General features: G+C 47.8%; 1 protein-coding gene across 2 annotated transcripts; it reads left to right on the forward strand.

Moving 5' to 3' along the window:
- Positions 1 to 32,510: 32,510 nt before the first annotated feature.
- On the forward strand, positions 32,511 to 81,585 carry LOC142579988 (uncharacterized). 2 transcript variants are annotated; one of them, XM_075690696.1, is made up of 9 exons: positions 32,511 to 32,782; positions 41,055 to 41,256; positions 45,094 to 45,197; positions 54,866 to 55,068; positions 56,325 to 56,493; positions 57,913 to 58,182; positions 59,500 to 59,644; positions 79,538 to 79,807; positions 81,303 to 81,574. In XM_075690696.1, exons 1-9 carry the CDS (start codon positions 32,660 to 32,662, stop codon positions 81,428 to 81,430), a joined length of 1,614 nt encoding a protein of 537 aa, XP_075546811.1. In that variant the 5' UTR covers positions 32,511 to 32,659; the 3' UTR covers positions 81,431 to 81,574. The 2 variants fall into 2 exon arrangements, with proteins under 2 accessions (XP_075546811.1, XP_075546812.1); XM_075690697.1 differs by lacking the exon at positions 79,538 to 79,807 and having other exon boundaries at positions 81,303 to 81,585.
- The last annotated feature ends 62,594 nt before the right edge of the window (positions 81,586 to 144,179 follow it).

Consider the following 144,179-nt stretch of genomic DNA (forward strand, 5'->3'; position numbering starts at 1 on the left):
AAGCGCAATCACACTATTTGCGTCTTCCCTACCTGGTCGTGCGCCCACTATTCTAGTGCACTGGTCCATTGCGACCAGGAAATATTCTGTTTTTCTTACTCCTGTAGCCTTTTTCTTAAGCTCTGCCAAATCCACCTCGATGACTTCAAAAGGTATGTCTCAATGTCGAGGTAGGACCATACGGTCTGTTCTCTGAAGGTACTTTACTTTATGGACTTGACATTGATGGCAAAACTGGACGTACCACTGGACGTCGTCTTTCAAGTGTTTCCACCGGAAACGCTGAAGAATCTTGCGATAAGTTCGCAGAACCCGTCATGGCCGCCAGAGTCCGGGCAGCAATGATAGAATTCCAAGATTTGAGGCACCATTGTTTCCGGGACTATGAACTTTCCATCATGCAACTCCAGTTCTTTAGTTCCCTCCCACAGCAGAGTTGCGCTGACAGTCTCCTGATCTGGCGTTACCGCGAGTCTGGAGAGTGCGTCTGCATGCTTCAGGTGTTCTCCAGGACTGTGAGGGACCACGAACACAAACTGCTGTAGTTCACTCACCCACCGCGCAATTTTTCCTTTAGGCTCTGCGAGGTTAAGGAGGTACGTTAAGGCTTGCTGATCGGTAAAGTGCATGAAGCTCCTGCCATCCAGGTAAGGTCTAAAATAGCATACGGACATTAGGACTTCCAAAGCTTCTTTCTCCGTCGTCGTGTAATTCAGTTTCGCTTTCGAGAATGTAAGCGAATAATATCCCACGACCTTTTGTTGCCGGCTCCGTGGAGCTTCTGAATCCCTCTAGTAAAGCACTGCGCCTGTGCCGTAATTAGATGCGCCGGTGTTCAGCTCGAAGGGCAACTTGGAGTCTGGAAACGTCAGAATTGGGTCAGACGAAATGATGCTCACAAGGCTTTGGTAAACGGAATCTGAATCTGTTGTCCACCGAAATGTGAAATCCACTGTGAGGCACTTTGTTCTCCTGGCACAATCTCTAATGAAAGCCCGAAAATGTCCCACAAAACCGAGAAATACTCGCAGAGTGTAGGTCAAACGGTTTCTGCACTTTTGAGATTAGTTTGACTGATTCCTGATTTGTTGTCTTGGTTGTTGTCTCTACCTAGAAACACAACTTTTCTTTGGAAAAGCTCACTTTTTTGTCATTATTCTTGAGCTCCGCATCACTCAGTGCTTTAAGTACACTAGCAAGATGCTCTGAGTGCTCCTCCTCAATGCGACAGTCGATGCGACAATCGTCGATATTCACGTTACAAAACTTTCCAAGAAACGGTCACAAGACGTCATTCATCATTTTCTGGAACCAAGCGGGTGAGTTCTTCCATCCAAACTGGAGTCGATTATACTCATAGATGTCAAAAGGCGTTATGAAGGCAGAATATTTCTTGTATTCTTCAGAATGTGAAACTTGCCAAAATACTTTACATAAATAAATACGCGAAAACACTCTGCAGCCAACCATCTCGTCTATGATAGAGTCTATTCGTGGCATAGGAAAAGGCAAAAAGCTCTGTCTGCTTATTAATTTGCCTGTAATCTGTGCAGAGCCAGAGGCTTCCATCTTCCTTCGGTGCAATAGCGATGGGTGACGTGAAGGTAGACGTGGGTGGACGAATTATCTGTGCATCCAACATCTTTTTTAGCTCGTTCTTCAGCCACATCCTCTTCTCCCGTGACATATTATATCGCCTTTTTTCATCACTGTAGTATCGCCTAACTTAAATGGTACCTCAAACTTTGCAGTTCCCTTGGGATATATATCCCTTCAAGCATAGCAATTCCGGGTAAAGCCTCTTAACATCTTCATCTGAGGATGGCTGCCGCAGGCTCCTCGAAGGAGGTGAAGAAACGTTGAGATTGTGCCGCTTTTAATCCGTAGTTACTTCTCCAGCCCAGTAGATGTTAATGCGAAGTGCCCTGATGGCTGGGCGTGATAGGAGTAATTCATGGGTACTCCGTAGAGTACTAGCGCCTGCGTAGCAACACTGTTACCGAGGCAGGATATGTTTTAACATGCCCATTTATCATGAATATCTCGCCTTCCGTCGTATCCATGTATTTCCACTGCCTGTCCCAGTCGTACTTTCTCAGTCTCAACAATACGGGCATTTATAATTGTGATGCTTGCTCCACTGTCAACTAACGTGCTCATTATCTTTCCATCAACAAAAACAGATGTATAAAAGAGGTTTGCATGCGACAAATAGACAGCTTCTCTTGGTGTCTTCAGGCGGAAGCCGAAGCCCTATTTATTTATTTTTTCTGATAGCATCTGACTGTTCGTGTTGGCTTGAGCCTACTTGGTGAGCCATAAAGGACACAGGAGAAGCGGTAGACTTCCAGCTTGCAAGCGGGCGCTATTCATCAGCTCGTGTGGCAGAAGGGCACCTTGCACCAGGCATCATGGGCTGGGGTCCCTATTCTTGTAGGGAGCGGTTTCGCATTCCCTGCAGAAGTTCTTCAATCGTTTTGGTCCCTCTCAGTTTTCGTAATTTCTAATAATACACAGTAAGGCTAGGCTATGGTGTCAGCCATCTTCTTTATTCTCTCCCCTCGTCCCTCCGTCGTCTTCGTTAAGACACCCATTAACTTCTTCTTCACAACGTCCATGTACATGTAACACTTAATGGAGGCATTTAAGGTAGTAGCGAAAAATATAAAGAATCATCCTTGTCTGCACGAATGCTTTCAATTTCTAAATGCAGTGGTAACTATCACTATTGGTGCAAGGCCCCCCACATCTATGCGGCAAGTGCCATAGCTCGAAATATAATTTTTCCTTTAGTGTTTCACAAGGCGTCTGATATGTCTACGTTAGGTGTGATCCGTTTCTTTTTATTTATCCCAGTGTGGAGAGAGCATCAATAAATTGTTGTTTTTTTATTTTTGCGTGTCTTGTTTTTTTATTTGTTTCTGAATTGATCAAGCAGCCGTCTCATGATGTCAAAGTGACTTATGTACTGACAATCGTCAGCTTTTGTTTTGCAGAAAAACAACATATTTCCTGGCCCATCGTTTGCCATCCCATCACTCGCATAATTTTGCAGAGTATTTTGCCTATATTGGTTTATAGATTAGCCTAACCTCTACTATAGAATCTTGCATTCTTAAGTACCATTCTTTGCTTAAAATCATTCGACACTTCTCATAATTTCTTCGACACTTCTTCATAATTTCTGTACCTTGGGCTTCTGATACTATGCATTTACCATATTTGCTTGTTGTTTCTGAATAGAAATGTCTTCTTTAATTTAGACCTTAAATTGTACCTTTGGGACACACAGAAGGGCTCGCAATTACATATCTGCATAAGAGGGGAACATGTTTCATTAAACATTTTCAAAATCCAATAGAAGATTGATGAATGCAGCTTGCAGCGTTATTTGACTGAATGAGTCATAAAAGTAACTCATCTCACTTGGTAAATTAAAGCACATATTAGTGTGATGTACAACCTATCTTACACTAACATGGTGAGTTATCTTGCTTATACAGCAAATTAATCGGTGCGCGAGAAAGAAGTTATTTTTGTATACGCCTTGTACACACTGATTTAAGGAAAATGAGCTTGAGCTGTCCACACGATCTACTTATTTCACCAGCGAGTATACTCAATAAAAATGTGTCCCAGCTGCTTAGTGGTATTTGAAATTATGTCAGTATTGCATATAGTGCCCGTTGTCTAAAATAATTGAACTTTGAAAATCCTCGTAGGGATCTGATGTGCATATCTGCAGTTCATGGATACATGTAAAAGACTCAGCATCAAGTGCAAATGAATGGTCCAACAGGCCTGGAGTCGGTCATGCAAATAGATTCGCTGCACACATTTCTGACAAGAAAAGATATACCACATGAAATAGCATGCAAGGAAGTGTTCAAAATATTACACAGTTAATAAAACGCCTACGCTATTAATATGTGGGTTCATGCACTCGACTTCGTCCGTATTGGGCACTCGCCACTTGATTGCTTCGTGGCACAGAAATACTCAGCATCAGGCTGTTTTTCTGTTGTGGCCTTTGTAGAAGCATGATTCTTTAAAGTGCAACAATTACACAGATTCTATGACTTGCTTGTGGATTCGCCAGCACAATTCCGGTGCGCTGGTCCGCCTGTCCAGCAATTTCCTACTGAAGGAAAACCTGCAAATAAAAACACCGCTCTGCATGTAAAAAATGCTTTACCGTGACGCTTCGGAAACGACTGTGATGCATCACAGGAGCTATCTGCTCGCGTGGTGCTCTGAACAAGAAGATAGATTCGTTTACTTACAAGAGAAGGTATATGCCACAGTACTTCGGCGCTTCGGTGGCACAAAAGGCACGAATGTGCCATAGCGTCCGATCTTGACGCGCGATCGCATGTCAAAGCTAAACTGTACGAAACTACTATGCATCCAAAAAACAGATTCGAAACCGAAATTCGTGCTTTATTGCATGAATGCGTACATCGCGATTTACATAAGTCACGCACTTAGCAAGCGCTTTCCATAAACTTAATATTAACGCATCATTTTCATAAAGCCATCAGGTATGCGTTTTTAAATGAAAGCATAAGGTTACCCGCACTTGTTGTCAGCTCTTTCAATAGGTCACATTGACCAGCAGCAACAGGGCGGCGCCCTAGCGGTTCTCAGTTTTCGGGTAGCTTTTCCTCTAGAGTTGGTTATACTAACTCTATGATGGCGTTGGCCCAGGCCCCTGCTAAGGTGGCTAGAATGGGGAGGTGTGAAGACCGGCCCCTGGAGGCTGGCCCCAAAAGGCGTTCCTGCCGCGTAACGGCGCTGCGCACCGGGGCGCCGTAGTTTCTCGCAGCGTCTGCATACCTCCGGGCGGTCAAATGATTTGTCGCGCTTTAGTTTTTCCGCTTCAATGCTTTCGATCCTTACAAGTATTTTTTTTTTCAGCCTTGTAGAGACCGAGGGAATTTGATGGAGTGTTTCACAGCTCTCATTGTACGTCGAAACTGCAAGCACCGACGGCGCAGCCCATACAGCGAGGAAGGCTCTTGCATCCGCCCTTTGCCGATGTTGGCGCGCTTATGCCATACCGAAAGTACAGTTCATAGGAATCACCGTGGAAGGCCAATGCGTTGGAAGATCTTTCTATGTGTCGCGCGCACATTCACATATTTGCGATTCTAATAGCGCTTTAAAGGGAGGAAGTTAAGGTAAGATATCAGCATTGTGGTAAAAAAGATTCTAAAAAGTACAAAACGTTCATGACAATATGAGCTTATTGCAGATTGCACAGTCATTTAAGACCATGATATTTTTTTTTACTAAGCATGCGGCCTAACTCTCTTGACTGCGTTGTGAGGAGCGCACTGGTTAGTCCTTTGAGCGAAATGCGAACACGTGATGCAATAAAACTTAGCCAGCGATCCTGTTAGAGCAGTGGAATGCTCCGTGAAGCCTATCAGTGGCACAGTGGCTGCTAGACCACTTTTGCATGCAGTCGTGTAGTGCTAAATGCACGAATGAGTCTGTGCTCGAGGGTCTATAAGGTTGTACAGACAGACTGATGGGTGCAGAAGACCTCCCTCCACTCCCTACCCCGCCACCCCGTGTCCCATTGTTTGCAAGCTTCTGCTGGTGCGACATTTTTTCTTATCACAAGGCAGGCGTCCCTACATGCCTTGCAATCAGTTAAAATGATGCGCTACCTGGCTACATAGCAAGCAACGTAATAAACCAGGTGTGCGTCACTGTGTTTCTCTACATAGTGCGCATTGTCCCAGGCAACTTCTGTCGCTTCTTTTGCTTCGGCATGTAGTGCAGTGTCGTCTAAGGCTGTTTCTTCGTTTTCTGGGAGCAGCTGCTACTCCGACAGCAGCGATACCAAAAGTACAGGGGACACATTTCCTCCCGTGGTGCTCTTTGCCAACCGGTAAAACCTCATGCAGTACTGTAAAAGCTTAACAGAGCTGCACTAGACCACGAGAGCTACCTTGCGCAGCTCCGCGACCTACAGACTGACAGACTCACGGTGCCCCCGATGGAAGCGCCGAATTTTCCCCCAGTGGCAGGAACGCGCAGGCGGGCCTCGCTAGGCAATGGTGACGGCGCTTCGGTCATCACACCACAGAACACCTATACAAACTTAGAGAAGGGAAACTGTACCTTCCACAGTGCTACGGAAATAAGCGTAGCGGTGGCGTCGTGAACTAAAGTATGCGACCACAGGTGGCGCTGTACAACAGGAAACGGAAATGGGGTTTTGCACAGTATGGCCGCTTTACCAGGTGTTCTGTGGCTTTACTGGGTTTCTGGCTGCTGCACCTCCATCGCGCTCCCGCCAGTTTAGTTGGCGTGTGGCAAACGTAGCGCCTACATATATATGTAGGCGCTACGTTTGCCACACAGCAACCAAACTGGCGGGAGCACGATCGAGGCGCAGCAGAATACATGTGGCGCTGAGTCATATCGAGTTAAGGCACACTCTGAACTGACTTTTAAGGGCATCCCAAGCGGTTTTTCGTTTATTACGCCGCCGTTACCCCGAGTTGTGCCGCCGCGCCCCAGCTGTTGCCTTTCGTGTAAGGCTACTGACAGAATGCGGTTTCCAGGTGGCACGATGGCCTCGAATGGAATAAACGCACACGACACCAAAGATTGAGTAAGCCTGAAAATATTTTATTTGCATTTTACAAGTACAACAAAAAGCCCACGTCTACGCATCCTCACAAACGCGGTTACATAGTCAAGAACATAGTCAAGAAATGGCTCATTAATAAGGGTAGCACAAACGCACAAGAAAGAAGACTTAAGCTACAAAACGTACGGTCGGCTGCTAAGTATAACAATTTCCCTGTCACCGCATGTCACTTTTATACAGCATCCTTACAGCACTACCAGGCCGTGTAGTTTGGCGGAAAGAACGCAACAGCTTACGGCCGTCAGCTGCCTCTTCCTTACGGGTGTCATAATTATCCTAACCTCCGCATCAACGTCGTGCAAATCCGCATACAGGTATCTGTATGTGAACCATATGTGCCAGCTTAATACATGTGTAGTGAAATTATTATAACCACTGCGTCTTATGAAACGTATTGGTTTTGCAAATGCGCATTACAGCTGACGGAACGACATACTGCAAGTGAAGCACAAGAGAACAAGGACTAAAGGAGGATGCAAAAGAAATGAAGAATTAGTAAGCGTACAGCAAACAAGCGATGACGGAGAACACACAATGATGCATCGGGTGTTCTGTGACATCGGTTTGCGTACTTACGGTGTTATGGAGATCAACGGCATAAAAACGTACCTTTAAGCGTACTCCCTCACCCTCCGCCGCATTCATTATGATAATCAACGCCTGAACAAAATGAGGCACTATTTTTTGCCAAGGGTAGACGTCTTTACAGCAAGTCTATGTAATGACTCGCAGACGAAACCAGCATGCTTTCGAAAATGTTTTACCGCCGTAGTATTCGAACACCAACGGCCAGGAAACACATCGATACCAATAGGCTGTCGGCTGTCGGTGGTTATTCAAGTACAAAAACCTTGACGCTATGACTAAAAAGCAGCTTCAGCAATCAAATTTAAAAAAAAATCAACTGCCTATTTGCCTGAGGTAAAAAAACATCCTTAGACACCTCGATTATTTATGTCAATGGTTTGTGTAAAGTAAAAAATTCAGCATGTTCAGCGCCCCTAGCAGAAAAAGAACAAATTAAAGTATTCGACCAAATTACAGTAGCTCCACTTGCGCGCATACGCTGAAACACGCCTCGATTGATTTTTCGCCCTCTGTGGCCATTTGTTGAACTTGAGAGTGTGCGGGGCCTGATCACACCTCCCCATTCTAGCCACCGAACCCCGGCCTCGCCGTGTGGTGGTGCCGTCGACTGCTTCCCGGTTCTGCCGTGCGGTGGCGGTGGAGTCCTGGGCTGCTTCCCGGCTCCTCCGGCAGGGGGAGCTAGCTATGCGGTCGTGGTCTTGCCGGTCTTGACAACATAGACTGCAACATTTTGCGAAATATTCTGGAAGGGGAAGGCTTAGGTCACGATTGGCTGCAGGTTTTGAGAAAGATTTACCTAGAAAATACCGGCTGAGTTGAATGCGAAGAGATGAGGAGCGAGGACAAAGTTCATATCAATGAGCTCGGAGGAAGCAAACTCAGTAGAGGCCCTGACGTCACTCTTTGTGAAGCTAAAGTGAAGGCGTAAGTTGGCGTTGCTCATGGCGTTTCTCCACCTATCGGGCCAGCTCTCCTCTCTTGTTTACAATTCTCGCGAAACCACGCCGCACTGCGCGCAACCGGGCTGCTCGGACCCGCGCGCTCCGCAGCAATACAAAACAATCGTTAGCACGTTAGCATGATTCCGCCAAAGAGGGCAAAAATTTCCGCGGATATTCCTTCGTCCGTTGCCATTGCCGTGGCGCGGTACATTGCGTACAGCGTTGCATGCGCGTTCATTTTACGAACTTTAGTCCCTCTTGTCCCATCTGGCCACAGCAACATCCGGTAAAGCACGGTCCAGATAACGCAGCGAAACAAAACACGGAGACCAACGCAAATCTACCCGCACGGCGCCTTTGCCACGGTACGAAACCTACGGAGCAATACGTGTGAGTGCACAGAACAATACCAAAGCCGCCATTGTGGCCCAAAAGGCGTGGCCGCTACAGCAAAGAAATAAAAGAACAGCAAAAAAAGGAGAACCTATTACGTCATTTCCTTCACACTTTTCTCCTAGCGCGCGGAGGGGTTAGGGCCTCTCCTCAGTATCCTACCTCCATGTCAACGAGACACTGAGGCAGGGGTGCCCATTGTCCCCTCTGCATTTTATGATGTACATGGTGAGGATGGAGAGGTGGCTACAAGGAAGTAATATCGGATTTAATCCCTCATAAAAACAGGCTGGTACAGTAGTAGAGCAGCAGCTTCCAGCTTTATTTTGTGCGGACGACATTGTGTTGATACCTAACAAGGAATGTAATTTGCAACTTCTTGATAATATCTGTGGACAGGAAGGCAACAATTTAGATTTGAAATTTAGTGTTAGAAAATCAGGTGTTGCGATATTCAATGAAAACAGTGAACAGACAGCGGCGATAAAAGGCCAAGAAATACGTCGTGTAACAGAATATAAATACCTTGGTATATGGATAAACGAAGGCAATAGATGTATGGAAACACAGGGAAAAACAACAACAGTGACGGGGAAGATAAATGCAGCCATAATGAAATACAGAGCGCTATGGGTGCGTACAATACGTACGAGGTGCTCCGAAGTATGTGAAAATGTGCAATGGTTCGAGGATTTACTTTTGGAAATACGGTTGTTTGCTTTAAATCAGGGGTACAATCTGGACTCGATGGGAAGGAAAGGTCCGTGGGACGCGCCTCGCATTGGACGCTCACGGGAAGACTACAAATGAAGCTGTGGAGGGTGATATGGGCTGGACTATTTTTGAAGTGAGGGAAGCTCGCAGTAAAATTGATTATGAAGAACGACTGAAGAATATGGAAGAAAAGTAAATGGGCTGGGTGAGTGATGAGGTATCTGTACAGGAAAAATATTGATTCACAGTGGAGGAAAAGAACTAGGAAACTTACCAGCAAGTATGCGGCCTGCAGGGTGGGCAACACAGCGACAAAGAACGTCAAGCGGAAAGTCAGAGAGGCTGAAATAGTCACGGGTGGCGGCAATGGAAAAAAAAATTTGCCATGAGTACTACTTAAGAGGCAAAAACAAAATCAGGAAAGAAACAATTTATGATAACTCAAAGGGAAGCTCATAACTTATCGAAGCGAGATCTGGACGCCTTAGAACACGCACCCATAAAGCGAGATATAAAAAGGAAGAAGCATGTGCTTGCTGCGGTAAGGCTAGGGAAACGATGGAGCATGTTTTATTAGAATGTGACGACGTCTGCCCAGTGGTTTATTTAGGCACCACTGGCCTCCTTGAAGCCCTTGGGTTCAGGGAGAGCAGGGGAAGAGTAAACATGTCCTCAATACAGAGTAGTAAGAGGCCATTGGAAGATTGGCAGAAGAAAAGTAGGGAAACGACAAAAAACGGAAACGTACAAAAACAAAGATTGCAATAGGGGGTGAGAAACTTTGGATGTGGGAGTTCATAGTGTTTTTGTTTCTTTCTTCTTTTTCCTTTTTTAACCTGAGTAGTACATTAGGCAGTATAATAACAAGACCTTGCTGGCGCAACCCACGGGCCCCTTCCAAAGGGGACGCTCATAACGTCCATCCACATCCATCCATGGTGACGTCCCGGTGCGGTGACTCATCTGGTAGCTAAAGATGGTGGCGTTTTTTCTTGGCCGCCATTTTGGTCTTGCCGCCCTTTTCGGCGGCCATCTTGGAATTGCGGTAATTTGCAGTACACTTGCGGGAGTTTGTGGCGTGTGCCCCACCGCACAATGAACACTTGGGCAGGTATTCGTGAGGGGCCCGCAGCCCCTCCCTGAGTGGAATATGTGGCCCGCACAGGCCGCAAGTGTTCTGTCTCAGGTTTGGGCATGCGAGCATCCTATGGCCCACGGCACCGGTCTTGTCTCAGGCCGAGATTGTAAAGTAGTAGGGTTGGGCGGGCACCACCATGTTGTCATAGTGAATAAAACGCGGTTTGGTATTGCCTGCGGAGGTAACACGCGCAGTGGTGCCCGCTCTCCAACGCATCTTTTGCTGAAGTGTCTCCATCGTATCCGAGTTGCACACCACGATGACACCGTGGCAAACGTTTTCGCCGTCTTGCCGTAGGTATCCAAGGAGCGAGTTGACAGCGAAATTCCCGATCACTCGGTCGGCTGTCGCGAGGTCCGTGGTGTAGATCACATTCAGATTTTGTTTTCTGGACGGCAGAATCGATGCGGTCCCTGCCCGCTCGGACCCGAGGTGAGCCGTGAACACTGTCCCGTAGCGATTCTCGGAAAGGCTTCGTGCAAGGAAATCTGCTCACGTGGCTTTACAACGATCACGCAGTCGTCCGGGATGGGTCTAAGTACCGGGCGAGGCCTCCAATTTGTGAAGACCTTGCCCTTGCTTCCCCGAGCGCGCGAGGCGGGAGGCTGCGTTTTACCGGCCGGGATGCCGAAGGCGGGGCGGCGGCGGGCGCCACCATCTTGGCGCTCTCTTGCAAGCGGCGAGCGGCCGCGTTGAGGAGAGCTTGGCTTCGAATATTCGAACGAATCGCAGAATTGGGCTCCTCGGTCATCGGAACGGTCGTCTAGGACATCGCGTCCGGGTCGTAGCTACACTGGGTTAGCGTAGTGATGGCCATGTTTCCTCGGGTAGCAGTCTCCGCGCCGCCGGGCTTCGGCGTCGCCGTCAGGCTCAGTCTCCAGATGCCGTGGTAGACATTGGGGTATCGTTGGCTGCAATTCTCGCTTCATGTTAAACAAAAACTTGTAATTTCCTTAAGGTGAACACCATCTTTTAGATTGTTCATTGAGTACATATATCGCTTCGCCAAAGCTGAAGCCTCAATTTCCGTAAAAAACACAATAATTATGTGATCATGTCCATTACGGGCTTCCTCATCGAAATTTCATTACCGACTGTACCATAATGTCCTGGAAGCCACTGAAATGGTACCACATGTCCAGCGTTAGATACCAAGTCCTGCAGGTACCCTAAGTCCAGGGCCAAAATCTAATTGCCTAATTTAATGCCTTTCGTTCAAAGGCTTTGCAGTGCTGCTTTCGGGGCTGTGAAGATTACCCATTGATGTTGAAGCTGCCATAGTACGCATCTAAGCGCCTGCGCCATCGCGTACAGCGCAGACAATGTTGCTAACGTTACTCGCTCTAAACACCGAGATTTTGTCTGGTTAATCGAGAGAATGAAAATGTCACAGGAAGAGCTATGTTGTGTAGAGGAGCCGTAAGTAAATATGTGCTTCGCAGTGGAGTACTTCACGCTCATGTAGGCCAGTGTTGTCTTTAAAATAGCTGCTTGAAGCATGTCCTTGGACCCTATTCCTGGGATGTACATTCAAATCTGTGGAGCAAACAGCATCCACGGAGGCAACTACTGACATGCTCTATGGCGCCTGTTTGGGGATAGTAAGTCGAATTTTACCAACAGCTTCCCCGAATCCGGAATGGTTTTGCGTTTGGACCACGCGCCTTACATGTATGCGGGGCGTCTCCTGAATTCGTAGCCGGTAAGACTTAAACAATGAGCCTCAGCTACTGCCTGTGTACAAGACGACCCCTTCGAAATACCGAGACAAACACGCAGGCTATTGTTATGTTGAGCTTCGAAGCTTTTCTACTTACTTGGGGACAGTTGCTGCAACATAGGAAGGCTATAGCGAACCATCAGCATAAGTATATGGAGCATCGCCATCGACCGCTACCCCTCCGCGGTCCAGCAAGAAAACTAATAATTTGGCATGCACCGCAGGTTGGCCGCCATAACATTTTCAGTTCTAGTGTCCCAGAGAGGTTACGACTGGTGAAGACACCGAGAAAGCGCTGTGTCCGTACGTAGGGGCGCGCTCGACTAGCTACCAAGACAAAGTGGATGTGCTTGCGAGTAAAGGCCGTAGCAACACTCTTCTCTGGTGATATATGTAGTCTCCGCTATGTAAGGTACGCTTACTTGTGTAAAAGCGCTTGCTGTAGTCGCTGCTCTATTACTCAACTAGATCATGAAGCACTCCATATAGTGATTTCATCAGCGTACAGCGTCGTACGTAGCCCAGTTGGTAGGCTCTTCTTCAAGTGAACCAGAGTGATGCTGAATAATAAATGGCTAAGGACTGCCCCTTGTGGAGCTTCTCTTCCAACAGCATAGCAAGATGTCAGACCTTGAGCTGCCATTCAAATCTGCCGTCCTTCGAGATAATTAAATGGCCATGTAAAATTATAAAGCCGTGCTCCAAAGTCTGCAGCTACAAGGGCCTTAAAAATGAGTGATGTAAAACAGAATGAAGGCCGCTTTGAAGCCAAGGAAGACGACTATTACAATATTCCCACCACTTAAATTACTTAAATGATATTGCGCGACAAAAAGAACGACATGGACGTGAGAGAAGACGACACAGCAAGCGCAAACTTTCAACTCATGTTGCTGTTGCTTGTTGTGTCGTCTTCACTCACGTCCGTGTTGTTGTTGTTTTTTTTGACGCGCGATATCATTTAAGTAATGGATTACCAACTTGCCCGGAATGCTGCTCTCATTATGCCCACCACTTTAAGGGCAGCTCACCAGGCCACATAGCAAATTTCTGTTATATGCTGGAAGTTGTTATGTGCCGTCTAGGAAGGCTTCTGCCACAAGAATTTTCCAAAGTGGTTCATTAATAGCCGAAATAGAAATATTCAGCAAAGGTAGCACAACCACCGGGTGCCAACGGAAAGGTCCCGGTGACTAAGAGCGACGAACAGGCCGGTTCAGTACAGCACGCCAAGAGACCCTGCCCTAGCAGAATGAAAAGCGGACGTCCTCGAGGACCTGCTCAATAAGCTCTCGGGAAAAAATGGCGAAAATGTTCGAGATGCTGGCGGCGCGCATTAGTGACAGCAAGGCAGAGAGAACAGCTCAGGCTCTAAAGTGCGACAGCCAGCTCGCAGAGCTGGAGTAGAAGATCCCGTAAAGATTGCAGGCATCAAAAAGGAAAGAGTCGTTATCTGGCGGTGGAAATGCCACCGCTTCTAAAAAAAGCAACGATGACACAACGCATTAAAGCCACTGCAAAAAGAAAAAAATGCCGACGGAGTATTGCACCAGGAAACATTCAACCGTGGCAAAATTGCCGGGTAGGCCACCCACAAACAACGCACCAAAGCAACGGGGAGGGACATAGGCGTGACCACACTAGTCAAGAAAGTACTGGTCGCGATCCCGCGTATTATGCAAAAAATCACTGTCATTAGCCACATCCTCGTAGAAGTCATGGCACGCAGGAAGAAGAAGAGCAGCACTTTCGCCCTGAACGTCTACAGTAGCCAGTCCAATTTAATTAGTGAAACGATCACTATCGCGAGTGACAACAGGCTAGTTATCAGAGGTGACTTCAACGCTCCACACATGCAATGGGGATATGTGCACTTGTCAAAGAAGGGAAAAGACCCGGCCGACCTCATAGAAAAGGCCGGCCAAACCCTTCTCAACTAGCCGGCCTCGCAAACCAGAGTGGGTGCGGGCCTTCATAGGAAACCCCCACCAGATGTAACGCTGTCGAGGTCCCAACGAGGCCCTCGACGGAAACCTCCAAACAAGACATCAAGGCGGTCCTCCGGACCATCAAGACCAAGTCGGCTCCGGAACCCGACAAAGTGATCAACAAGATGCTCCGGAACTTCGATGACCAGGCAATAAGCCGCTTGACAGACTACATCAACGATTGCTGGTGGAAGGGGGGGACACCCGACCAGTGGGAGAGGTCTGACGTTATCCTCATCTCCAAGCCGGGTAAATCCCTAGAAATCCAGAATATGCGACCAATCTCTCGCTCTCACTTTTTGTGTCGGTGAAGTGATGGAGCACGCCTGCCTGAGCAGAGTTAAAGCGACACTAAAGGCAAATGCTGGGAGCTGAGGAGTTCTATTGAGATTTTTACAGTACTAGAGGCACCCACGACGATAATGGAAGAGAGAATAGTCTAGAGGAATATGAAATCCCACAAGAAACGTCGGAAGAAGTAAAGAAAGCCTTGGGAGATATGCAAATGGGGAAGCCAGCTGGGGAGGATCAAATAACAGCATATTTGTTGAAGAATGGTGGGCAGATTGTTCTAGAAAAAATGGCCACCCTGTATACGCAATATCTCATGACCTCGAGCGAACCGGAATCTTGAAAGAACGCTAACACAATCCTAATCCATAAAAGAGGGGACGCCAAAGACTTGAAAAATTATAGAGCGATCAGCTTACTGTCTGTTGCATAAAACGTATGTACTAAGGTAATAACAAATAGAATCCCAAGGAAAACCTTAGACTTCGGTCGATCAAAGGACCAGCCAGGATTCCGTAAAGGATACTCAACATAACACCATATTCGAACTATTAATCCGGTGATAGATATATGTGCGGAATATAACCATCCCTGATAGCTAGCTTTCATTGATTACGAGAAAGCTTCTGATTAGGTCGAAACCTCAGCATTTATGGAGGCATTACGGAATCAGGGTGTAGAAGAGCCGTATGCAAAAATACTGCATACGGCTCCATACTATAGCGGCTCCACAGCCACCGTAGTCCTCCATAAAGAAAGCAACAAAATCCCAATAAAGGAAGGCGTCAGGCAGGGAGATACGATCTCTCCTATGCTATGCACAGCGTGTCGACAGGAGGAATTCAGAGACCTGGATTGGGAAAATTGGGGATAAGAGTTAATGCAGAATACTTTAGAAACTTGCGATTCGCTGATGATATTGCCTTGCTCAGTAACTCAGAGGACCAATTGCAATGTATGGTCACTGACCTGGAGCAGCAAAACAATAGTGTGGGTCTAAAAATTAATCTGCAGAAAACTAAAGTAATGTTTAAAAGTCTCGGAAGAGCACAGCAGTTTACGATAGGTAGCGTAGCACTGGAAGTGGTAAGGAAATACACCGACCTACTTAGCGCAGGTAGTGACCGCGGATCGGGATCATGAGACTGAAATAATCAGAAGAATAAGAATGGACTCGGGTGCCTTTGGCAGGCATTCTCAGATCATGAACAGTAGGTTGCCATTATTCCTCAAGAGAAAAGTGTATAACAGCTGTGTCTTACCTGTACTCACGTAGGGAGCAGACCTAGAGGCCTACGAAAAAGTCTCTGCTTAATTTGAGGAAGACGCAACGAGCTATGGAAAGAAGAATGATAGATGTAACGTTAAGTGATAAGAAAAGAGCAGATTGGGTGAGGTAACCAACGCGAGTTAATGACATATTAGTTGAAATCAACAAAAGGAACTAGGCATGGGCAGGACATGTAATGAGGAGGGAAGATAACCGATGGTCATTAAGGGTTACGGACTGGATTCCAAGGGAAGGGAAGCGTAGCAGGGGGCGGCAGAAAGTTAGGTGGGCGAATGAGATTAAGAAGTTTGCAGGGACAACATGGCCACCATTACTACATGACCGGGGTAGTTGGAGAAGTATGGGAGAGGCCTTTGCCCTGCAGTGGGCGTAACCACGCTGATGATGATGATGATGATGATGATGAAAGGCAAATATTACGTCAAGCTGAAGGGATAGGTTAGTGCTTGATAATCTCTAAGCCGTCAATATTATCGGGAACAGGGCCTTAATAATCGAGAAATCGAGGTAAATGTCGGACATGATTCGAGGCTCCCCCGGGACAGTCAAGCACTTGCCCGATGACGAAAGCACCCCTCAGTTAAATCCTGTCAGTAGTACCCAACCAATCGTTGCAGAAAACATTATTGTATTGTATTAGAAGCCGAAATGAAATGGTACTTACCCAATTCTATTTCATTTTTAGAAAAATGACCTAATTGAAATTGCCTTTGACAATGACGCGGGCGGTCGAAAGGTTACGTTTTCGCTTGTCTCTGCGCTGCCCACGCTTTCGCGTTTCAGTAGCTTCGCCATCGCGTAGTGCTGCGCTGGTTTTTCTGGCTCGCGAAACTCGCACAAAGTGCAAGTAGCAGAGAATTCAGCGTACATGGGATGCTGTGGGACACCAGAAATGTGTACTCCACTTGGCCAAAAAGCAGCTCGAGCGGGGAATCCACCGCTCTGTATTGGCTCGGTGCCACCGTCTGTCGGGAGCCGTTTCACTCACCGACGGCAGCAAAGGGCGATGATGGCGTGCGCAACATGAACACTCCCCCACTTCGGAGGCGGGACATTTGAATTTCTAAAAAGGCACTCAGATCATTCAGATGCAATTTTCTGGTAGACTAAGTTTTTTCTTGACATGAAACAAGCATTGCGAGGTTTCTGAAATGGTAATTAAACAATCGACTTTGACTTATTATTTGTCTTTAGTGTCCTTTTAACGGCTACCAGGAGTCCAACGACACATACCGTAACAACACGATTGGCTTCTGAAATGGCTTTTACCCAAGGCGCCGTGATACAACTCAACGAGCAACTTATATACTACACAAGGCGAGGCTTCAGGGCGATACTTGGACTCGATCTAAAGAAGGCTTTCGACAGGGTTGAGCATGCGGCAATCTTCGACAGAATCGCGCTACTCGGCCTGGGCGAACGAACGTATAATTATATCAAAAATTTCCTTACGGAAGGACACATCAAATCACACTGGACGAGGAGGAGAGCATCCAAGTGGACATGGGCAGCGCGGGCACACCGCAAGGGACCGTTGTGTCACTCATCCTCTTCAACCTCGTTCAATTTAAGACTATCGGAAAAACTGGAGCGAATAGAAGGTATTAATCACACAGTTTATGCACACGGCATTACGATTTGGACCACCATGGGCACAAGTGAGGGCGAGACGGAGAACAAATTTCAAGGGTTGGTGGAGGCAATCGAGAATCACCTTCAGGACAACGGACCAGGAAGCTCGCCGGAGAAATCGAAACTGCTACTCTATTGCCTCATGAGGCTGGGCAAGCTGTCCACAGAAGTATCAGACCAACAAAGACGGGGATGAGAACAATCAGGAGAAAAGGCACGGAAATATCCATGGTCAAAAAATTCAGATTCACTAGGTCTCTGGATCGAAGCCCGAGGAACAAACGCGGAAACCATACCGTGCCTTTAAAAGAAAGACAGGCGACCGTTAGGCTAATACAGAGAGTCTACAACAACAGAAAGGGCATTAAAGAAACGTTCTACGCCCCATCCAGGCGTTCGCAATCAGCCACGTTGCGTACGTGGCGGCATTCGTCCCCTGCAACAAGGCTGAGAAAGACAATATTAACGCGCTCTTTATAAAAGCGAACAGAACGGCACTGAGTCCAGAGCAACATACAAGAAAAGAAACGCTACTACAACTCGGGGTAGACGACATGCTGGACGAATTCCTTGAAGTACAGAGGATAGTCCAACTCGAAATACTCTCCGGAACCAAGGCAGGCATAGAAATCATGGAAAAAATCCGCATGAACGACCCCGGAATTAAGGGCCCCAAGATGCAGATTCACCCGGACGTCCAAGCCGCAATAAACACTGAAAACATCCCGAAGAATGCGCACCCCATGCACAATGTCGAGAGAAGAAAATGCCACAAGGAAACGATCCTCAAAAATCACGTAGCGAGGGACGCGGCGCTGTTCGTAGACGGTTCCCGGTACCCTCGAAACCGAGACGACAATGGCGGGTGTCGGCGCTGCCGAGGTGCCTCCCTCTTCGCAATTTTTAACACGGAGACGTGGGCTAGTAGACACTGAAGGAAAGACCATGACTGCGAGCTCCGTAAGGACCAGATCGTCGGAGGCAGAAGAAGAAAGGGCAATCACATTGGCTGTAATGAACGGTCGGGAACAAGACAGTACAATAATCAGCAATTCCAAGACGGCCATTAGGAACTTCAGAAAGGGTTGAATCTCCACCGAGGCGGCCAAAATCCTGAAACGCAGAGTAGATGACTTCAAGAACGGCAGCATCACACCCAAATACTTCATATGGATCCCAGCACATATAGGGGAAGTAAGCACAGAAGGCCCGAGCACCCCTCCCAACCTCAACGAGAAGGCCCACCAAACCGCGCGAGAACTAACCCGCCGCGACTCAGACAGTGACGGCCCACTACCCCGCAACCCCCAGCGGTTGGGCGGACGACTGCGGCGGTGGCGATGGAAAACACCAAGGAGACGACGACAACGAAGTAGCGATACCAAACAACAGGGAAAGACTGGTCATGTGCCATGACATGCTGACACACTATATGAAACAAAGAGAAGCACACCCACAATCACACAAACAACTCGGCGGGTCTCAAGAAACAGATTGGAGAAGCTTGCAAAGCAGAACCTTCCGAAACCCTGCACACTTAATCAGAGTCAATTCCAGAGAATACCCAGAAGCGAGCTGCAAGCTCTGCAAGGACGAACACGCAGGCATGTACACACCTTAAGGAAATGTACAGAGATCAGAGCAATATACAAAGATTGCAACATAGAACAGGACCTTCCCCAGGAGTGATGGCTAAGCGCTCAGACTAGCTCGGATCTACACGACCAACTATGAATAATCCAACGGGCCCGGGCAGCGGTGGAAAGCTATACATCACCGCACATAACGCCTGGGTGACCTGAGCCCGGGCTGGAAACCTCGAAGGTCCTTCATTCGATAAAGTTTTTTATCGTCCATCCGTACTGAGGCAGAAACAAGCGGTTCATGGAGCATGGTCACGCCCTGTAACACGGTAGAAAAATAGCATACTTTCGTTGTCTCTGCACGTGACTACACGACGCAGGAACAAGGAGGCAGAACGGAATTACATCTATCCCTCTTGCTGCGTCAATCTGCACCAACATCAATAACCTCAGACCTATCTCGCTGACGTCTTGCGTCGGCAAGGTAGCCGAGCACGCGGTCCTAAACAGGCTCTCGAAACATCTCGAAGAAAAAGATATCTACCCCGCAGCAATGATCGGCTTTAGAACCGGGCTATCCACCCAAGACGCCATGAAGCTCCTCAAGCATAAGATCATTGACGCAGACACGAGAGACGCGAGAGTAATCCTATTACTAGACTTCGAAAAGGCATTCGATAATTTCTCACATGACTACATACTCGACACGATCTCCAACCTCCACCTCGGCACGAGACTCTACACTAATAAAAAAATCGTTCCTGAGCGACACAACGGCCACCCTCCGTCTAGGGGAAATCAAGTCCCAGAAATACAAACTTGGCGGCAAGGGCACCCCGCAAGGTTCTGTCATCTCTCCGACGCTTTTTAACCTGGCGCTTGCCGGCCTAGGGAAGAAACTGGATCAAATCGAGAACGTCAAATACACGATATACGCAGATGACGTAACGCTCTGGGTCCCCGGAGGTAGCCTGGGATCAATTGAAAGCGCTCTGCAGCAAGCGATCGACGCAATCGAGGAATACCTCGCTCCCACCGGCCTGCGATGTTCGCCTGCGAAGTCGGAGCTCCTCGTTTACAAACCATCGAGAAGCGGTCCCAAGCCAAAGAACGAAATCAGAGACACACACTCCATTACTCTCAGAACAAAAGACGGAGGAACCATTCCGCACGTCAGCAAAATCAGAGTCCTTGGGATGCTCATTGAGAGCAACGGCTCAAACGCCGCGACAGTGGAGAAGATCGTGACAAAGTCGAATAATGCCTTGAATCTCATACGACGCGTAGCAAAGAGACAACACGGCCTTAAGGAAGAAAATCTCCTCAAGCTAACACACGCCTTTGCGCTATGCCACTTCACCTACGAGGCGGCCATGCACAGATGGAAGTAAGCGGAGAAGGACAAACTCAATGTACAACTGAGGAAGCTAGTCAAACTAGCGCTGGGAATTCCTAATAACACCGAGACAGAGCTCCTACTGCAACTGGGGGTACACAATACACTTGAAGAAATCGCCGAAGCTCAAGAACGGGCTCAATGGACAAGACTCTCTGGAACTAAACCGGCTACAGAAATCTTAGCCAAACTAGGTCATGACACCACAGTAATGGAGAATCTATATCAAACCTTTCCGACGGACACACGCAACTCCCACACAGTTCGCCCACTGCCGCAGAACATAAACCCCGCGCACCATCAACCCAGAAAGCTGGCACGCGGATCCTTCATCCTGCGCGAAATACGTGTAAGAAGATCCTAGCCTGTTTCGTAGACGCGGCACTGTACCCGACAAGGAAGGCCTTCGTTGCCACCACGATCAATGAGCAAGGTCAAGTCACAAATGCTCTCACAGTCAAGACCCACAAGTCCGAGATAGCAGAACAGGTCGCCATCGCACTCGCGCTCACAGACCCGACTTCCACGCACGTCTACAGCGATTCACGTTCGGCCGTGAAAGCCTTTCGGAAAGGAGCAGTTGCAAGCCAAGCACTACAAATAATCAATAGATCCGCACCGCTGCAGCATCACACCATCTGCTGGTTCCCAACACACCTCGGAGAGATCGAGGACGCCCCTCGCAATCTCAATGAGATGGCTCACAGGAGCGCGCGAGACCTAACCCTCCACGACGCCACCTATTCTGGTCGTGACCATCCCAGCGAGAATCGGGACCCTCCCTCCACATACAACGAGATCACAAAACACTTCTATCTAGACCGCAGAATATACAGCACACCTCACAATAAGCTCACCAGGCCTCAAGCCCTTACGTTAAGAATGCTTCAAACAAACACGTACCCCACGCAGAACAGACTACATCACTACATGCCTGACCTATACAAAACATCATATTGCGAAAATTGCCATAGCACTCTAGACGTACACCATTTGCTCTGGCCGTGTGGTCGGACCCACGCAAAGAAGGATCAAGAATACGCCAGGCTACAAGAAGCATTACGCAGCACGGACAAGGCGGAGCTGCTCTGGGCTGTCCAGCGAGCCCACGATGCGGCCAGGAAGTTACAACTCCCGGTCCCAACGTGAGAGTAGCCCGCTCTATGGGACTTTGCGCCCCGTACCTCGCAGGACCTTTCATTAAAGTTATTCCATTCATCCATCCATCCATCTTGCTGCGGAGCGAATAGAAGAACACGCGTAAATTTGGTTCGTGTGTTTTATTATTTCTCAACTTTATTTCGTCAATTGAAGCACCAGATTACCCAAATAACAGATGTTGCCTCGAAAATTCGCGAAGTCACCTGTGGCTACGAGTGACGTCCCAGCAATGTGATTTACGTAGCCGCACATGTGCGATATACGTCGACTGCCCGGCTGGGAGCGCAGCGCGCACGAGGAGAAAGGCAAATGGCAGTCGATTTGAAATTGCAGCTATTTCCAGCGTGCGTAGCTGCGTGCGTGCGTAGCAATGTATTACTTAGCCGACACAATCGTTAGAGCGCATTCTATGCACGCCGTTTGTCAGCTCAAAACTGCCAGACCTGGTGAGGGGCCCGTTAGATGCTCTTCATGGAGAAAATCACGGATATTATTTTGTCCAGTGCCGATCTATTCTGTCTAAATCCATTCATTGTTCTGGGATCGATGCCTAGCCCTTCAAGAAACCCTGTTATTCGCCTATGGAATTTTTTTTATTAGTTCCCCAGCACAGGTGATGAGAGTGATAGATCTGGAAAATGCGTAACTGGTCGGCTGTTTCGCATGCTTAATGACAGGTGCGATTTTAGCGAGTTTCCATTCGGCAGGCCCTGTACCACTTGTCCACGATGTATTGCACACTTCCAGTGGTAGGAGACGGCAGTGACGGTAAAGGTGCACGATAACTCTGTTGATGACTTTATGAGTGCCGGGAGAATACTTTTCATTGGTATGAGCTACAGCCGCTGAATGTTCTTGCATGGCGAAGGGGACGTTTATGGCTTGATAAACGTTCGCAGTGGCTGTCTATGAGCCGAAGACACGTTGTGTGCACCACGATGCCCAGATCCAGAAATAAGCCTATAGTAATATTGTGCAGTCTATTTCACGGTTAGTCCTTCGTGTAATGAGAGCACCATGAAAGGGTATAACTGCTGGGTTGGCAGCCGCATGGTTTGATGGCACGCGAGATACTAGCCGCAGGTTCACGTACATCTCTCCACCGCTGTGGACAATTTTGTGCGATAGCGTCTTAGACAGCGCTCTACTCGTTGAGAAGCAGGCAGATCTTCAAGATCATTAGTGGGCAGTGCTTTTCGCTCCACACGTCTTCAGATAGCGCGAAGGTGGTCATACTCTTCATCATTAGCAGCAATATCAGGATGTCTTATTCATGCAATGGGCAAATGTCGGCGCAAGTTCGCTGTCTCCAATTGTAGCTGTGATACTTCAGCTCGAGCATTCTCTAAAACGTGCCAGTATTTCTACTTTAAGTGAAGGCATTTGTAATAGAAAATCCGTTCCCAGAGTTAGATAGTGGTCACCGCCCCTTGTCTTGAAGTCAATGCATCGGCTAAGTCTTTGAATAATAGACCTTGACACAAATAATATATCAATGCAGCTGGTGTCTCGCGGTCTGTTCAGGTAAATAATGATAGCATCATTTAATTTCCTCGATATAGCCTGTATCCTAGCCAACAAGTGCGCATACCACCCACAATTATGTTATGCGTGTTATCATCGTCACAGATAATGTGAGGACCAGGAGTTCTTGGGATTAAATTTGCCACTCTTAGCGCATCGAAAGCTGCTCCTGGCTCCAAGTAGGCAGCTATTAAAGTAAACGTCTGATAGCCATTGATTCTTTTTCCACAGATTTACTCATTCGTGTTACGTGGGGAGACAATTGTCTCGGTTATAGGAACGTCGTTGCGGAAGCCAACTGGTAGCCGGCTGATAACATTCATCCGCTGAGGATAGAGGAAATGATAACAGCTTATCCGAAGGTCTGGTCTACACGGGACTCGGATATTATCACAAAAGGAAGTTTGTAAGTACCTGAAAGGTGTCGAAAATCAGACAGATTCAAACGCCGATATCACACACTCCAGTTAAGATATTACAGTATTTCAGATGACTGTGTGTGGTTACCGCTGGCTTTGAGGTTTCCGAAGAAGTAATTTCTGGTTTAACGAAGAATTACGGTGTGACGCCTAAGACTAAGAAGCTGTCACTAGGGGCTCGAGAGCCATACCAGCCTCAACCTCATTCAGATTACTAACTGCAGGATTAGCGCGAAGAGTATTGATTGCTCCAAATGACATAAGTGCTATCAAATTCACGATATTACGTTCACTTGTTTTCGGGACGAAGCATGTATATGAACTTCCGTGGTGTTCTGGAATGCTGTGGTAGGTGGACTAGATCTACGGTCTTGTGAGGTCTTGTGCAGTGGCTTGGTTGGTTCCCGTAATAGCAGAGCAGCTGAAGCATAGGCCTTTTTTCGGCGTTTGTCCACCTTGTATTATGTTACGTTCGACAAGTCTCTTTCTTATTGCGTCACTCCGCGGTGGGACGCGTTCCCGTCGACAGAATTCAGGCTCGTAAATACCACCTCTGAATTATAGGGGACTCTCACCACGATAGGGCTTTCTCTTCTACTGTTTGACTGCATGTGCAAGTGCAGCTTGCTTTTTCTTCGAGCATCTTCCGTACTGTGCCCAATGAGGTCCACCGCAGTTACTGCATCGTGGTTGGGCGCGCGAAGCGCAATCTATGTGTGAATGGGGTCCGCACGAACCTTGCAGCGGACAATACCTTTGCAGTATTTTATAGTATGACTAAGCCTTTGGCAGTTGTACCATTGCGTCGCAGATCCCATGTGTTCATTAATTGCGTTCATAGCATAGCTGCTGAATGCAAGTAACATACGTTTTGACATGGGTTCTCCTTGGCGAATCCTAGGCAAGTTCTAGAATCACTGATCTTCGACCTGCTTTTGTAATGATTTCTTCCTCGTCAGAGACGTATCAAACTTGCCTACGAGCTCCCAAGACGCCATGTTCCGAGAGGTATTCCTCTAGATCTTTGTCAGAGTGCTCCACAGGGACTCCTTGATATATGTTCATAAGTGGCCGAGTACGATGACGGGACGCGAGCTTGCGCGGCCGTCCCACCTAACATAGTGACAGTGAGCAGGTGATAAGCCGCGGTGAGTGACCACACTCTCCCCATGAGGAAGCCATCCTTAATGAAGTGATGACTTAGGACTTTTTTTCGTGTGGTCGACACGATCAATGATGCTGGAATGCCAGGGCTTTCTTTCCACAGCGTGCACACAGCTTGCGTTGGCTTGAATATGACCGCAATTCCAGCTGGTGGTTGTTTCTTCTACGCGACAGCCTGGCCCATGTCTTCGGCAACATCGTCTGTCGGTGGGCTTGTATCCACCTTGTCGTGTCGTGGTCTCTTTGTCAGATTTTCTGCTCAACATTGTCGAGACGTGGAAGACGCTGCCTCCTCCTTTGCCGTGGCTTGATGAGGGCAGCATGAAGTGCAGCAGACGGGCATGGCCTGCCTCGAAGCTGATCACGTTTAGGACACCTGCTTGGGTGTTTGAAGGGGATCACTCGCGTGTTGGCGCTCCTGAGGTCGTTGGCAGTCCATGGTTAATATTGTTAAGTGGAGAAGACAGGTTTAACTATATTTACAGGGTATACACAAAGCATTCATTGACATACAAGATGGAAGCCAGTCCACGCGACATTAGTGAAAGTCGTCGTCTTCTGTACTGTCCTCAGCTTTGTATCTCGCACTGCTTGGTAAGATAACTCCCGGCGACGAAGGCACCGTCCTGGTGGTCGCTAGATTGTCCGGGTGATATTGTTTAAGGCGGGTTACGTGGACGACATCGGTGGAAGGTCCAGACACGGTGGAATCGAGAGACGTGATTTCATATACGACGAGGTTCACTTGGCGCAAGAAACGGCGAGGGCCAGAGTAAGGCGAAATAAACATTTCGCAAAGGCTTGCCCGTCGTGACGGTGTCCAAAGAAGAACCATATCACCACGCTTAAAGTGGGCATCGCAGTGGAGGGCATCATAGAAGCGACGATACCTTTACTGCGAAGTGCTGAGCCGCAGGCAGGCAAATACGGCATGCCTCTACAGCTCTGTAGATGTAGTCACGGGCGTATTCTGACGACATGTCAAGAACGGCGGGAAGGAATGTGTCAAATGTCAGCGTGGGGTTTCTTATAAACAATAAAACGGAGAAAAACCTGCAGAGTCATGTTGGGAAGAATTATAATGAATTGTTAGGAAAGGCAGGGCGATGTGCTGGAGGCGAGCGGGAAGGACGAAGGCGTGCCGAAGGGTAATAGTTTGGTCGTACGGGCAGAGATACTCTAGCGGCGTCTCCTTCAATGTGTGTAGGCGGGCGGGGCCACCCTGCCGGCGCTTGTTATTTCGAAAGCTCAGTCAAGGCTGCGAGTTCCAAGAACTGCGATAATGGCGAGAAATATGCCCAAGGTGTCCACAGCTAAAGGAGATAAGCCTGTCATCAGAAGTGCGCCATTCTCCCGGATTTCGATAACGGGGACGAGCGTACAAAATTCTTGCTAGATCGGGTACGCCGGCCGAGTCTGTTGACTGGGCAAAGTGACTGGAGTCCGACGTCGGCCAATTCTTGCCGTACAATGGTCTGCATGAGGGATATGATTGCATGGGACTCGTCTAGAGCGTGAACCTGGGGCGGAACTGGAAAGGCAGCTTCAATCTCCCGGTGGACGATGCGCGCAATACTGTCTGCTGCAGCGGGCATGGGTGGGTGGCGGTGGTCTTCGGAGGTAGATGTTTTATCCGTGTTGGGAAGGCGAGAAAAGTGGTGGGCAATTCCACGAATTTTGGCTTCTTCGAATCGGTGGAATTCAGCAATGATATTCTGCACTGTCAAAGGTTTCTCAATGACAACGAGAACCAACGGGTCGTCTGCGATTTTTTTTAGGATATAGGCGTCTTTTTCCGCTTCCGGCATCTTCTCGTCAACCTTGCGACAATGCGCAAACACGTCCTGAATATATGTCACATAAGACTCAGTGCAAGTCTCAATTCGGCACGCAAAGTGTTCTGCGCGACAAGCTGGTGGCCAACACGCTTGCGAAACAAATCAGAGAGGTTTTGTTTGCACAAGTCCCAGCTGGTAAGGAGTCCTGTTCGTGGGTCTCAAATCAAATACGTGCCGTTTGCACTAGGTATAAGATCAGGTCAGCGAGCATTACGGTCTGGTCCCATTGATTGCTCGCGCTCCTCCGTTCGTATAGTTGAAGCCAATCATAATATGTTGGTATTACCCGTGCCGGAAAAGGTTCCTCGGTCGCGCGGTTGTGCCACGATGACGGTGGGCTCGGATGGCGACGTGGACGAAGGGTTCTCACCTTGAGGTGCCATTGCCGATGCAGCCAAGGAGTACTCACTGCGCAAATCCGTCGTGCGTCTTGGGGAGCCCACAACCTCCACGAAAACGTTGCGGGAAGAAGAAAGGTATATATGCGTTTACAGGGTGGTTACAAAGCATTCACTGGCACACAAGATTTTGTAGCGGCTATTAGACCATTAGGCTATTATCGCAGTCTAATAGTCACCACACAAACTAACCTGGTGTAAAAAGCGTCGCGGCGTTTTTTTCCAGAGCATTCCCTTTCTGTGCTAACCGCTTATAAAGAAGGGATCTTTGCTGTTCCACCCAATGACATCTTTGGCTCAAAAACCCACGAGGCTATTAATTCTGTGTTCAACTGCAGAGATGGCTTGTCGCTTTTAGAAGTAAGAACGGAAACGAAAAAGCTTTGTAACGTGCCGAGTCTAAAGTGGTTTGCCTGTTCAGGTGACAAAGACAAGGAGCCTAGCTTGGATTTTTTTTTTTTTTTTACTGACAAAACCAACAATGTTGACTGGCCGCTACAAGTCCTTATCTCTGAGAAGAGGGATGTGGCGGAAAGTGTTTGCCTTGTTTCTACAGGAGAAACTTAACCTGCTAACAACTGACGATTCTTTTCTGGTGAAAGACTCTAATGGCATCATAATGTACATTTCGAGTAATGACAAGCGCCTCAACGGCTGCTATGCTGACATCACAGACCTGTACTACTTTTTACCGCATGACACGCTGCTTCAGTGGAACGAGCACTGTATTGACCACTACAGCTCAGTTTCGTTCCAGAATGTTTCTGTTGTTTCGATGAGAGGCTTTCTTGAGCTACTTGGGTTCTACTTAAGATCAACGTTTGCCTCATGGAATGAACACATTCATATTTTTAAAGATGCGGTGTTTGTATTGGTTCATACAGGGCACCAATCATAGGCGACAATATTCTTGCTTACCACAACTGACTTCTTGTTAGCCGCCTTGATGACGCCGCAGTTGTAAAAGTTTTCCTGTTTGTGAAAGACTTTTTGTTAATTTTTGCTTTTAAAGTCAAGGTTTTGAGCTCGCTGTTTCAGATGCTCTTTGCCAATCCAACCAGTGTTTATCGCCACTTGCCCTGGCGCATGAACAACCAGTGGAAGCCTTGTTAAGGTTTTTAGATTTGCGATTTATCATTTCTAGAGATCACCTGTGCTGGATGTATGAGCTCAGAGGGAACAAGCCACTTTTCTCTGTCGGCCCACCCCAAGCTGGTTAAACGGGTCACTGTAAATATTTGCTTCACAAATGCCCTAAAGAGGTCTTGCTGCCACTCTTTAAGGCGTAGTCTCTTTGCGCAGGCCTCCTGCCTGACGTGTGCTGGGTACCCCGAGCTTCTGTTAGTTTCAGTAACAGAAAATCTATTAAAGAAAATCAAGCAGGCAGACAAAGCACCAGCAAACTGCACTCCCAGAGACAACAAGCGAGTCACGGCGCTCCCTTACTTGCACGAGATATCACGTAGCTAATGGGTAATAAAGTAAATCTCAAAGTTGCTTTTCCGCGCCCTACAAATTATCAATTATCTGCAGGCATTTGAATGCTCATGCCACATGATGACGCATTTGCACCACCAAAAGTAGGAGGCGTTTTGGAGCATACGCACTAGGTGTCGTTTACATGATTCCCTTCACTTGCGAAAATAAATACGTCGCCCAAGCGGTTGGATGCCTAAATGAGACATTGAAAGAGCATTTTTATGACGTTCACATAGCCGTCCAAGGTCGTCTTGCCATTCACTGCAGAGACTGTCCTTGTGTCCTTGAATTTGAAAAACACGCTGTAGTCTCCAAACATAGCGAACAGCTTAGCTGTTAAATCATTGAGACTAACAAGATACAGAGGCTGGGTGAACTTTGCATCAGCATGCCGTCCACCACTCTCACCAAAAACGAAGTCAAGTATGTTGATCTTAGGACCTGAATTGAGTTTATCATACCATGTCTTGATGTTATGCGATAGCGTTTCGTGAGACGTGCAAAATTATGCAGTGTACTTTTTTTACTTTTTGCTCACGTCTAAAGTATATAGTTCAGGCGATTTTACAAATAAAGCTTAGTTGAAGTCAGTACCTGTGTTGTGTCCTATCTGCTGTCCTCGTCTTTTGCGCTGAGCAGACATGTCGATGTCGCTATGGTGCTTCGCACCGCGAAGCGATTTTCTTACCTTGTGCACCTGTGATTCTCTGGTCCCCTTCCAGCTGTGTGGGACTCTCCGAAAAGCTTCTTTGCCGGTATAAGGAACCATACCGTTTGCCGCTCCAGGTGACACCCGTGACCCTCAAGATTGCCTCGGTCAGTTCGAACTCATCGTCTCTACTTTCGCCTTGTGAGGTCGTACTCGTATCACGGCTCAAGGTCTACCTCTGTTGTTCCGACGACTCCCTTTAGTGCTCCGGGACGGGCCACAGGGGTAATGCTACGGAACAGTTATTTCGTTGAAAACAGCAGGCCTGTCACCATTGAGGAGATGACGATTATGATGGTATAACCTGGCATGGGCTGTTCGTATAGGGGGTCGTAGGTTAGGCGTGTACAGAAAATAACTTCTAGAAGGTCCCCTTCGCCAAATTTCATGGGTCATTACGTTTCCTGTGATACTGTCTCTTGTGGCGTCGGCACTAGAACACTGCAATAGGTACGTAGGTGATGTAATATTTAATTTTGTAAGGGGAACAAAGAGTCTGCCATGTTAGTTTTATCGTTTTACTTTCGTCGATAGCAAAATGGAAATATTAACTTCAAATTTTAAAATAATATAGCCTCAAAATTTATAATAGCGAATAGTACTCATCTATTATCATTTTTAAATGACAAAATTGTATTTAAGTACTCTTCCCCTTTCACCAACTTCCGCCCGGCTCACTGCCGATCCCCCGTAGTAGGTTGAGCCATATCCGTACGCACCAAACCTAACAAAACCAAACGTTCTGGGCAGGGCTACATTTATACGCGCTTGTAAGTATACCCGTATATAGTCATTCTTGTTCAAATTTACACGTAAATATGTAGAGCAGAAACTGTTACTACATCGCCGATAACCGCAGCAGACTTTCTGTTCTTTTAATCTTTAACTCCACTTTTCCCTTCCCCCATCGCATGGTAGCCAACCGGGCTTAGTCCTGGTTAACTCACCTTCCTTTTATTTGTCCTTTCTTTTTCTTCTCCCTGCTCGCCAACCCTGATCAGAGTGGACGGAAGTCTTCATTTTATACAGGCAAATACACTACCTCAGGTGTTAAATATTACACATGCTCTTTCAGCGGTGATAATCTTTAGTTTTTGTTACGTGGCAGGATTTGTGGAACACACACCTGTTTTACACAAGGCACAACCTGTGAAGTGACGCTACGTTACCCGCTGCTTTTGTCAGTGGCTATGAGGCTGCTTTCCTGAGCTCGCCGCTTGAGCCCTGGCAGCAGCGGTGGTGTTTCTACGGGGGTGAAATGGAGAAACGATATTGCAAAGAAGCCGTCATATGCGTAACACGAATTCTCCTTAACGCGTAAAGAACACGTTGAAGAAGATCACGTGGTGTAACTTCACACTGAGGCCCCTGCTACGGCGAGCACCTCGTATTGTGATACTGGGCTCGTATCGCAATAAAGTTCTTGCGCTACAATCTTTATGCTGCACGTATTATTAGCAAAAGCCACCGACCAATGACAAAGAGCACTTAGGAACTAAAGGCCTTGTAGAATTCCGTCTCTTGTTTCGGCAAGTTAAACCGTGAACTTTAAATATAATGTGTCTGTTCTCAAACCGCAATGTCCGAAAATGTCGACGTAGTGGGTTCGCAATAACACCACAGTAAATTTATGAATCTTGTGCTGGTCGTTCCTGAACGCTCTAGGTCCCTCTAGCGAACTTTCGGTCACTCTCTATTGGCGTAGCTAGGTCGTCTGGCACCCGGGGCCCATAGGTATTCTGTCAACCCTCCCGCCCCCCTCCCGGATGTGGTCCGGAAAGCGACGATATCTAAAATTTACGGGGAGGAGGGGGGGTGATTTTTCAGCACCAACACAGCCACCTTGGATACCACGCATATACCATCTCACCTCCCTTCGCTTTCGTTCGCAGAGATCGCGAATGTACCAGGTATACAGGCTGTTTCATTTTCTGCAAAAAATAACACTGGGTGCGGCACCGATAACTTGTGAGAAAGCGCATTTGCACATCTGCTGTCCGACTGTAAGGCTTGGCTGTGATATGGCTCACAAGTTACCAAAATATTTTAATAGGTCTTTAATTAGCGATTTTGGAGGCAATATTGCATTTGCAAAATTAAAGCCCGACAGTCATATATTTCCCAAAAACAAATTCACAGAATTCGTCTTAGGTACTACGGCGTGCAGTATTTTGGCTCTGGGCAGCACTGAACCCAAACGAAAATTAAATAGCGTGTCAGTGACGATAATCTACCCATCTTATTAGCAAATGCTATCTGCTTCCCTGTTGGGCGGGCGAGAGTGCTATGAAATTGCGAGTTGTCATCATTCTGATCCATAAAGCCCTTCTTTATTTGCTGCTCTTAGTAAACGTCTTTATCCGAGCTCCGGTATCTCCACAAGGTTGGGTACGGAATAGAGCACGCTTCGCGTCGATTCCTGGCGTAACCATGCAAAAAAAGAAAAGGCCGTGATGAATCCCGGGCTAGCGAATGCTTGCGCTACTGGTGGTATGCACTCGCAACGGAGAGGATAGAGAGATCGACGTCACTGGTCCACTATTTTCCATTTCTTTCGGTACTGCCATAATGAGCCGCAAGCAGTGCCAAAGTACTACAGGCTCTTGCACCCAAGACGATTTTGTTTAGAGAAAAAGAAATTGTTGAACTAACAATATCAATTAGGGTCCTGAATTTCGAATTGCGATGTTTACTCTGTATCTGCTATTTAAGCAGTTATGCAAGATATCATATTTTACCATAGCGCGGACTGGACGGAAGAGGGACCCAAGAGTCACATCGCCAGACTGTACGTTTATCGACGCATCAGTACGGGCGCACCGCACGCGAAACGTTCCGCTAAGGCGAGTAGTTTAGCGACCACTTGCCGAATTAAATTTTTTAGCCCGCGCATCGTGCAATTATTACGTAGGGTGTTAATAAAGCTACGGCCGACCATTCTGCGGCACTATACATCTGGTATACCGGGTACATGAACTCGGGCTGCTCGTTACCGGAGCATTCTTTACCATTTACGCCTAGTCGAACCGCTAGAATGAGGGGACTCTTCAGACATATATGACACCGCCCCCCGTCCCAAATGGCACCTGGCACCCGAGGCCCACGGACGTTTACTGTAGTCACGTGGTGTCACCTCTGCCAGTTCCTCCTCCGAGAGCGAGCCACGCGTTGAGAATGCGAGTTTGTCCTTTCCCTCTAAATTCGAGGAACAGCGGAGAAGCGCGACTCTGCTTCGGAGGACGGAGGCTACCATTCGCAGACACGGCTGATCTTCCTTAACTCGCGCAGACATTGTCAGATAACGGCTTAGCAAACAAGAGGTGGATGCAGTCTCAAATCGCATTGTAAACATCGAAGCACCGTACGAATCGCGTCGAAATGATTGCTGATACCTGAACGCTAGCTTATCTACTTTATCGCTGCTCCAATTATTCGGCATACTTGATCGACAAGAGCTCTTCCACTTCTGGCGTCGACACACGCACCACGCGTTTTTCTGTTCTCTCTCTTATCTAAAACACACTCTCCAATTTCACTTCCGTTCAACGCGGCAGTCTGAAAGCAGTCGTTGAAAATCGGCAGTCTAAAAGTGAACGTCGCCGCGGGGACACCGTAGAGCAAGGCAATGAAGGCTCGCGTGGAAAACGGTGTGGTGTACTCGCCTTTTCCGAGCGTAGAGTTACCCCGGTGCTCGGTGTACACGGTCGTCAAAGACGCGCTTACGGAGTGCCCGCAGCGAGTGGCTGTGGTAAGTTTTTAAGCAGTCGCAAAGCACGCAGTTTATATTGACCAGCTCTTTAACTCCACAATGGCCAACACATAATTTTCTATACGCTGGCGTCAATGCCTAAAAACTCTTATTTATGGCCTGAACACATTGTAGAGCCTACACTAACGTTTTTGATAAGGTGGACGATGTTTTTAGTTTTTGATAGTTCAGCAATCTATTCAATTATTATGCAAGTGCCATTCTGATTATGTTTGCTGAAATATCCTTACGATGATTGCTATGTGCCAATATACTGTCCGGGGCCAAAAGTAATTGTGAAAGTGCTGTTTTTAATTGCTCTGGTATAAAATTGTGCTTGGGCTTTGTGAGGCTAACCAAGCCTTTTCAAACCGCAATAGAGTTATTTGACATTGCGCGCGATGAAAGAGTAAGACAGCAAAATCGATCCTTAAGCGAGGCATTTCAGGGAAGCATCTCGCTTTGCTAGGTTCGTAGTGTTTACCGACGTGCAGTCCTTTTCATAACATATTTTCCAGGTGCCTACGCTATCCCAGGTAACACGCAATGAGTTGTTTTTTTTTTCTTTTTGTAAAGTTACACCAAATTGTGTAAGCACTCGCATGTAGGACCTGTCTCGTTTTGTTTTCTTGTCTGTTGTTTGAAAAAAAAATTATATGCGATTAAGATATATTTAAATAAAAAAAACATGCACGTTGGCACTGTAGGCTGCCGTGGCAACGTTTATTAGAGGCAGTTCAGAAGCCCCAAAGAATAACGCGTCCTGGCCGATGACTGGACTGCGTTCCTAAAGCTTGAGGCTATCTCAATCTTATCTGCCCTCCTAAGGACTCTATAGCTTGCGATTAATAATAGAGGAGGGAGTATAAATTGTACTACCAATGCCTCAACACGTACGTGAGCTTCAGTTGATAACGCTGAGCTATCTTCATCGTACGCCTTTATCTCGCTTTGGAAGAAGCCCCCAGAAATTTTGAATATGGGCCAGTCACGTCTTTCAAACATGTTTGCAACGGAGTAATTCCGCCGACGTAACAGCCCGCGTCTATCAGATATAGCGTTCCTTCCGCTGTTTGTGTTGCTATGACTTCGCAAGTCGACAGCAGTAGGGTGCAAAACAAGATGAGTTGGCTGATCTGTATGGTAAAGGTCGCGCAAGAACACAGCAGCCCAAGACAGAGAAATGCACAAGACAGGCACAGCGCCTGTCCTCTGTATTTCTCTGTCTTGCGTTGCTGCCTTTTTGAGCTGCTTTTACCAGAAGTCGACGCACGGTTTGTGATGACGCGTCTTTCAGAGATTACCTATCGCTATCACAAAGCACTCCGTGCTCACTCTAGACGCGGAGCTCACCATCAGCAGAAATATATCAGTCGCGCCAAGATAAACGCCAGCGAAATGTATGTACTCATAGTCGTTGGCAGCGTGACCGTTCAGTTCGCTCGCAGTGGGTCCAAGGTCATGCTTTTTCTTCTAGTTTCGTATACTTGTGACACAAGCGGAAGAAACATATCCACGTGAAGATAACTAACAGAAAACAAGTAAAACCCCTCGTTTCAACTGCGCTCAACGTCGTTGTGGCATATTGGCCATATTTTTAATCAATAAACTACATAGGCGGTTAATCACTGGAAATTAGTTAAGGAGAACAAAAAGAAAACGCCGATGTTACCAAGCATCGATGGTATTGTGTTGATAAGCACGAGGTCACGGTATCAAATACCAGCAACGGCCAGGGTTGCCAGATCGCTCCAACCACATGTAGCCAAATTGGCCTCCGCAGTAGCCTAAATGTAGCCAAAAGCGAAACTATTGGGTAGCACAAAAGTAGCCTAGAACTTTTACCTTTTTCTGAAGTCGTTTTTTAAACATACTGAATTAATTTTCAGCAAGAATACCTACATAGTAGTTTTTCCATGCTTCACCACGCATCGTCAACGTGGCCATGCGGCATGGAAAACAGATGCTGCACAAGCGCAAGAAGTGCAGAAACGCTGGCATGCAGGCAAATTCATGATAAGGCAAATGCGGTCTTCAGTGCAAATGCACTGCTTTATTTTTCCCAGAGCACCAAAAATCACTAAAATAACAACACACAAATAGCACCGCGCACTAAACACGCTAAGCAATGGCATACATTCAGGCGTTCAGTATTATTACTTACAGCTCATGATATTTTCACTTAACACCACACAATGCACTAAACGAAAAACTACAAAAAAATTGCAAGACAATGTCTAACGCAATAAATTGCGGTTGGTTCAAAATCTAGAACGATATTTATACATAGAAAGTATACTGTGCTTAAGCTTCACGAGTTTATGGCGAAGTGGAACTGCTTGGTCCATACAAAATTTCAGAGCTGAAACAGGACAAAAATTTTTGGCCCGGTTTAAAATCCTTGCAGCAGCCTCCGTTCCTAGCCAGGCCAAACTTCACGTGGAGGAACGCTACCAACGTCTCGTTCGACATTCTATTTCGAAGCTCGGTTTTAATGAACGAGACCTGGCTGAACACACGTTCAACGGCGGCATTTGATACGGTAGTGATAGCAAAGACAGGAGGAGGGTTAAGAGTTGTGTAGGGAAAGAATGGCTGTGGTGGCTGCGGGACAACGGAAGAGGACATGTTTTACATTCGCGTTGGAGCAGGGGCAATTTTGGCAGGAATGGTCCGAACGAATTGCCACGTAGGCGCCACGCGGTAGGCAGTAAATTCGGCCAATTTCGGTTGGGTTCAGCTCGGTGTTCTCCCTCCGTTCTGCCGCCGAGGTCCCCTGCAGCGCACCATCAAAGGGTTATAGAACCATCTCATGCTTAAAACGTAGGAGACCGAAAGCTCACATGTCGAGACAGCAACAGTCTATGTTCGCTGGCGCGCGCGCGCAGGTAGCGTTAGTTCTCGGATAGAGGCGTGTTTCCTGAGGCCAGCTTTCTTAATTAAAGTTATCAAAAGGACGCGATCCTTGACTTTTTGACATGCGTATAGTTCTCACATGTTCTCACATAGAACTTGCAAATTTTTTATTTTGTAGCAGACGCACTCAATTTAACCTCCGGTCGTCGCCATTTTGATTTCAACGTACTTTTCTTTTCTGCTTAAGAATTCTTGCTTTTTTCTTAAAGAGGAAAACGATGTAGCCCAAAAATAGCCACATAGCCAAAAGGAAAATTTTGACGCCAACTCAGAAAAAAAGTAGCCTATTTGGCTATTATTAGCCCAATCTGGCAACCCTAGCCACGGCGTGCGCATTTCGACAGGAACGAAATGCAGTAACGCCCGTCTACCATTAATTGCTAATTAATTGGTTCATATTTAATTGATGGTTAATTGGTTCATGGATAAGGATATCTAATGAATGGTTACTTCGTTAATGAACCCCTCGTGGCAGGAATTAATTCTTTCCCCACCACTACGGTGTGCCTTTTCATCGGATCGCTGCTTTGGCCCATAAAACTGCGAAAGTAATGCACAAAACCTTCGCGTTGGAAGAAGAATTCATAATCTTTAGTCAGCCACTGCAGTATGCGCACGAATATGTTTATCTTGGTCAATTACTCACAAGTGACCCTAATCACGAGAAGGGCGTTTACAATAAAATATGAATTGGTTGAAGTGCATAAGGCAGGCTAATGCCTGCCTAATGCACTTCAACCTGACAATCCAACCTCGCAAATCCTGACTGGGAGCTTACCACTACCGTTGAAAACAAATGTGCAAAATCGTTGCTTTCAACAGGCGCTAAAATATGGGGCAGAGACTTGTAGCTTTACAGAGAAGATCGAGAACATGTAACGAGGGATGGAACAAAAAATGTTACTCGTAACGTAAAGAGAAAGTTAGAGAGCCGGGTGGTTCAGAAAGTAGACGGAGATAGCCGATATTCTAGTTGACATCCGGCGTAAAAGATGGCAGACCATGTAATGCGCAGGGCAGACAATTGGTGGATCGTTAGAATTACAAACTGGGCGCCAAGGGTAGGGAAGCGCAGTCGAGCACGGCAGAAAATGAGACGAGGGGATAAAATTAGGAAATTTGCATGCACAACCCAGAATCAGCTAGCGCAAGATAGGCGCAATATCGATCGGTGTGAGAAGCCTTCGTCCTGCAGCGCACATAATGATAGGCTGATGAGGATTATTATGGCTTCCCGCTCTAAACCTTTGCGACATATCGGTATACTATCTATCCCAACCTACCACCATTTTATGACCAACTAAATAAAATTGTACTTTATACCAGGCTTCTTGCGTAGGCAAAGCGTGGCTAGGTAGGTTCTTCAATTAAAAAAGAATGTACAATAATGGAATCTAACCTTCGTGTCTCAGTTCTCGACAGTCGAGTGCTCTACCCATAAGGCTGCTGTTTACTTATTTTTATTTTTTTCCTCGCTTTCCCACAGGAGACATCCTTGCCCGACGCAAGAATTACAAAATTATGTCAGGCAGTTAAGTGACCTGAGTGTGATATGCTTTTCTCGTGCTGGTTTTTCTATGTACCACACGGTTCAAGAAACGTTGCAATAAGTTCACAGAAGCATGAACAAATCGGCCAATATCAACATTTGCGTGAATACTATCTATGCGCTTCCTACAAGTGCTACGCATGGCAGTCGGAATTGCGGGATCAGTTGACAAAATACCCACGCAGACTCAACACCAACCAGCTCTTTGAAACAACTGGAGTACGCGTCACATCGCAATCCCACATCTCAGAGAGCGCGTGTGCGCGGCCGCGCTTCCATTTGCGCGCATACGGAAGAAACAAACGCGCTAACAATCACTTCACCGCTGTCTTCGCGCGTGTAACGTTGCACAGCAATAGATCTTTATTGCAATCGAGGCCTATCTTTCCCTGCACCCGCCTTCTTCATACACCCACTTTCCCTACTTTTCCCGTAGTACCTAGCGCCACGTAGATGCTGAGCGACATTGTGCCATTCTCCAGGTACACTCAGGTCGCAAGAGTGCAGGTATAACGTTTTTTTTGTAAGATTAAACAGAGTAAGTAAGGCCTTCGTATTACTGTCGTCATAGTCTTGCTGCTTTGGTTGCCAACACGGTCCCGCCACATACACATGTGTGCAGCCGGTGACATTACGCAAACATACTGGTCTATCTCGTGAGGTTTCGAAGACACTGATATGTCTGAATAGCCAGCTACCTACATAATGCTACGCATAACCTTGATTACGTGGAGCCTCGATAATCTTTATAAATATTTCTTTTCGCACTTTCTTTGTATGCGGCTTGGCCTTGTTTAAAGGAATGTGTCATTCATAAACGCCTCCGCACACCAAAGCCAACGTGCATAAAAAGTATTCACATCTGCGAGTCGCAGCATTTCAGTATAGCAGCCGCTGACTTGTATGAAGCGGTCACGGTGAAAGACCAATCATGTGGATATGTTTTACTTCATCATATCCTTTGTGCGGGCACTGAGCAGCCGCGTAATTATTTCGGACACGGTCGTAATTGCACCAGACTGTAATGCAACCAGTTACGCCTAAAAACCGTTACGGTAGGATGAAAGAAACAACAACTGCTGCCGCCGCACATCCTAGCTGTCTCGTTTAACGCGCACACCTGTGACGTCCCGTAGCAGAATTGTAACCATCCTCATTTGCACCTTTGGGTCTTCTGCTTCTCATAAGTGCTCACCGAGCCCGATGCTCCTTAAGCTGGATTCGCACGAGAGAACGCTTTACCGATTAACCCAGCGCATGAGCATAGCTTAAGCTCAGTGCCGCTAATTACGCCGCAGAGAAAAACGCCCTAGACAAGATGCTTGTTTGACGATGTGTTGCATCTCGGCCGTCTACTGAGTGAATCGGCGTTCCGTTTCAGCTATTGAATCCAGCTTTATATTCTGCAGTCCAACAGCACTTCGCGTATTCAGTAGTTAAGGCGTATCCAGTAAATTATGGCGGATGACCAATCCGCGTGGAAGCAAAACTTGCAAGTCCAGCACACTGTTTAAAGTTTACATAGAGGAACCTGCAGTGTATAGCGGCAGAAGCTTTTGAGCGATAAAATTACAATGAAAGACGGGGTTATAGCATCCACGTCTAACCGATTATTGGACATTTCACAGACATTCTGCCGAAGGAAAGCAATTTTTGGTATTCTGTGCATATTCGCACTACCCCCCTCTGGTGCCGCGCATTTTGCCTTCCCATCCACGAAAGTTCATCACGGCGTTACAACCATGAATACGTTTACTGTGAAATAGCGATAATATCGACACGGGTACTTATTGGATTATTTCCTCGGGGACTGCATTTCACCCACATCGCACATTTTAAGGTTATCGCTCAGCGCAAGGCGCACCTGCATGACTGAAACTTTCTGGAATGTTATCGACGGCTTTATCCGTTGTTTGTTGTCAGCGAAGCTTCTGCAATATGGTTGTACGCGCGACACGAATTGTGTATATTTTCTGGAGGACACGCGGGGTCGCGGCCACCAGCGATTACTCTGAAAACTTCGATGGCTGTATGTTTAACAGCCGACGCGCTTTACTGGCAGATCAGATTTAGACGATCGCCGACTGTGTTCTCCACTATCTTTGTGCTTCAAATCTCACTTGCCTTTGAGAGCACTAGATTGAAGAATAAAAAAGTCAGCTTCGTCATTCACAGCTTTGTTACTGTATTGTTGACGGTCTCCACAACGTGAGATTACCCTTAAGGTAGCAGGTGAACATATTTAAAGGCGAGATATTTCAACCATTCAGGAGGCGAGCTAAAATAAACCACAATGTGCGGTTACTATTTATGGTACCAGGAAAAAGGTTTCTGTTATCGTCCGTGCTGCCTTCAAATATCTTTAAAGCGAGGGCTGACAGAGAGAAAGCTTCCCGTTATGTAGACATTCTGGGGAGCGCTCAGTGCTCTGGAAATGGCGACCCTAATCGCTATCAACTGATTGAAATTATTGGAGCCTGCGCCGCTAAGGCTCAATACATTTCATAAAAAAAATAAAAACCTGGTATGTAAACAACGGCGAACGTTTTCAATAATGGTGCAGTGGATCAAAATCAACCTTAGAAACTATGTGCACCAAAACACTAAGGGCTAATTCTGAAACATTTCTTCCTTTAGTGAGGAAGCATTCATTGCGGTTTACCACCTTACGTCAATTCTGACAGCTTCCTCGCTGAGGTGCCCTTAATGGAGAGTTCCTTTGTGCTCCCTTGAGCAAATCTGTAAGACATCTAGAAGCTACTGTATTAAGCGTAATATAGGTGGGCCCGAAGGGTGGGTGGGTCGATAGGTGGGTCGACCCTTGACCTTTACTTGGCCAGATGACGACACACAATTTGCCAAAGACGGCGCTACAGGACCAAGGGCGTTTTCAGCTCTTGTTTTGCGGGGAAAAAATTTCAGCCTATATTCAGGCTTATGCGGTACCTTCATGCTTTGTTTCCTCTCTGCTGTCACCGATCAAGGATTTATGGGCCGCAAATTCCCACTTAATACTTGTCCGCGCACGCGCAATTGCTTTCCGGCGATAGGCGGTGTCCAAATACACGCCCAACTGGTCGCGTCCATTGGATAAACATCTGCACATCTGGAGGGCTATGCTTTTCTATGTTGAGTACGGCGGAAGCGACTGCAGGAGCCCCAAACACATCATAAACTTTGTGTTTTGGTTCCAGCGCAACATGCCTCGAGCGGCCAGTCGCACGGCGATTTTGCGTGTAATCGCGAGCTTCTTTCCCGCTCGGAAAAGCACTGTTATGTAGCACATATTCACTAACACAGAGCTGTATTGTGAGCTTTTCATGTTTCGTTACAATTTCCTCAGGGACACTTTTCACCTAATTACAATATTCGAGAAGTTGGTAAATAATTGAGACTAATAATGTAATTAGACAGAATGCAAAAATAATCTGAGTATCTCCAAGCAACGGCAAACAACATTTCCTTCCTTCGGTCCAGCTGCGTGGCCTTTGCACATTTTAATGTTTAGCTCATACTGTGAGAAACAACCTGTATGAACATCGCTTTCTGCTGGTTCACCACTTTTCGATTGAACAGTAAAATCTTTTGGAAGACTTACGAAGCAGATAAAGAAACGAAATTAGGTGCCATCACAGAATGACATAGAACAGCAAAAAGTGAAAAGAAATAATAATATCAGGTGGCGGGGGGGGGGGGGGGAGAGGAACAGGCGTGGCTTATAAGAAGTTATAATGTTCTTCTGCAGCACTTCTGGTCCTCCTGCGGAAACATCTGAACTGAATGATTTTTTTTTTTTTGCATCCGCAGGTTGACGAGGATGGTAGGCTTACAAGAGGCCAGCTCTTCGTCCGGATGAAGCGCTACGCTGCCGGCTTCCAGAAGCACGGCGTAACGGCCGGAGATAAAATTTGTATCCACTTGCGGAACAGCGTGGAAGGCTTTGCCGCCATGTATGGCTGCGTCTTCGCGGGCGCCACACTCGTCCTTGCCAAGCCATCTCTTACTGAAAGTACGGGTCTGGAAAAAAAACTATAGAAAAGGCGCTTGGTTTAACGTTACAGAGTGGTTTCCGTACGAGCATGCAACGCGCACGCATTGCATGCGCAGGTAGTTTGAAGGACACAAGCGAGAAACGCAAAAACCTGTCGTACGCTTTGCGTTCGGGTGTCTTTGCAAAAGTCGTGTTTCACTGCGAATTCACTTTACAACTACGATTTGGATTATCACCTGCGGAAATATTTTTTTTTTCAGAATGAAAAAAAAGTACTATTCGCCGGCAGTGAAGACAGGTAACCAAAGGAACAAACATGCAGATCCTACGTAGTGCCTGCATCTAGATGACCTGACGCTTGTGCGACTAAGTGATATAGCAGGATGAACGGATGACTCTAGCACAGGCTCGGCCCCTGTAGCTGTTAGCTGTCTGCGTCAAGAGCGATGAGGCGATGAGTGAGGCTTGTCAAGGGAAGTACGTTTGTGAGAAGCGGTTTAACTCATGATTCGCAACGTACCTAAATGCATTTAGGGCTTCATACTCCATCTCTCAGGGTGGCACATGCATTGAGCGATATTTTTCAAGAATAAACACGCATCTGCTGGCACAGACTCAGCTGCGGAAGCACGGTGCGGCAGTTGTCTGTTTAGGCACATTTCAAATGACACATGCAGATTTATCGATGTTGCCGACTACATCAGACCAACAAGCAGCAATTTGACTCCTCGGTCAATGACCCTAATTACCCTTTCGGTAACGCAGCAGCCCGCACATATACAGCGGCCAAAGCTGTTTATATGTAATCCGTAAATACATACGGCAAAGGCACGAGGACGATCGATTGTCAAACTCCAGGCAAGAGGGAATAATTCTTCGTTTGAAGTATTTTCGTTTCTACTGCAACTTAGAGAGAGAGTAAAGGCAAGGAGGTTAACCAGGTGCTAGTTTTCGTTTCGCTACACTGCACTGGGGTTGGAGAAATTGTAATTTGAAAGAGAGAGATAAAAAACAGCAGGGACAGGTAACCAGAAAGGCGTTCAAATTACAGGCGTTCACACAGGCTTATTTTGTAATTACAATGGTAATCGTCAGGCTTCAGGGTAGGCTAGTTTATGCATTATATTTGAAAAATAAATTTACGCAAGGTGAATAGGCACAAGACGTATAATCATTTCTTGCTTCCTATGTACATCGTTTCTGTTCCTCTCTATCTACCAGACATGCGCTTCCCATACTCCACGCGCACCGCGGAATAGACATCAACCGAAGAACGTAGAAGTTATACTCCGGCCTGCGGCCCACATCTTCAGTTTTATTGTGCTTTGATCGACACATCTAGAAGGAATATAGCACAGTGCAGGAAAGAACCATGTTGGGATAGGTACTGTTATATGCACAAAGTGATGACCGCAGCGCTATGCATTCAAACTAGGCATACACAGAAAACGAAGTCTTTTGTCCCATAAAGCCAGCTAAGGGGTTCTGACGCGACCATTTGTAATCTTATACCTTCCTAAGCTTCCATGATTCCCCATGTTGCCTTGCCATGACTTCCACTCACAACGTCTTTTTCTTTCGCTTCTTTTTTTTTTCAAATTGTGGCAAGCCGACACAAGCTTTACACTGGAGAGGTGTGTGGCCTGGTGTGGCTCTTGCCATCTTCGATTTCTGCTCTCTCCTCTTATCGTTGAGGTGTAGGCGCTACGTGCAATTTTTCACACCTTACTTGAATGCCATAAACATCATCAACACACTGTACAATGTTATGGCAATGGTTCGCCTTTTTTTTTCTTCCTTTAAGTAGTGCGCAACAACATGGCTGACGTGCTACCACTAACTACTCAAACAATTTGTCCCGGCGAAAATAACATTCAGTCTGGCCTTCAAAGGGACGCCATGCAGTATGTCTGGTAACAGTAAAGAAACGAACAAAAAGGCTATGCCAATGTGTTAACTTAGTCTCGTTCCTTCAGTTCTGACAATAGACGACGCACCTCTCTTAATTAATGACGGACACACAAATAGAGTTCGGAGGTATTACGCGTTGCGGGTTCTGGTTTTGGAAGGTAGAACATTTCGAAAGAGCCTCGGGAAGTTTTTCAAGAACTGTACCAATATTTCTACAATATATCTGTTAACGAATTTTGAGATAGACAGAGAGTTTCTCCACCAAAGGCTGTGGCAGCAGAAGCATAACGTATACCATGGCACTTAGCTCTTCTTGTTAAATGTTCCGACTGCGTGCGACAACACAAAACAGTACAACTATTGCGAACAGAGGTCTCGGTAGGACAACACGTTAAATCATGGAAGCAAATGCGAGTATAAGAATACAACTCACGTGCACTGGTGCCCACCCTCCCCTCCTGACCCTTTGGTGGCACCACCGGTAAGAAACATTTCCCTGCGTATGTTTAGTTTGTAGGCTTCTCCAGGCATGGAAGTGACAAGCTTGTTTTTCATAATGAGTACAAACGACGCGCGAAGAAATCGGAACAGTTCACGTCTTTCTTTTTTATCAAGCCGGTCTTTCCTTCGTGCTTTAACTCTGCTGTGATTATGTTCTTATTTAAAGCTTATTCAGAACTACTTCTTTCCGTGAACCGAAGATTGGCCACAGACAGGTATAGGGCTTAATTGTATCTAATGCAGTAGTCTGGAGTAACACGTGCTTTCGTGTTTGAAAGTATTTGCAAGAAACTGGCATTCAGACAAAGAGGAGGCCATCTACAAAACCAAGCCAGAAATCGAAGTCAATGGCGTCATTCACGGTTTAATTCCCGGCTTATCTAATTGTAGCTAGAGAAACCCCACACACTACGGCAAATAGTTGAGCTTTCCTTCTCATCACATACACACACACACTCAACCACACGCAATTGCTCTGTCATGATATCACAGGTCAGCTGAACAAAGCGGATTTGCTTTACCGCAGCTGACCTCAAGAGACAGATATGAACTATTGAAGACTACTTTATGAAAAACGAATATCCTAAAGTGCTGGTTTCGCAAGATGGCGTTCAAAGTTAACAACAAACAACTACAACCTGTAAGTGGATAGAGCGCCTCGTGGACGCACATTTCAAGGAACGCTGCTGTCCCGTAGGTTGAATATACCAGCGAGCAACTCGCTTGCGTGTTCAGTGAACGTGATGTAGAAAATGCGCGCGTCCCGACAAGTAAGCTTCGAACCATCATTGCTGCGCTTGAAGTAACCTCTACCTAGAGCACTATTCCTCGGTGTTGTGGGTAAGATACCGTGTTAAGAGTACAATTGCCTGTCCATCGCCGATTAAGTGAATCTGCGAAGAGGATTGAAAACACGTCAGAATAAAATCAAGAAAGACCACACACGCAATGAAGCAGCGCTTCTGAGCACGTGAGTGAGATTAAGCGCAAATGGTAAATTGGGAAGGGACATATATACTGGTTAGAGAACGGCATTAACCTTGAAAACTCTATCTGGAATCATTCGTTGTTGTCACTACCCATGTTCTCTTCAATAAAGGCATTGTAAATTTGAATGGCACATAAGTCAAATTGACTGAACGGGCACTAAATCGAGTATGATAAGTTCACCGTTAAAGCACTACCATTCCGAATGTTGGTTTCATGTGGAATTCAAGACTTGGGCTATTTTTTATTTGGTTGCTAAACCATTCTTTGAATCAATGTCGGGCTTCAAATTGCTACAAAGCAAAATGTATTTACATTGAAAAATGCGCCACAGACTGTAAACTGTTAGCGCCGAGCGCTTTTGAATATTAAAGTTTGGGACAACCAAGCTTTCGCAAACCCTAGCTTTCTGTTCTCAAGCTTCGCGAGCTAAAACGTGTTTTTTTCTTTCTACAGAAGAGCTGCAGTATCTCATCAGCGACAGCGACTGCACGCACGTCCTTACAGACAGCAAGTTTGCAGCAAAAATTAAAAGTGCAACCTCATCTTTGTGCATAAAGGTACAGTCAATATTGTCTGTCTCATGGATGTAATCAGAGTGCGCGATGTTGATGCTATAGATAATGTGCTGAATTTTGTTTAACGTAAAAGGTTTGTGAAAAGGTGAAAATATACTCCACGCAATGAAATACTTTTCGACATATGCAACTACTGCGAGGGCAATCTACGCAGTGAGGGTTTTTTTTTTTTCTGCTATCTAGAGTGTTTGGTAATGTGCTGGCCGATACCGAAATTTGTTTTTCGGAGTCATATTTACGCGCATATCAGCAGCTTTCCTTGCCTATAGCACAAAGTCACCTGTTTTTAACCAGTCGCGAACCCAGGGAGGCTTTATCGTAACACCGAAGTTATTTTAGAGAATCTACGCGTTTGTATTCACTCTGTACTCTGCAGGAAATGGTCCAGACACAATACACATTATTTCAACATGACGCACTTTCCACGCTGCTACTTTTCTTTTTTAGAGCGATAGGACTAAGTTCAAGTGCGAGGAGAATGAGCAATTCGTCCGCCGTATCTTCTGCGGGTACGAATGCATGCGTGGCAGGGCGAGCCGATAAGAACGGCGGTGTGATGCGCACCGTCTTCCTGCACGTTCAATGTTAGAAGAAGTCACGTTTTATAGCGCCGCCATTAGCCTCTAGTTGGTTCGTATTTTTGGATGTGTGCTCACCCGAAAAATATACCTCGAGTGGCAGCTGAAAAAGGGGTTTGTGTCTGAATCTCCGCGCTCCAGAATTATGTTTTCTCGTACATTCGAATTGCTTCGAATGTGCCCTTCATTCGATGTTATTATCTCCACAGGTAGTGTTTAAGTCATACTTTAGGAATTTTCTGGTGAATTTTACTTTCAGAAATTGAATTGGATCAATAACGCACTCACTTTGTGCAGAGGGCTTACTAGAATGAGGATGTACGCGTATGCTGCATATCCGTACTGAATCCCGTCGTATTAGTCTTTTCCCTACTTTCCACCAATATTCTGCACGTCTCTAGCTTATCTCGAAGGCTGGCCGGTTTATACTTCCATCCACTTTAAATTCAAGCACTTCTGGAAATTGTACATTACGTAGTGTCTCGCTGGGTGAATTCCTTCACATTCCATTAAGATGTGCTGAGTGGCCTCCGGATTTTTGCTTTATGCTTCCATCCACTCTAAATCCAAGCACTTCTGGAAATTGTACGTTACGTACTGGTCTCGCTGGGTGAATTCCTTCACATTCAATTACCATGTGCTGAGTGGCCTCCGGATTTTGGCTGGGGCATAATCTAATTGCGAATTTTTGCTCCGATATGTTTTTAATTTTAGGCAACCAGCTCGAGTGTCAAATAGCAAGACACTTCCTTTCGTGTTATCGTACATATTTTGCCTTCTAATTTCTTTGTTATCATTCCTGCAAATATCCCTGATCTTTATCGCCATTCGCTATCTCTGTTTCTCTCACCTTATTTCTGCTTGTCCTCCTGATTGTCTATCCACACATTCAATTACGAGCTATGGAAAGAAGGATGATAGGTGTAACGTTAAGGGATAAGAAAAGAGCAGATTGGGTGAGGGAACAAACGCGAGTTAATGACATCTTAGTTGAAATCAAGAAAAATAAATGGGCTTGGGCAGGACATGTAATGAGGAGGGAAGATAACCGATGGTCATTAAGGGTTACGGACTGGATCCCAAGGGAAGGGAAGCGTAGCAGGGGGCGGCAGAAGGTTAGGTGGGCGGATGAGATTAAGAAGTTTGCAGGCATGGCATGGCCACAATTAGTACATGACCGGGGTTGTTGGAGAAGTACGGGAGAGGCCTTTGCCCTGCAGTGGGAGTAACCAGACTGATGATGATGATGATGATGATGATGATGATGATGATGATGATGATGATGATGATGATGACATTCAATTAACTTGTACTTGCTTGGCAACTTTCTTGACCTCTTCCTCCGTTCTGTGTCTACGCAATTTATGTAAAGATACTTATGCACTTTAGCCACCCATTTATGTTGATCAATGATCGTAGATGCTTCTTCAAAACTATTTTTGCTTTGCGCTTCTCTGACTTCAAGCAAGGCCCAACCTATGTCCCCGTGCACTACCTCATAAGTGGTTTTACCGTGAGCTCCCAAAACCAACCGGTCCCCCGATCTTTGGTGGGCTGGTTGGCATCCGTGAGAAATCCTGCTTCAGTCATTTTCGGCTGGCGCACAAGTCCAGCAAAGAGTTTTTGCTTTACCTCACGCACGAAGAAACGAATTTTCTTCCCTTAAGGCCATGGCCTCCTGTATTTTCTGTGCCAGCCGGATCAAGGAGCAGACAAAGGGGACGCGCCGTCAATACAGTTGCGCGGGGCCGCCACTCCTCGCGGTGGGGGCGCCACTCACGTCGGGGTGCTACGCAGGCACTTTCAGCGGCGAAGTGGTGGTCGCGCGCCGCTCGTGAGGCAGGTTGCGCATTTTTTTTGTGCATTTCCTCTGCAATTTATCAGCGACCGCGAATAATTCATGTTTCAAACTGGCTGCTTCTTGTCAGGAACGTGTGCTCATCTTGTCAGGAACGTGAACATCATTTTTGGTACCTAAGCACTGCGTGCACGTCAGACAGAAAAACCAAACTTCTTTTATGTCTAAGCAAAACAAGAAATAAAATTATTCCCAGCATGGAAATGAAACAGAGTGAAGCATCAGCAGTTCACAACTTGACATATTTTCTCGACACTGGCTTCTGGAAGAAAGTTTTGTAGATGTCACTCTTGTCGGTGGCAGCGAAGGCATAGTTCACTTTTAGCGGCTTTATAAATCATGAGCACACCAACTTAGCTACATCATGGTGGTGCTGGGTTTTGGGGCAGTCAAGAAGGCCAGACTTAGAAACAGCTGGTACAGCTGCATCTAAGAACGTTTGCAGAAGTTTGTGAAGCGTTGGGCATTTTTGAAGGGCTGTTTGGACAAATATCCGCAGGGTCTCTAGGACGTGAAGCAGGTTGTCTGAAGGGTATAACAATCCACCTTTGTCCTGGTGACCCTTCATGTATGAAGCGTATTCCGGAAACAAGGAGGGCACTACACCTTTCTTGAGACGGCGCCGCTTGCCCTCCGCGAAGTCGGTTTCCTTGAAGTGCCGGCTACATAATCCTGAATAATTCGAAGTAGTGTTCGGAACCCAGTTGTCCCTCCGTATTACTCTCAACCACTGTTCCCGTAGCGCCATGTCTGCCGGAATCCCGTGGAAAGAGATGCCTTGAATCTTGCTTTTCGTATCTCAGCGGCAAAGCGGCACAAAGCAGTATGCCATTAAATCCTGCGAGGCAATGGTGAGCGGTTTAACAATGCGCTTCGATATTACAGTCGTATGCTTAAAATTTGCAGTGCTACCACACAAATTCGTCGAGCGCGCTCAGCGCAATAACAAAACTAAGATCTGTCAGTCTGAGAAAACGTGCCCGCAAATATTCGAATTGTACACACAGTACGCCACAGACAGATATAGGACTTTATGCAGGCTACAAATAACATTATTGCTATCACAAAATTCTTGGCTCACCGGTGGAACGGAACAGGTGGATCAGCATGCGCTGAGCGTCGCCGGTTTTCGGTCCCTAAAGCACGAAGTCAGCGCCTAAGCAGTGCTGTCACAACAACGCACACTAGCAAAATTAAGTTTTTTGCACGTGCGAGCCAAAGAGACTAAATTACCACCGTACAATGATCAAAATACGCGCAAGCGACTGACCGACAGCCCGGTGCGGCCGCGGAAGACGAATGCAGGCGACCCCGACGTGACTAGCGCCACCACTCGGAATTCAGTAGCGTAACAAACCGAGGTGCGCCGACGGCCGCAGAGGGTGCATTCGGCAGGCACAGAAAAAATAGAGGAGGCTGTGCTAAGGCATATATAGGCCCACGTGGCGGAAGAATCGGATCACCTTTTCCGTTAACACATTGGTGTACTCGCTAGGCAGCTGCACTTGTGCTTGCAGTAGGCGTTCGGCCCTCTCTCTTCTGATGATGCTTGTGAATGTCGTTAGGAACTGTTAGAACAGGTGACATGTCAATAATGAGAACTCTGTACTTTCAAACCACGTCCTGGGTGCTTCTTGCAACGAAAAATAGAAGTATTGCAGTCTCTCCTCAGCGTTCCACTTGTTTCAGGTTGACACGCTTTCGAATATCTCAAGCCTGGTCTCCACGTCTTCCGATGAAATTCCATAGTAAGTAGGAGGCGTCCCGGATCGTTGAAGCACGATCGGTGTAGGCGGCACTGCGGCTGCCATCGCGCTTGACTTCGCCTTGGCTAACTTTTTATTCTGGGGGCAAGTTTTGTAACCTGAGACTTGTTCGACGGTCTAGGATGGCATTGGTGTTGGCTTCAGGGTTCGGGCTTAGATGACGGCTTTGCGGGGGCGTTCAATACAGGGACGCACAAGCACATCCACCAGATGTCGTTGAAGTTACACTGAAGAAAACAGTAGCAAAAATTCTGCACCATAAATGTAATTCTTCAATGGGTGGACCTGTGCCCGGAAAGAAGCAGCAAGTCAAGCACAATGATACTGGCGACTACAGTCAGCGATCGTCGAAAATCTGATCAGTGGGTCAAGCGCGTCGGCTCTAGTACATGGCAGGTTCAAGGTTTCAGCGTACTCGCTGGTGCCTACGCCCCTTCAAAGAAGTCTGTTGGGAGCTCGGTTTGGCGAAGGCAAGGAATGCACATTTTAACAGCTTGAAAATAGAGTCGACTGGGTTTATTCAAGAATAACAGCAGGCATGCCGAGCCGATCTGGTGGCACTCCAGTCACGCTGCCGTCTTGGTTCCAAGAAAGAGCAGGGGGCAATGACCGCCACGGTAAACTGGATTTCCGATGCGAGTGGCAATGACCCCCACGGCGAGGTACGCCGAAGTGACGGACGGTCGCCACAAAGGCGATCCCGTTACAATACCGGAGGCTTACGTGCGCATTGTGCGAGGAATGAAGAGTGAATGTTCTAGATAGGTTGCTTTCACGCGGTCGCCCGACCCTCAACGCGAAATCACATAAAAGGGGCCGGCATAGGAAGGAGACAATGGTGACTTGATACAGTCGCGCTGCAGAAAGACGCGTGTGGCCATGTCCATTGTCGGGAAACTAAACACAGGCTGCCCGCGGGCGATGCGTGGGGGTGAAGCTCGAAGCTGGTCGAGCCAGGAATGCATCCCCTGAGCGGCGTGGACGATGGCGGAGTGTCTTGCTGGGTGCCGTAAAGCTGGCCTGGAACGCAGATTGCTGACCCATAGAGCAATTTGGCTCTAGTGACTCCAAGGTCAGCCTTGATTGTTGTTCGCAGCCCCAGCAGTACTAAGGGTCGCATTTCCACCCATTGCTGTCTGTTGAATGGGGCGTCAATGTCGCATCCAATTGTCGATGGAGAAGCTCGGCCATACTGTTGTTCTGTGGGTGATAAGCCGTGGTGTTAGGAAGGCTTGTGCTGAGCAGTCCCGCGAGGGCAGAAAAAAAGCTAGCTTTGGAATAGTCAGCCTCGGTCAGTAGTTATGCGCAAAGGACAGCCGTACCTCAATACCTGCGAAGTAAGAAACGCGTCCGCCACTGTTCTGACCATGCTGTCTTGTAGAGATGTCGTCTCAGGCCACCTTGTGTACAGGTCGACACACGTGCAGTGGCACCTAAAACCTTGACACGGTGTAAGAGTCTAAATGCATCAAGTCTGAATGCACATGATTGAAACGGCTCTCTGGTGGTCGAAACATCTCCACTGTCAAACTCGTGCACTGGGCCACTTTCACGGCTTGACAGGCTTGGTAGCTTCTTGCTCAGCTTACACATCTTTGTTGATCCCTGGCCAGACGAAGCTGTCTGTGATAAGTCTGCCTGTCATTCTGATTCCAGGATCGCTAAGACAGTGTAGTGAATAAAATATTGGCCTCCGAAACTGATCGGGCATGAAGGGGCGAGCAGCTGCCTGCGAAGTGTCCTACATGATCAATGTTGTTGATTAGGGAAGCGGCACCTCTGCTAGGTGGAGCGACGAGCCTTTTTACCATAATTGGCGAAGCTCGGGCTAGTTTTGCTCGGCAAAGGCCAGAGCTTAGAAATCCTCGGAGACTGTAGGCACAGTGCCAATCCGGGACAGTGCGTCAGCTGCCTAATTTTGGATCCTAGGGACATCGTTGATAATTGAATGGAACTTATCAGCCCCAGAAACTCGTGCAACTCTTCGGAAGGAGGTCGGAGAGGGGAAGTCCTCGATTGCTCACATCCGTGATTCCAGTGGCTTGATGCGTAGGGGGTAAATGCGATGACCGAGAAAACCTAGGGCGTCAACACCGGAAATGCATTTCTGGGGATTTAGGACCTAACTGTGTTCTGCCAATCGCTCACACAGAAGGCGAAGGTGGTCTTCGTCTGTGTGACTCGCAAAGAGAATGTCGTCGAAGTAGACAAAAATGAACGGGAGTCCACGCATAACCTCGTCCACGAACCATTGAAAAGATTACGCCGCATTCTTCAAACTGTTAGGCATACGGATAAACTCAAATAGGCCAAATAGAGTAGTGATTACTGTCTTCTTAGTGTCGCTGGGTTCGACGGGAATTTGGTGGTACGCGCTCATCAAATCGATCTTGCATATTTTCGTTCCTTCGACACGAGCGCCGAAAACATGTATGTGGTCCGCAATAGTGACATAGTGATAGCATGTCACTATTATTGTGTCATTATATGTCACAATAGTGATATTGATCCGCAATAGTGACAGCATTCGAACCTCGGTAAATCACCACAAGGCCGCCACTCGCCACTGTCCTACTTTGGAAGCAGATGGAGAACCGAAGACCAATTACTGGAGGAAGTACGAATAACGCTGAGCTGAAGCATGAGTTCGAACTCATGGCGGGCGACTTCCAACCTCCGTCCAGCGAGCCTCCGTGGCCGCGCAGCGAAAGGTGGGCCGGTGGTGGTGGCATGATGCGTGATCTCGAGTTTTACGGGCACTACATCGTTTCGGGACTTCGTGAGTTGCGGGTACTCTTCAAGCATCTTGTCGTACGTTGGGACCAGCCAAAACATACGGATGCCAGATTAGTTGAGGCTGGACTGCAGGCCAAGTACAACGAGGGATGTGGCGTTATCCTTTAAGCGTTCATTGCGAACACTCACATCTAGGTTTAAATGGCTGAGGAAGTCCGCTCCCAGTATGGCAAAGCTGTCGTCGGCGATCAGAAACACTCATCTGTGCAAGCGTCGCAGTCCGATCTCTAGCGTTATTGACCGGAGCCCATACAACGTGATGGCAGTGTTGTTCACAGCGTGGAGCGTGGGTATGGACTTGCCGCGATGGCACTGTGCGGCCGTGGCGGGATGCGGTCGACTACGTAGAATAGGCGGCTTGCGCGAGGGCCGATGTCGCATGCTACTGTTAGCGACTGGCCAGTGCGTTTCCCGTCGACGAACAGAGCTTGGTGTAGTGACTTGCTTGTTATAAATAGCGACGGTGGTACCAGCACAACTGCAATGGCGAGTCTCAGGTGGCGCTGAGACTGTGAATGCGAATGATTGAGCCGAAGTTGGTTGCCAATGTTTCCAGCTTTTGTCAGCTCCTCCAGTGCACTGGTAAATAAATGGACTGTTTCCTCCGGGTGCGAGTTGGTCTCCTGGCTCTGAGACTATCGCAGCGGTTAGATGTAACTGTGCCACAGACGAGCAGCCGCTTATGCAGTCACCGAGTGCAGCTAGCCTATCGAGACTGCGCTCATGGGAACCGACCAGCCGGCTATAGGACTTCTTTGATGACGACTTTGAACTTGTGTGGAGCTGCAAGGTGAAACGGAGAAACATAAGGGCGTCCATGTCTTCGACCATGCCAATGGTAGGGCCACCGCGGAATACCGCCGTCGGTACGATTGTATTTCTACCAGAACTCGCTACCGACAACCTGAACTTACTTAAGCGCCGTGTGCGAGGACACAAGCGTTTGCTGCGCTCTGCGCTAAGCCACACCCTGCAGACTCGTCTGCCCCGACGGCTCTCAAATGCACCCATTGCATTTGGTCCCAAGCCCCTTCCTCAAAAGACTGCACGAAAATCATGAAGGAAAAGGCGGTGTTCAAGCAGATGGCGCCAGACCATTCCTCTCCTCCGAAAGCTGTTACCACCGATAAAAATCGACGCTCCTGACACTGTCAGACTTCAAAGAACACAGACGCCTATGTGAAGAGTATGCCACATCCGACAACACCTCATCTTCTTCCCCCAAGGCCTGGAAAATACAATCTAAATCTGTCAACGAGATCATGGCGGTGAATAATACAGCGTGGTCGGCACAACTAAAGCCACAGCCGAAGCCACAGCCACAACCAAAGCCACAAGAGAAGCCTCAGCCGATGCCACGGCCGGGCCCACTTCAAGTTATACAGCGCACGGATGTAGAGGGCACAGCGTGGGCTCTTGACAAATTGCCCGAAGTCCGGCAAGTAGTTGTGATGCTCCGGTCATTGATAAATACTTTTCGACTGCTCTTGAATAAGCTGAAGTTATGTGCGAGCACTGGGTACTCTCAATTCAGTGTTTTCAAGTCTTGATCAAGCACCATGGCTCACTTGCTGCATTTTATCCACAATGATATCCAAAAGGTAGTGGTTTACGCTAACAATATACCACCACGTACTGCAGCGTACTGCTGACGGCCATGGGCCCTTAGTTATCACTGGTGACTTCAATGCACATCTCCAGCTACGCTGAAGCGCCAATATTAGCTTCAGATCGCAGAATTATGGCAGGCCAGTGTAACGGCGGGGCAAATGTTCGGACTTGAGTTTCAAGGACCTTTTCTGCCAGCGTCTGGACCGCAGAACATACGCGGGGCCCTACCGTAGCCTGAGCGGAGCGGATTCCCGGGATTTGAGACTAATTCAGATAAACACCTACCCGCACCTCGGGCTGTGGCACGCCATCTGGCCTACGGCCTATCCCGGCCACTGCCCGTGGTGCGGGGGGAGCCAACTCTCACCCATGTAATGTGGGAACGCACGAGCAGGCCCCCGAAATTCAATTCCCCTGTTGAAATCCAAAATCACAAATATAGAGCAGCGGAAAACCATCCTCGCCGGCGCGGACCTGCAGAACCCAGAGTGGTCTCCTCGACCTGGCCTGGTGAGTAGCTCTGGCCAGTACAGTCTCGGAATAGCAACCTACCCACCTGCTCCCAACATCTCGTTCTTTTCACTGAATAAAATGCTATTTTCTCTCTCTCCCTCTCTTTGCACGCAGTCCAGCCTGCGCCCACACTGCTTCCTCTCTCCCTTTTGCCTCTTTCTATTCCTTTTTCCCTTTGCCCAGTGTGGGGTAGCAAACGAGACGCTAGTCTGGTTGACCTACCTGCCTTCCTTTTTCTTCCTCTCTCTCTCTCTCTCTCTGTCTCTCTCTCTCTCTCTCTCTATCTTTCTCTCTGTACAATCACTCTCTCTTTTGATCTGATTCGTGCTGCAGAGCATGTATAAGTAAGTGTTAATGAATTGTGATGCTTGTAAGTGTAAAGCGAAAAATAGCGTGAACTCCTTAGGTAATACTTTGAACTTCTTTGCAGCTACTGTTTGCTTTTTAGTTCACCTTCGTCACAGGACCTCGTTGTTCGAACCAGCAAAAACAATCAGCATCATGGTTTTTCAATCTGTTGGATCGCAGGGTTTGTTCGCTATGGGCGAGGTGGATGGTTTCGTGTGCGCGGAATCCTTTCGAGACTTGGACGAGGCCGGCTTCCGGGAGTGCCCCATCGAGGACCCAAGAGACACGGTCCTCGCAGTCGTCTACACTTCTGGCACCACGGGGCTTCCGAAAGGCGTCGAGCTCACGCAATACAGCTTCGTGGTCAACTATTGCGTAGTCAAGTACGTTGGGACTACACGCGTAGATGAATTTTCGCTCAAAAGTGCCCCGTCAGCGGTCTTTCCAAGTGCAAAAACAATATTCTCAGATAAGTATGGAAACTTTTCCAATGAAATATGAGAAAATGTACAAATAAATGATGAGTGGTTTTGATTTGGATGTTCGGACGACGTTGCGGGCCACCGCCCAATTCTTGAGTCGGGGGTTACGTAAGTTTGACGTAAGGAGAGTGGAATAAAACAGATTGGAATTGTTTCACGTTATAGGGCCTCAGGGGCCCTATAACTATCATCCATCTAAACTATCGTAGCGTTTCAAAGAATAAAGCACCACTCACAAAATGTTCACAATGTATTTACAGTGAACAGTGAAGATCGTCTGAGACGAAAAATCAACGAAATGTCGCAGGAAGATTTTTTTCCGGCCTTGATGAGTTAACTCTATATGAAATAAATGTGCGATGTGGACGAAGACGACGACGAACGAGCGAACAGTGGCACGGGCACTCCGATTTCCTGTACCTCACAACACGACTTTGAAACATAGGGCTCTAAGACTTTCGCCTCAAAACAGCTATGTACAGCACACATATAGAGTGCATGCTAAAGAACTTTAGGTGGCCAAAATTAAACTGGAGAACTCCGCTACGGCGTGCCTAATAATCGTATCGTAGTTTTGGCACGTGAAATCTCGCAAGATATTCTAACTTTCCTAAAGAACCAATTCATTACATTATATTATCTTTGATATAGAAAAAAAATACCACTTGGGAAAATCTTGGGCAAGTGTGCGCTTGGTGGTATTAAAACTCTAGTGTCATGATTTCAGTTATGCCATGGAGCCACCAATTCAGGTAACCAAAATGCGCAAGAACTCAGAGTGTTATTAGTTTTATTCTTTCAGACATTCAAGATTGCAAATACGTATAGGAGGGTTCGTTTACTCTGATGCCTCACATCTACGAGGAAGCTGTCCTAACGCGTTCTATCCTATTCCCGAAATAAGCTCCAGGGCGTCATGCAACAGGTGCTCCGGAACACGTTGGAGTTGCGCTCTGTGAACTATTACGGGGGCTGCACAGTGATAATACTTTTAGTCGAGGCGTCAAATACACTAGGCAAAATCATTTTTGCGCCAACTTTTTGAGTGAGTCAGTTTCTTGCGCAAGTTTGCAGACAGCGCTTCCTAAACAGAGTTGTGCGTGTATTGTAATGGTATACTTTGTGCAATACACCAAATCTCCTTTCTCTGCTCGCAGAGCGGGCATGCTTTACGACACTGCGGACGTGGTGCTTGCCTCGGCACCCATCACACACGTGTCAGGACTCCTTTGGACTCTGATGTCCGTGCTGAATGGAGCGACGTGCATTTTGACACCGCCCCTACTGAGACTCCAAGACTTGGCCCCTGTCGTCAAGAAACATGGAGTACGATTGGCTATATGATCTCTTTTGTCATGGGCTCTGGTAAATACATTACCAATGTTGGGACCAGTTCTACGTCGTCGTTTCGGCCAGGTTTCCCATGAGAAAATAATTGGCAAAGAGGATAAATGCAGCCATATGAAACGTTCAGAGACTTATACGCAAAGTGATGTCGTGCAGGCATTTAGAGGTTCTCAAAGCTACCCTGAAGGGCTGCCTAAGCATTACTTCGTACTCAGTTAGTAGGCGATAATTGTGCACATTTTATTCTCTTTTGTCATTTGTCCTTATCTCGCTGAAGCACGTCAGCAATAAATCTACATGAAGAAAGAGTTGCGCAATCCATATTTGTAACACAGGTTGCTGCGTCTCCCAAACTTTTTTAGCGTTTCTTATGCCTTAATTCACGAAAGGACTGTTACTTCCCACACCAGCACCGAGCCGTTTTGTCGGCCTTCTTCAGAAAAAGCCTCATGATCACGACGATCCCCTTAAATTCTTCTAATTTAGTCAACCCCTTCCCGCCACCACCACCAACTCTTGCCTTTCTCTGCCTCGTGATGCTGTTCGTTATCGTTCATGGAAGCTGTTACCCTACTCAGAGTTTCATACTCGCAAACCGTCGATGAGCGGCAGAGTGCCGTGCGCCTTTTCCTTTCTCGTATTGTCGCCACTGCAATTGCGTTTCCCTCGTTGCAGGTATACGTTCGGTTAGTGGAGAGCAACGCAAAACTGCCTATTACACACCTCGACACAAATAAGTACTTCTTTCCTGTATATGCACTGAACCGAACTGCAATGTTGGAAGCACAATTGCGGTCGTGACCGCGCAAACAAAAGGTAGGCGCCGGTAATTAATGGTTTCTGCGTAAGAATATATGATTGCGGCAACAGCCTTCGCGAAATATAAGAGGCTACCATAAATAAAAGGAAATTCTTTACAGACTTGTCACGTATTCCGGTACCGTTAAAAAGCGGTTTACTTCTCAAACCCACAGTTACCCAACTTAACTATGGTGGGTAGAACCCAGCTTAGCTAGGTAATTGCAAGCATGTAAACAAAACATTGACTCCTACTCGACGACCTATCCGTTGAGGTCTTTTCTTACAGAACATGAATAAATGATGTACGAACGACTGTACACAGCTGTTAAGCCGTTGGTGGTAAAGCGAAGACCGGAGGAAGCATTCTGGGAGTCACGGAACAATGCGACGCCATTGGGGTGAAATCTGACCGAGAACGCACGATTCAGATTGCCATTGTAGATTAAGGCAGGCTTTGCACTCTGCACTTTTAAAGGAACTATCGTTTGTCAACAACACATGCCCCGAAACAGCTCTAGTACGCAGAGGCGAAGCCATCCCTTCTGCTTGCCCTCGCGCCAACGACAGGACCGCCAGCTCCTCTCTTCGTGCTCGCAGGTGACGAGGGCGTTCTTCTTTCCCTCTCAACTTCGCGCCCTGTGCGAAGAGATGCGGCGCTCGGGGGAGCGGCTGGACACAATTCGCCGTGCGGGCGTCGGCGGCGCGCCCCTCACTCGAGCAACATACGATGCCGCCATGAAACTCTTCGGCGGCCTCCGGAGTCTGGTTAACGTCTACAGCCTCACCGAATGCGGTGGCGTTCTCTGCACGCCGTCCACGGACGGCGCCACAGACTTGGGCTTTCCCGCCCCCATGACCGAACTCAAGGTGCGCATGTCTTGCGTGTCGTGCGTAGTCGAATATTTTCTGGCTGAATTAAGTCTCTCTTAACAGCACAATCAAAGCAGAACCTTGATACAGCCCTTATATACAACCAGTCTCGACGATACGCAAAGTGTCAGAGCTGCTCTTACGAAGGCTTTCAGGGACTTTAACTGTACTTCGTGCGCAATTTAGTAATGCAGATATCAAAGCTTACTGTTTCGTCTCGATTCTTTACCTACAGAACTGCGTCGGGCCTCTTCCATTTCCTCGCGCGCACGCAACTCCAAATTGAGTAAAAATTTGCTAATCCTTGCAGCCACACGGTGGGCAATGGGGGATTCATATTTGATAGTGCGAATGAAAACACTGCCGTGCAGAAGTAATAACGCGACAATGCGTTTTGTGTAGACGTTTTAATTGGGGATATCGAATATGACCGCGTACGACCTCCCCCGGTATTGTAGCTTGCTGAACGGAGGGGAACCGCGCACGACATTGACCCACTTTACACGATGAAGTGAAACTACTGTTAAAACCATTTTTTTTTTCTACGACTTCGAAGAATTTTTCCAACAGTTCGTGGGTTTGGTAAAATTGGCGCGCAGATTTACTTATACACAGTTGTATTTAACACGTGGGTCCTTGGTTCGTGTGTTAGAATCCGATACAAAAACCGCGCGATATATTATATTTAAACATATCACTAACTTAGCTAATTAGGCATTTTAGAAAAATTGCTACCGCTGATACATTCCGTGGCCCATTCGCAACATTACATATTATTCCTCCTCCTGTTGTTAAGAGTTTAGTACTCGGTTCAGTCGTATTTCTCTATACCAAAGATGAATACATACAAGTGAAGCGCAGGCGAAGTGTAAAATGTAACTTTCAAATATCCGTAAGATAAACATTGAAATTTAGAAATAGCATAATGCAGCTATAAGATTTGCGTGATCTTTGCAATATCGCTGCTCTGTTCAGGTGTAATTTTTTCAAAGACTACGCTCGTTTGCAAAGAATTCGTGTTGTCCCTTTTTTTCTTCTTCTCATTTTGTAAGTTTTGCGTATTTCACCTTGCTGCGTCTTCTCTATTGCGTACCCTATAGTACTCGTTCGCCTTTCGCAGAAAACTTCTTTCTAGTCACTCCCTTTCCCGCTATACAGTTTCTCGTCTTGAAAATAGTTCCTAAATTTACGCCTCAAAAGTTCACAATGTGCTTTAAAGAGTGCTATATTTGAGTGTATAGTTTCTCGAGTGTTCTTCATGTGACGAGCAACTGCTGAAAATGATGTAACAGACAAATTTCCTCATGTCCGTAGGTGGTGGACATTGCGTCACGTCGGACGCTGGGCCCACACGAGATCGGCGAAATTTGCTTTCGCACTCCCACTGTCATGCGTGGCTACTACAAGCGGCCGAAAGAGACAGCGGAGTTCTTCGAAGGTGATGGCTGGTGTAGGACAGGTTGGTGCGATACCTATTCTGCTAGCTTGCCAGCAAGGCAATCTGCAACCTCAAATCAAAAACTTCGAGGGCGCTTAAGCTTCGCCTATAAGAGTGGAACGCGATACCAATCGAAGATCCCCAACTGCTTCTAACGCGTCCCGGAAATCGGAACTTATGTAACCGTAACACTTAACGGATAACTCCGTCCGCGACCACTATGCATGAAGACAAGCTTTCTGTTATAAAAGCGGCCTCTCGCGTGGGCCGATCCCGGAGGCAGTACACAGCCACGCACAAAAAAAGAATACATAATTTTCAGGTTTCTCTTATTGCTTCGCCTTATAATATTTGAGTCTGAGAACGTTTGACATAAACGGCATGATCTGTCGGTGTTTTTTCATAGCATTTGTTTGTGAGTTGTCATTCTCAAAATTCCAATGAATAACTTTGTCAAGAAGGTAAATCCAGGTATGATAAAATTTATTGATAGAATGGTGTGGCAATACAATCCGCATACACAGCCTGTCGTATACCAAGGTGTGACATACAGATGTACGTTAATATACACAGAAATTTTCGCCCATGGACAACTCCGGCGACAGCGACATCCATACCGGATTTTCCGCGACATGGGGTCCTTAGCCTTATCACGTTAGAATGTCTCGATCTGGAGACTGCACGTATTGTGGTAGGTCAGTCATGATGATGTTGCGATGGTGAGTAGGAATAGGTCGCATTTCTTTGCTTTTCTTGTGTTTTTGTTTTGTAGAGTAAACACACTACGTTCTAGGTGCCAAACAAAATGACAGAAAACAACCGATAACTTAAAAAAAAGAGGGAGATACAACAAAATGGCGAAAGGCAGCGAGGTTAACCAGAGGGGCGATCCGGTTTGCTACCCTGCACTCGGGAGAGAGGGGAGGGGGAAGTAAAGTGACAGCAAAATGTAGAGAGCGCAAAAATTCATACGCGTCACTTAAGACTGCTTACATGTGCGAATGCGAAAGCATTATAATTGCTTAGGTGAAACGTTTTCGATAGATGTTTTCGACATGCATTCAAGTTCTTTCTGCTGAATTCCATGTGTGCGTTTGCGTATGGGTTGGCCTCAGGCTGGAAAAATTCGGGCGATTTTCCTGCAGAACGATCTAATTAAGTCAAATCAAACTTTATTTTATGTCTCAACAAAGAGTGAAAGGGGAGTGGTTATAAAAAGCTGCATTAGTGCAGCTTGCCTAAGCCAGGCCCTCTACAGTACAATTCGACAGCGTGTAAGAGTAACACAGGTACATGATAGCTTAACATAGTCTAGGCACTTTACAGAAAATGTGAAGAAAAATAAACGTCCGAAACAGTAACATGGATGTATAGGCAGTAAATTGGGTTCCTTATGTAGCACAAAGAAGGAAAAAAAGGTATCAGGTACGTACAAAATAATTTCAAGAAATAAACTGTGGCATTGCACCTCAAATAAAAATGAAAACAAAAATGCTTAAATCAGACACATCTTACTCGATATAAATAGACAGGTTACGTATATATATATATATATATATTGTCACGTGGTGGTGACATTAAGAGCACAGTAGCAATACTGTGAAAGGCGAAACTGGATTTTATTGGGCGAACCTGTGCCCACAAAACAGGCTACACTTATAGCACAACGAGAGCAGCGAACACAGTGGGCGATCGTCGAGAAATCTGATCAGCGGGTCAAGCGCGTCGGCTTTTATAGATCAGTCGTCGAATGTTCCAGATTAACCGATGGGACCCGTGTGTCTTCCACAAAGTTCCACACTATTCGCGTCGCGCATACATGCAATCAGATTACACAAGTCGCGGTGAAAGACAGTGGACGCAACCATCGATAACATTCCAGAAACTTCGTTTACATGCAGGCGTGTCCTGCGCTGCGCGATAACATTTGTCAGGCGGCCAGACGTGGTCGCCCGATAAAGATAAGTACACGTGTCATTACCCCCCTCTTAAAAAGCATCGACCCTATGCTGCAAACAAACGAAAGTAATAAAAAATGAAGCACTCGTAGCAAAGAAAACTAGGAAGTTCGTCAGCGTCCATAAAAGGGTTTAAGGCGCACCACGTGGACCACTTCAGATCGTGCGCGGCGCCGCTGTGAATGCGATATGCCGTCTGGCACGACCTCATAGTCCAGTGCGCCAATACGTCGGATGACCTTGTAGGGTCCGAAATAGGGTCGCAGTAGTTTCTCACTGAGTCCTCGTCGGCGTATCGGGGTCCATACTCAAACAGGGTCTCCGGGCTGGTACTCGACGAAGCGTCGTCGGAGATTGTAGTGTCGGCTGTCGGTCCTCTGCTGGTTCTTGATCCGCAGGTGGGTGAGCTGTCGAGCTTCTTCGGCGCGCTGGAGATAGGTAGCGACGTGAAGGTTCTCCTCGTCAGTGACGTGTGGCAGCATTGCGTCGAGCGTCGTCGTCGGGTTCCTGCCGTAGACCAGCTTGAACGGCGTGATCTGTGCTGTTTCTTGCACCGCCGTGTTGTAAGCGAATGTTACGTACGGCAGGACGGCATCCCAGGTCTTGTGTTCGACGTTGACGTACTCGCTAGCACGTCGGCGAGGGTCTTATTCAGCCGCTCCGCAAGACCATTCGTCTGCGGGTGGTAGGCCGTTGTCCTCCTGTGCCTTGTCTGACTGTATTTCAGAATGGCTTGGGTGAGCTCCGCTGTAAAGGCCATTCCTCTGTCGGTGATGAGGACTTCTGGGGCGCCATGTCGCAGCAGGATGTTTTCGACAAAAAATTTCGCCACTTCGGCAGCGCTACCTTTCGGCAGTGATGACGGGAACAGCTTCTGTAGCTCCTCCCGCACAATCGCTCGGATAGTCTCGCGTAGGTCGTCGGTGGCCAGTGACTGAACTCCAGCGTAATTTGTCAAGTTCGTGCGGCGGTCGAATTGCCGGTTTCGCGTCTCGAGTGTCTTCTCGATGCTGGTTGCCTCGCGTAGAAACTCGTCGACTGTCTCCGGTGGGCTTCGTACCATTCCGGCAAAAAGTTCCTGTTTCACACCACGCATGAGTAGGCGGACTTCCTTCTCCTCGGGCATTTCAGGGTCGGCGTGGCGAAGACGGCTATTTCCTCCGTGAAGATCGCGGTTGTCTCATTTGGTAGCTGCACCCGGCTTTCTAATAGCGCTTGGGCTCGTTCTCGGCGTACGACGCTTGCGAATGTCTGCAGGAAGCCGTTTCGGAATAGCTCCCAGGTCGTTAAGGTGGCTTCTCGGTTCCCGAACCACGTCCTGGCCGTGTCTTCCAATGCGAAGAAGACATGTCGCAGTTTGTCGTCGCTGCTCCAGTTGTTAAATGTAGCGACTCTCTCATACCTCTCAAGCCAGCTTTCCGGGTCCTCGAACGTTGAACCGCGGAAAGGTGGAGGCTCCCTGGGCTGCTGCAGTACGACAGGGGACGCTGGAGCTGCCATTGGGGTGGACTTGGTGGCGATCTTCCTGGTCGTCTCAGGCAAAAGTCCGTGCTCCGGGGGCAGTCCTTGCAGCCTGCGGCTACCTCGCTGGTTCTTGGCGACGTTGGTTTTGTCTTCCGCGTGCGGGCTTGGGTCACGGCTTTGTGGGGGCGTCTGGTACATGAACGCAAAGCACCTCCACCAGATGTCACGTGGTGGTGACGTTAAGAACACAGTAGCAATACTGTGAAAGGCAAAACGAGATTTTATTGGGCGAACCTGTGCCCACAAAACAGGCTACACATATAGCACAACGAGAGCGGCGAACACAGTCGGCGATCGTCGAAAAATCTGATCAGCGGGTCAAGCGCGTCGGCTTTTATAGATCAGTCGTCGAATGTTCCAGATTAACCGATGGGACCCGTGTGTCTTCCACAAAGTTCTACACTATTCGCGTCGCGAATACATGCAATGAGATTACACAAGTTGCGGTGAAAGACAGTGGACGGAACCATCGATAACATTCCAGAAACTTCTTGTACATGCAGGCGCGTCCTGCCCTGCGCGATAACATGTGTCAGTCGGCCAAACGTGGTCGCCCGATAAAGATAAGGACACGTGTCAATATATATATATATATATATATATATATATATATATATATATATATATATATATATATATATATATATATATATATATATATATATATATATATATATATATGGGGGGAATACACATGTTCATGCATACTGATATGTGCACAATAATCAAAAACAAGAACAAGAATCACACAGCCGGATTTCGCTAAAGGAAATAAGTGAGAAAGGAACGAGGAGAAATAGTATCCGGCCTTAATCCTCAGTTAGGGTGTTCAGAAGATCAGAAATGCGGTAGGATACAAAGTGATGTGAGCAATTTGTATGACAAAAACGTGTTAACCAAGTGTCAATATATCTGGCGTTATAGAGAATATCGTGACGATTCAGGTTAAACAAATTTATATAATGAACATTTCTCCTTCGCAGCGTAGTTCTGTACATGCATGCTAAACGAAATGAGTAAATGAATTCAACCGGTATTATTTTTATTCCTAAAAATATTTAGACGTGTGTTCTTTGGAGGACAGATTGGCTACAGCAGGAAATGTTTGTTCTCGACATAATTTTAGTTTAGTGATGTTTTGTTTTTGATGTTGCCCAGACTAGGTGACAATTATTTAGCTTATACAGAAAAAGGGAGTTGAAAAAGAATGATTTTTATTTTATGCCTAATGGTAGGTTTGTAGTGACTATGTCTTGTGTTCTCTTGCTTCCTCTTCTAAGGCGGGATTCCTTGGGCGACCACGTTTCACTGCTGCAGCCTAGGTAGACGCCTCGCGGTGAATCGCAGTTGGCTCAGCGCCGATGAAATCCCAAGGGCAAGTGACCCGCGGGCGGTAGCGACGGGTCGTGTGTAATGACGCAGGCACTAGGCACACGTCATTTTATACACTCATCATTTGGCGTCGAGAGTGCATCGCCGTAGACACTGCACCGGTAAAGTCCGAAGAGCAGGTGAAACGCGGGAGGCAGTAACATAGGCAGTGACGTGACGTGTGCAACGACGCACGCAATAGGTAAAAATTTATTCAGCCGTAACCATGGAGACACCCTGGCGTCGGGTAAGCGGGCTCGTCTCACACCCCGGACGCCCGGATTCGATTCCATCTCAAACCAAAATTTACCTAATTACCTTTCCGGAGGCGTTAATTTACTTTGTTTACAGAAACCTGCTTGACAAAGTTGACGTCAGTTTTTGACGTGCTTTCGCTCTTCGCACCGTCGGCCAATTTTAGTGCCATCTTTCGGTCACGCCACCGACGACAACGCTGCATTCCCGCTTAAAGGGGCACATGATGATTTCTTGTTAGTAAGGAGAGCACAGACACGCAATCACAATCGGTCTGTGCCACTGCACGCTATCACCGATTGAAACAGACAGTGGTAAGCTAAAAGCTTACAGCTGGTATAATATCATCCATGTATAAAGGTTATGTGTGAGGAGAAAGCGCAAGCAACGTTCAGATGCTACAATCCTTCACATATAGACGTCATGCACAACTTAAAAACACAATAGACAAATTCTAACAGCCGCACCTGCATAATTGTTGCGTTTGGACACACAGCGTTGTGAAAAAAAAAGACATTTCACTATGTCAAAATGACAAAAATATTACGAAAGGAGGAGGAAAAAGTCATATTCGTCATGCGTGGGAGTACTTCCATTTACTGGGTTATTTCTTCTGCGAGGCGGCGTGGAGGTGGCCGTAAGCCCTTGACTTTCGGCGTTCTCCAAAGCACAGTTGACCGTTCGCAGCTGGACTGCGGCATCCGAGCTGGACGCCGCTACCTCCCAGTCCAAAGTCTCATCAAGTTGGAGTTCCGCCCTAGGTATAGGCTGGAGCAATCGCTCAATATAAGTGTCAGGTCCACCATGGGCGTCGTAGTTTTTGCACTTAGGTGAGAACCAGCCCGGATATATTAGTGAATACTTGTTAGGGTTGGCAAATGATCCAGTCTGGTACTGTCTCCAAGTAACCTGTCACAGATTATCCAGAAATTTATATGGAGGGAGTATTTTTGTCTAGGTTCGCGGTAGTGTGTAGTAATTTCATGGAACGTCACCATGCGATCCCTCGGTGAACCCAGGCCGAGGTCTCCTACCAGCCGGCTGACAAAACCGAGGAGCATAACTGTGGGCAGCCTCAATTACTGTGTTTGAGGAATGTGCCGGATTTTGAATCAGCGATAAGGTGATGGATATTTGTCTCCAATATGCAAGCCGGCTTTGTGGATTTTGCTACTCGCAAAGTGTCCAGTTGCAGTCTTAGAATAGCTAAATATGATTTTGGCGGTGGCGCCATTGATGAGATAAAATAGACAGAGGAAGAACAGACACTCCGCAGGGACAATGAACTTCAGCATTCTGTTTCGTTAGGCGAGTAATGCCACTTACAACTTAGTTTAAAATCTGCTGTCTTTTTACTCTTGTTGGTAACTCATTCCAAACGTTTGTGCAGGCACAATGAATAACGCTTCGCCGCACAATTTGCTGTATTTTTCCAAGCTGAAACTGCAATAAGGATATTGTCACGTGGTAGTGACGGTGAAGAAAGAAGCAATACGGTGAAACACAAAACTAGCTTTTATTGGGCGAACCTGTGCCCACAAAAACAGGCTACACTTATAGCAGAACGATAGCGGCGAACACGGTCGGCGATCGTCGGAAATATGATCAACGGGTCAAGCGCGTCGGCTTTTATAGAGCAGTCGTCGAATGTTCCAGACTAATCGTTTGGACCCGCGTGCCTTCCACAAAGTTCTACACCATTCGCGTTACGCGATGAAATCAGATAACACAAGGTTCGGCGACAACAGACAGCCGGGTAGAAGCATCGATTACTTTCCAGAAACGTCGGATACATGCAGGCGCGTCCGTCGCTGTGCGATTACAGTTGTTAAGCGGCGAAACGTGGTCGCCCGATAAAGATAAGTACACGTGTCAATACCCCCCTCTTAAAAAGCATCGACCCGATGCTGCATACAAACAAAAGTAATAAAGAAAAACACCCGTAGCAAAGAAAACAATAAAATAAGGAAGTTCGTCAGCGTCCGTAAAAGGGTTTCAGACGCACCACGTGGACCACTTCAGATCGTGCGCGGCGCCGCTGTGAATGCGAAATTCCGTCTGGCACGACCTCATAGTCCAGTGCGCCAATACGTCGAATGACCTTGTAGGGTCCGAAATAGCGGCGCAATAGTTTCTCACTCAGACCTCGTCGGCGTATCGGTGTCCAAACCCAAACACGGTCGCCGGGCTGGTACTCGACGAAGCGTCGTCGGAGGTTGTAGTGTCGGCTGTCGGTCCTCTGTTGGTTCTTGATTCGCAGGCGGGCGAGCTGTCGGGCTTCTTCGGCGCACTGGAGGTAGGTACGCACGTCAAGGTTCTCCTCGTCAGTGACGTGAGGCAGCATGGCGTCGAGCGTCGTCGTCGGGTTCCTGCCGTAGACCAGCTTGAACGGCGTGATCTGTGTTTCTTGTACCGCCGTGTTATAAGCGAATGTTACGTACGGCAGGACGGCATCCCAGCTCTTGTGTTCGACGTCGACGTACATCGCTAGCATGTCGACGAGGGTCTTATTCAGCCGCTCCGTAAGACCATTCATCTGCGGGTGGTAAGCAGTTGTCCTCCTGTGCCTTGTCTGACTGTATTTCATAATGGCTTGGGTGAGCTGTAAAGGCCGTTCCTCGGTCGGTGATGAGGACTTCTGGGGCGCCATGTCGCAACAGGATGTTTTCGACAAAGAATTTCGCCACTTCGGCTGCGCTACCTTTCGGCAGTGCTTTTGTTTCAGCGAAGCGGGTGAGGTAGTCCGTCGCCACGACGATTCACTTATTTCCGGTTATTGACGTCGGAAAGGGTCCCAGCAAGTCCATCCCGATCTGCTGGAATGGTCGGCAAGGAGGCTCGATTGGCTGTAGTAATCCGGCTGGCCTTGTCGGCGGTGTCTTGCGTCGCTGACAGTCTCGGCATGTTCTGACATAACGGGTGACGTCGGCGGTCAGGCGCGGCCAGTAATACTTTTCTTGTATCCTCGATAGTGTCCGGGGAAATCCGAGGTGTCCAGCGGTCGGATAGTCATGTAGGGCGTGCAATACTTCTGGACGAAGTCCTGACGGGACAACAAGAAGGTAATTGGCGCGGACTGGTGAGAAGTTCTTCACGAGTAGACTGTCTTGAAGCGTGAAGGAAGATAATCCGCGCTTAAATGCCCTGGGGACAACGTCGGTGTGCCCTTCCAAATAATCGACGAGGCCTTTAAGTTCCGGGTCCGCTCCTTGTTGTTCGGCGAAGTCTTCCGCGCTTATTATTCCAAGGAAGGCGTCGTCATCCTCGTCATCTTGCGGCGGTGGGTCAATGGGGGCGCGTGATAGGCAATCGGCGTCTGAGTGTTTTCGTCCGGACTTGTATGTTACAGTGATGTCGTATTCTTGTAGTCTGAGGCTCCACCGTGCCAGCCGTCCTGAGGGATCCTTTAAATTCGCTAGCCAACACAAGGCGTGATGGTCGCTGACGACTTTGAATGGCCTGCCATATAGGTAAGGGTGAAATTTCGCTGTAGCCCAAACGATGGCGAGGCATTCCTTTTCGGTTGTAGAATAATTGCCTTCCGCTTTTGACAACGACCGGCTAGCGTAAGCTATCACGTGTTCATGTCCATCTTTTCTCTGGACCAGGACGGCGCCGAGGCCTAGGCTACTGGCGTCAGTGTGGATTTCGGTATCGGCGTGCTCGTCGAAGTGCGCAAGTACGGGCGGCGACTGCATGCGTCGTTTGAGTTCTTGAAATGCGTCGGCCTGCGGCGTTTCCCACTTGAACTCGACTTCACATTTAGTTAGCTGCGTTAGCGCCTCAGCGATGCGTGAAAAGTTCTTGACAAATCGCCTGTAGTAGGCACACATGCCAAGAAATCTACGCACTGCCTTCTTGTCGATGGGCTGTGGGAACTTTGCTATGGCAGCTGTCTTCTGCCGGTCGGGGCGGACTCCAGATTTGCTGATGACGTGGCCTAAAAATAAAAGCTCCTCGTAAGCGAAGTGGCACTTTTCCGGCTTCAGAGTAAGTCCTGATGACCTCTAGTACTGTTGCCAGCCGCCTTAGGTGAACGCCGAAATTTCCGGCGAAGACGACGACGTCATCCAAGTATACGAGACAGGTCTGCCACTTCAATCCTGCTAAAACCGTGTCCATCACGCGCTGGAACGTTGCAGGCGCCGAGCACAGTCCGAATGACAACCTTGAACTCGTAGAGGCCGTCTGGGGTGATGAAGGCGGTCTTTTCGCGATCTCTTTCGTCGACTTCGATTTGCCAATAGCCAGACTTGAGGTCCATGGACGAGAAGTATTTAGCGTTGCAGAGCTGATCCAATGCGTCGTCTATCCGTGGGAGGGGGTATACGTCCTTCGTGATCTTGTTCAGACGACGATAATCGACGCAGAAACGTTGGGTTCCGTCCTTTTTCTTTACCAGAACAACAGGGGATGCCCACGGGCTTTTCGACGGCTGGATGATGTCGTCGCGCAGCATTTCGTCGACTTGTTCTCTTATAGCTTCACGTTCTCGCGCCGAAACTCGGTAAGGGCTCTGACGGAGTGGTCGAGCGCATTCCTCGGTGATTATGCGATGCTTGGCGACTGGTGTTTGTCGAATCCTCGATGACGTCGAAAAGCAGCCTTTGTATCGTCGGAGCAGACTTCTGAGCTGCTGTTGCTTAATCATAGGGAGATTTGGATTAATGTCGTAGTCTGGTTCGGGAACCATGGTCGTCGGGGTAGATGCGCGGAATCCGAGAGGACAAACGCATTACTTGTTGCCAGACTTTCCTCGATGTACGCGATCGTCGTGCCCTTGTTGATGTGCTTGAACTCCTGGCTGAAGTTTGTCAGCAACACTTCAGTTTTCCCTCCATGCAGTCGAGCGATCCCTCTTGCGACGCAAATTTCACGGTCTAGCAGTAGACGTTGGTCGCCTTCGATGACGCCTTCTACGTCAGCGGGTGTTTCGGTGCTGACCGAAATAACAATGCTGCAGCGAGGCGGGATGCTCACTTGATCTTCGAGCACACTCAAGGTGTGGCGACTACGAGGGCTCTCCGGCGGCATTGCTTTATCTTCCGACAGCGTTACTGACTTCGACTTCAGGTTGATGATTGCGCCGTGTTGGTCCAGGAAGTCCATACCGAGAATGACGTCTCGTGAACACTGTTGGAGGATAACGAAGGTGGCAGGGTAAGTCCGGTCATGAATGGTTATTCTTGCCGTGCAGATCCCAGTCGGCGTGATGAGGTGTCCTCCAGCGGTGCGAATCTGAGGGCCTTCCCATGCGGTCTCAACTTTCTTCAACTGGGTGGCGATGTGTCCATTCATTACGGATTACGATGTCGGCGATAGAGGCCACTTGAGGCTGCGACGAAGGCAAGACCTTGCGCAGTTCTTCGCGCACAATGGCCCTGATGGTCTCGCGCAGATCGTTCGTGGCCAGTGATTGAATTCCTGCGTAGTGGGTAGAGCTTGTGCGGCGGTTGAATTGCCGGTTCCGCATTTCGAGTGTCTTCTCAATGCCGGTGGCCTCGCGAAGGAAATCTGCTACGGTCGTCGGTGGGCTTCGTACCATTGCGCCGAAAAGTTCTTCCTTCACACCACGCATGAGTAGGCGTACTTTCTTTTCCTCGGCCATATCCGGGTCGGCGTGGCGGAACAGACGGCTCATTTCTTCCGTAAAGATGGCAACGTTCTCATTTGGTAGCTGCACTCGGGCGTCCAGCATAGCTTCGGCCCTTTCCTTGCGCACGACACTTGTAAAGGTGCGCAGGAAGGCGCTACGGAACAGGTCCCACGTTGTCAAGGTCGACTCCCTGTTCTCAAACCAAGTTCTGGCGGCGTCTTCTAAGGCGAAGTAGACATGCCGCAGCTTGTCGTCGGGGTCCCAGTTGTTGAATGTCGCGATCCGTTCGTAGGTTTCCAGCCATGATTCCGGGTCTTCGAATGTTGAACCGCGGAACGTTGGAGGCTCCCTGGGCTGCTGCAGCACGATGGGGGACGCTGGGGCTGCCATTGGGGTTTCCCTGGCCACAATCTTCTTGGTCTTCTCAGGTAGAAGTCCGTGCTCCGGGGGCAGCTGTTGAAGACAGCGGCTTGCTCGATGCTCCGGGACGGCGCTGGTGTTGACTTTGCGGTCTGGGCTTGGATTACGGCTTGTCGGGGGCGTCCGGTACATGGACGTAAAGCACCTCCACCAGATGTCACGTGGTAGTGACGGTGAAGAAAGAAGCAATACGGTGAAACACAAAACTAGCTTTTATTGGGCGAACCTGTGCCCACAAAAACAGGCTACACTTATAGCAGAACGATAGCGGCGAACACGGTCGGCGATCGTCGGAAATCTGATCAACGGGTCAAGCGCGTCGGCTTTTATAGAGCAGTCGTCGAATGTTCCAGACTAATCGTTTGGACCCGCGTGCCTTCCACAAAGTTCTACACCATTCGCGTTACGCGATGAAATCAGATAACACAAGGTTCGGCGACAACAGACAGCCGGGTAGAAGCACCGATTACTTTCCAGAAACGTCGGATACATGCAGGCGCGTCCGTCGCTGTGCGATTACAGTTGTTAAGCGGCGAAACGTGGTCGCCCGATAAAGATAAGTACACGTGTCAATATTGTCTTGTGTTATTAGGATTTCCGAGAATAAATACTCAGTGGTGATAGAGAATTAGTTCGTGTAATGCTGCTTATAAGGAAGCAAGACTTACGATTTCGCAGTGACATAAATGGTAAGATACCAAGCTATTGAAAAAACGTTTGTACTTGAGAGGCACAATGGTTTTCTGCTAATAATGCGTAATGCCTGTTTATCGAGACGCGGTAAGGACGATAAACATCTTATATATGCAAGTACCGAGGATATAAGGCAGTAGCTTATGTAGGAGTGGCAGAATGAAAACTACAAAGAACTCAGCACAGAAGAGCGAAAACGCTGTTTGGCTTTTATCAGATTGTAGCACCCGAAGTCTTATTGCCTGCATACATTGTTTACATGGTGATTTCAATTCAAGTGCGTGTCAAAAAGAAGTCATAAGTATTTGTACTAAAAGGCTTGATGAAATAAATTGATGGGTTTTATTTTCATGCCATGGCGGTCGCCTTTTGATAGGACTTGATTGAGAAAATTCTCGGGTACTATGCTGTAGGTCAGCGTTAAAGAACCGCAGTTATTCAAATTTACCCATTTTAATAAATCCCAGTTGGGCAAACATAATCGAGAGCACTGCACTACGGTCTCCCTCATTGCTGAGTTGAGTTTTTGGACGTTAAAAGCAGCATTATTTTCCCCAATACGGCGAGTAAGACAGGATTCCTTCTTACAGCGCACTTCTCCGGTGTCGTGAGGCTTATAGCGCGTGAAAAAGTCAAGGACGAAAGAGAGACGTGACACACACAGGCGCTTGTGTGTGTCACGTCTCCCTTTCGTCCTTGTCTTTTTCACGCGCTATAAACCTCACGATGTCTTACCAACAAACCCAAATCACTGCTTTACAGCATCTCTTAGGCGCTTACCAAGATAATGTAGCGCGAAGGCGCAATTACAAAGCGAAAACACAGGCGCCTACCGGGATGTTTATCCCGGCAGGCGCCTGCTCCTGTCGCCAGCTTCGGCGTAACCGAGTGAACGAGCACAGTGAAAGATGAAAGCGAACGCGGAGCGCAGCGGCGTATGCGGCGGAGCGCAGCGGCGTACACCCGAAAATGGTCGATATCCTCGCTTTCCTCGACGACACCCGTGGGGGGGAGGGGGGAGGGGGTAGGTCACAGAAGACCTATGGGCCCCGGGTGCCAGACGACCTAGCTACGCCACTGCTCGTGCTTGACCCGCAGATTTTCGGTGATCGCCGTCTCTGCTACTTGTCCAATTCAAATTGTTTGCATCAGTATATCGCGAATGAAAACACTTGTAGATCTGAGCTCAAATGTCGCATTAGGGAGTATGGTAATCGTCGGTGATATTTTCTCACATCCACTTTTCTATGTGTTTTTGCAATTCTAGTCAGTACTACACCGTATAGTGAGCCTTCTTCCCTGCGCCTTCTATATTCAGACGACTAGATTGCGCAGATTCTGACTAAAAGTTACCATCGGCCCTTCCATTAGCAGCTGTGCACACTGGTATGCCACTCTGAACGAATTGTCGCACTGTTTTGTGAGTCTCATTAACGCGCTTATTTACACAGCCCTGACGTATCGCTGGTGCAGGATTTCTGAGATTGTTTTTCCTATACTGTAAATAAGCCTATGCAAGACAAAGCGGCAAAGCTCACTCGAAAGCAAATGCCTGTAATGCACTTTCCCCAATTTTTTGCGAACCATGACAGGCCACTTGACGAGAAGTTGAAGTAAATGGCAGGGATATAAATTTTCGCTTACTACTATTTTTTTCAGTGAATGCTGAGGATATATTCTACTAACTTCATGTTTGTCCCGTCCTATCTGTTTGAAGAGACAGTACAGTCATTAGAATATAAGTACGAACTGTCTGGGGGGGGAGGGGGGGTTAGCGTGCCACAACGTTTTGCCTTCAATTTTGCCCCGAGTTTTCACGACCCACACCACGGTGTCTGTGTGGCTGTGCCATTCTGTGGAGCACGAGTTCACGGGCTTGATTACAGCGTCGGCAGGCTAACGCCTATGGAGACAAAAAGCGAAGTCGCTTGTGTATTGCACGCTTCGGTTACGCGTCAACGTCCTTAAGGTGGCCGAAAGTTATCGGAAACGCCGCGCAATGCTTCATCCTGTAGGCCCGTTCTTGCTGTGGAAAGTCCATAGTGTAAGTTTCAAGTTTCACAAGTGCCATGATTCCACGTTCTTCGAAACTTAGAGCTCTATACCTTATTTTGGCCGAACAGCTTTGCCCACGCTAACTCGGTTCACAGGTGATTGCCACATGTGACCCACACTAATTTCCTGAAGAAATCCTACAAACACCTTGCACAGCGCAGCTTTGACAGGAATTTTTCATGCTTAAAAGGTGCAAGGTATTCCAATATTTCAACAAAAGTTTTTAAATACGATGCTTAGCGACAAAAACAAAGACCTTAGACACACTGCAAGATGAATGCGTGTGCCCAACGAAATCCAGAACTTTGCCCGCGTGGATTCAACTGCATGTTCAACTTCATAGTTTTCTAGTGTTCATACTATGAATGTTCTCCGTGGCTAAAAGCTGTCGTAAACAGTTCGACTGGTCCCAGGAGGCGTTGTATAATACATGGCAGCGTGAGAACAGATCGTGCTCTTGAAGGGCACACGAACAGGAACACTAAAAAGTAAAGCAATTGAAAGCATATTAACAAAAAAGAAACATAGCAAGGGAAATTTCTATGCCCTTTTGCAGGGCGCGCACTGTGTCAAGATACCTGACACGCAATATTCACGGTTAGCATTATGAAACATCGTTCCAGCGCACAATTGAACACGGACAAGAAGAGAAAGACAACACGAACGCCGGACTTCAACTTAATTTTTTTATTCATGGAAAACAGGGCTTTATGCTCACAGGGGAGGGGGGGGCTGCTAGTGCGCAGGACCACCCAAAAATATTTCCTTGGTCCAGGCAACAGTCAACAGAAGTGTCAAACCAATAGAAGAAAGGAATAAAAGGAAAAAGTGAAAAAAGGTGAAAAAACCTTTCCCTCTCTTTTCTTCCTCTGTTTCTTACATCACTCAGTACAATCTTGCTCATCTCCCGCCTTGCCTAGCTAATTCGACATACCCGTTTGATCTGAGATGAGTTCTTTTTTCCCGAGTGCAACAGAGGGAGCACTGACACAGTAATCGTTTTCATTGGAGATACAAAATGCTTCAAAAGTTTCCCGGTTTTTCTGATTGCTATATTTGCGCAACACACGTGTTCGTTCGAAAAACGCCTTGCATGCTGGCTTGTGCGAGCAACGGCGAATGTGGTCGGCTGAATGACCAGCGCCACTTAGTGAAGTAGCATTCCTGCGATGCTCTAGCAGGCGTTCATTCAGACAGCGCCCGGTTTGGCCAATATAGCATTTCCCACAGGCGATGGGAATACTATACACAACACCGACGTCACATTCAACGAGGGCTTTGGTGTGCTGTATTTTGCAGGCTGGTTTCTTCTGGGATTCGTTTACTAGGCGAAACATTCGTCCCAGCTTTTCCGCTGCTGAAAACACAACGCGCACCCCGCAACTGTCGCCAATCTTCTTGAGGCGGTGAAAAACCTGGTGCCAATAGGGCACTACGCCAGGGCGCTTTAGCGGGCGTGCGTCTTTTCTCAGCCTGCGCCTCCCACCAACCTTTACCTCGCGAATCTGGCTCTCTACCACCGAGGCCACGATTTCTCCGTGGAGCCCAGCCTCCTCCAGACGCCTTAGCTGAGCGTCGACGCTGTCACAAACTTGATGTTCGCATTACTTCTCTAGAGCAGAGCGGATGCAATTTTTTGCTATAGCTCTTTTTGCGAGCTTGGAGTGGGCCGATTGATAATTATGAATTGGTTTTTTTGACCGTGGCTTGTACAGCCAGCACACGCGCGCTCCATGAAAAATAAGACACACTTCGAGGTACTGGATCCGACCATCTTGCGGCAGTTCCTGCGTGAACTTCATTCCAAAGGCGTTACTAGCAAAATTTTTGAAGCATTTTGTGTCTCCAATGAAAACTATTACTGTGTCAGTGCTCCTTCTGTTGTACTCGGGAAAAAAGAACTTGATTATCTCAGGGCAAACGGGTGTGTCGAATCAGCTGCGTAGGGCGGGAGATGAGCAAGATTGTACTGAGTGATGTAAAAAAGAGGGGAAGAAAAGAGAGGGAAAGGTTTTTTCACCTTTCTTTTCACTTTTTGCTTTTATTCCTTTCTTCTTTTGGTTTGACACTTCTGATGACTGTTGACTTGACCAAGGAAATATTTTTCGGTGGTCCTGCGCACTAGCACCCCCCCCCCCTTCCCCTGCGCACATAAAGCCCTGTTTTCCATGAATAAAATTCAGTTGAAGTCCGGCGTTCGTGTTGTCTATCTCTTCTCGTCCGTGTTCAATCCGCCTCTTTCACGGCGCGACGACGCATGCGCCCTGCCCTAGCGGATTAGTCGCGAAACGTCTTGGAAGGGACGCGCGCGCGGCCGCACGGCCAGATATCGGGGGAAAGTACCCCCGGAAAAAAAAAGTGCTTGGACGCGCGCTGTTGCAAACGCTCGTGCGATGTACCGCGTTGAAACTCTACTGGTAGCTCGGCGTCGGTGCGGTGCCGAAAACGTGCGTAAGACTGCAACTCCACTTTGAAACTGAAAAAGGCCAGGGCTTGGTCCGAACTGCACCGTTAACCACGTAGTTGTCGCCTTGCATTGACGGCTGTCAAATTTATCGATAAACCCCTGCGTTACACTTGGGCGACACTTCAAAAACACGTTGCTGACGCATTCTTCTACAGCGTCGGCCCACTGTTGTTGCTGGTGGCAGCGCGTGCCTGACTTCATGTACTGTTTTAAGGCGTGGTAACATCAGGTCGATACGAGACCGACAAGACGCTGACGCCGACGATTGGCCGACTATTCAGCACTGTGTCACTGAGATCATTTGATCGTAATAGGCCGACAACGACGCAACCGATGGGTGCGAGTTGTCATATAGCGCGACGGGCTTTCGTGTCGACAGCACCGACAAAATCAGAGTGTCGACCGTGATAGTTTGACCAAACCCTACGTGATTAGCCGTCGAATCGACAACGCGATAGCTGCAGCTCATTCACTTGTACATATAATTATTCGCACTCAAAAAGCGTCGACATGCCTTCGAAGTTGAAATGCACGAGCTTCAGTCCTCTCAAGCCGCGCACGTGAAGTTTGAGTCAATGTTGATCCTGTTTAGCGAAGTTTTGGTTAGGCCTGAGCCCGTCGAGTTCGTGTACCCGCTACCGATGGAGCTGGACTTAAAATATAAGCAGCCCGGGCGAAGGAAACCGCTCTTATAGTTAGGTTGCGGCCCTATAGCAATTTGATAGCTACTCTTCATTTCGCACGGCACGTACACAGTAAACGGCAAGCGGCGACACAGCGCTGTGCCAACATTTTGTACTTTGGTCATCGTTCCCAATCGCTACCGGTCGCATTCCCGTAATTGGTGGGTCTGTGTGGGTTTTTGTGCTGACGTTTCTTAATTCCGAGGAAGCATTGTTTACCTCTGCATCAAAAAGGAAAGAAGAGACAGTGCATTCGATACAGCAGCATAAACTCGCTCAGTTGCCAACGGTGTCAGCGATGGCAGCCGCCTTCTCGCGAGAGAACTGCACGGCATATAATTGGGGGGGGGGGGGGGGGGGCGTAGACTTATGCCGAGCACAGTTGTCTCTAATAATACTTTATAGCACGCGCAAACTGTAAGTATGATGAAGTTAAACAAAACCGAGAATCAGTAGTAACAGCCCGTAATATATATGCGTCTTGATCACAGTAGCCATTTAAGGAACTCTGCCGTTCATACTGACACGTCTGTATGTTTTGCTACATTTTGACATTATTTCACATTAGCGATGCGCCGTTTCTACAATATTCGAAGAGCTAACAGCGATCTGAAGCTGTCGATGTAAACAAATGCACCGCTTTGGCAAAACGCACGTGGAAGGCTGCGCTCGAAGGCTTCTTGAATATGCGAAATGTTTAGGGAATGTGTAAAAGCAATACAAAAAGCGATGTGCAATCGCAGACATCAGCGACAACGAACTCAAGGCAGCCGCGCCGGCAGACGGAACTCAGCGCGCCTTTATCGGCCGGCGCTGTTACCACAACAGCGCACTCTGGCCTGTTCACACACTATACTCGATGGGCGAACGACATGCTGCCCCGGAGAAACCATTATTAATTAATCGCGATCCACGAACCGCACAACCGACGCGCACTCAACATGGGCGCAGGTGCACAAATCAACCGGCGAAATCCCCGACACCCTTCCAAAACGTTTCCAGCGGCGTGCGTCAGAGGGCAGCACAGGAACATGAAAGAGGCGGATTGTGCGCTGGAACTATTTTAATAATAATAATAATAATATTTGGGGTTTTACGTGCCAAAACCATTTTCTGATTATGAGGCACGCCGTAGTGGAGGACTCCGGAAATTTTGACCACCTGGGGTTCTTTAACGTGCACCTAAATCTAAGCACACGGGTGTTTTCGCATTTCGCCCCCATCGAAATGCGGCCGCCGTGGCCGGGATTCGATCCCGCGACCTCGTGCTCAGCAGCCCAACACCTGGAACGATGTTTCATAATGCTAATCACAACCAACTAGCCCAGCTGTCCATACTTGGCAATATTCACGGTGACGTTTCGCGGTGGCCTAAGGACCTAAGAACTGCATACTGGCAAAAAGAGCAAGATGTCGGAAATAAAAGAATGTCACAGAATAACTGTCCCTTATACACGTATACATATGTTTACAAGTTAACAAAACACAATGTCCGGTCTGTGCTAGACAGTCTTATCGTGTTAATGTAATTATTAAGGATTTTCTCATGTTGTGTTTAATGGACTACAATTTAGCAGCACAACGCAAGGATCAGTATGTTTTAGCTGGGAGAGGAAAACCCCTTGCAGAGACATCAGGAGTCCGCAGGCTTTTTACTGTCTTTCGACAAAATCGACCCAAGCGCTTGGGGGTGGTACTCTGCTTAGCCGTACGTTGCTCAGCCATGTCCAAAGAAAAGGGCGATCCTGATGGTTGGGCCAATGCCAAGTGAAATGGCTTTTAAGGCCCCTTGAATAGCGTTTGTGGAATAAGCAAGTGCCATAGAAATATCCGAACTTTATAGTTGTGTGCGCGACATAGTGAAATGCTTGGATAAGAAGATAAAACTAATACTCATTCATTTAATCATCCTTATTCACCGCCATCCCATACCCTTGTATGCCCTGAGGCATTTATCCTCGCATTAAAAAAAAAGGAACGTTGTCGCATTATCCTTGTTGCAGCTCAGTATTCGGTATCTATGTTTCCAGAACAAGGATTTGAGAAATAACTGTCATTGCGTGTGATTTTGTGTGTGTGGTTGTTTGCTTCGCACTAAATTTATTGTAAGTAAGAAAACATAGACTAGCCATCCCAACTATAAGTATGATTCAATGTCGTCTCGTCCGAGCTTGAACAACAGTCGAGGTTAGTCACCAAATAAGGTATATTCAAAACATAGTGGTCTCGCAAATCTGCCGCGCACAATGTCGTTGTCGCGGCGAGGCACTATAGCCACCAGGAAAAGGCGAATGCACAGGTAACTGCAGCGTTCGCAATATGTACGCTATCTTGCTTAGCAGTATACTGCAGCAGGAACTAGGCTTTTACGAAGAGGTGTATGTAGTAACCAATGCCTAGGTATCTCTAAAATGACACATAAAATACGAAAGCACGAAAAATGCCCACTCAGGATACAGGAAACCATTTAGTGTCAAGAAGATCCATTCGCATCATTGTGGAAAAAAAAACTTGTGGAGTTGTAGCGCATCGTACAATGGTTTCTTTTTGCAAGAAACGTATTTCCTGATAAAAATATCTAGCTGTGTCCGATGGGCTAGATCAACACCTTGACTGTAAGAGGCGCCATATGTTTTGTGGGGGACTCTGTAGCAGTTTTTACCACATCATGTTTGTTGGAGCACAGTATAAGTAACCGAGTGATTTCTTGTTTTAACTCTACCGCTGGGGAAATTAGTCCTCCATGTCTGCGCATCGCTCCGCGACCTTGGGCTCAATATCACAGCCCCACAACAACGAAATTATCCGGTGGCTTGAATGTTATTTAGCTACAAATTCGACGATGGTGGCGATAAAGCCCTTTTTTCACTCGGGTAAACTAAATGATTTCAGGCGACGCTGGCTACTACGACGAAAACGGACGGTTCCACTTCGTGCAGCGTTTGAAGGAGATGATAAAATGCATGGACAACCAGGTCGTACCCGCGGAACTCGAAGGACTGCTGCTCCAGGAATACTCGGAAGACATATCTGAAGTGGCCGTGGTGGGACTCGAGCACCACGAGCTCGGACAGGCGCCTGCGGTTGCAGTCGTGCTCAAGAAAACACCCGGTCGCGTTGCACTCGCCGGCATGGCAGATAAGATGAAGGCTACCATAGCAGGTATGTTGCGCGACGTATACCTCTTGAAATCCGTTTGCCTGGTAGCTCAACATTATTGTTTACCTCAAAAAAAAAAAAAGACCTTCCGCAAAAACTTTACAAATCGAAATATTAGTCTGTGCCTTTCAGTTTAACATTAATTATGTAGCTGCTCAACAGTGCTACAACAGTGCTACAACAGTGCAACAGTTGCCAAACACAACTTTTGGACAACACATTTACATTTAATAAACTGGGCAGCAATATTTTTGACGTACTGTATCTCGCTTACATTTTAGAGATTTAGGTTGCCGCTGTTGAGCCTGTCTCGTGCGAAACGCCACTTTCCTCCTCACCCTTCTGCCACTCTCTCCTCCTCCGCTTTCCTCCTCATGCTTCCGCTGCCCCCACCAACACCCTATAGGGAGCTGGTGTTGCCCCAACCTCCTCTGCTTTCATCCTCGCAGACTATCCGCTCTCGCCGTCTCTCATCTCCCGCCGCAATCTACGTTCTCTATTTCGTCCTTCGTTGCGCTTGTTCGCTCGGCTACGGGGGAAGCCGAGGAACGCCTAGCGACGCCGACGCTCAACGTAGGAACGGGCGCCTAAGTGCTGCGGTCTAAAATTAGTCTGGCGCTTTGAATCTGTCCCTAGTCGGCAGCCAGTGTTTACATCATTTTGCATGGCAGTCTGAGCGGACTCCGGGGCATCTATGAGGCGCTATAAGCTTGCATCGTGTCAGGCCTGCACCGAGTAAAGAAATCGAAAAAGTGCGGACCTTACACGAGTAAATAAAGTTCTTACTGTTGGACATGACTTGCCTCATTGCATATGTTAGATGAGTTTCGATAAAGCCCTACCGCATGCGTTGTGGTGGCCTTCAAACTTAGCTTGGCCTTTGTAGTTGTTTTTTTTTTGTTTGTTTGCGATGCTGTGTTTTCACAAACAAGGTCAACGCAAAACGAGCCTGGTGCCTCACTTTAATCGTAGCGAAGGTGAGACAGATTGCAGGACTAAGTTCAATTTTCACTGTTTCCGTGGGATGTTTTGCAATTACTTGAGCCTTGCGTATCTGCAATGTTTACCATAACTTAGGGTGTGTGTAACGACTTTTACCGAATCCCAAGCGATAAATCGTGTACACAATGCAATATCTAATGTTAAGTGTTGTATAATGACTAACAGAAAATATATTAACTAGATTCTACATAAGTATGACATTTACTGTACGCCAGAGAAATTCGTGCGCAGCTGTTTTACTGGTGTCTACTAGTCCCGAAGTTCTAGATAAAGTATTGCGATTTACATTAAAGTATTCAAGTTCAAATACTATTATATGTAAAATACTATTTGCACTTGTTTCCTCTTGGAGACGAAGCACCTAATAAGTTCTCAGGATGGAATCACTTAAATTGTGCGATCTATGCTAGGGCGGCCGGTATCAGATGCTCAGTCATGATTCTTTATTGCGTCTAATATAACCCTGGATCTAATATACACAAATCTCTTACTGCAGGAAACTTGGCCAGGCACAAGTGGCTATATGGAGGCGTGTTCTTCCTCGACTCGCTACCAAAGACAGAGACTGGGAAAGTCAACAGAACAGCACTGCTTCAACAGTGTGCTACTTCGACGCCTCTTTGAAAATTTAGACATATATTTGGGAAATGAGACACTTATCCTAGATGGCTCATCGTAATAAAGCTGGCGCTAAGGCCCCGGAGAGAAGAGGCTTTAATGCGCGTTAATAATTTATTGCATTCAGCACCATAAATTTTGCGGCAAGGTAAAGTACGAGTTGATGATTTTTAGGTTCTTGCGAAAAAAAAAGTAGCCTGCAGAAGCCAGCATGATGCTTGCCCTTGAGCTGGATTATACGATTATACTAGGGAAACCTTACTAACACTAAAAATGAAAACACATAATCAAGGAATTGCCAAACAGTTACTAGTTATCTTTCTAACTATTTACTTTATGGTATATAAAACAATTTGCGAATTATAGCCGGTGAGCTTGCAAGCCGTATCCAGTTGCAACTAACCCCCAGAGTGGCTTTAATTTAGAGGTATTATTTCCTAAAGGGTGGGATGAAATACATTTGTGTTCCAGTGGCAGAGCCCTCTTCGTCGACTCTCCAACCACGTTGTTGCGTACCAAGTTGCAACTTACGCCCGAAACCTGCAGCGTGGCCCAGTGTAAAAATAAGATGGTTAAGGCAGCACGGGAAGAAAGGAAGAAGACGATGACCACGTGAGAGAAATCCGAGTGTTCTAAGGAACAACCTCTGATCTCTTCATTAACATATATATATATATATATATATATATATATACATATATATATATATATATATATATATATATATATATATATATATATATATATATATATATATATATATATATTACTAGCATTTCAGCAGCAGCAGCACGACATAAGGAATAATCATACAAACAATATATGCAAAGCAATAAGCATCCTTTTTTATATAAACGTATTTGTATTTGCGCTTACCATGAAAACAAACGATGAGAGGTCGTACAAGTATATATGAAGATAATTCATTACGAACAGAAACCAACCAGCCCAAATTTGTACTCTTCTGCAGATAATTCATGTTAGAAAAAGATGAAGGAGGCTTAAGCTTAGCCTTTAAGAGTGGAACGCGATAGCACTAAAAGATCCCTGGCTGCTTCCCACTCTTCCCGGCATATGAAGTATATGTAACCCTAATGTTTACCAGGAAACGCTGGCCACGAACGCTTTGCTCGAAGGCGAGCGCCATCTCGAGGTATTGCAAGGAACCGGGCGCGGCGCTCCATGCCCCCGAGACACTCACAGGCCGGCGAGCATAAATGGTGGACGCCGTAGCGGGTATATGCATGGTAGAAACGCTGCAAAAGGGGTTTCTTTGAGTTGTCGTGTGATAGAATTTGTTTCCTTGCATCGTCAAATTACAATCCGATACTATCATGTCGGTAGGTTGTATGTAAGTCGTACTTTACGATTTTTCTACGTATTTTAGCTTGATAAATTCAATTAGTTCCGTAGCTTCCTTGCGCCACACTGAAGGTCTGGGTACGGGGCGCTCAAAAATCATTTTACTAGGATGACGTCCGACGTCGGACGCCAGCGCCGGATTTTCTGCGACACGGGGTCCTTACCATTGTCGCGTTAACACAGCTTAATTTGACAGTTTGAGTCACGCAAGATGTGCAAATTTCACAGTAAACATTCTTTAGGAAAGACAGCTCTCCATAAACCAAGAAACGCTTCTCATCGTTGGTTTTATACGTGATAGTATTAACCACTTTTTTTATCTGTGTTCTTAATCGGGCGTGAAATATTTCTGAAGCTCGGATAAATAGAATGTCACGGAGCAAATTCGCTTTAAATAAGATAGTCAACTTAGGAGGAGCCAATATTTAGAGAGCGCAAACACAAGCAGGACATCATATCTCTCGAAAAGTTGACCACTGTGGTAAATGAACGGCCCATTTGCAAAGAACGCTTTCATTTAGGAAGTGCACTTTCATTGGGCTAGGCTATCCTGCTGAGCATCATATATGTGGCAGTACTGCATTTTTCCAATACAATGATTTATATAATGGTAGTGTCACCTTGTAGGAGAGCATATGCTGCATGCGCATAAGAACGCCTACAGAATATTCAGCAAAAATGACTCCTAAAGTATACATACCCACTAATAATTTTATGCACAAGTTAACATGCAGTTATAATATTCTTTTAGCTTTGTGAGCGCACGTGAACTTCGCTTTACTAGCGTTTTTCTTAACCTGTTATCGTCAGTCCCTTCTTCCGTTTTTCTAAGTGTTTCATGTGCCTTCTTTTGTATCTCTATTTCTGGTCTACCACTAACATAGGGTCGCCTTCTCTCCATATGAAATCACTTCGACATTTTAGACCGTGCGTGCTATATCCCATATAAATGCTGAAAGTAATAGCCATCCGACTATGTGGTCCTGCGAGACATGTGTATCCTTACAGAGATGAGGACGTCGCGTTAACAATATTTACAAATTTTTTCTACGTGAAAGATAATATTTTAGTGAACTTCGAAAGCATCACAACACCGTATGCGTCCAGTTTATAAAATACCTCGCATTCGAATAAATAGAAGTCCTTTGAAAGGTACATGAATACCAGTGGATAATTAAAAAATGCTACTGAATGCTCTATGACAAATTTCATTGGTCTGAAAAATGTTGTTTGAGTCGATCAATTTCCAATGAAGCCATAGAAAAAATCACGGAGTAGAGTGTAGTCATTAGGGCATTATATAATCCTTATGTGTTCTATCTATCCGATATATATTGAAAAAGCCGGTAGCGTCTAAATTTGCGCGCTAATTAGCGTGTTTTTAGTCACCTGTTTAAATATACGTATCACTCCGGCTTCTTTCGTGCATTAAGCAAAGGCGCCTCAACATAGGATAATGTTACAAAGATGAGTAATTGCCGGGCATCTAATTTCCAGGAAACATTGGGGCTTCTGAATATCATCCGCGTCTTTTGAATTGGAGATTTCAATTTCACTGACAACTTAGGAGCCTTCTGCACAGTTGGCCTAAGAAGAAAGTGAGTGGCGAATTAGCGGTAAATACGAAAGAAATGCGTTAGCAATCTGTCGCACCTGTTTGGGGTCCCGGATCACAGTGCAAACCATGTTCATCACATTGTAAAATTTTGTAGTGGTGCCATGCAAAGTGCATATATATACATGCGTGCGTGCGTGTGTGTGTGTGTGTGTGTGTGTGTGTGTGTGTGCACACGGTAGTACAAACACACACACACACACACACACACACAGGATGGTACGGTGCAAAGGTGGAGAAAGAGGTCGACGAAGAATAATGTTTGTCTCCGGCCGCAACACCCTGCTCGCGTCCCATGTACATGTATATTTACGTGTGGAAAGACACAGACAGAAAAGACACTCCACACTTCTTGAGCGCCTGTTTAAGGGATCCTAATACTAACCCCCATCGGCAAAGTGCTATCCCGGGATTGTTAAAGATCTGTGACACGTGGAGAGCTCTAGGGCTTAAGCCTGGCGGCGAGGACAGTGTCACTGGTTGTAACATCGGAGGACGTAGTGGCAGTGGTTAGAATAATTTCATAGGGGACATCGGTCCCTTCGTGGAGCACGCGTTATCGTCCTGTGCAACAGGAGAGCAGTTTTTCACAAAGGCAATCTTTACGACATGGTGACCAAAGCAACACGAGGGTTCCGGGCTAAAATATTGACATCACGGTGACAGAGGTCATAGCGGTGCTTCTGCTTGTCTTGAGACACTTGCAAACCGCCGTGTGTATGTTGGCGAGCATGATCAGCACGATAGATAGCGTCACGAGCATAATCGCTAGTCGGAGCTGTGGTAGGCGGAAGCGCTGCATCGATTCCTACCGCCTGTTCTCTACCATACAAAAGGTGGAACGCGGAATAGCCAGCAGTTTCGAGACGGGAAGAGCTGTAAGGAAATGTAATGTAAGGTCGAGCAACGTCCCCTCCACGGTAATTGGCGTAAACGTATATGGATATCATATCTGTAAGGGTGCGGTGCAAACGCTCAGTGAGGAACTTCATTTGTAAATGGTCGGAGGTGGTAAGTTTTTGCTGTATACAGCAGACACGCATCATATCAAAGATTTTGGACAAAAATGTACGGTACCGTCCGTGAGCATTTGTCGCGGAGTACAATGTATCAAAATGATACAGTGTAGGAGAATGTCCGCAACATCGGTTGCGCAACTGGTCCGACGAACGCGTGCTATGGCGTAGAGGTTCGCGTACTCCGCAACTGCGGCAACCCACTGGATCCTTGATGTAGATTCCGGAAAATGGGCGAGAAGGTCTAAGCCGACCTGACTGAAGGACTCGGCGGGATATCGAGTGGTTGCAGGTAAACAGCGGGGAGCTGGGATGGTCTCTTGCGTCGTTCGCATGCGTCACAAGCGGTGATGTAACGTCGCACGGAGCGAGCAAGGCCAGAAAAAAAACGGCAGCGTAGTAGATCGTAGGTTCAAGGCCCCCTGAGGTGTCCCGCCGCTCGTGCGTCGCGAAGCCCTTCTAGCACAGTGTAGCCGAGGTTTGTAGGCATCGCAACTAGAAAATCAGAGCCGTCCGGATAAATATTACGATGAACACGAATACGACGAAGAGGCGTACAGTTGCCTTGGCCAGAGAATGTTCAAAACGGCCGATGAGTGCTTTGATGTAGATGTCACAACGTTGCTCGTCGGCGATATGAAGTAGCTGTGTTACTGAGAAAACACAAGCCGAATTTTCAGTATTTGAGCGGTCACAGTCGTCAGCAGGGTAATTCGACAGGCTGTCGGCGTCTTGGTGCAGGCGTCCAGACTTGTAAACCACAGAATATGAAAACTCCTGGAGCTTCATATCCCATCGACCAACCTGAACTGTAGGATTCTATAGGGGTGAAAGCCAGTGGAGAGCATGGTGGTCAGTGACTACGGAGAAACAACGGCCGCAGAGGGAGGAGTGGAAATTCGCGACCACCCACGCAACCGCCCGGCATTCCTTTTCCGTAATCGAATAGTTGTGCTCGGTCGGTGATAGGAGGCGGCTTGCATAAGCAATAACGCGATCCTGGCCTCCCTGATGCTGGGCTAGTACAGGACCCACGCCATGACCGCTGGCATCTGCATGTAATTCTGTAGGGGGGTCAGGGTCGAAGTGGGCGAGGATGGGTGGTAAGAAGAGTGAGCAGACGAGAGAAGGCGGCTGCTTCTGAAGTCGCCCACGAGAATCCTACGCCTTTCTACAAAAGATCATTGAGGGTTCTAGCAATTGCCGCAAAATCCTGAACAAAACGATGAAAGTACGGGCATAGCCCTACGAAACTTCGAAGGTAGGCGGCTGTCTTCGGAATCGGAAAACATCGGACAGCATGAGTTTTACAGGTAAAGGGCTGTACTCCGGAAGCGTTGACAAGATGGCCCAGGACAGTAATTTTGCAGCGGCCCAAACGACATTTGGACGAGTTGAGTTGGAGCTTCGTCTTTCTGGAGAATTGAGTCGCCATCCCGACCCTGCGATTGCGATAGTGGATGGCAAGCGAACCTGTTAGAAAACCCCTGAAATGGAGTCAGTGGGGATATGAAATGTTTTATTGTTCTTCCTAGTCTTAGCAGACACCGTTATTGAGCATTACAATTTTGCATTTATCGACGCTCATCGTATTCACGCTGCTCTTCTGGAGTCTTACTTTGCGTGGTCTGCCCATAGCGGTCTTGCAATGAACTGAATGTGTTGCTAGGCAGGTCTCCCTTTATGTATAAAGCTCAGTGACGTCACTCATTGATTCCTATGCTGTTGCTGCCCCTTTCCCACAGGAGCAGCTTATGCAACCGTAAACTTTACCGGGAAACACACGCGGGGATAGGGAACGTCCCTCGCGTTCACAGGCGCCTTATCATCCATCAGGAGGTTGTGACACTTGTGTTTCCTTTTAAAATGACTGCTGAGCTGCGTGTTGTATGCCTGATTCCAAAGAAGATATGTACTTTTTTTCGGTTCACTTATCTGTCTTTTTTTTTTGCTGCTGACGGACACGAAAAATTTCGACCAACTAGAGGTAACAGCCCGCCCTTTTCTGTAAAACATCAAGTATAGTGGCTAGACGCTCAAGGCGAGCGTCGAACGTTCTGGGGTAGAAGATGACGTCATTGAGGCAGTAGAGACATGTGGATTATTGAGAATCTTGGAGCAAGGAGTCCATCATACGCTGAAAGCGTTGCATAATTCAAAGCACGTCACTTTAAATTGGTATAGGCCATCGGGCAGTACGAACGCGGTCTTTTTTCTGCGCCTATCGACAACAGCAACCTGCCAGTGTCGCGAACGAAGATCAATAGAAGAGAAATGGCTGGAACCGTGGAGGCTGTCAAGGGCGTTGTATACAGGTGGGACCGGGTAGACGTCTTTCTTTGAATGTTGTTCAGATGGCGGAATTTTACAGAGAAGCGGTGCCGTCCTTCTCCTTAACCAACACTATAAGTGACGTCCAGGGACTCTAAGAAGGCTTAAAGATGTTCTTATAAAGCATTTTCTTCACTTTGTATTACTCAGCGTTCAGACGCAGCATCTCGACATACCCGTCGGTGAAAGGGGTAGCACCGCCAGTTTTAATGCGATGCTTGACCCAGAACGACTGACCCAAAGGGCGATCGTCAAAGTCGAAAATTTCTCTACAGAACGATAAAACTTTGCAAAGGACAGCAGCCTCCACAGAGGGAACGTCCACCAAACCATTTTCTTTATGTTGGGACCGAGGACGACGTGAGGGGCCTGCAAAGCTCGGAAGAATCATCATTTGATAAATCCTCCACTTGACGGTTGGCGAGAGAAGGAGAGAGGACCATTTTATTGTGTGCCCTGGTTGGGGTCATGAGAAGGGGGATGTGGGAGATCCTCTTTTGTCTTCTTCCTCCTTGAGGCGCCAACCGGGTGTCCTTGGGTCCCGGCGGTGTCTTCAGACATCCGGACGAGTCGGACTTGTACTTCCGGATCGGAGCTGAATAGCGCGTCCCCCAATGCTCCGCAGACCTGATTTCTGAAAAGCAATCACCGTTTACAAGACACATTCTACCTTGCACAGAAGTTGTCTTCCCCATTCAAAGTTAAAAATAGGCATTCGAGTCCGGTTATTGCAGCAATGATGAGAACGCTGTGAGTTACAGTGACGTCATACTGCAGTGGAACGTCAGGCAAAGGAGTGACGAGGTACTCGTCATCAAGAACAGCTAATTACTTTTGCGACAGGTGACTAAAGCCAATGGGTCATAAGCGGCACGGGGGTGCGTTACAATGTTCGGCGAGAAGAGGCAACTCAAGGAGAAAAATACTGGCAGAGCAGTCAATAACAGCCTAATGCGGGGAGAGAAAATCGAGTCCGAGAATTAGGTCGTGGGGCAATGGCAAATCACGGTGGAGAGGACAGGATTATGGCGGCCGGCAATGCTGACGCGTGGCGTTCATAGGCCGGCGACAGGGACCGTACCTCAATGCACAATACGGGCAACTCGTGCCTACGTTGGGGTGAGGAGATTTTTGAGCCGTCGTCGGAAGGCAGGACCCATAATCGAAAGATGGGCTTCTGTATCGGTAAGTGCAGGGACAGGATAGCCGTCAACGTCAAGAATCTTTTTTAGTGGGCAACATGAGCAGATGATTTGAGGGCAGGGTTGACAGTGCAACTTCAGATCCAGAAGGTGCAGTGCCAAGTTTTGTGGCTTGGTGCGGGTATCGATAGGCGCCAAAGCGACGGGGTTGAAGCGTACGAGACTGGCGGCGACGAGATGAATGTGATCGACCGTAGCGAAGGTTCGTAACTAGGGCCTCAGAGACTGTGGGTTCATGGCGGGTGCTATAAGGAGCAGTTGGTCCAAACGTGCGCTAATAGGCGACGGCGCATGTTGAGTTTGTGGTGGCCATTGGTTGTGGCAGTGACGAGTGACGCGGCTGACGCGACAGCAGTAAAAGCAGATAGGTTTGTCGTCTGTGGTATGCCATTTTAACTGGTTGCTAAAAGGGCCGGAAAAGGACTGCCGGAGACGAGGATGGCCGCTACGGATTTAAGGAGCGTTGGGTTGTGTCGACGAAAAGACGGATATGGGACCCATGTTCTCAAACTCCACTCGGCCGACGGCCTCGTTCATCGAAATCGTCATTGCTGGCGAATCGGGAAGCATCGCGGAGACAGAACAGGTGGCCTCGAGCTCGCGGGAAACAATGCGAGTTACACCGTCACAGGTGGTAGGCTAACACGGTCGACCCTAACATATCGACATAGCAGCAATATTAGGCAGCCGTGTGATGTGCTGTGTGATACGGTGGCTCTTAGCTTGTTTAAGGCGACGGCATTCTTTTATGATTGCGTCGATAGTCGAGAAGTTGCCGAAAACAAGCTTATTGAAAGCGTCGTCTGCGATTACTTTTAGTATATTAGCTCTTTGCCTACTTCAGACATCGTGTCGCTAGCTTTACGGCAAAGAGTCAAGGCCTCTTGGATGTATGAAACGTACAGCTCTGTATATGTCTGAACACGAATCGCAAGAGCCTTTGTGCGGCAACCTCGCCCCGAAAAGAGACGCAGCGAAACGTTCAAACTCACTGAGCCAGTCATTCACGTCTTCATATATAGCTCCCTGAAAGGCCAAGGGCGACAGCGGGTTCAGAAAGGTGCAGAAAGTGACTGAAAGATGCGGAAAGGTACGGAAAGTGACTTCACACGACGTCATAACACATGTCGCGGTAAGCTGTGCTCGTGTCTCTGGTAGTAGGCCTCGTTGCCGACGGCCTGCTCTGCGAACTAGAGTGCTCACGGGCCTAGGACTCGTGCTGTACTTGCTGGACGGGGCCTCGTGCATGGGATACGTGTTTCTTGTTGTGCCAAACAGCTCGACCAGTCTTGTCACGTGGTTGAATGTCAAAGTTAAAACGATAACAAGGTAGTTTCGTTTTGTCAGAGCCGTTCAGTGAGATCCTCTACTTCCTTGGCAGTTTCCCCGAAAACATTGGGCGGCAATATATATATATATATATATATATATATATATATATATATATATATATATGAGCACCTGACGTGCCATCAGGATGGCATTGGCATTTCACATCAATGTAAAACAAGTTTATTCAATTAGTAAAATAAAGTATCACATAACGAAAGCAGTATTACGCAAACAGACGGAAAATTGCGCGAGTTGGCTTTGATTCATGATGCTACCCGTCACCACGAAAAGTGTAATGAATTGTGAGCACTTCTGAGTTGTGAAAGCGAGAACAATAATGTCCAATTTAAGGATGTTCAGCGGTACTTCGAGTTTCGCGCGGCGAGCAGTGCGCCTAGCGGCACCAGTTGCCCAAGCCAGCAAGCAGCAGTAGCCTTCGGGGCCAATGCCGCGTGCGACCGACATCCTACGGGACGAGTGAACGAGGAAACAGCAGCGGCCACCAAGGCCGGCACACGTGCTCAGCAGCTAAGCCCAGAGGGGGTGACCGAGAGAGATACGGACCGCGGAAGCACGGCAACTAACGACTGATATGAAAGAGTCGCCGAAGCGTACCCAACCAGCGCAAATCTTCTTGTAGCGCAGGAGGCCCTTAATGACGTGGTTCATTCAACCAATGAAAATAGCGAGTGTTGTTATGATCTCTTGTTGCTTAATCCTGCGATTGCCCCGAATCAACTCGTACACCTGACGTTGATGATCCTCATCATGGTTCAGAGGCCGTTGCTGGCCGCTCACTTCGGTGCTGATCCTGAAGATTTGATTCGGCTATAGCTTGGTATGGGCACACAAAGAATTCCTTTGTCAGAAATACAATACAGCCTCTCACTCGCTGAAGCCAAGCTTGAATCATTCCGCGCCATGCACAGCAGTTCCGGTGAGGTAATCCGCCACTGAACTGTAAATTTCGGCCTCACAACGAGACAGCTACTGTCGTCTTCCAGGAGCGTAACGTTACCGTCAGTAAAGATTCGGCTCTCTGGAACTTCTTCCTTAGGAAGATTATTAGCTCGCAGGTGTGACAAAGTGCTCTGCCATAGAAACCAGTGGTCAGGTACTATATATAAACCATACGAATGTGTTGTACGGGTGGTACAAAACACATGTCGGAGGAGAAAAATTTCTATCAAAACTTTGTTGAAAGATTTGATGATAGTGGGATAAAACCTACCTTTAGTGCCACAGATACAATCAACAGGCTGCAGCGTTGGCGCAGAGGTAGAACATATGCCTCGCGTGCAAGAGGACCGTGGTTCAAATCCCGGTGCCGCGCAATTTTCCACCGGATTAAAAAAAGTATCCGCGTGTTGATTAAATTGCATAAACAGGCCTGGAGTGTTACTTGATCCCCGTGACCAGAACCGGTAGCGCACTCCCTCACCAGGGCGAGATTGGCCACCCTGGTGAAGTACTTGGCCACAACCTCCTATATGAATAAAACAATCAAACGCCGGTCCTCAGTCCCCAGCAGCTGCAAAGCAACTGACCACTGCGATGGTCAGACCTGTGACGGAGCAGAGGGTGCTAAGAATCTGTGGGTCCGGACAGGCCGCCATTGGAATCTGAAACTGGCAACGTTTAACGCTAGAACGTTATCTAATGAGGTGAGTCTAAAAGTCCTATTGGAGGAATTAGTGGGCAGTAAATGGAATATGATACGGCTCAGTGAGGCTAGGAGGACAAACGAAGCATATACAGTGCTAAAAAGCGGGCACGTCCTGGGCTACCGGGGCGTAGAGGAGAGACGAGAACTAGGAGTCGGATTCCTGATTAATAAGGATATAACTGGTTACATGGAGGAACTCTATAGCATTAACGATAGGGTGGCAGGTCTTGTTGTGAAACTTATGAGGTACAAATTGAAGATTGCACAGACCTGCGCCCCAACATCCAGTCATGATGAGCAGGAAGTCTAAAGCTTCTATGAAGACGTGGAATCGACGATGGGTAAAGTCAAAACAAAATACACTATACTGATGGGCGACTTCAATGCCAAGGTAGGCAAGAAGCAGGCTGGAGACAAGTTAGTGGGGAGAGAGAATTTTATTTATAGAAAGGCAGAGAGGTCGGCCTGAGCTATAACTTGCTCTGGCCTGCTACTCTACTCTGGGGAACAGGGACGGGCAGGGAAAGCGCTGATGAATGATGATGGTATAAGGAAGAGACACGTATATACAAATTCACAGACTTGTGGCCTCTCTAAAGCCGCGCGTCCAGCCCAGTGGTTTGGAGAAAAGCTATAACGAAAATCGACCGAAACTCGTATAAAGAAACTCGTCCGATAGCGGTCTCTCATGGATCTTTGCACTGGAATTGACAAGTTGCTGTCGTCCTTGCGCGTAGGCGGGACACACACAATATATGTTCAAGTGTTTCTGGCACCTCACAGCATTCACAGTTTGGGCTAGTATCCCTGGCACTTATCATATATATATAAAGGTTGGTGAATGCGACACCAAGGCGAATCCGGTGCACCGTGCTCGTGTGGCTTCTTTTGAGCTTGTGAGGCATACGAAATTTCATTTCTTGGTCCCATTTGTGTAATCGCTTGTGTCGTCAATCTGCTTGGGTCCAGTGTTCTAACGTACAGTTGCCGTTTACGCGACGAAGTAGGGCGTTTGTGTCTGCACGTGAGAACCGAATGCGTACTTCACAAGCATTATCTAAAGCAGTTTTAGCTCCAGCGTCTGCCTGTTCGTTCCCAATCCGGCCACAGTGTGAGGGTATCCACTGAAAGGTGACATTGTGGCCATTTCTAGTCGCGTGGTCGAGGCGTTCTGTAATTTCTATAGCCATGGAATAATACGGGCCCCGTCTGAGGACACAGTCAATCGTTTGAAGAGCTGGCTTGCAATCGCAGAATATCGTCCATGCGTGAGGAGGCTCCTCGTAGAGAAATCGAAGTGCCTCCCGGATAGCAACAAGTTCTGCGGCAGTTGATGTTGAGCTATGGTCTAGTTTAAACCGCCGAGCGATGATCATATGTGGAATGATGAATGCTGCAGTGGAGGCATATATTGTGACAGAGCCATCGGTATACACGTGTACAGTATCTCCGTGCTTTGCAGAAATATGCCACAGGGTGAGTTGCCTGAGGTCAATATATGCAACGGATGACTTTTTATTCCAGGTATCTGCAATGTAACGACAGGTTTAGGCAGAACCCAGGGGGGCATTCTTGTAATACAGGCGGGAGAAAATCTCGACGGCGAAACGCTTTGATGGCGCGATGTAGTCCTTGAAAAGCTGGAACCTGGGTGAGTGGCAGGGAGCGATGAAAGAGGATGGTGCCTGTGTCGGGTCAACACGCGAAGGTACATTCGACGAGGCTCGCAGAGCGGGTATAACCCAATAGGACAAGCACGAGCTTCCGCTATTGTCCATTGGTTGACGTGCACCACCATCATCATCATCATCATCATCATCAGCCTGGTTACGCCCACCACAGGGCAAAGGCCTCTCCCATTCTTCTCCAACAACCCCGGTCATGTACTAATTGATGACATGTCGTCCCTGCAAACTTCTTAATCTCATCCGCCCAACTAACTTTCTGCCGCCCCCTGCTACGCTTCCCTTCCCTTGGAATGCAGTCTGTCTCTCTTTATGACCATCGGTTATCTTCCCTTCTCATTACGTGTCCTGCCCATCCACATTTCTTTTTCTTGATTTCAACTAAGGTGTCATTAACTCGCGTTTGTTCCCACACCCCAATCTGCTCTTTTCTTATCCCTTAACGTTACGCCCATCATTCTTCTTTCCATAGCTCGTTGCGTCGTCCTCAATTTAAGTAGAAACCTTTTCGTAAGCCTCCAGGTTTCGGCCCCGTAGGTGAGTACTGGTAAGGCACAGCTATTATACACTTTTCTCTCGAGGGATAATGGCAACCTGCTGTTCATGATCTGAGAATGCCTGCCAAACGCACCCCAGCTCATTCTTATTCTTCTGATTATTTCCGTCTAATGATCCGGATCCGCCGTCACTACCTGCCCTAAGTAGATGTATTCCCTTACCACTTCCAGTGCCTCGCTACCTATTGTAAATTGCTGTTCTCTTCCGAGAATGTTAAACATTACTTTAGTTTTCTGCAGATTAATTTTTAGACCCACTCTTCTGCGTTGCCTCTCCAGGTCAGTGAGCATGCATTGCAATTGGTTCCATGAGCTACTAAACAAGGCAATATCATCAGCAGGTGCATCGTGGGAGGCCTAAACATGTGCGCAATGCTTGAGCTTGCATGCTCTCCAGCGCGCGCACACAGCTAAGTCCCATGCTTGAGAGCGCCGGAATGCTGTACCCTATGTACCCTACGAATTCTAGTAATGACGACTCCGAGGGGCCCCACCTTGTTCCTGAAACGACGCGAAGGACGTGAACAAAACTCTTCAGCTTTGACTTCAGTGCAGCGACGTGTCTTGACCAAGATAATCCCCGGTCTATGACTAAGCCAAGGAATCTGTGGTGTGTAACCGTAGGTATCGCTACTCCGTTAACGATTATCGGATACCTGGTCATTTGTTTTAGCGTGGATGTAATCACGGAACATTTTTCAGTTGAGAGTTGGAGGCCTTGACGCCCCAGATACTTAGCACGCATTTGGGGACGGGTGGCTCCAGATGTCCATATGCATATGTCGTCCGCATATGCGCTAATCTTCACCGCGATAGGAAGCTCGGATGCAAGGCCAATCAATGCAACATTGAAAAGAACTGGACTACGAACTCCTCCTTGTGGAACACCTCGATGTATATGGTACTGACCGGTGTCGCCATCACTTGCCGACATATATACCCTGTGGTCACTGAGGTAGCTAACACTCCATGCATATAGCCGGCCACCGACGTCTAAATCTTCCAGTGCACCAAGGAGTGCATAATGGAGTACATTGTCGTATGCACCCTTAATATCCAGAAAAACAGCTCCAACTAACCGACGGCGACTTCTTTCTTCTTGAACAGTGGAGACCAAGTCGATAACACCGTCAATGGAAGAACGGCCTCTTCTAAATCCATGCATAAAATCAGGAAAGCAATAATTTCTCTCTAGAAACCATTCCAGCCTTGACAAGACCATTCTTTCCATTACTTTGCCGACGCAACTGGCTAAGGCGATCGGTCTCTAGGAGGAAAGCACGTTAGGGTATTTCCCCGGTTTAAGCAGCGCTACAACGCGACTGCATTTCCAACAATCTGGAACATTTCCTGTCTCCCATGTCGTATATAATAAGATAGAAAAATACGTCGTGATTCGGTGCCAAGATGGCAGAGTGCAGCGTATGTGATTCCGTCTGGTCCTGGTGCCGATGAGCGTCGAGAAACTGATATCGCAGCGTCAAGCTCTTGCATCGTAAACGGTACTTCGAGTCGTTCATCGGGTGACGGGGGCGCGATGGTGACAAGGGATGAAGTCACTGCATTAGATGCGCCCACAATGAGTTTACAGTAGTCCTCTGCTATCTCCAATTGGATCCGGCGTCGATGTAGAGCCACCGCACGGAATGGGTGTCTTTGTTGTGGAGTTGCCTGGAGACTTCGTATGACCCGCAAGATCTTAAATAGAGGCTGTCATGGATCTAGGGATTCACAGGATGCCCTCCAACGCTGTATCGCCGCGCGGAACGGTGGTACAGAAGAACAAAGTCACCGTCAGATCTTTCGAACCGTCGCCGAGCTCAAAGACATTTTCTTCGGCATCTGAAGTTAGTGGGGTAATATGGCATAGGTTATAGGAATAGCAGTGAAAAGTTATTAGTAGAGCTTGATGAGCGGAATTATTTGCGGATAACGAATACCTTCTTCCGCAAGCGGGATAGCCGAAAGTGGACGTGGAGGAGCCCGAATGGTGATACTAGAAATGAAATAGACCTCATACCCTGCGCTAACCCTGGCATCATATAAGATGTGAACCTGCTCGGCAAGGTGCGCTGCAGTAACCATAGGATCGTAAGATTTCGAATTAGCCTAGACTTGAGGAGGGAACGGAAGAAATTGGTGCATAAGAAGCCGATCGATAACTTGGCGGTAAGAGGGAAAATAGAGTAATTCAGGATGAAGCTGCCGAACAGGTATTCGGCTTTAAGTCAGGAAGATAACCTTAGTGCTGAAGCAATGAAGGACAATATTATGAGCGTCATTAAGGAGTGTGAAATAGAAGTAGGTGGAAACTTCGTTAGACAGGATGTCGGTGAGCTATCGCAGGAGATGAAAGATCTGATTAAGAAACGCCAATGTATGAAAGCTTCTAACCTTACAGCTAGAATATAACTGGCAGAACTTTCCAAGTTAATCAACAAGCGTAAGAGAGCTTACATAACGAAGTATATTATGGATAGATTTGAACATGCTCTCACGAATGAAGGAAGCCTAAAAGCAGTGAAGAATAAACTAGGAATAAACAAGGATTAGATGCATGCGTAAGGAGAAAAAGCCGGTAATATCATTACTAATATAGATAAGATAGTTCAAGGCGCTGAGAAGTTCTATACAGATTTATACAATACCAGGGGCATCCACGAAAATAATGGAAAAGGAAATAGTCTAGAGGAATTTGACATCCCTTAGGTAACGCCGGAAGAAGTAAAGAAAGCCTTGGGAGCTATGCAAAAGGGAAACCTAGCTGGGGAGGATCAGGTTACAGCAGATTTGTTGAAGGATGGTGGGCAGATTGTTCGTGAAAAACTGTCCACCCTGTATACGCAATGTCTCATGACCTCATGCGCACCGGAATCTTGGAAGAACGCCAATATAATCTTAATCCATAAGAAAGGGGACGCCAAAGACTTCAAAAATTATAGACCGATCAGCTTACTGTCCACTGCCTGCAAAGCATTTACTAAGATAATCGCAAATAGAATCAGGAACACCTTAGACTGCTCTCAACCAAAGGACCAGGCAGGATCCTGTAAAGCCTACTCAACAATAGATCATATTCACGCTATCAATCAGGTGATAGAGAAATGTGCAGAATATAACAAATCCTTATATATAGCTTTCATTGATTACGAGAAAGCGTTTGATTCAGTCCAAATCTCATCAGTCATGCAGGCATTACGGAATCGGGGTGTAGACGAGCCGAATGTAAAAATGCTGAAAGATATCTATAGCGGCTCCACAGCCACCGTAGTCTTCCGCAAAGAAAGCAACAAAATCCCAATAAAGATGGGCGTCAGCCAGAGAAATACGATCTCTCCAATCCTATTCACAGCGTGTTTACAAGAGGTATTCAGAGACCTGGATGGGGAAGAATTGGGGATAAGTGTTAATGAAGAATACCTTAGTAACTTGCGATTCGCTGACGATATTGTCTTGCTAAGTAACACAGGGGACCAATTGCAATGCATGCTCACTAACCTGGAGAAGCAAAGCAGAAGGGCGGGTCTAAAAATTATTCTGCAGTAAACTAAAGTAATGGTTAACAGTCTCGGAAGAAAACAGCAGTTTACTCAAGGTAGCGAGGCACTGGAAGTGGTAAGGGAATACATCTACTTAGGACAGGTAGTGACCGCGGATCCGGATCATAAAACTCAAATAATCCGAAGAATAAGATTCGCTGGGGCGCGTTTGGCAGGCCTTCTCTGATCATGAACAGTAGGTAGCCATTATCCCTCAAGAGAAAAGTGTATAGCAGCTGTGTCTTACCAGTACTCACCTAGGGGGCAGAAACCTGGAGGCTTACGAAAAGGGTTCTACTTAAATTCATGAAGACGCAACGAGCTATGAATAGAAGAATGTTGGGTGTAGCGTTAAGGGATAAGAAGAGAGCAGATTGGCTGAGGGAACAAACGCGAGTTAATGACATCTTAGTTGAAATCAAGAAAACGAAATTGGGGGGGGGGGGGCAGAGGCAGGTCATGTGATGAGAAGGGAAGATACCCGGTGGACATTAAGGGTTACCGACTGGATTCCAAGGAAATGGAAGCGCAGCACTGGGTGGTAGAAGGTTGGGCGGGCGGATGAGATTAAGAAGTTTGCAGGGACAACATGGCCACAATTAGCACATGACAGGGTAGTTGGAGAAGTATGGGAGAGGCCTTCGCCCAGCAGTCGGCGTAGCCAGGCTGATGATGATGACGGTGATACAATCGACATGAAGCATTCTACACATAAGAAAAATTTTGATTTTGGAAAATTTTATTGCCAAACACGCCATATCCCCGATGCGCTTCGGTGGTCACGTTTCGTGGATTCCATTGGGGGGCTCCTGCACCAACCGAATTGCCACCGATCTCTGAGTGCTCGCGTGCTTCACATTGCTCAACACTGACAGATAAGTCGTAAACGGATTGATCAAGAGTGAGGACGGGTTATATGGGCCTCATCACCTTTGATAACGGTTCAACACGGATGAATAAGGTGCTGAATACCGTTGAGGGCGTATAATGGATGGATCGATTCTGTTAAGATTCATAAGGACCGATATAGTTGACAGCAGTCGAATCTTGTCCATTAATGTTGATATGGACAGTTAAGGAATGATAAGAGTCGGACTGAATTGATAAGGTTGCTAACTACTCGCGAAGGTTCGATACAGTCCGATAGATTGTTAACGACCGATAAGGGTTAGAAAAGGTTTATACATGCTGGATAAAGTTTCAATATATCGATAAGGACACCGGGCTGTGTGGAAATGAGCAGGTGGCACAATGCCTGCGCATACTTAGACAACTACCAGAGGAGTTCGTGCGGGAATTTTAATTGTTTAAGCATGTTCACGCCTAGCCAACATCAAATTTTTCCATCACGTAAGACAATGGATGTCTCATGCCCCTTTAAGCAATGACTCATACCGCCGTAATCAGGAAGGAAAGAGCAATGGCTCATACCCACCTAAGGCAGAGGTTACAAGCGCTTAGCAAAGTGAAGCGAACAATGCATACATTCATTAAAATCCCCCATACTACACAGAACAACACACGTTTCAATAAAGAATGAACTCAAGACAAGCATCCGAACCATCAATAAAGCATTGCGTAAGCCCCTCTGCAAATGTAATGGTGGTTTTGCAACAGCTTCTCTAAATTAACTTTAAGTCACTTTAATTAGCAACAAAGATCAGAGCTTCAACTGCCACCAAAAGTCGAGGGTACGAGTGCCTTAATTAGCTGTATCATATTAAACTGTGGCTAATTAACTTCACCTTAACACCAATGGTCGTTGGTTTCGGTGCCGTAATGGGTTACCTCTTAATTAATAATATTTGGGGTTTTACATGCCAAAACCACTTTCTGATTATGAGGCACGCCGTAGTGGAGGACTCCGGAAATTTTGACCACCTGGGGTTCTTTAACGTGCACCTAAATCTAAGCACACGGGTGTTTTCGCATTTCGCCCCCATCGAAATGCGGCCGCCGTGGCCGGGATTCGATCCCGCGACCTCGTGCTCAGCAGCCCAACACCATAGCCACTGAGCAACCACGGAGGGTACCTCTTAATTAAACCTGTCCGTTCTCTATGTATGTTCGCTATGCAACATGATAAGCAAACCACCGATGAGGTTTGATAAGGGTTTATACTGGTCGGATCAACTTCTATAACGTTGATCACGATACCTGGCTACGTGGAAATGAGCTAGTGCCCGAATGCTTACGCATACTTAGACAACTACCAGAGAAGTTTCTGCATGAATATTTTTTCTTTGCATTCCAAGAGATCGTCTTGCGTCAGCGCGCCTTCGATTTCTTTGACTTACAAGCAGGCAACCCAGGATACTGATCAATCAAGGAGATATCGGCGATTGCTCAATATCTTTGAAATATTTAAAGTCTTGACGCATGCCTGGTTTGAAGAGCCTGAGCCCTCGGCACTTAATTTTGAGAATAAACACAGCTATGCTACACGCTACTCCTAAAGTGTAATCACCCACTGGTTATCAATGTGACTGTTTTGCTCTATTGTAGCAAGCGCATCTTTTTGCCTGTCAAAATATACCTTTTGTGAACATAATCAATAACGCCGTTCTGCAGGCATGTTTAAGGCTGGATAGTCGTGATGCCACGATGTGCTCAGAAAGCCAACCAAAGTCTCGGAGCAATACGCCATAGTGCACACAAAATAACGACATGATCTGGTAACGCAGCCTCGTCTTCCGCTTGAGGCCATGTAGACGATTGTCCGTAATCCGCTCGAAAGCTATAGAGGTGTTGCAAGGACCAAGAATCATGGCTCAAAACACCTATAAGCTGTCTGATGTGACAAAGGCTGTTTTAGGTTGGTCGTCCGGTGCCATGGGGACTCTCCAATAGCCGCTAAGTAAACCGCCAGAAGATAAGAGCTCTGCCCCGCGAAGGCAGTAAAGAGCATCTTCAATCCCCGGCAATGGGTAAAGATCGAGTTATCTTGTTACGTCGGGGGAAATGGACAGAAAACAAGTTGATCCGTTTTTCATCTTAACAAGAACAACAGGGGCGCCCAGACGTCATGCTATAGCGTATTAGCTACTTGGTCATCGATAACACGGCGTCTGAGACTGACGCATTGCATGACATTTGTCACAGAGGTACTCTGCGACCCATGTCGATGGGCTGACAAGCAGTTCACGGACGTCCCAAAGACGCACGTTATCAGTAAAATGAGGACAGGTATTTGTCTAAGAGATGTAGAAGCTGGGCGCGTCGGCAAGGAGCGATTGAGGTCATCGGGAGACGCGGGCACTTGTGGAGTGCTACCCGTCAGCGCGTCGATCTCAGTGGTGTTGGAACGTGGCGGTATGCCAATAATATCAGAAGGGGCGACGGTCTGCATATGGCCAGTGCACACAATGCGAAGCTAAGTGAGGGGATATGGCAACTGGTTGCAGACAAATAGTCGGACGAAAGGCAGTGGCTAACATTTAAGACGAATGGACATTGCAGAAGGAGCAAAAGTGGCGCTTGCACCAATAACAATGTTGCTGGTCAGCGTGGCAAGAGCAGAAAAATGCTGTGCAATTCAGACGTCATCCACAATTAATACCTTATCGCCGGCTTCGTGAGCCTCAGCAAACTGCACATCGGAAAGTGCAGCAACTTCCAGTTCTGCGCAGGAACAGTTGATGACGGCTTGATTGGCGGAAAGTCCCCACCTAAAATAATGTCATTCGAACAAGAACACAACATCGAAAACACAGTGATGTATACGATGGCTTCAGCGACAACAAGGGCTGTGCATGCGGCAATAAGCGTGATACGGTTTGCATTGGCAGTGCGAAGTGAAACGTTCGGTCATGGCAACATACCTCTATGAATCGGGGGGCAGAGTTTGGCGCTTGTGGCTGAAACTACTGCACCAGCGTAGACGAGGGGGAGAGCACTAACACCACCCGTATGTACATGTATCATATTTGATATTTGTCGGAAAATGATTGTCCTGAGCTGACAAATCCCTATCGCTCCGGCACTCTATGGTCGTAGTAAACTCTGTACCATTAAACATCATAGATCATCATCATCATCGGCTAAAGAGGCCTTGGTCTTTTCGTCCACGACGCAGTTTGTTCCTCGGGAACTGCGGCGATTAGTTTTCCTGTTCGGGCGTAGGAGGACGACGATGCTGCGGCGATAGGGAGCTGCGTCGTAGTGACGGTTAGTGGTGGTCAGTGAGAGGTCTGCGGACAAAGTATAGAAATGTCTGGCCAGCTTTCCTGGGTGCTGAGGACAACGGTTACGGCAAAACGTACACGCTTCAGGTGAAAAACTTTGCCGGCAGGACGACACGCTGCCATGGCAGAACCATGCGACTTGGCCAGGCACTCCACATGCACAACAGATGGGCTGGTTGTCCGGGGTGCGCCATTGTCCATTGCCTCGGCTGAATGAAGCGATGAGCTGGACGTAGTGATACAGCTGTCGGCAACGGCAACAATGCATGAGGTGGCAGCCTTGCTGCAGCCACGCCCTAGGTTAGAGGCGCTGTTACCTGGACATAAGCAACGGGAGTCGGCACAGGCCGAGGCTCGCGTGCAGAAGGTAGAGCTTTGCAAACTTGCGCCTTATCACCTGACGAAGATGTGGAGGCAAAAACGAGGCGGCTGTCCGGCAGAGGAGAGCAACGAATACTGTCGAGTGATCTATGCACAGGCCAACTATTTGATCTCGGAGAGCAGGGTCGGGAGTGCTGGCTATGCTCGATAAGATTTCGCCGGACACAGAAGGGCGCTGCGTGAGCATTTATTGCCAGCTGAGCTCGTCGAAGCTTTTGCAAAGCTCAATGTACTCAGCAACTGTTCCAGGGTTCTTGGATAACAGTATATGAAAGGCACCGCTGGAAATTCTCTTCATGATGTGGCATTACTTGTCCGCTTCTTTCATTACCACGCTTAAGTGTTTGCAGGTGTCGACGATGTCCACTATATAGATGTTGAATGTCTCATCAATTTGCTCGAGCCGGCTTCGGAGACGGCAATTCGGCCAAAGGCTTTTGAGAAGCTGGACTTGAAGCTGGTCCACGGGCGAAGACTTGCTTCGTGGTTTCTAACCCACGGATTGGCAACAGCGGTAAACGAAATGGTGTTGATGAACTTCACGCTATCATCTCAACTGTGTGCACTCGCTCTTACATATGATGACAGCCAGTCTTCGACGTCGCTGTCACCGGTGCCACTGAAGATCGCAGGATGTCGGTGACGTAGGACACCAGCACAAACCAGGGCTGGAAAAGTCGATGACGCAGTGTGGCTGGCGTCATCACTGCACGATGGACGACAGAGTTTGGTTAGGCAATTACAGGGTGGGTGAAAATCCCAGCAACCACCACCAAACGTAAGGTAAGTGAGTATACGAGCACAGCTGCTGAGCCAGCGCACAACACCAGTCTAGCCTCCCCAAGCACAAGCTCTGCTGCAAGCGAAGTCATGGTGATGCGGCTGGAGCGCGTGAAAATTGTCTTCGCTACAGTTTATATAAACGTAGGTCCCTAAGATTCTACCTTCCCTTATTTTATTACAACGTGCGAAATCATATAAGACGGAAGTTCACGACCGTACGGACAAAAAAGTACAATGCCATATGTCAGACATTATAGTTGGCAACAAATAAGCAATGTTTTCTTTTATATCTGAGATCTCGAGTGCACTAACTCGAGTGCAATACTCGAATGCAATAACTCCTCAAAGGATTGCACTAACTCGAGTGCAATACTCGAATGCAATAACTCCCCAAAGGATTATACAAATGAAATTTCAAAGCCAGTTTCTGCATGCTACTACATGTGTAAGTGTTCTTTTGGGGTGCAAGAGTCAACTATGGCTAAAAAGGTGCAAAAAGGGTTAACTACAAAATGAAAAAAAAAATGTTTCCCCGACCGAGCACGAGACTGCGCACCTATGTGAAGTGGTTTACTAGCTGCATTGCAGGCCCCTGCCGTAGCAGGAGCGGATGTTCGTTCGGAACTAGGTTCTCCTTCGAAGCCCGCACGATCTCCTCTTGCTATGGTGTTGGGCTGCTGAGCACGAAGTCGCCGCATTGAATCCCGGCCATGGCCGCCGCATTTAGATGGGGGTGAAATGCGAAAAGACCCGTGTGTTTAGACTTAGGTGCACCTTAAAGAGCCCCAGGTGGTAGAAATTTCCGGAGTTATCCACTACGGCGTGCCTCATAATCAGAAAGTGGGTTTGGCAAGTAAAACCCCGTAATTAAATTTTTTAACGATCTCCTCTTCGGCGAAAGACGAAAACACTGTGTTCCTTCATGAGCCTTCCTGTAGCAATCCGATGTGTCTTGTCTCCGCGAACCTTTCACTGTACATATTCTTAATGAATTGGTAGTGGTGGTCCGAACCGACGTAGAGTCGGTCGGGGTGCATACAGAAGCTGTCCCAACTAGTGCTGGAGCATTTTTTCACACTATGACAGTGTTCCTAGCGTTCTAGTTCCACAAGGTAGTGCACACTCCCTTTCATTGACGGAACGCTGCCAGTGGCAGTGATGCTAGACAATATATAGTTGCCCAAAGTCATCATGGTAAGTACCAACAGAGCCATGACGATGCTCCATCAAAGACGATGCAAAGCTTGGGGACATCTGCCGGGCAAAACGTGTCAAGAAGGAAAAAGTAAAATGGACCCTGACAATAGACCATAGGCTGTGGAAAATAGCCTGGACCATACGAGTGCATGGACGCTGTAACTGTCAGGGCGACCAGCAACCAGCATAGGAAAAGCTAGGAGTCAGTTATTGCAAATTCGACAGTCTTGATGCCTACTGCAGAAGCAAAGCGTATCTGCAGAATACTGTGCGCGAGAAAATATCGGGTTGTTGTTTAGCAGAGCATTTCTAGTATGGAGGATCACGTGCACAAACCCGTAAGTAAAATGCATCCACTTTGGGCTCTGAACATTTCGAACACTATTTCTAAGAAACTTGTAGGCATTCATAAAAGCACCAGCTTCAGGAGACAATTTAAGATAACCTGAGGTACCACCGCTTAAGGACACGATTGTCTTGTAATTTCTCCGTATTGGTAATCGGGTATGTAATTTTTGATCATAACTAAAAACCTCCAACGGTAGTAACTGCTCGCAATCACTGCACATTCCGATTCCCCTCGTAGGGCCGTTTAAATAATGATCAGTAACGCTCACGAGGTTACAGATTTCTTTAAGAAATTTTCTGAAAGCGTGTCCATGCGACTTTCCGTACTGTGGATGTCGAAACATGAGTATAGCGCACTGCTTGTGCTTTCTTTGAGCCATCATGACAACCAGAACACTGTCCTAGGCTGATATTGAAAATAAAATGGCTCATCGATGTGTAGACCGGATGTCTTCTGCCAAGGGCGAAATTTAAAAAAAAAGCTCACAGATGTGAGCTGACTGCGATGTGCTCAGTATATCAATAGACACGGTAGGGGCTTAAATATTCGCTCAAAGTGGTTCCTGTGCTGTGGGGAGATCAAAAGTTGTCCAGCTAATGACGATCTAAATGACGTCATAACGCTTATCATAGCATTGATCAACTCAAACTATTTCTGCAAGGCCACTAGGATCCAATAAGGGGACAGAAGAGTTACGGTGAACAAAATTGTAACGCACTCGACCACATCGTCAACTCATGAAACACTGCAGCTTTGTCGAAGTTGGCTATGAAAATATACAGGGCTGATTCCGTCTGTTTAGTTCTTTAAGTGCTGTTCTGATGCGCGCCTCTTAAATCGGATTTTTAAAGCTTTGTTTATGAGATCGCGAATGCGAGCTAAAGTTGAGACGAAGTGTGATTGTCGGATGAATATTAACCATTGAAGTACTGAGCACTTATTTTTCTCTGAAGACAACAAGCGCACGCACAAAGCTCTTCGCTCTAAAGCCCGTTTTCCACTGGCACGCAGTCGACGTGTACGAAATTGCCGCTATGACGGTAATTTGGCACATGCCTTTGCACATGACGGACTGCCTTCAAACGAGCGCCCAAATCTTTGACTGATGATCAAGAGAGGCCACACTTTTTACTAAGTGTAAATTGTCCCATCCCATGAGCAGGAACTAAAAACCTGTTTTCTTTGGTGTTGTCGAAGCGTACACGACTCACACTTAAAACTGCATTACAACGCAGGAATGCTAATAGCTCACGTAAAGCGACACGCTGAACGGCAGGCCGGTGCGCAGAGATCCAGATTAGGACACGCACTATTTCGTACACGATTCTTATCATTATCTTTGTCTTTTGATATTGCTACAACGGGGGTATGCGCCTAGCAGCACTAGTACTAGGTAAATTCGTAGCGTTAGGCTGAAACAGGTCGGTGCTATATCGAAACGGGGAAGCAAGCCCTTGTACACGTCTTCTTCTCTTTCACCAGCACCATGCCCACTGACAGGTTCCTTCAGTATAATCACTCCCCGCCGCAATAGTAGCCATTTTGGCGACCTAAAGACAGGAGAATACAGGGGGGTCATGGCACTGGTTGAGCCGGGAGACCGACTCAACCAGTTTCCTGGCCGCGACAACGCTGGTCGGAAGGCGCTTCCATCGACTCTATGAGGTAGTTTACCGCGGATCTTTGTTTCAGTACCCAATAAGGGCCGTGGTACTTGAAGACCAGCTTGGAGGAAAGGCCTGGAGGAGTAGAGGGCGCCCACAACCAGACCAGCGAGCCAGTAGCAAAGCACGGAGCCGTAGTGGATGAATCGTGGAGATGCTTTTGGCGTGACTGGTCCTGGGATGTGAACGAACGAGCGAGCTGGCGACCTTCTTCGGCGTATGCAGTCACTCTAGAAGCAGTTGTCCACTCCAAAGCATCTGGCCTGTAAGGTATAATCGTCTCCATAGTTCATGAAGGTTCGTGTCCATAAAGGAGAAAAGAAGGGGAGAACCCAGTGGCGCTTTGCGTGGCAGTATTGTAAGCGCAGGTGACGAAATGCAGAATGCCATCCCAATTCAAGTGGTAAGATCAAACATACATGGTTAACATGTCGCCAAGAGTGCAGTTGAAACACTCTGTTATGCCATTAGTTTGAGGATGATATGCCGTGGTAGTGCGGTGAATGATGAAACACTCCTTTATCAATGCTGAAACGACGGCGGAGAGGAAAACGCGACCGCGGTCGCTCAGTAATTCTCGAGGTGCTTCGTGGCGTGAAATCAGGTTTTGAAGGATAAAACTGGCGACGTATTTTGCTTGGCAGGTGCTAGGGCTCAAGTTTCAGCGTACCGCGGGAGGTGGTCGATAGCAACAATAACCCAGCAGCTTCCGCTTGGAGTGTTGCGAAGCAGACCATATAGGTCAATGTCGATGCGGTCGAACGTTTGTGCGGGACATGGTAAAGATTGCAAGGGGCCGCCGGCATGTTGACGTGGCGTCTTGTGTCATTGGCATATATGGCATGACTGGACATACTGGTGGACGAAACGCTACATACCGCGCAATTAGTACCGAAGCTGGAGGCGAGAGTATGTCTTAAATACACCAGCATTGTGGGTCGTCGTGGAACGTGGCGCAGATGTAGGAGCGGTGGTGTCAGGGTATAAGAAGCAACCACTTGCGGCCGCTCGAATTGTAGTTTTGGCGGTACAGCAGGTTATCCCGAATGTTGAAGGGCGCGGCTTGACGATGGAACGTCCGAGAGATCGGTGCTGGCGACTGGATAGACAGGAAGTCAATAAGCGAAGAGATCCATGGGCCTTTGCGCTGCTGCGATGGCATGTCGGAATTGTTGAGAGCGAAGGCGCCGCAGATGGAAATAGAAGAGTGGACAGGACCAGAAGGCAAGGGTGACCGGAATAGGGCGTCTGTGTCTGAATCCTTTCGGCCTGAGCGATAAACAACGCGAATATCGAACTCTTGTAGGCGGAACGCCCAACGGGCGAGCCGACCAGTTGGATCTTTTAGTTAAGATAACCAGCATAGGGCATGATGGTCGGTCATGATGTCAAATGGATGCCCATACACATGAGGACGAAATTTTCCGATATCCCAAATGATGGCTAGACATTCCTTCTCAATAACCGAGTTGTTTGCCTCGGCTTTAGTAGGAGTGCAGCTGGCATACGCGACGACGTACTGTTCGAAGCGATCCTTGCATTGTGCAAGAACAGCGCCGAGCCCGACACCACAAGCGTCCGTACGGATCTCAGTTGGAGTAGAGGGATCGAAGTGTCCCGCGTCCTCGCACGCCGGGGACCAGGCTGATAGGTCAGAACTCCCGGTGAGAAACTGCGTCAAGGGGGCGATGATAGAGGCAAAGTTACGGACGAAGCTTCGGAAAAATTAGCATAAGCCGATGAAGCTGCGAAGCTCTTTCATGGTGGTTGGTTTAAGGAACTCAGATACGGCGCTAAGTTTCGTGGAGTCCGGGAGGATACCGTCTTTTGAAACCACATGGCCGAGAATAGTAAGCGTGCGAGCACCGAAGTGGCATTTCTTCAAATTTAATTGCCGTCCTGCAGCGGAGAGGTACGCAAGGACTTGCTCGAGGCGGCTGAGGTGCGACGCAAAGTTGGTAGGAAAAACCAGAATATCATCTAAATAACAGAGGCACGTTTCCTACTTCAGCCCTCGAAGAATGGCGTCCATCATTCGCTCGAAAGTGGCAGGCGCGTTGCAGACGCCGAACGGCATGACGGTAAAGTCATATAGCCCATGAGGTGTTGAAAAGGCCGTCTTTTGGCGATCGACCTCTGCGGTTGGCACTTGCCAGTACCCGCAGCGCAGATCCAGCGAGGAAAACAATTCCGCTTCCAGCAGACTGTCCAAGGCATCGTCGATGCGCGGCAGAGGATAGACATTTTTGCGCATTATTCGGTTAAGGCGGCGATAGTCGACGCAGAACCGTTTGGAGCCGTCTTGTTTTTTAATGAGGACAACCGGAGATGCACAAAGATTGTTGGAGGGCTGGATGATGCCACGCTCCAGCATGTCAACGTGCTGGTCGATGATCCGGCGTTCAGAGGCCGACACACGATACGGACGCTGGCGCAACGGTGGTTGTTGACCGGTCTCGATACGGTGAACAACTACGGACGCTTGGCCCAAGGATGGTCTTTCAATGTGAAATGAGGAGCGAAAACGTTAGAGGAGCTTGGAAGTTTCTGTGTGCTGCGCAGGCGTGAGTTCTGCGTCGACGGCACGAGCGAAGACGTCTACAGGGGCATCGGTCACGGCGGGATGAGTGTCGGCACAAATCGGAAGTGATGCCCTATCACCAAACATGGTATGTAGTCGGGAGAACGCAATCGAAAGCTTCAGAGGTGCCCAGGTACTCTCCGAGGAGTAGGGTTGATGGGCAGGCAGATGGATTGCACACCGTCGCAAAAAGTGACGACAGCAAACGGAAGTAGAAATTTCCGACGGCGCGAATCAGCGGCTGATGGCGTAAACAAGAACAGATGAGTTCGCAGCAGAGTTACATGACACAGGGACCAGAGCGGTGGAAAATGGTGCGACATCGATGTGAGAGGCGGCAATAACTTTAGGAGAATAGTGGTCGCCAGGGTCAAAGCACGGCACTGATAACGTAAGTTCGGCACGAGTGCAGTCGATAAGAGTTTGAGTGGCTGAATGGAAATTCCATCCAAGAATAACGTCGTACGAAGAACGAAATAGGACGACAAATCCGATAACATGCATGATGCTTTGAATGACGATCCAGGCTGTGCACGACGCAGAAGGCTGAACGCGATGCTAGGTTACCGTATGCAGAGAAGGAGAGATGAGGATAAAGGTCACTTTGTTCAAATTACTGCAAAGATTTTCACTAATAATAGAAACGGTGGCTTCGGTGTCAGTAAGTGCGTGTACGGTGACGCCGTCTACGGATAGTTCAATTTCATTTGGCGGGCGAGAATGAGGCCTTGAAATGTTCGACGTAGACGCAGTTCTTGCCTCTGGAACGGCAACTGTTAGTTTTCCTCTCGGGCTGGGCTGGGTCGGCGAGCGATTGGCGAAGTGGATCGGCGACGTGGGGAAGGCGACGGGCGTGAATCGAATGGGTGGCGACAGTAAGACGAATCCGGTGGAAGATTAGATTGGTCCTGGCGCGGAAGTCGAGCAGGCCTGTAGCATGAAGCGCCCCCACTGTCAGGTAAACCACGGCTGTGACGGAGGCAGAATCGCGCTACGTGCCCCGGAAAATGACAGGAATAGCATATTGGCCGGTTATCAGGTGTTCACCACGGTTTGACGACAGGGGCTCCAGCAGCCAAGTAAGGGATGAGAATCGGGCTTGAAGGTGGCGGCTGCACATGGAAGGTGCCGGTTGCCCGGTGGGCATCAGAAGAAGGAGGAACGTAAGGCCGGGCGACAATGTCAGCGTACGTTAGCGGTCCAACAGCAGGCTGCGGAGGAGGGGCAGATGGCAGCGCCGCTGCAACTTGCTTCTGAATGACGTGACGAAGCGAAGGAGCCAAGGTTGTCGACGGCTCGGGTGTGCTATTCGCAAGAGAGAGTTGGCGTGCGACTTCGTGGCGGATGAACTGCTTTCTCTCCGGCATTGAAACAGATTTCGGCAGCGTCGCGGCTGAAATCCATGGGAGATAGATCCGTGGTGTCCTGCTGAGCAGCGCGTGTTGATGCACGCTGCTTGTGCAGCTCGTCGTACTATTTACGTCGTACTGTTGACAAAGCTGTATGACCTCGGCAATCTTCCAGGGACTCTTCGCGACGAGCATCTGGAAGGCATGTTCATCGATCCCTTTGAAGACATGCTTGATCTTGTCAGCTTAGTCCATAGCTGCGCCGACGCGCTTGCAGAGTGAGAGCACGTCTTCAATCTAACTGATGAAGATCTCGCCCTCTGGCATTGAGCTCGACCACGCAAGCGCTATATATATATATATATATATATATATATATATATATATATATATATATATATATATATTTATTTATTTATTTATTTATTTATTTATTTATTTATTTATATTTATATATTTATTGTAGGTCCGGCGTCCGTATATATATATATCATCAGCCTGGTTACGCCCACTGCAGGATAAAGGCCTCTCCCATACTTCTCCAACTATCCCGTTCATGTACTAATCGTGGCCATGTTGTCCCTGCAAACTTCCTAATCTCATCCGCCCACGTAACTTTCTGCCGCCCCCTGCTACACGTCCCTTCCCTTTTAATCCAGGCCGTAACCCTTAATGACCATCGGTTATCTTCTTTCCTCATTGCCTCCTCATATATATATATATATATATATATATATGTATATTAGAAAGTTGACAAGGAGCTTTTTTGTGAAAGCACTGCATCACGTGCTCATTGAGTGAGTGAGTGAATAAACTTTATTGTAGGTCCGGCGAGGACGTGAACTCGTCGCGCGCCCGGCTAGTCCCACGTCGGGACTGGCAGGTATAGCCCATCGGACCGGTCGCGGGCCCACCGGACGGCCAGGATTTGCTTTTCTAGAGCGGGGCTACGCAGAAGCGAGTCCCCCTCCTCCTTGATGAACTTGGGGTATGTCGACCCGCACTCCCAGAGCATGTGAGGTAGAGTGGAGGCCTGGCCGCAGGACGGGCAGACGTTGTCGCGATACATTTGGGATAAGCCTCGTGGAAAGCGGACAGACACGGATATGTGCTGGTCTGTAGGAGCGTAAGCGAAACAGCTTGCGCCCTATTCAACTTGGGGTGAGGGGGTGGAAAGACCCTTCTGGACATTTAGAAATATTTAATAATCTCGTTGCGAGTAGAGGGAGCGTCGCTGTGACCGTAGAGAGCAGGGTAGTCAGTGCTCCTTATAGAGGAAGCGTGGTCAGTGAGGTCACGCGCAGCCTCGTGGGCAGGCTCATTGAGGTTCGGGGGAGCACCCTCGACCAATCATACGTGAGCGGGAAACCAGTGAATTGAATGGTTTGTGAGAGCATGTGGACTCGAGCCGCTAAGAAGGCGAACAGCTTCCTTGGCGATGCAACCCTTTTGAAAAGCCCTAACTGCCGTTTTGGAATCATTATAGATTTCGGACACAAGACCGTCTAGCAGGGCGAGGGCGATGGCGACTTGCTCGGCGACTCCGGGGCCTGAAGTGCGAATCACATTTTTACATTTTTTACTCATTTCCTTGACATCTTCACTGCCCTGTTCGCTAATATTTAGCTGCAATTTTTCTTCAGATTCTTTATTAATGGGGTCATCATTCTCACCTTCATTATTGCTTCGTTCGCACACATGTTTTATATGTTCGCACATATATTCGCACATACTCAAGTTACGTGCTCTTGTTCTTCCGTTCGTTCCTTTTTCTTCTCTAAGAATACGATTTTTTCAAGGTGCTCATTGGTGCCCGATTCTTGGCTTACCCCGATTATTTGGTGCGCGCCATTAATCCTGGCTACCATAATAATCATCATCATGATATCTACTGGCAACACTGACTTCTTAGCCAATCTCCCGTTATTGGTTTCTGCCAGTGTCTGTCTCACCATCATCAACATCATCCTACGGAAGATGAAGAGGACTTTTCACCCACGGAGTCCGTCGTTCTGTGCCCTTGCGCTCAGTCGTCGCCTTTTCCACGAGTCTATAGTGCACCGAGGCAATTAGTTTGCAGGTGTGATTCCCGGCGGCGAGCCGTCATTGGTAACATCGCTGCAGTGCAAGCGATCAACTGTGTGCGTAGCGCCCGTTCTTCTTGCTGCCAGCGCACTGTCGCGAGCCATTTCTTGCAGTGTCGTAGCTATACGCGGCTTGCGCACTGGGCATCGACTACGAGCGGCGTCGACCTGCCACCATGCGCGAAGGACAACCAGAGAAAGACAGGTTCGCCCGCAACGTCCATCAACCTTCCTGCAGTGTTTCGGCCTCGACCGGCGCTATTAGTCGCCAAGCACCTTTCAGCAACTCGAAAGGCGCAGCACCGCCAAGCCATCCGCTCACTGGGGTCTCCTTGGGCACTAGCGCTCCGACAAACGGCACAGCTCCAGCCACTGACCTCGTCAGCGCTCCACCGAATCGTCCAGAAGGCTTGCTTCCTGCATTGCCGAGCGCGAAGTCATCCATGGACACGGACCAGGCAGCCGCGCCCCCCAAGGCTGCGAGTCTGAGCGGGCGGCGTCCAGGTAGCCGCAAGGTGCGACACAGTGGCAGGATCGAACGCTCCGCTGCCGTTCCCTCATCCTTGGTGGATACTTCGGGTAAGGCCATAGACCACGGGCTCGGAGGTACGGGTTCCGTCTCGCCGTCGCCGCGTCCTTCTGAGACCGCGGAGAACTTGCCGCACCACGGTAAACAGGACGCCCCTGAAACAAACACTACAGGTGCTACTGAAGCGCTGGTGGAAGGAGGTGCCCATTCCTCGCCTCCGCCGGCGAGACTGAGTGATACCAAAGGCAGCAGGAACGTAAGTGCACTAAAGCTGTAGTGACACCCTGTGACCCTAGTGTTGCAGCCTTTGTGGATATTGTGACATATCCTGATAAAAAAATATATATTTTTCGTGGGCCCCATAGCTCTACCCTACAGCTTCTGGTAGCCTACTGCAAGAGAGGGACATTATTTGCTCACATCAAAGATCCAAACTTATTATTGAAAGTTGGCTGAAAAAACTAAGAAAGCGCCGTCGATAACCTTCCTTTCTTTAAAATACAAATGTTCATTTAAAAAAAAAAAGTTCAAGTACCTGCCTTTCCTTTTTCCTTTTTTCAAGCTGCGTTCTTATTTAAGCAAACAAATAGCTAACGCGATCTCAAATCCGACAGATACATTGTTCAAATTGAGTATGATGATTTTGAGGTTATCCATGGTGATCTCCCGCAACATAATCTTTCTGTTTTCTTTTTCTCTCGTTTCTCGCTTTTTCTTTTTTTCTTTCGTTTTGCATGGTGCATTCAGGTTTCGACGATCTTATTATTTCTACATGGTCCGACGATACTATGGCGCACTCGGAAGCGGATTTGTAAAGAGAAGCAACCATAAAAGTAACCATAGTGTATAAATGCGCCGCAACGAACAAGCGAAAAGAAGCAATTTTCTGGGAAACACAAAACCCACCGAACCGACAATGCCGTTTTTTTTTTTTCGCGTAAAGGTTCTTTAACTGGTTGCGTGTAAGGCTAGGCAGTTCTTGGTCGTGTATGTGAAGTAGCGCGGCATAGTTCTTAAATGGCGCAGACGAAGAAAGGACGATCACAAACACGCATCATCTGGTAAGTGGCGTCATGCTTTAATTGATCGCGTGTGTCTTAATTATTAGAACTATGGAGTCCAACTTAGCATGCATGAAGATTCTATGCAGATTTTGTGAACGATACTCACGCTTACGTGAAGCAATAAAACGACAGACAACGACCAATGGAAATGTTAAACATGAATAATTCTTTAAGACGTTTCGGCTTCGCTACGGAAGCCTTGTTCACAATGGGATGAAAGTAGGTTCATGGAAGCCTATTTATTCTTCAGCACGTGACCTAAGCAGCACGTGTACGATGGGGGGAGGGTTTTCTGGCTCCGATTGAGCTCGTGACATGTTCTATGTATGTCCAGCGACTCCGGATACAGCCTCGATTTCAAGTTTTTTCCTTGGCTGATAATTGTTTACTTTTTCCAGTCAATCTTGTGGCCCGCTGCACCCGCCTCATCGGCAGGGGAATTCGAAACTCTTCGTTTCTAGTCTACATCGTTCTGATACTGCCTCAGTCTCTGTCTGAAGTTGCCCGATTCACCCATGTATGCGTAGTCGCAATCAGCGCAGGGTATCCTGTAGACTACGCCAGGAAAGGACTCTTTCGGGAGCCTGTCCTTAGCGCTCACGAGTACGTGCCTCAGCTTACACACAGGCGCATTTGCCACCTCAACGTCATAACTGCGCAGAACGCGAGACAAGGTTTCGCTTATCCCGGAAACGTAGGGTATGGCAGCTCGCATTTTTTGTCGGGGATCAGTCGGTCGGACGGAATTGGACACGCGACTTTCCGCAGCACTCAAAAACGACGTGGCATAACCGCTCGCCGAGAGATCACCTCGCACGCGGTCCAAGTCGGTGGAACGACCTTCTGCTTTTGTACGAATGCAGTTCGCACGATTGAACAAGGAGGCAGCAACCATTCTTTCGTGAGCGTCAGAATGAACGGACTGAAAGTATAGGCAGCGGCAGTGTGAGCCTCCTTTCGGTCGTTGTTCAGAGTCACGTGGATAGCATTTTCAGCAAAGTCACAGGAGTTGCTCACATGTGTGCAGCCCTTCCCAATGAGTGGAGACAAAACCTCAGATAGAAAAATTGTCCGGATACCTGCACCAGGTTCTGTCTCCACCCATGGGGAAGAGCTCCACGCATGTCAGCAACTCCGACTACTTTATTGAAAAGTTTCGTGACGACGACGAGGTGATGGTTTGTTTCGCCCTGGTGTCGCTGTTTACCTCAATTCCGACTGACATGGCCATGGAAGCATGCATTCCTGCTCTAGAATTCGACAGGACTTTGGCAGACAGGTCGTCCATTGATGTTCTCGGCCTCATGAGGTTGCTCTGCTTTTGCCTTGGAAACACATTCTGCTTCGACATGGTCTTCTACAGGCAAGTACGCGGTCAGGCAATGGGTGCTTCCGGCTCTGTAACTACTGCCAAGCTTACCATGCAATGGCTGAAAAGTCGTGCTTTCGCGTCCTTCAGTTCTAGGCCAAGAGCTTTCCTGAGCTATATGTACAACTGTTATTGCGTGATTCGGCGCAGCGTTTTGGCTTCGTTCACTGTGCACCTGAACAGTCAGGAAATGGCCATCCAATTCACAGTTGCGACGGAGGTCTACAGGACGCTCCAATATTTGGACGTGCTTGTCAACAGATGCATTGGATGGCTTTCGTTTAGCGTATACTGAAAGGACATTCACACTGGCCACTACCTGAACTCTCAGTCTGTTCATCCTGACGCTCACAAAAGGTTGGTTGCTACCTCCCTTTTCAACTGTGCGATGTACATTTGCAACAAAGCATAAGGTTGTTTCACCGACTTCGACCGCGTGCGAGGCGATCTCTTGACGAGCGCCTATCCCACGTAGTTCTAGCGCGATAGCGTTAAGACGAAGCTTTAGCTCGGGCGCAACACCGACGCGGCCTATTCAAATACATGTAAAACGCAACAACGTTTTTCTAAGATAACCCCTGAACCTACTTTAATGAAATTTGTTGCATTTGAGAGATAAAGTTCATTTCTAGTGACTGTTGGAAGCGGAATTTCTATTTAGGGCTTCAATTTTGTTAAAAAGATATTCAAATGTTCCACCGTTAGAAAAATATAGAAGCATGAAGTTTACAAGTTTATACCTCTCTATCAAGAATAGATATCGCGGTTCTGTAAACGGCATCCATTAGACCATTCAAAGCGGACAAATTCGATTTGTCATTTTATATTTTACGTGAATTTGTTAGGTTGGTTACAAGGGTTCTGCAAAAGCTGTATTACCATATTACTAACTGTTTGGATATTCATGTGTAATATATCAATTTTGTTCGCTTTAGAATTACTATACGAATTGTGATATCGTTTTTCGTTGATGAGTTACAGAGTTGTAAACTTGATAGTTCCGTATTTTGAAAATTTTCCATTTTTGTTCATTTTTATTAAGAAGTAGACGACGTAACTCAGAAATTTGAAACCAACAGTCACTAGATTTTAAGTTGTTCTTTTACCTACAACAAACCATGCCAAATTTAGAGCAGTGGTGGCCGAGAAATACGAATTCTCCTTTTACATTCATTTAGACAGGAGCACCCGAGCTAAAGCTTCCTCTTAAGGAGTCCGCGTCGCATAAAATCCGGCGTCAGCGTCCCGCATCGGCGTCCAGCGTCTGACGTACCGTCAGCAAAGAGATTTGCGAACCGCAGGTACCTAGGCCGTTCATGTGACGCAAGGAATTAAGCTAATTGATTATCTCAAGCTAAAATACGAGTAAAAATCGTAAACTACGGCTTACACACAACCTACAGGCATGAAAGCTCGGCGATTGTAATTTAATTATACGAGAAAACTTAATTTTTCTACACCGAAACATAAACAGGCGCCTTTTCCAGCATTTCTACAATGCACAGACCGGAGACGGAGTCCGCCATTTGCACACGACGGCGTGTAAATATCTCAGAGTCCACGGAACGGTGCGCCCGCTTCCTTGAAAGACCAAGATGGCACTCGCCTCCGCCGCATCACGGCCTATGCAAGAGGCCACGTTTCGGCCAGAAAGCCCGCCTTCGTGCATAGCGCTCGCCACGAACGTTTACCGGTAAACATTGCGGTTACATACGCTGCAGTTGCCGCGAAGCGTGAGAAGCAGTCAAGAATTTTTAATGCTATTCGTTCCACTCGTAAAGGCGAAAATTAAGCGTCCTCCAAATTTCTTGATTGCTGTGGAACACCGCCTGTCCAATTCCGTCCGGCCAGTTAATCCCCGACCAAGAAAGCGGGCTGCCATACCCTACATTCCTGGAATAAGCAAAACCTTGTCTCGCGCTATATATATATATATACATATATATATATATATATATATATATATATATATATATATATATATATATATATATATATATATATATATATATATATATACTCGGTTATGGACTATGTGAAGGGGCGTTTCAAAGAGGGACGGTGATTATACTCATCCTTCTTTTAAGGAAGCAAAGCAAATGCCGTGACGTGTAGCTGTGATTTACAAATGCGTGTGGTGGAGCCAGCTGTCAATGTAAGTGTGACTTGGAAACCGGGAACTAATATTCCTCTGCGACAAATGAAAGGCACACGGTTGAAGACATTTCTTCTTAGGACAACACATTATTTCGATGAAACATTGGGGAACACCGGCCACGAGAAGAACGTGTGGACGGACGCTGCAATGACATTACGGCGAGACGCGTTTAGCCAAGCTGTTTCGGCTGAGAGAAAAGAGCGGGAAGGGGACTGGATGATCATCTTCAATCCTGGCAGTGCTGATGATGAATCTGTTGAAGGAGCGGGCCTTGTTTTTTAAAGCGAAGCTTTCTTTGCTCTTCTCCCGATTTTCCGGGCTTGGCTTGGCTTGGGCTGCTGCTGCTGCTGCTGTTGCTGCTGCTTGCTTGCTTTGCTTGCTTTGCTTGCTTGCTTGCTTGCTTTGCTTTGCTTTGCTTTGCTTTGCTTGCTTGCTTTGCTTGCTTGCTTTGCTTGCTTGCTTTGCTTGCTTCCTTGCTTGCTTGCTTTGCTTGCTTGCTTGCTTTGCTCGCGTTGGTTGCTTTGCTTGCTTTGCTTGCTTTGCTTTCTTGCTTTGCTTTCTTGCTTTGCTTGCTTTGCTTTCTTGCTTTGCTTGCTTTGCTTGCTTGCTTGCTTTGCTTGCTTGCTTTGCTTGCTTTGCTTTGCTTGCTTTGCTTTGCTTGCTTTGCTTGCTTTGCTTGCTTTGCTTGCTTTGCTTGCTTGCTTGCTTGCTTGCTTGCTTGCTGCTTGCTGCTGCAGCAGCAGCAGCAGCAGCAGCAATGGCAATGAGGAAGGCAATGACAGCTAAGCTATAGCTACCCGTCATTTGAGAATGACATGGGTATACCGGGATACATATTCATTGCAATGCGCGAACTTGGCCTGGTTTACACCTATGTTGAATGGGAAAGCCGTCTGTTCGTGCCAAGGAGCGGTTGCATAGTTTCCTCTTTAGCTCCGTTATTAGGTGGTTTATATTGAGCTCGCGCAGGCAGAACAATATCTAGCATTCGCGAAGGCAGCGGTGTCATCAAAGTTTCTGGATTCGTTAAGATGACCTGTTATATATATATATATATATATATATATATTGCGACTCATCGTTTCGCCAGCTCAAGTTCCTGTTGACATCCCAACCAATTCTTCGGCACTTTGATCCTTGATCACCAACTGAAATTCACACCGATGCCAGCGGCGTAGGCATCGGCGCTGTGCTAGTTCAGCGTGTTGACGACAGTGAGCACGTGATCTCTTACGCTAGCCGGTCCTTGAGCCGCTCCGAGCGCAACTACACAGTCACCGAACAAGAGTGTCTGGCGGTCGTCTTCGCCGTGCAACGGTTTCGTTCGTATCTCTATGGGCACCCCTTCACTGTGATAACAGATCATCATTCGCTATGCTGGCTTGTGAATCTGCGGGATCCCTCAGGACGACTAGCGCGCTGGGCCCTCCGTCTACAGGAATACGATTTCATTATTTGCTACAAAAGTGGCCGGCGCCATGCTGACGCTGATTGTCTCTCTCGGATGCCACTTCAAACAACTGAATGTGATGCGGACAATTTTGATGAATACATCGCTTTTGTGTCCCCGGAATTTCCGGATATGGGTACCGTCATATCCGAGCAGCACAAGGACGAGAGCTTACAACCGCTCTTCGCGGCAGCACAGGAGTCACCTGCAGGCAGTCGCTTTCGCCTACGTGATGGCGGCGCGCTGTATAAGAAGAGCTACTCGACCACCGGTGCACGCTACCATTTAGTTGTCCCCAAGAACCTTCGCCACCAAGTATTACACGCCATGCACGATGACCCAACTTCCGGTCATCTTGGTTCCACACGTACACTCTACCGGGCTCAAGAACGTTTTTACTGGCCTAAGATGCGGAAAGACATCGAACGGTACGTCGCCAGCTGCTCTCAATGCCAGCGCTACAAGCGTCCGCCACAAGCGCCACATGGCCTGCTTCAACCAGTTCCCCCTTCTAGCGTCCCCTTTGAGCAAGTTGGTATAGATCTTCTGGGCCCTTTCCCGCGATCCTCCAAGGGTAATCGTTGGGTTATCGTTTGCGTAGATCACCTTACCCGCTATTGTGAGACCGCCGCATTGCCATCGGCCACAGCTACAGAAGTTTCTATCTTCTTGCTGGCTAACGTTATACTCCGACATGGACCTCCTCGCATAGTAATCAGCGATCGTGGGCGACAGTTTACCGCGGACGTGGTTGAAGAAACCCTTCGTCTGTGTTCATGTAGCTTCCGCCATTCTACGCCCTACCATCCACAAACTAATGGTCTGGTCGAGCGCACAAACAGAACGCTTGCCAACATGCTATCCATGTACGTCGATTCAGCACACAAGAATTGGGACAGTATCTTGCCTTTCATTACCTATGCCTTCAATACCGCGAGACACGAGACCACTGGTTACTCACCATTTTTCCTTCTGTATGCTCGTCCGCCGCGCTACACCCTCGACACCATATTTCCCTACTTCGCTCATGACAACGAATCAATTGATGAGATCCTATGTCGAGCAGAAGAAGCGCGACGCCTCGCTAGGCTACGCACCCTAGCATCGCAGGACCGGTCCAAGATACGCTATGACGGGCGTCACCGCCACGTTTCCTTCGATCCTGGGGACCTTGTGTGGCTCTGGACGCCGTTGCGGAAGCGTGGCTTGTGCCAGAAGTTTCTCGCCCACTACGTCGGCCCTTACGTTATTCTGGAGCGCCTCAGCGAAGTGAACTACCGCATTGCACGTCTCACGAGCAGTGGACGACGCTCGGCCAAGGCTGAAGTGACGCACGTCGCGCGTCTGAGGCGTTACAACGCACGAGATGACTGACTCGCCCGGCGGGCTTCGTCTGCCAGCGGGGAAATGTCACAAGCTGTCATGAACCACGCCTGCCGCGGAGACAAAGAGAAGAAAGAAGAGAACGACGTTGGCCAAGCTGCCGCGAGACCGCTCTTCAACAACCGCGCCTATCAACCAGATTCATCTGGTTCTGCGTTAAACACCTCGTGTGTAATATTATATATATATATATATATATATATATATATAAATTGTCACGTGGTGGTGACGTGGTGGTGACGTGTGTGTGTAAGATAGTGTGCCCGTGCACCTTTGACGTTAAGGTTTGGTGAAGGAATGCGAATAATAAAATAAAAAGCTTTTTTTTCTGGTTACCTAGCCTATGCCTGCAACCTCTGGCTGGCATTACACAAACTCGTACAGTAGTATACATTAGAGTACTATGCAGACACCATTCTACCGTTTTCTTTTTGCAAGTCCATACGCCAAAGGCAATGGTCTCGAAGGTCTCGAACAAACACGGCAGCTTACAATGTGCAATATCGAGGTCTGGCAAAAAACACTGCTACTTGTTGATTTCATACTTCTTAGTGAGCCTGTCATCATCATCATAATCATCATCATCCACTGCAGGGCAAAGGCCTCTCCCATACTTCTACAACTACCCCGGTCATGTACTAATTGCGGCCATGTTGTCCCTGCAAACGTCTTAATCTCATCCGCAGACCTAACGTTCTGCCGTCCCCTGCTATGCTTCCCTTCCCTTGGAATCCAGTCTTTAACCCTTAATGACCAACGGTTATCTTCCCTCCTCATTACATTTCCAGCCCATGCCCCCCCCCCCCATTTCTTTTTCTTGATTTCAAATAAGATGTCATTACCTCGCGTTTGTTCCCTCACCCAATATGCTCTTTTCTTATCCCTTAACGTTACACCCATCATTCTTCTTTCCATAGCTCGTTGCGTCGTCCTCAATTCGTCAGGCAAATGAACTATCTCATCCATATTAGTAATAATATTGCCTGCTTCCAGGTTCTTGCCCCGTAGGTGAGTACTGGTAAGACACAGCTATTATACACTTTTCTCTTGAGGGATAATGGCAACCTGCTGTTCATGATCTGAGAATGCCTGCCAAATGCACCCCAGCCCATTCTTATTTTTCTGATTATTTCCGTCTCATGATCCGGATACGCAGTCACTACCTGCCCTAAGTAGAAGTATTCCCTTACCACTTCCAGTGCCTCGCTACCTATGGTAAATTGCTGTTCTTTTCCGAGACTGTTAAACATTTAGTTTTCAGCAGATTAACTTTTAGACCTACTCTTCTGCTTTGCCTCTCGAGGTCAGTGAGCATGCATTCCAATTGGTCCCCTGAGTTACTAAGCAAGGCAATATCATCAGCGAATCGCAAGTTACTGAGGGATTCTCCTTTAACTTTTATCCCCCATTCTTACCGATCCAGGTCTCTGAATACCTCCTGTAAACACGCTGTGAATAGCATCGGAGAGATCGTATCTCCGTGCCTGACGCCTTTCTTTATTGGGATTTTCTTACTTTATTTATGCAGGACTGCGGTGGCTGGTGGAGCCGCTATAGATACCTTTCGGTATTTTTACATACCGCTCGTCTAAACGCTGATTCCGTAATGCCTGCATGACTGCTGAGATTTCGATAGAATCAAACGCTTTCTCGTAATCAATGAAAGCAATGTATGCGGTTTGGTGATATTTAGCACATTTCTCTATCACCTGATTAATAGTGTAAATATGGTCTATTTTTGAGTAGCCTTTACGCAATCCTGCCTGGTCTTTTGCTTGACAGAAGTCTAAGGTGCTCCGGATTCAATTTGCGATTACCTTAGTAAATATTTTTTAGGCAACGGACAGTAAGCTGCTCGGTCTATAGTTTTTCAAGTCTTTGGCGACCCCTTTCTGGTGGATTAAGATTATGCTAGCGTTCTTTCAAGATTCCGGTACGCTCGAAGTCATGAGGCATTGCGTGTAGAGGGTGGCCAGTTTTTCTAGAATAATCTGCCCACCATCCTTCAACAAACCTGCTGTTACCTGATCCTCCCCAGCGGCCTTCCCCATATGCATAGCTCCCAACGCTTTCTTTACTTCTTCCGGCGTTACTTGTGGGATTTCAAATTCCTCTAGACTATTCTCTCTTCCATTATCGTCGTGGGTGCCACTGGTACTGTACAAATCGCTATAGAAGTCGTCAGGCAAATGAACTATCTCATCCATATTAGTAATGATATTGCCTGCTTTGTCTCTTAACGCGTACATCTGATTCTTGCCTATGTCTAGTTTCTTCTTACTGCTTTTAGGCGTCCTCCGTTCCTCAGAGCATGCACAGGCTCGTCCACTCTTAGGGTGAACACGGCTCACCGTGGCCGCGCTCCGCGGGGCGCCAGTGCGTCCGGCGCGGCAGCGCATAGAAGCGAAGCGGCGCAGGCGCACACGGACCCAGGGGAGTTGCTTCGCGTCGTCTGCTACAGAGCTGGAGCGCGCCGCGCTGGCTTTGCTGTAAAGTACACTTTGCTAGACCCAGGTGACTGAGCGACCGAGGCGGCGTTGCGGGAAGGTGCACTTCACTTACTGGAGCATTTTCCAGCTGGTTCGGTCTACAGCTTGTGAACAGCCTGCTTAATCAATATACATTAACAGAAACAAGCTTATCACCACATAAATCAGCATGTTTTTATAAGTGATGAGGGTAAAAATACAGTCATTTTTTCGCGCTCTTTATTAGGCTGGGGCGTAGAGGCGACGCTTGATAGTCGTGTCAGGGACGTCACCCAGCCAGAGGCTGTTCTTAATTTCCCGAGCGATAAAGGTCGGGTTTGCAGCAGCCGCCGCAACAATGGTCATGTATTCAGCTTCAGTGGTCACTGTTTGCCGGACTTTACGGGGAGCATCCGCAATTCTTCCATCCTTCTTGTAAGCCTGGACTATTGGATTCACTGTTTTCAGTGGCCTTTTTGTCATCTACGATATAACGCGTTGAGGATAGTTTTGTAGGCACAGATCAACAATGCGTCGTCTTTCTTTTTCCGGTACCCGCGACATGGCCAGTTTCCGAAAGTGCACCGGGGAAATAAAATCCTGCACTGTTACAGCGTTTTTATCGCCGAAGTCGATAAATGTCGAGCCCGTTGGCCGACCACCGGCATGCTGTCGGCAGACGACACCGGGCCGGCCTCATGACCGCCGGTTTAATTATCGTGGCCACGTTCGTCCAACACACGGACCGGCCACTTCCCCACGACGGCAACAGCATCGCTTGTTCAAGGCAAGGGTTCCTGTGCCGTATTCATATTTGGGTTTTACCCACTCAGCCTCGCCTCCCCCCTAACCCCTAAAGAAAGAGAAATCAATTCCTCCTTTTCTCCAAATTTATCCGATGCCCACCCATATGGCGTAACGCAGAGGCCACGTGCCGCTTCGGGACGCATATCGCACAATTATATGCTAGTGAGAATATGCATATGACCTATTCCGAGGAAGTAAAGAAAGGAAATACAAGCGAGTAACGACTGAATTACCCTGCATGACGTAATTTAAGCTAGAAAACAGACATGTAGATTATAGATTTTCCACTTCAATTACCTATTCAAAACGGACAGAAAGGGCATTCGCATGCGGAATGCATCGACTCCAAGGAGAAAAAAACAAACAACCAAATAAACGACGGTGCCACATGTTTCACTCCACCTAATCAATGTAAGTAAATAACTGACCGACGATTCCTCTAAATAAGAATGCGACTTCTCACGTCAGGTAGCCCTCAAAGCACCGGCACCGCTTCGGCGATGTTCACCAATCTGTGACAACAAAAATGAATTCTTTTTTTTATATGATGTAGAAAAAAAATTATGGGATTTTACGTGCCAAAACCACTTTCTGATTATGAGGCACGCCGTAGTGGAGGACTCCGGAAATATCGACCACCTGGGGATCTTTAACGTGCACCTAAATCTAAGTACACGGGTGTTTTCGCATTTCGCCTCCATCGAAATGCTATGATGTAGAAAGATGAAAAGGGGGAGTAAAATTGCCGCCAAATCAGTTGCTATGCAGGGGAGAGCCCTTTCCCACATCGCGTAAAGCGCTCCATGCACCCCTACCAGCGACATTAACGCGTCAATAAGAAAGTCGCGAAGTAGTGGATGTCACTTCTTAGTTGCTGTCGAAGTAATATTATTGCCCTCCTTAACGGCAAAATCGATGGCAAACATGATGATGCATGATTGAACAATCGCTCTCTAACTTTCTGTGGAATTTATTGCGGGTTTAGGTCGCTTCTTTAGGTCAATTAAGCAAATTCGTTCTAGCATCAAGACATGCGCGAAATGGCGCGCTAGGCTCATCACATGATGACTCCAACGAAGAAGAGCGCGCCTAATAGGTTTCTCGGTGTGCACTACACCAAGTGCTGCGAGAGTAAAATAAAATGGCACCAGCCTAATAAAGAGCGCGAAGAAATGACTGTATTTTTACCCTCATCACTTATTAAAAACATGCTAAGTGATTTATGTGATGATAAGCTTGTATCTGTTAATGTATATTGATTAAGCAGGCTGTTCACAAGCTGTAGACCGAACCGGCTAGAAGATGCTCCATTTAGTGAAGTGCGCCTTCCCGCAACGCCGCCTCGGTCGCTCAGTCACCTGGGTCTAGCGAAGTGTACTTTGCAGCAAAGCCGGAGCAACGCGCTCCAGCTCTGTAGCAGACGACGCGAAGCACCTCCCCTGGGTCCGTAAGCGCCTGCGCCGCTTCGCTTCGATGCGCCGCCGCGCCGGACGCACTGGCGCCCCGCGGAGCGCGGCCACGGTGAGCCGTGTTCACCCTAAGAGTGGACGAGGCTGTACAATTCTATCCATAATATACTTCCTTATGTCAGTTGTCTTGCGCTTGTTGATTAACTTGGAAAGGTTGGCCAGTTCTATTCTGAGCCTGGAAGCATCTGACTAGCCTGTAAGTGCGCTGAATGGTCTTCCTATCTTTGCAAATGTTCCGTTTATGGCCCGTTATTAGAGTTGTATTTGCGTGGCATTTTGCACTATACCTGCTGTTTAGTATGTTTGTTATGCCTTTACTGTGTGAACATGAACGCTTATGCTGGAACTAGGTCTTTAGGAGCTCTTCTATTCCTCTCTCCCCCTCTCTCTATCTGTCACGTTTAATAGGTGCTGTTTCCGACAAAGGTATATTCAAACAGAAACTCATGACGCGGTTAATGCCGAAACTACACTATGCTCCTTCGTAGTTTTGAAAGCTGCCTTTGACTAACGTCGAGGTGGACTCAAGTGAATACAGCATCACTATATCTCACTGCAATTTCTGCCATCTAGGACTTCTCAACTAGTATCGAAATTTCAGCTCATGCTGTTTTCACGTTCCGTCCGCCCTCACGGCAATGCTATTTCAATGGCCTATGATCGACCGCACAATGCTTGCCTGTATTCTAAATAAGTTGTGCTTTTTTCGCTCCGTAGCATCAAATATTATATAGTGTTCTGAACGTCCCGGTCAAACTATTATTTCACAGCGCAAGCGATCATCACCACGTCACAATGGAGAAGCGGGTACTGAAAAGTTCGGGGCCAGCCGCAAGAAACGTGGAACCACGAATCCACTGGAACGAACGGATGCAGATAGTGCCGCCAAGCGGGCGCCTTCATTGTCTGAGTCGAGCAACAGGTAAGCATAGAGCGCTGATATTTGTTATAGAAGTGAATGCATCCAGAACATTACATCGAAGGGGCGAATATGCAGAAATACAATCATATCGTTTCATTCAATATGTATACAGAAGCTCATGCCGCAGATAGTGCGAAATCTTCTTCTCGAATTAGGCATAGGCGTCAAAAGAAGTCGCATCTAACTGAAGCGATGAAATATAACATCCGTATACAATCGTGTGAGGGCCGTACTATTTTTCCGCGATTTTGATGGGGTGCGGCCCTTCCACGGAAGGGCGAAATTTTTCTTCAATTTTCGGTCCACGTATGGAAAAACATGTTTAATCGTGCCATATGTACCAACGATGGCATATCTGGTGTCTAGCTGCGGACATCCTCTCTGGATGTCTTCATCGGTATCGCTGCTCGGCCTCGGCTCGTCGCCGCTGCTCGGGTCATCCGCACGTTCATGTATCCAGTCGTCTTCAGAGCCGCCCATGGCATTGGAAATCCCGGCAACCTTAAATCTCTTTACAATAACATCCGTGGGCACCGCACGCCACGCGTTCAAAATCCAAGAGCAGAGCAGATGAAGTGACGCCCCCCTTAGTCGTCCGGTCGGTGTTTTCTTGTGGTGGCCCGCTGCCATCAATTCCAAGTACTGGCCTCTGAATTCTGCCTCAAACGGCCTATTAATAGACACATCCAGAGGTTGCAGCATGCTTGTTAAACTTTCGGGGATGACCGCCACATGTGTACGAGCTTCTGCGAGACGAGCCTTAATTCACGCGCTCTCTGAGGTGGCCACGAAAGCTGTCGAATACGAGCGCGGCCTTCCGTCGCTGCAGGCCTCCCGGCCGGTTAGCCCACACCGTGTTCCCCCAGTCCATCACTAGTTCATCGAACATCCAGCCCTTGCACTCTGACGATGATTACATTCGGGAAGCTCTCCTTGGGTAGCGTCTTTCGCTTAAATACTGCGTACCGGGGGAGCTTCCTTCAGTCCGCTGTGACAGAAAGCATTACAGTAAAACCATAGAGAAAAAAATTTCAACAAGAGCGAACACTCCCGTAGAGCCCAGGGACCGAATTTACTGTAGCGCACCAAGCGGATTGTATTAACATCTGATTTCGGTTTTAGCGCGCGCGTTTGGAACGCCAGTTGGTACACACCACGCCGGCTCCGCTGATCGGCGCGGTAAACGGAGAAAGGAAACTCAGGTGAGGCCCTGACGTCACTCCTTGTGAAGCTAAAGTGAAGCTGGAGGTTGGCGTTGCTTGTGGCGTTGCTCCGCCTATCGGGCCAGCTCTCCTCTCGTTTACATTTCTCGCGAAACCACGCCGCGCTGCGCGCAACCGGGCTGCTCGGACGCGCGTGCTCCGCAGCAATACTAAACAATCACGATGTCTCATTGTATTACCGCTGCCGAAGTCGTTTTGAAAGTTCATAATGAACTTTACAAATTTGGCCGTGAGGTCGAATCAGCCGCTTTGACCGGCTTATTTTAATATAAGCATGCCTTATCAGGCTTGCCAAATGAACTGTTCATCAACCACTGGTAGCGGCCGCTGCTCAGTTCTTGCATGTTTTTAAAGAAAAGGTCACCTTTATCGCTTTCTTCTACTTGCTTTTCTCAGCTTGTGCTTCCTGGGGCCCTCAGACGGACTTGCGAGCTAGACGTCTGGCGATACGCAAAAAATGTACGCATTCTCACTGCACTGCAAGAACGCACTGGAGACGCGTACGACACACCGACCCATTTGCGATCCATTTGGGGTTTATGAGCACAAACACATTCTCGCTTGAGGAATCGTCGTGCTTTATTGAACAAACTTCGGGTGGCCGCGCATAACTACGACAGCGCGCCGGCGAGAAGGCCGAATGTCATTTACGACTCTGCGTTTAGATTCATTGACTGCGGCCTGAGGTGCCTTCTTACCACGGTAAGTGCAGCATCACGGAACCAAAGTTTTGCGATAGCCGGCGCAAGGTGCAGAACAGTACGCTCGTAGAACCGGCCTACGTGCGACCATGCAACAGCCATTTGTGTGTTCGCGGGCGTACGTTCTGTGGAGCCTTGCTCACTCTTGCAGCGCATCCGCTAACCTTCACTTCCCTGCGCTTCTCGCGCGCACATATACGATACGCCTGCGGCAGGGAGCATTCGTTCCTTAAGTGAAAGCAGCCGCTTCTTTCCCATCTTCCAGGATGAAGCGTCGGCTGGCAGGCGCACGGGGCCGAGGGCGGCAAAATGCACATATTCTGCGTAACGCTCTATAAGCACGTGTATTGAGATACACCTGTGCAAGTGTGCATGAACCTCGAACGCGCTTTGCTTAAAAGACTGTTCATGCTGTCGCGAGTATTGCGAGCAATGAGCAGCAGTTAAGTAAAGTATGCTCTAATATGCACAAAAGCAAGTTGTTACTGAACACAAACTATGAATTCATAACGTACGTTCTACGTGCCGCAAATGCACCATATGCGCTGTCAAAAGCAGGAATGACCGACCTGCAAGGCGTTCATTGTAGATTCTGAAACGCATCGGTTTCGGTCTGCGATGGCACGTTAGCATGATTCCGCCAAAGAGGGCAAAATTTCCCGCGGATATTCCTTCGTCCGTTGCAATTGCCGTGGAGAGGTACATTGCGTACTGCGTTGCATGCGCGTTGATTTCACGAACTTTAGTTCCTCCTGTCCCATCTGGCCACAACAACATCTGGGAGAGCACGGTCCAGATAACATACCGCAACAAAACACGGAGACCAACGCAGACCTGCCCGCAGGGCGCCTTTGCCACGGCATAACACCTACCGAGAAACACGTGTGAGCGCCTATAACAAAGCCGCCCCTCTGGCCCGAAAGGCGTGGCCGCTACAGCAAAGACGTAAAAAAAGAGCAAGAAAGAAGGAGAACGTACTACGTCATTTCCTCCACACTTTTCTCCCAGTGCATGGATGGGGTGGGGCCTCGCCTCAGTTTCCTTCCTCCATGACGCGGTATTTAGTTTTTTTTTTTTTTTTTTCGCTTCTACTGCTGAACCACGCGCGGCCTTGGCGCGGAATCGTTTTATTTCGTAAAAATGATGGCGAAATATCTTTACAAGCCTCCACCGAATCTGTGTCACGTGCAATTTCATAAAGAAAACGCAAAAGAGCTTCTTCTGAAATGATGAAATGTTTATTTCGCTCTATATAAATTCTCGTTGCGGGCTTCTTGTGCATTCATCCAAAGTTGTGGCACCAGGTAAGCTGTAGTCGTTGCCGTACGAAGCTCCACCGGATGCCATCAGCTGAAGAAAAAGTAAATTACAAGCATGTATCATTTTGGTTTGTTGACCTAACAAGAATATTGCGTGTCGAGGCGAAACGTGCGTAAGTCGTGAATGAGCGGCATTAGATAAATTCACATTTACATACATTTCGTAGCAAATAGACTCCTCCCAAACAATGCCATAAAATCTGAAAAAAAAAAACATCCGATTTTCAAGCATCCCCCCGTTCCCGCCCAATATTTCCTGCATTTTAAGAGCGCATATACACGAGTGACTGCGCGTTTCCAAAACAATTTGGCCTCAGTCGACGTGATGGTACGCCAAGTACAGTCAACAGCAAAAGTTGGCGGGATGCGCGTGGCAAAGCGTCCCTCCTCCCCTGCCAGCGGGGAACCCCTGCAAGCGTGCATGTTTCCGCGCTTCCTCTTTGCGCGCCAGCGATATGCAAATGTAGCCGCGAGGTAGCCCTCTTGCGATATGCGTTGTGGCTGCTTCGACGGGCAGAACTTCGTTTATACAACGGAAATCAATTGTCCATTTTCGTCTTGCCGGTATCCTATAGAGCTCTTCTCTTCGCCACGCTCTTCTGCGGCAGAACGCACCGTTCGTAAAAGGAAAAAAAAACGACGAAGATTGGCCACGAGAAGGTGCACCCAGAAAAAAAAATTGGCTGAAGGCTTAGCTTGGTTAAGCCTGGAAGATTGCGAAAGCAGTACCCTTGGCTGCGCCTTGGTTCGGCTGATGGTGTGGACATGGTTGCCCTTTGTTAAACTTATGGCTATACATCATCCGACATAGCGCAAGGCAGCGCGCCAACCAGTGCGAGGAGCCGAGCTGTAGCCCCATTTATCCTCCTAGCGTGACGTCACACCAGCGAGCGCCCTCTCTCGGTAGCGCCGCAGCAGCGGCGCGCAAGGCTTTGCCTCCACCATCGATGCGGCGAGCTGGAGCCCCGTCTCTCGGTCTGGCGTGACGTCACATGGTCACGTGACGTGCAGCTGTGTAAGGAGGCGCCACGATCACCGATGGGCCGAAAGTGCGAGCAGATTGCTTTCGCAATAAAAAATCACTTGTTGCGTTCGTCACCGGGCCGGCCCTAGCGTCAGCGCTCGTGACTCGACAAAAAGCGGCCGCAGTGGCGCCCGCGAGTTCACGCTTCTAAACACGTTTAACACAGTTTCGCCCGTCGAAGGCGCCAAAGCGCATATCGCAAGAGGGCTACCTCGCGGCTACATTCGAATGTCGCCGGCGCGCAAAGAGGAAGCGCGGAAACATGCACGCTTGCAGTCTCGGAGGTACGCGCATGCGTGCAGGCGTCGGTCTGGACACCAGAGGTTCCCCGCTTGCAGGGGAGGAGGGTCGCTTTACCACGCGCTCGCGCATCCCGCAAACTTTTGCTGTTAACTGTACACAGAGGTGGCTACAACACAGGCTCTCAACCAGACCAGGTTGCACGCTCGCAGAATGCATCGGCGCGTCGCGGCGGGAACGCCCCCGCGCCTGCTCCCGCGTGCTGGCCTCTTTCGGACTGACTGCGCCTTCCTTCTCCGCCTGCGCATCGGCTGCTACAAAACAGCGCCGCGCACACACAGGCTCACGGGAACCGGCAGCCCCGTGCGTGGTAGCTGCGACGGCGTGGAGACACTGGAGCATCTATCTTCTACGTCACTGCCCGGCCTTCGGGACCGAGAGGGAGGCTCTGTACGCTTCCTACCGCCGATGTGGCTTGCCATCCACCACCCTGCAGTGCCTACTCTTCCCCAATGCTCCCAGTTCCCTCACCAAGCGTGCATTTTCGGCATTGATGGAATTCTGTGAAGCAACACACCTCAGAGCGCGGCTGTAGGCCCCGCAAACGCTTAGCTACATTGTCGTCTTTTCTTTTTTGCTAGTTTGGTCTCTTTCTCCTTTTTACTTCCGGTCACTATCCATCTTTTTCTGCCCACACCCCTTTCCCCGTGCAGTGCTGTTGAGGTGTCCTCCGGTGAGAGACAGTTACGGCACTGCATTTATCTCTTTCATTTCTATTTAAAAAATCACTTCACACACACTCGCAGAATGCCTTCTAGTCGCACTCAAGATGGATTCCTGGGTACAAAGCCTGTTTTCAGTCGCTCAGAAGACAAATGTCAAGTTCTTGAGCTCCTCAGTCTCATCTTTTACGCGTCCTGCCGGCGCAAGCATCGCACTCCCGTGTTATCATTCTCGGCAATCGCTCGTCGCGTTTTCGACAAGCGTCAGTACCGAAATAAGGTATACGTTGCAGGGCGATAAAAATCGTCACAAACTTGTCCCGCTAAAATTCAGTACAAGCAAAACTAACTCACCACGGCCGGCTTGCTTTCTTGCTAACAGCTTCAAAACCCCAGGCGCGGAGAGCATGTCTCAAAAGTATCCGAAAAAGTTACGAAATAAATTACAATAATTTTGGGGGGTCAGGGAATGCGTCACGAAATTCTCCCAGTAAGATTCAGTACACACGAAACTGCGGCACACAGCCGAGCTGCTTTTCGCTAACTGTGCCACTACGCCGAGCGCGGTCAATGTGCTTGAAAAGTACCCCAAAAAGTAGCAAAATTAGTTACAATAATGTCCGGGGTCAGAGAAGGCGCCAAAACTTGTGCCGGTAAGATTCAGTACACCTGAAACTGCGTCACGCCGCCGAGGTGCTTTTCGTCACAAAGCCAGGTGCGGCGAGCGCGCTCAAAAACTACCTTATTTCTACCCAAACTATAACTATAACTACCCAAGAGCTATAACTTATTTGAGTTATAGTAATGCTTGGGCTCATAGAAAGCGTCACAAAGATATCCCAGTATGAGTAATTAGCTGAAATTACCTACGCTTGGACGGCGAAGCTCTTTTTCGATAACTGCGTCAGTATATGGGTTCAGTTTTGTGCGGTAAGCCTAAATGTGCTTGAAGTGCGTCACAGACAGTCAAACAAAATTACTCACCTTGCTGTAGTCCACTAGTGCAGGGCTGCCGTGTCGAAATGCAGACGGAACACAAGGGAACGCGAGGAGGCCAAAAAACGGGCAACATCCAAAACAGGCGGGTTGCCGAGCACGCGAGCTGTGCATGCGCAGCCGGCATCGCTCGCTCCTGTGGCATGTCTGGCGCATGACGTATGCACGCGCGTCTGGCGTGCTGCTAGTTGGTTGCTGGGCAACGCAAGAAAAGTAAGTCGCAAAGTATAAGTTGACTTACACGCAAAACTTCATAGTTTTACTGGGAAAGAATAAAAAATATAAAACGTTGTCTGTAAGTTCATTTCAAATTCTTATTTTCTGATGCTCGTGTCAACTTACGGATAGAGGTGAAACTAGGCGTGACGTGTTTTCTGTTGCCAATTTTTTAAGAGTGTCCCCTCTCGTTGAATTTCTTTCTCTATGGTGCATCGCTGACGCTCGACACCGGCCGCGCGCACAAGGACGCTCTTCGCGCCGGTATGGTTGACCGTCGTGTTATAGTGAACTAGAATATATTCTAGTATTCTAGTTCACTATAGTCGTGTTCTCGGGAGCATCGAACCAAACAGGCGTTTGGACCGCGTTTCCTATCAGGTGTAGGTGCTACTCGTGCTCCGCTCGCAGCACGTTAACAAGGCGGTGAAACTTGATCACTTTGTCATCGTACTCGCGTGGAACTCTTTGGCCGAATGTTGTCCGGCGGCGGCGGATTCTGAGTTGTTCTCGCTTCATAAATCTCCGAAGCCATCCCTGGCTTGCCTTGAAATCCAGGTGAAATGTTCACGTGGCGTGCGATTGCAAGGGCCTTAACGCGAAGCATCTCGGTTGACAACGCGTAGCCGCCCTTCCTGCTGTCCGTGACGTATTTCGTGAGCTTCTTTTCGAGTGTTGGACATTTGCAAGGCTTGGGCCGCGGAATTCTTTCCCAGTCTTGGTTGTTGCGGCCAGCTCTTTGGTCGCAGCAGTGACGCGCGCACTTGCTGTCGACGTGGAAATTCCGGCCGGCTGCACGTTTCCATTCTGTTCGGTGTATGCGACAACTTGAAGTTTGAACGCAGCATTGTACGCGGTTAAGCGTTTCTTGTATTCCATCGCAAGCCGTTGTGCTGTAAGCAGTCGTCAAAATGAACAGTGGCACAAAGGATCGATGGCTCCGCCGAGAAAACCGACAAGATCTGCCGGATAGTGCCGCGCGCCCGAAGCTCACAGATAGCGCCGGGTGACGAATAGAATCACTGGAAAAAAATTTCAGAGTAGCGCATTCGTTTTCCCCGCGCCGCCGACGCGTTCATTGGCCCAACCGTACCACGTGACTTTGGGGTGCCTTATACCTTCCAAGCGCCGGCCGGGCCGGCTGAGTAGAGCGCAGGCAGCGCAAGTTCCCTACGTTTTTGTGTTCCGATTGTCGCGCTCGCATTTGACTGCAAGGAAATCATGCCTGGCTGCTGCGTCTTCGGATGCAGCAACCAAACTGAGTCTGGAAAGACTTTTTTCTAGATTCCGACCGGGGAAAATGACCGAGAGCGTCGTTCTGCGTGGTTACACTGAATCGGCCGGGAGAACTTCAAGCCTACAAAAAACACCCGCGTGTGCAAGGTAGAAGTACAGTCGCGATCAATTTGAAGGTGATCGCTCGTGCGGCGACCAAAACTAGGAGCAGCGCCACGTTACGTCATCACAGTCGGTCGAGAGGGAAACATCGAGAGGGAAACATCAGATGGCTCCCCTCTCTCTCTTTTGGTGTTCCCTGAAAAGCTGTCACTCCCGTCACCGTTCACGGCATAACCTGCGAATTCATTTCGATTGCGTTATGAGCTTTTGCACAGGTGCGTCATTGTTAGCCAAGTTATGCATAAGGAAGCGACGCACACAGATCATTGCCACGAAAGGGAAACAAACACAAAAATGTGGCGAGTTGGCCTTGGGGGTGATAGTTGCAGCCTGGAAGAGCATAATAGGGGAAGAAGGCAGCGCAATTTTTTATCTTCGCAGTTCCGAAATCGGCCGCTATGCTGCTTGGAAGGCCCGCCGGTCGATGCTCGCGCGATCACCTTCAAATTGATTGCGACTGTACACCTAGCTTGCGCTATTCGGCACTGTTTCAGAAGATATTTAAGTGAAGTGCACGCGGTGTTAGCGATGCTACGAAAATAGGAGTTAATTGCGCGGATCGTTCGCGTCTTGCACGCTTGACGCGGGTACACGTGTACGCGTTTGTTGCTCAACACACGCGGTTATTCCGTGCTCGTGGCATGCGAAGGCACATTTGTCGCGCCAGAATTCCGCGTCCTCACGTGCACCAGGTACTCGCATGATTTCTCCGCGCACTTGAGCGCGCTCTCGCCTCGAGTCACTCGACCCATATGGCATTTGTTTTTCGCAGATCGTGACGATCACAGTGAATAAAAACATGGTCATTACGAGGCCCATGATACTTCCTTTGTTTCCACTTATCCTTTGCTCATTTATACATACGCATATCGAGCTTGAAACCAATGGCCACGTGATATTCACAACACATGCTTCAAATTATGAGCTTGTAAGCCGAGCAAATGCAATGAACTGAAGTCAGCATGCATATTATGTTTTATGTTGAAATGCTATGGTGCATACCCGAATAATGCTGTGCTTGATGCATAACAAGAAACAGAAAACAACAGAACACCCAGTAGCCTTAGTTTCACTCTGTTACTATGCAAGTTGCATAAACCGCTCTAAAAGCACAATAATCTTATACATCGCCTATGTAACTTAGAAAAAAAAAAGTGCTGCGTCACCAGCGGGCGTTCCTGCTTATTTTTTTTTTTTACACAGGCAGCAAATCTTGGCAGTCTCGGAACACAGCCATAAATAAGTTGAGAGGAGTAGCCGCTCAGGAACGCACTAGACAGCCGCGTTCATAAATCGCAATGTAGGAAGTTCCCGCTCATTATCAGTATACAGAAGTACATATACATTGCTGTATTTATATAAATGGCTCATATTGGTCTTCCACAAGATTTAGTGCGCAAAATGGTCATAGAAGTTTGTTTTTACGCCTGCTGTTCACTGATCGTCTTACGATCGCGGCCTATAGCACCAGTGCGCACACGGCAGTCACAGTGTGTCGTGCGTATACGGCGGACGAAGTCGCCCGGCAGAATCGAGAACGCGCGGTATCCGTTTACAAACTAAATTAAATGTATCCGATTTAGCTTGTGCTATTATGCAATGAACATACGCGCCTGTGACACTGTCAGGTGTTAGTTTCGTCCTGCTTGGAAACATTCAATAGAAGCCGACGGCGGTCCAGGATGTTCATGCCCGAAAGCACAAGCTTGCCTCATTCCGGCTCGAAGTGACGAAATCTTTCCTTCGTAGCTCGCTCCGCGGAAAGGAGGGGAAAACGCGTGCATAAGCTCCCTATAGCAGCACTGAGCTGCTGCCCACAATCGTATCACAGTTCCAGCAGTAAACACGATCGGCGTGGAAACCAACCACCGGCTGCATTACTTGGCCCAAAATAACATTTTATTGTCGTTCTTAGCAACCATTATCTCCGGGCACAAAGCATTTGTACTTCAGTAAACACTCAACCCGATGTGTCTCCGAATATCAAGCTCTTCCAACACGGCGGCCTTCCCCCGACGCAGTCGGCTTGGAAGGTATATGGCGGTGGCGGCTCAGTGTTGCCAGTCAAATGCCGACCTTTGCGGTACTCCGAAATTTTTTCCAGTGACTCTAGTGACGAAGCCGCAGGATTGCCATCCGGTGGCCTTCGCGAAATGTGCCGTATGCGACGACGCTGGCGTTTGCTGGCGATTTCTTTTTTTTTTAATTTGGACTGGCAAGGTTGGGGGTGAGCACCCTTACACGAGCGCGGCCCTTAGTCGAGTGTATGCGGTATTTATTATTAACGCCAAATAGACAGTTGAAGGCTCCATAGAATGCTTACACGAACGTTCCTGTACTTTTTTTCTTTTTTGCGGATAGTACTTTTCTTTTTATTTAAGACCGGCACATGCTTCTCCACCCCATGCAACTCATTGACATTATTGCTTATACAGGGCTTCCATGTTGTGAGATACTGCGGTACGCGGTGGAACTGTCTGAAATATATCAGGTGGTAACCCCAAAAAATTCACCGACGAATTACGATACTCCTTGATACGAAATTTGAGCGCACCTCTATACGTGTTTTCATTTAGTGACTTATTGGCGCACAATCTCTCTCGTGCGACACGTTCCAAACGGAGCGACGTGCGGCGCGACTGCCTCGCTAATTAATGCGTGGGTGACGCGTGGGCGCGATTCACTGCAGCCGCCGCCGACTGACCGACGCGCGCGCTGCATGCGGGCTGCGCTGGCGTCGAGTCGTTGCCTTTGTCGCCGCACTGCGCTTCGCACCTGGCGCTTTCCGCCATGCCCTCCTCCGCTTTCCTCCTCGCGTCTTTCTCCCCGCGCGGCGCTTCGCGCTCGCGTTTATCTTTCGCTGTTCTCGTTCCCTCGATTACGCACAGCTGCGACGCCGAGGCACGCCGCAGGAACGGGCGCCTAAGAACTGCGCTCTGAACAATCGCTGCACAGTAACATGGGCCCGATGAGCGCCGTCGCCTTTCAACACAACATGATCCAGCGGGAAGCAGAGGTATCAGAAAACGAGGCCACTAAGGTGATAATAAACTCTGCTGACAGAAGACTCCTCGCAAAAAGTGGGAAGCGTGAGACTGTATATATGATGATACATTTGTTTGATAAAAAAAAATCTAAGAGCTGCGCAAACTAGTTCAGCTTCGCAGATTTGCTAAATGTTAAAAGACTCGGAAGGACGAGCGCCGGCGAGATTACCATGCACCGGCTTTCATCGCGTTGCCATGGTGTCCGGAGCCAGTGCTTTCCAGCCAGCGTGCTTACGTTTCTTTTATCACTTTGTTATAGGCATTTAGGCATGAAATGCCTTTTGCTCGCGTTGTCGGCGACCATCAAGTGACATTGACATCACTAAAGGGCCCTTGGTGGTCAAATTTTATTCGGAGTTCCTCACTGCGGCGTGTCTAAGCCTAAAAAAACGTGGTGCTGGCACATAAAATCACAAAATGCATTCTTCTAGCTGGGCAGTGTCCTCTGTACCCCTGGAGTCTTTCGCTGCCTGTCGTGCGGCCTTCAGCCGGTTTTCTTCTTCTAGCCGAGCAATGTCCATATGGACCAGTACGCAGCCAGGCGTGGTGCGGTGTGGTGGGGTGGTGTGTGTTGTTCCGAACATGCACCACACCCATTTTAAGATTGTCGCTAGTATCGTCTCCAACCAATGTTGTTTGCCGATTGCCGTTTCACGCTTACATATACTCTCGATTACGGGAGAGCCAGCATTTTATTTTTGTCGTTTTTTTTTGCCCCTGGATAAACGTAATGTGGTGGCTGTGAAACCTGGCAACTAAAAACATGGAATGACAAAGCAGCAACCTATACGGGAATGGTGTAATGATGGTATATGTAGGCATGGTGGCATCAAAGTTTACACGTAAGAAAAGATAACGAATGTGGCTCGCCAGTCATCAACTCACAGATCCGTGCCTTGTGATGTGTTCACTTTCTTTCTTCCTTTAATCGCATTCAATTTCAGTGAGCCGGTGAAAGGGAGAAGGTCGATACAGCACTCTCACGAACATTCAATGCTGACATTGTCGCATAACTAAAGCAGTGCAACGTGAAGTATCACTCGAACACACGCAACGAGGTTCTCACGCGTATGCAGGAAGGTGCATGCAATTTCGCGCAATCGGCGCCATCTACTGCGACGCTCCCTGGCAGCATAGCACTCAGTGCGCAAGTGCCGGAGGACGCCGAATGCCAGCGCACAAAAGAAACTCCACGATTTCTGTCAGTGTTCAGGCATCTGTGCACGTGACGCTGGATTTGCCGTTTTAATTCGGAGCATTTTTCGCCTCATTGCACGCACCTTGCCCTAGGTGTATTGGTAAGTAGGTTCCTGTTTCTCTTCGTTTCGGGCCTCCCCAATAAGAAGGAATCCACAACCGCTCGTGGGCTCGGACCCAGCGATGCAGCGCGATACTTCATTATCAGGACATGGTCGTAAGCATTCTAGTCTCCTGCCAAAGGGAATTTAGCTGTTTGAGGCGTGAGCGTGAGTATCCCGTGCTAGATTCTCTCATTCACCATCATCATCATCATCATCATCATCATCATCATCATCATCATCATCAGCATGCTTTTTATGTCCACTGCAGGACCAAGGGCTCTGTCTCCCTGCGATCTCCAATTGCCCCTGTATCATCTCATCGTAAACGATTTGAGACCTTGTGTTGCACATCATTCCGGTTAAGCACAGATTCCTCGGCCCTTTCGTAGTAGCAGTTTGCCTTACGTAGAAGCTGTGCGAAATTGTGCCGCTTTCATGTATGGACGTGTTTTAACGTTTGTTCGGCGTAGTGCCAACGCAATCGTCGTTTTAACATAGACCGCATGACTTAGACGTAGGTTCGTGCTATAGCCGCAGGCTCGTAGAATTAGCATGCCGCAAGCTGGCGTCGAACGGCCGGAGTAGGAGTCATGCCGTCGCCATCGTTCGATCATCGTCACCGTCGCTTTGCTGCTCTTTTCGATCAAGAACTCACGTCGTACCCACAACTGGTCGCTTTACATAAACACGTTGGTCCTCCTGGCACCACGTTGCGGAACCCCACTCCATTGTGGATAGCCAGCTACAAGCAAAATGCTTCGCTTAACATCCATTCCTATTGTGCGTGGGATCTGCATAACGTTTTCGGTATTTGTCACCATTAAAATGATATCCCGCATAGTTGGGAACACTATTCAATTGTATTTTATTCTGACAAATATGCAATATTGATTTCAAAGAAGACGTTTTTACGTTGTAAACACTGATTGCGAGACCTCCTGTTATTACGTGCATTAAAGAAAAATAATTATAGAATAAACAGCATCAGGTTCTTTAGAATAGCTAATACCGCAATTTTCAAAACAAGCTTAATGCATAGAATAAATACAGCATTGCGAAGAAACTAAAGTTATCAGGAGGAAGCTATATATTCGCAATATATTCACACAAATTCAAACGAATGAGTGGAACCTTACTTTATATACATGCCTCCAGACAAGGAATTCCACAATGAAACCACTGAAAACCTTCCAGTGAACTAACCATAATTTGTTTGGACCTTATGTAACAAGCATTTATTCCCTGTAACAAAGCGTGTCAACCAAACAATAGCCCGCCGTCGTTGCTCAATGGCTATGGTGTTAGGCTGCTGAGCACGATGTCGTGGGATCGAATCCCGGCCACGGCGGCCGCATTTCGATGGGGGCGAAAACACCCGTGTACTTAGATTTAGGTGCACGTTAAAGAACCCCAGGTGGTCGAAATTTCCGGAGTCCTCCGCGAAGGCGTGCCTCATAATCAGAAAGTGGTTTTGGCACGTAAAACCCCATAATTTAATTTTTTTTAACCAAACAATAGAAAACTGGCCTACTAAGCAAGCGGAAGCTTTCCAGACGCGTACATAAACATCGTAATATCAAGACATTATTGGTAGAGCTTTTTTACCGATAAAATGCTATTCGTCAAAAGCAACAAAGAGGCGTTATACATGAGATCACTAAAAGATATATTACGTATAGCTTGATTCAGAATTTGTTTAACTGGGCATAAATGAGAAATGTAGGTGTTGCCCATGATGAAGTGCTGTAGATAATATGACTGGGAAGAAGGCGTAATAGAGCGAGAAAAGATTGATAACTGAAATAGGGATAACATTTTAACAACATTCTAGTAACGGCATAAGCGAGGCTATAAGGGTATCGAAATTAAAATCTTTGTCAAGCTGAAGCCCAAGCCCATTAATAAATAAAAGATCTCTTGCGTCGCTGATCAACAAGAAAGTAGCTTCTCCGAAACATTTAAAAATGACATTAGTTGTGGCAGTAAAAATCCTCACTTTCAGGCATGATCCCCAACAAATGAAGCGGCATCATAGACCACGACGTTCATGCTGCCTGCAACGAGACGATAAAGCGTGCGGAAATATGTTTGCGAGATTTGCATCTGATGTCGCATCTACGCTTGCAGATCGAAGAGAGTACGGAAAGAATGTGCTGCCGCAGCTGCCTCGGAGACCGCTCCCCACGACGCCGGTGCCGCCACGCCGGACACGATGGCGCTGTTCGACCAGTTGGCCGTCGCCATGAGGGCCGAAGAGTTCGCCATGTGCGCCTTGGAACCAGACAGCGTAGGTTTCGACGAACCGACCGCCGCTGTGGGCCCCAAGGCCCTCACGAGCGGCATCCTCAGCAACTTGGACGCCGCCTTGGAAGCCAGGTCCTTGGTGAGTAGGCCGGAAACGGTGGCGCTGCCACCCGCACTTACGATTTATTCACTGTCGAATTTAAAACTATTTCGGGTGTACACGGTAGGAAGTGCGGTGTGTAATGCTTGTGTGTTTCCTTCAGGCTGTTATGACGTTTTTCTCACAAAGTCGCTATAGCACTTTGTCCTTTTATGCAACGGTAAAGCCAACCACTCGTTTAATTAATTGCATGGACGGTCCAACAGAGATCAGTCTACATCAGTCTGTGGCGAAGGAACGTGATAAGGGCGTAAAATTGTGTTAAATGACTGGTTAGGTATAAAGGGCGTGGGACTTGCAGGATCTAGTATGCAGGTGCACACCTCCGAAAGCGCGTACACTAAGTGGAAAGTTGGTGCGGTTGGCGAAGTAGGAGAGAAATCGTGCATTCACCAACCAATCATCAAGAACAACGGCATCAGACGCGGGTACAAATAATGTTTTGCAGCATTCTTGTGCATATCGCCTACTTAGCTGCGAAACTTTTAATTCTTTAAGGTGATCACGTTGTGCAAAGACAGTATACACTGCGCTTTACGCAAATGTGATGGGGAACTGGACGTACTGTTTCTTTCGCGGTAGCACCGTCGAAATGTATAAGTACGCAGCGGTGAACAGTACACCGGAATTCACAAAATATTGGCTGCATTCACCAATATATTCGTTCTGCCATTCAATGTAGTCTTCCTACCGTGAAACGATACAACGCTAGGCATATCATGATTACGCGGGCGTTGAAGTGGCATGTTTTAACCCTGTACCGTTGTCACCTAACTTTACGCTCCACGCCTGGCTGACGCAGTGGCTCCGTCGCGCAGGTATCGCGCTTCGGCCACTCTCACTCTCATTCCACGTTTCAGTTGACGCAAAAAGACAGGCTGACCGTACATTCCGCGCGATCAAGCGAGCTAGATCGTCTCTTTCCGGCGCGATACCACCGTGTCGGCGATGTCTGCCAGGTGATAAATCTCGGATACTCGATGACGCACGAACTTTTTTGACGCACTCTTTTTGTCACCGTACTTCGGATTTCCCTGAAAAGCGATGAGTGAATTAGCCCGAAAGCAAACGGGAACTGAGTTCAGCGATGGGACTGAGTGGATTCATTCAGAACTGGATTCACACAACTTTGCGCCGGTGAGGCAGGCCCATTGTTGCAAGCGCGGAAGCAAAGTCCGTTTAAGAGGTGCAACACCAGCCGCGTTTGTTGGGGGGGCGGGGGGGTTTCTTAAAACGCAAGTAGCTGGATATAGGCACTGTACGTGCTGGCACATGCGTCCGGAAATGCATGCAGCTCGACTGAACTTGGTGACTCATTCTCTTGCAAGAATACGTAGCGATGAACACGACCTACGCTGATTAACTACTGCTATGCTTAGGAGTAGTAGAACAAGGAAGGGGGGGGGTGCAAGCAGACGTTACGACGAGGGGACCATGTCGTAATGCTTTGCTAAACGCTTTCCTTAGCGTTTTTAAGTACGCGTAGCACACTCCTCCCCACCCTCAATAATATGGAAGAGTCGTGTCGCCGACTTTGGTCACTATGTATGGGCCACCAGGTGTGCGGCAAGCGAGGGAACAATCCTTAACGTTCGCACCCAGCAGCACGCCTCTTCTGGTCTCGGAACTCAAGCGCGAACTTCTTCTCGTCAGCGCCACTAAATGGCGCCGTCTTTCTAGAAAAATAAAGCGCTAGAACACAGCCGCCAGATGGCGCGTTTCTTAGCGTTCAAGAAGGAAGAAGAAGCATGCGCTTGCTGCGATAAATATAGGGAAACGATGGAGCATGTTTTATTAGAATGTGAAGATGTCTACCCAATGGTCGATTTAGGCACCACTGGCGTCCTTGAAGCCCTTGAGTTCAGCGGGAGCAGCGGTAAAGTATACATGTCCGCAATAGGCATTAGTAAGAGGTGATTGGAGGATTGCTGGAATAAAAGTAGGGAAGCGACAAAAAACGGAGACGTATGAAAGCAAAGTGCGCAATAGGGGATCAGAAAATTTGGTTGTGGAAGCTCATAGTGTCTTTTTTTTCTCTTTTTTTATTGTTTAACCTAGGTAGGACATTAGGCAGTATAATATCAAGAGCTTGGTGGGGCAACCCACCGCCCCGTTCCAAAGGTGACGCTCATAACATCCATCCATCCATCCATCCATCTATCCACACGAAACAGCGCGCCATGCATTTCGGAGGCCACGTGCAGGCTTCGGGGCGTCGCCGTCAGGAGGCGCCAAGTGTTCTTCGGGGAGTCCCGCTGGAGTGCACGCCTCGCACGCAATTCATTTTGACGAGGGCAATACACCGTGCGGCTATAATAATTCGTCGACAAACGCGTTACCGGTGACAGTCGCCCTGAGACGGGTTCTGCCGAATTCTTTATCTTCCAGCCTCCTCCCACTTTCCCGGCTCTCCCTTGCCCTCCTCTTTCAACCATTTCCTTCACTTGGAAACGCCGAATGAAAGCGCTCGTTTTCTTTTCAGCCTCTCCCTATACAGCCAGCTGCCGCGGACACCTGCACGTGTCGTCGCCCTATTAACCGGTTAAAACCGTCGCGTTAAAATGGAGACCTTCCGAAGAAAAGCTCCCCATGGGGCCTTGAAATCAGTAACCGGAAGGGCGTCGTAATGGTGCTACTCTGTGCAGGCGCGCAGGCGCAGATGACGAGAGGCGATTCAGACGAGGCGCGCAATCAACGCGATCCTTCGCCTCCCTCGTGGTGACGGCGCCACCCAGTTCACGGGCATGCAAACGCATTTTTTTTGTGCACTGTAAATATGACATTATTATTTTACAAACAGCCATCGGATCCTTTTGAAAATGATACGAAATAAAATATCCATATTGTCCATGCGTACGTGCTACGTGTAAATGCTGGTTTGCCAGCGTATTTTGCGTATTTTAGCTATGAAAATTGAGAGGTAGCAACATGGCGGCGCCTTTCCTTTTGCCACTTCTTTCCCCAGTTGTTGTTTTTCAGTTAGTGTTTTAACTCTATGGGTAAAACTAACCCGCCGTTGATGAAAAGGCCACCTGTGACGAAGATAGGTTCGCCTACCGAAACGTTGCCCAGCCTCTATGAGGCACTTTATCCCTGTTTAAATAGCCTATAAACCACCGTGTCTGTCGGCCCCGTTCTTTTTTTTTTTGGACACGGATGCTTCAGTGAGGCAAGAATTTATGGCTGTGTCATACATTATGGGGCACGCAGTTATGGGTTGTCTTGTGGAGATGAGTAGACACTTGTTTCCTCAGGATAAAATAAATTCGCATACATTTTTTTTTATTTTTACGCGTTATACTCTTTTTTTTTGCAGCATTAGTCCTGTAGAATATGAAAGAAAATGAAAACGCCAGCAGCGTATACATAGAACCTAGCACGGAGGCGGCCAGGTTTCAGGAGCTAGAACTATGGTTTATTACTTATTTGCAAAGCTTCTAACTGGGTTCATCACATGGAACTTTCGTCACACGTTACACTTGATATTCACCCAATATGCACTGAGCTTGAACTTGGTGTTTTGTACAGCTCTTTTAGGACTCTGGGAAAAAATTATGAATAAGGGCAGTATGACACCCTGATATGCCTAAATAAGTAATTTTCTGCGAGAACTGTAGTTATGCTACATAGATTAGACATTTATTGCCTGTTACTACCAAAACTGTACG

The sequence above is a fragment of the Dermacentor variabilis genome, chromosome 4 (assembly GCF_050947875.1).
Source record: "Dermacentor variabilis isolate Ectoservices chromosome 4, ASM5094787v1, whole genome shotgun sequence".
Taxonomy (NCBI): domain Eukaryota; kingdom Metazoa; phylum Arthropoda; class Arachnida; order Ixodida; family Ixodidae; genus Dermacentor; species Dermacentor variabilis.

Coding starts and splice junctions, on each gene's coding strand:
- LOC142579988 (XM_075690696.1), top strand. CDS start 32,660: ATGAAGGCTCGCGTGGAAAACGGTGTGGTGTACTCGCCTTTTCCGAGC. Junction 32,783..41,054: donor GCCCGCAGCGAGTGGCTGTG/GTAAGTTTTTAA, acceptor TTGCATCCGCAG/GTTGACGAGGATGGTAGGCT. Junction 56,494..57,912: donor CTGTCGTCAAGAAACATGGA/GTACGATTGGCT, acceptor TCGTGCTCGCAG/GTGACGAGGGCGTTCTTCTT.